Source organism: Aquarana catesbeiana, linkage group LG01 (genome assembly GCF_042186555.1).
Source record: "Aquarana catesbeiana isolate 2022-GZ linkage group LG01, ASM4218655v1, whole genome shotgun sequence".
NCBI classification, from domain to species: domain Eukaryota; kingdom Metazoa; phylum Chordata; class Amphibia; order Anura; family Ranidae; genus Aquarana; species Aquarana catesbeiana.
The window spans coordinates 212068504-212212682 of record NC_133324.1 but is presented as its reverse complement, the minus strand read 5'-3'; the positions used below and the strand labels follow the sequence as shown (position 1 = coordinate 212212682).

The following is a 144179-nucleotide window of genomic DNA, read 5'->3' as shown; positions in this document are numbered from 1 at the left end:
GGACTTTCTAACGAACGGACTTGCCTACACACGATCACACCAAAGTCCGATGGATTCGTACGTGATGACGTACACTGGACTAAAATAAGGAAGTTGATAACCAGTAGCCAATAGCTGCCCTAGCGTCGGTTTTTGTCTGTCGGACTAGCATACAGACGAGCAGATTTCTGGGTCCGGCAGAGTTACGACGTAAAGATTTGAAGCAAGTTCCAAATCTAAAGTCCGTCAGATTTGCGACTGGAAAAGTCCACTGAAGGTCCGGTGAAGCCCACACATGATCGGATTGTCCGCCGGCTATGGTCCGTCGGCGTCCGTCGGACCAGTCCGGTAGACAAGTCCGACCGTGTGTACGCGGCATTAGACTCAGACTGAAAACGGAGCATGTTACTACCTCTGAAAAACAAACTATGTGATAGACCTGTAAGACTCCCAGTAAGACTGAAATTTCAATGCTCACAAAGGGACTGCCATTCTGCTTAGAAAAACTATATATAAAATAAAACTCCATAGTGACATAGAAGAATTCCTTGGAAGACTATGTCTCAAGGAGCACTTTCATAGCAACAAGGTCAGCGATACAGTCAACTCCAAAACAAGAAGCTGCAACCCCACATAAAAACCTACCTGGACCCCCAGACCTGGAACTAACCCCACTTTATACAAATGCATTAACAGCTTCAGGCAACAGATAACAGACAAGATCCTGCACAACATGAAATATTTGGCATAGAACATCACATTACCAATAACAATAATATTTTTATAAAATTAGCAGAAAAAGGAGATGTCATTGATATAATGCACAGCAGTGACTTCATGCAGCTGTCAAACAACACTTACTACAGTAGACTGCAGGAAGACCTCACACACTCCTACAAGAAAAAAAAATGGAAAATCACATCTGATATTAGGAAATAGTTATTAGTGCCTGAAGAAGCACATATGGGCTGCTTCTACATGTCCCCTAAATCCACAAAAAGGGCAACACTGGCAGGCTCATAATTTCAGAAATTGGGGCACTGGCTGAAAATTTCTCAGGCTGCGTGGAAAACATCATAAAAACACCTTTCTGACTTCTTAAAATAAGGATACATGCCTAAAACAACTGGAAGAACAATCAATATCCATCCCCCAGAGCCAAACTTCTGAGTTACAAACAGACCCAAATGGAAAACTATGTCCCACTTGTGGTCGCTTCCAATCCATGCCTGAAAGTCACAAGTGAGGTTGCAAAAGAACTGCACTCTCTCCTTAACTAAGATCATAGACTATGAAAAATATTTCCAAAGCTCACTCTCCTCACATACCAGCAGCTGCCAAGCCTAAAACAACTTTACTGGAAGTTCACTGAGCATTAGGTATGAGCCCAATGTTCGAGTCGACAAGAGACACTTTGGGACAAGTCCTTTATTAAAAAATAAAAAAATAAAAATGTTTCGCCATGTAGACCCATCTCATGCCGCCCGACAGACTGAAAAAAAAAAACCCCCGCAAGAGCTTCATCTCCATGGGAGGCTCCCACCGAGTGACGCTTTTTCTCGATGACAGCTGTTATATAGCTGAGGGCGGGGCGACTCGGTGATGCAAACGGGTGACTCGCCTTCCTCTGACGTCACAAGGTGCTTTGGGGGTGACTCCAAAGCACCCCTCATGTTGAGGTCATGTGGCCTGGTATGGTTCGGGGGGGCGCTCTCTCGTCCCCCCTCTTTTCATGTGGCCAGGTTGCATGCTCGGATAGGGGTCTGGTATGGATTTTGGGGGGACCCCTACGCCATTTTGTTTAATTTTTGGTGCAGGGTTCCCTTAAAATCCAGGTCTGGTATGGATTTTAGGGGGACCCCAATGCCATTTCTTTAAAAATTTGGTTCAGAGATCCCCTTAATATCCATACCAGACCTGAAGGGCCTGGTATGGATTTTGGGGTACCCCATGCAATTTTTTTTTAATTTTGGTTCAGGGTTCCCTTTAATATTCATGCCAGACCCAAAGGGCTTGTTAATGGACTGGGGGGAACCCATGCCGTTTTTTTCAATGAGTTTTATCTATATTGCCAAGACCCGACAATTCATTACAACCGCAATCAGTTTTAAATGACTTTTTTTCCTTTAGAAATGTAATTCTGCTGTGGTATCATTCTAAACACAGGAAAACTGCCCCACTTTACAGGCATACTATAGACACCCTCCCAGGCAATATATTTAAAGGAATATTTCATGTTTATTGTTTCACTTTAAGCATTCTTAAAATCACTGCTCCCAAAAAAACATCCATTTTTAAAACTTTTTTTGCATTGATACATGCCCCCTGGGGCAGGGCCCGGGTCTCCAAATACTTTTTATGGTAATAACTTGCATATAAGCCTTTAAAATTAGAACTTTTGATTTTTCATGTTTGTGTCCCATAGACTTTAACGGTGTTCGTGTGTTCGTCCAAATTTTTTGCCTGTTTGCAAGTTCTGGTGTAAACCGGGGGTGTTTGGCTTATTCTTACTGAGCATATCAGAACAAACTCACACATCTCCTTGTAAGCAGAAAAGGTGTGAAAGCTCCACCCATGTATATGCCACTGACTGGGAACCAATGCCAGACTTTTAGGACCAGTGCAGAATACAAGGCACCTTCACCTGCAAATCATCTAATTTAGTAAACCTAATCATGTGTGCAAAATGTCCCATAGGTTCACTATTAATAACAGCAAAACACTACATTTCTGTAACTATGCACTTTGTATGAGAGAACGCAAATTAAAGCGGAAATTTACCCATAACATCTTGATAAAAAAGAATGTTCTTTAGCAAGCAATTATTAATTATACTACCAAAAATAATGTGCACTTTAAATTGCCTCCAGCATTGCTCCTGTTTCTTCTTGCTGGAGGCTGCCATTTTGATGAAGCCCGGAGCCTCTGAGCAGAAGTAAATCATAAATCAGATCTAAACACATCGATTTAACATTTTCAAAAAACAGTTTGAATTCTGGAATGTCAGGGTTACTAACTGTCACATTTGCTTGTTTCCTCAACCAAACTGTCAAACCATCAAATGGCTGGTGTCATAACTGATCACATGTGCAGCCCCATGGCAGTTGCAGCTCAAACAGAAGCAACTTCCTTGGTTGTTAAGAATAGGAGGGTTTAATTCCACTGTAATGCTACCAGCAAATCAGCCTTTACAAACTCGGCAGTGCCTAAAAATAGAGCGCAGCCGAGTAGCTACAGAGCAGGGTGAGACTGTGTACTGAATTTTAAACAGTATAGGCACTTACTTTTACTGTTTTACATATAATATATATATATATATATATATATATATATATATACTCTTTTACATATATATATATATATATATATACCTGCAAAAGGGGCCAACATGAAGTGATCTAGCAGGATTTATTTTTCTGACTAAAGTTCCACTTTAACCCCTTCCCGACCGGCGCACGCCTATGTACATCAGCAGAATGGCATGGCTGGGCAAATGGGCTTACAGGTACGTCCATTTGAATTTCCCACCGTGCCATTGTGTGCGTGCCGCCGGCGGCACGCGCGCACACTGGCCGGGAGCTCCGTGAGTCGGGTCGCGGGTCCCGGAGAGGACGAACGGGGAGATGCTGATGTAAACAGCATCTCCTCGTTCTGCCCCGTGACAGTGTCACTGATTTCTGCTCTCTGTCATCGGGAGCAGAGATCAGTGTAGTGTCACAGCTAGCCCATCCCCCCTACAGTTAGTAATCACTCCCTAGTACTGACTTAACCCCTCCCCACCCCCTAGTGGTTAACCCCTTCACTGCCAGTGTTATTTACACAGGAACCAGTGCATTTTTATAGCACTGATCGCTGTATAAATGACAATGGTCCCAAAAATGTGTCAAAAATGTCCGACATGTCCTCCATAATGTCACAGTCACAATAAAAATCACTGATCGCTGCTATTACTAGTAAAAAAAAAAATTGTTACTAAAAATGTCATAAAACTATCCCCTATTTTGTAAACGCTATAACTTTTGCGCAAACCAATCAATAAACGCTTATTGAGATTTTTTTTAACAAAATATGTATTGGCCTAAACTGAGGAAAAAATGTTTTTTATATATATTTGGGGGATATTTATTATAGCAAAATGTAAAAAATAATGCGTTTTTTTTTTTAATTGTCCCTTTTGTTTTGTTTATAGCGCAAAAAATAAAAATTGCAGAGGTGATCAAATACCACTAAAAGAAAGCTCTATTTGTGGGGAAAAAAGGACGTCAATTTTGTTTGAGAGCCACATCACATGATCGCGCAATTGTCAGTTAAAGCAACTCAGTGCCGAATCGCAAAAAGTGCTCTGGTCAAGAAGGGGGTAAAATCTTCCGGGGCTGAAGCGGTTAAGTTACCTCCATGTTACTGTGCTAAAGGGGAGTTTTAAAAATCAGAATTATGGAATATGGCCTAACCAGAGACAAGAATTTTAGGTGCCACTTTGATTTTCGGTAAACCATCATCCCAAGTACATCTCATTATCAAAGGGACTTTACAAAGATACACACCATCCCCATTTCCCACCTAGGTGTGAAGTGTGACAGGATGGCTCCTTTATCTCACAGAGGCTCTGGTCCCTATCCACATATTTATCTGAACCTTATTAGCAACCATTGACACCTATATGTGTTAAATTGACAACATCTCTTTTTAACTTAATGTACAAAATGTGTATTTCTTCCTTCTAGTTCATATTGCCTAAAGTAGAGGTCTGTATGTTTTGACAGCTTGAACTACAATCAATTTAGTTACCCAATAAATGGTATCACCCTAGATCCAAACTACTTTTGTTGATGGCTACCACAGTACAACTCTCTGCTACTGTCTAAACACGTAATTCAGTTTTCCCTTACCAGCTCCAACACACACTGACAATATTATGCTGGAGTTCACCCCTTTATATTGAAGTTGGCTTATTGATTCTTTCAGATTTGTAGCTCTCAGGGGCCCTGTGACTAGAGATTAGAGTTATGCAGTGCATTATGGCTTCAGCCATAGGTTTAGAGTTTTTAGTAACCACCAAATAATGAGGTCCCCCTCAAACCCAGTGTTGCTTACATCAGTGGTTAGTGTGAAGAATGTTGCATTCTGCCCATTGATTACCAATGTAAGGGACATTTTTCCTCCCATTGACAGCCAATGTAAAGGGCACACTAGTGTCTAAATATATAGACTGAAATGATTGTGGGTGTAATTGCCATCATCCCGATATATAATTTTTTAAAGCATGTCCTTATTTGGTGGGATTTTTTAAGGCAATAAACATATTGATTTTTATAAAAATAATTTATTGAAAAAATGGTATCATTAAAATTGTAGAAAATTGTAAAAATGAATTATACAATCATACCATGAACTCGAGTCAACATATCATATATCATATATCCAATAATTCAAAGATATTGTGCAAAGTAGTATCCCCCATCCAAAGGCTAACATTCCACCCTTTTGGTACATGGATGGATACAAAACATCCATGAGAGGGTCAGCCTGGGCTGGGCACAACTAAAATCTTGGGGGGGGGGCACTACCCATCCCTATATCCCCCTAGATTCAACCATGCTGCCTATATCTAGAGACCTACTAAGACATTGACCATGAAGTCAATGTCAAAAGCCACTCACAAACTTTGGGGCTTTGTCATAATGTTCAACTATTCACAGCTTATTTGCAAATTATGCACACTTACCTTACCAAAGTCTCCTTCTCCAGCAATATAATATTTGTGATCTCCTTCACCATTCTTTCACTGAATGAATGACAAATTGCTATAACTGCTTTTAAAAGTGTTTGCTAGTATTCAGCTTTAACCACTTACATGAGAAAATAACAAAAACATTGAAAATAAAAAAATTATGTTTTCTACTTTTCTGTTATAAAACATATCCAATAAAATCACATTTCTTCACAAATTTAGGCCAAAATATATTCTGCTACATGTCTATGGTAAAAGTAAATCCCAATAAGTATATTAGTATGTGTGAAAGTTATAGCATCCTACAAACTATGGTATATATATTTGAAAATTGATCAATCCTGGTGTACTGACAGCCTCATTTCTTGACTTGATTCTACCCTTTTTGGATGGTAGGTAGTCCAAGGTATGTAGTAAGAGTTTTTTTAAGTTTGTCAATTTTTGTCACATTTTTTGGAAAATTAAGAAATTAAATAAAATGTATTTTTTTTCCACAATTATTTTTTTTACATACTGTCACTAGTGCAGTACAGCACCATCATATGACTGGTGTGGCAGTGATCAGAGATACTGACTGGTGACAGTAGGTAATAAAATAAAATAATTATAATAATTTTTATTCTGTTTTTAAAACATTTTTTTCCTTTTTTTCTTTTTTTTTTTTTTTTTACAATCTTTTTTAAATCTTGTCATCAGAGTAGCTCAATGTCACCATAGTGACATCTAACTACTCTGGGGAGGTGATCAGGGATTTTTTTTACACTGGTATTACTTATACAGTGATGATCACTGTAAAAGCAATAGTTTTAGTTGCGTGAATAGGTTTTCTATTCATAAACAACATGTTTCTGGTTGTGATCTGTGATTGGCTACAACTAATCAAATGGTACAGGTTGCCAGTAGCCAGGTACCATGTGATTGCTGTGGACTAATCACAGACCACAACAGTAAGCAATCTGTTCATGAATCTGCTGTGTCCAGTGGACACAGAGGTGACAGGAGGAGCGCTCTGTGCACTCCTAATCTGGAAGAGGCACATTGAGGTATAGTATATATACATGACTGAGCCTCCAGCTGTCGCCCCACTGCAAGGAATGCACTGTTGTGGGACGGTAAGTGGTTTATTCATCAGTCAAGTAGTGCATTTAACATTACCCTCTCCTTAGGTTGACAAAGCTGTTGTCCAAAGGTATTGATCTTTCATCCAGAATGAAGATGCGACAGGAAGTGTGTTTCAAGAGGTGGAAGTAATGGTTAAAAAAGCCTAAAAAAACTAATGCAGCCATCACTTTCAGGTTGCAGAATTGCAATATATTGCATTTTTGTTTTGGGGTTTAATAACCCTTTAAATCCCAAAAGGTGCCCGGTATTAAACAAAAAACAAATTTTATGCTATTCTTGCATAGATTAGACGAGTTGCATATTGTCAGATCAATGTTTGGAATGTTACTTATCACACATAAATGTTATAATGTATACTGTACAATACATATTAATGTTTTAATTGTCTATTTTATTTTAGCAAAAAATGACTCTTCTTCATTCTGGTGCAGGAAAATTCAACTAATTTTCTGTTTCTCTGTCAGTATATAGCAGGCAGAAAAATGATTACATTCCCTCTATTAGGTTTGTTAAAGAGAGCACACTCAGTAGAAAACAGTATCTAGAAGAAAATTCTAGTTTCCCAGGCTACAATAAAATATTATGCAATCTGCTGCAGTAATGTAATCATTGCCTAGAGTGCACTAACTAAAATTTTCTCTGCTTGGATAGAGGCACAAATTGACTGTGGATTTATAGTCTTCCTCACTAACAAAAGATCACGTTTCCTAAGCAAAAAAAAAGACATTTATTATATATAAAATGTTCTATATTTTATAATGCAGCATTATTTTAGACATGTTTTGAGATAGTCAGGAAAAAAAACAATGAAGATCTCAGTCTTTACTTTATATCTACTAAAGAGTATTACATGGCTGTCATACAATCTAAAGCCTATAGGATTGCTGTTTACTATGAAGAATGATGATTAAAAAGATGTAGTAACAAGATTAGTCTTCTGCTAGATAATCTCTGTGGGAACTATATGTAAAGAAAATGCAAAAGGGAACAGTGCCACAAATATATGAATACTAGTTAAATATTCGCCAACATGTTTGCCTTCTATGTGATACTTTTTTTTAGGTTTTAGGCAAATTAATATACAAAAATCTATACATTTTAATAATTGAAAATTACAAGAATTAATAATATACAGTATATATATATATATATATATATATATATATATATATATATATATATATATATATATATATATATATATATATATATATAGCTGGATTACTAAATTAATGATTTGTTTGTTCTATGAAAAATGAAATGTGTTAAGTTTATAGGTCCAATGTAGATTTACAAGAAAAAAGAAAAAACCTTGAACACTACTGAAAGATTGAAGAACACAAGTGTCTAAGGAAACTAAACATAATATATTTTTAGTAATGTTTCTTCATAATAAACTTTAAAATATATATTATTATAATGAAGTATAATAATTTATATATATATATATATATATATATATATATATATATATATATATATATATATATATATATATATATATATACACATATACACACATGTATATTATTAAGGGATTACCTAAGCTGATGAGCTGATGATAGCCTCCCTGTTATATAAACATTTCGTTTTTTAATATATACTGATAAAAAAATTAAAACAAAAATCCTCTACTACTGTTATAAAGCGCTGCATGAACTGTCGGCGCTATATAAATCCTTTTTAATAAAAATAATAACAAAGCAGCTAAAAGGAATTACATTTAAGCACACACTCTATTATTATTATTATTTTTATTTCCTATTATTGCTGTGTTTCTTATGTTTTGTGATGCACATGACCTATGTGTAGCGGGGGAATTTCTTCTAAAAAGTGAGTATTCATAGTCTTAAAAGCTCACTGAACAGGAAAATTTGGCTGCTTTTAATGTCAGCGTGACAGGTTACTTTATTACAATGCCTTGCACAGCAATTTACCAGTTACCTTGGTAACGGATTGAGTGAGGTAATGGGATCATAGGCATTAGAGAGTGGAAAGGCTAGCTGTGAGAGAAGACCATCTGCTGGCTTATGTTTGCTGGACTGTATGCTTACTAAAAGCTCTTGATACTCTTTATACTTGTATGGAAATTTGGTAGGTTAAACAACAGTCCTGCCCTTTTTAGCTGCACTCTAGCAATGTATCTGTTTAATTGCACTTATAAAATAATTAGAATATGTTTCCATATAATTGACTGAGGCAGGTAAATTTGCGAGAATTCACAGTATATTCTTTATGTATATGGTTGAATATAATTTTTGTTGATTTATTAAGGAAAAATAACATAAGTGAACCAACAATAAAAAAGGGGGGTACAGAATATAGAAAAGGGAGGGGGGAGAAGGATAGGGGAAGCGGTTCTCACATACTGCCTGTCATACAAAACATTATAACTCACATGTACAAGAATGCATAGAACAGTTCTTTATAACACAATATCCAACCATGCAGTGTCATCTTTCTTAGGACACTGTCTGGAACATGTAACATACAATCTAACTGTCAGGTGGGGGAGGGTATGGAGAAGGGGACAAAAAAAGAGAGGAGTGATATTCTTTATGTATATGATTGTAAATGAATTTGCAAAACACTTCTTGTAATTTCTTCTGTAGTGTGCTAACAGAGAGCAGTTTTGGATGACCACAACAATCTAGCTTCTAAATTAAATCAGGCTTCTAAATTAAAGATGGATAAAGAGGTTTCAGAGCAACTATCCTCATCTTGGATACTGTTTTTTTTTATTGCATTCAATGGAAAATAAAATGTAGATGGACATACTACAGACTGCCACTTTTTTCTTGTTGTTTCTTAAGGATTTTCCAAGAACCTAATGTCACAAGCTGGAGTCTGTTCCCACTAGGAGGTGGACTGTCTAACTAGAAATGAGTTATTGCATCTGAGGTTAGGTAGTGGCATAGCCCAGAGGAAATATGGAAAAGTATGGGGAGTCTAGGTGAAACAAGATGCTCATTGACACCAGAGGGCAAGCCCAGTGTGCCCACCCATACAGCAACACAAAGAGCCCTTACAAGGGTGGAGGTGCAGATTCCAAGTACTCATTTTGTCTGCACCAGAGATCATAAAGGCGGAGATGGGTTTTGCTGCAGAGAACACCAAGGTTGCAGCCCTCTGACTCACCCAAGCAGACATATACTGAGAACTGAGGGTGGCTAGGCAGGAAAGAATTCTTGCAGTGTTGAGTTGCTGGGTTCACAAGTCTGTAGTGTACGTAGTTCAAACTGGTTCAAATTGGTTGGAGTGCATGGAAATCATACAGAGGCACAGAGAAGGAAAAACAGACAAAGAATGCTGCAGAGGTGCTGGTGATGAGAGACTGGCTTAGATACACAGGGAGTCACAATGGTGCAAAGAAGCAAGTGGCTAACTGGAGTGCAAAAGAAAACATGGTGATGAACCATTGTTGTCCCCTAATTATTGGACCAGGATGTAGGCTGGGGAACACAAAGACCACAAGAGCAGGCTCTCAAACACAGGCACAAGGTACATAAGTTGGAGTGCACATGGATCACAAGTGGGAGTGGATGTAGGCTGGAGTACACGAGGATCACTGGAGAGATCTTTACATTGGGAAATGTCACAGAGTCACAGAGGCAATGCCAGAAAGCACCAGGGATCAAAGGCAAAATAACTAGAGAACAAAGGGGTCTGACTGCTAGCATGTTAGCAAGTGGATGCATTTCTCAAACACTGAGCACTTTAAGACAGCACCCTTCTCTGTGATTGGCTGTGGCTCCAGAGGAAGCTGGTTGCCCCACACAAAGGTAAAGACTGTGAGGAACAGGTGAGTGTAAAATTTATAATGAGAATACTATACTTTAGAGAAGAAGAAAAAAATAATAAGAAAAAAAATATACACATGACAATAATCTGGCCAATTTAGGATTTAAAACATGTCTATATATATTGTTCCTAAACCCAAGCACAGCGCTAGGTTTTTATTGCTGCCTGTTGGGGACCAGTGTCTCCAGGACAGAAATTGGTGGTGAATCCAAATTTATAGAGTTGTCACAATAAATAGAGGGGAAATCCCTTAATGTGGACACCTGCCCAAAACAGGATATAGAACCTGGTAGGAGGAACCAAAATGTGCAGTAGGGGGATTGGGGGTGAGGGGCAGGGATTTGATACAGTCAGAAGTGTCAAATACCTGCATAGGTCAGGGAGGCTGATATGGGCTGATAGAAATGTAAGTAAACATGCTCTTCTTTTACAGCGTGGGCTTTATTTCTTTTTGAAAAACTAGCTAAAAGGTGGACTTTATAGGCACACAGATAAACCGTCTAAAAGTAATAAATAGTTTTTATTTAGTAGACAATTGATTGAAAAAATAAGTATGACATATAGGTACATATAAAATTCATAAAATTGTTGTTATAAGCCCCACACACAGACTCTGACACCACTTATTATAATACCAAGGTGCAATAGTGCATTCAAAAGGACAGCAGTTAGAATCGTCGAAGTACTATCCAGGTAGAAGAGGAATATTGTGGGTCAGGGTGTGTATCCGGGCGCAAAATTCACTCAATCGCTCGACATGTTGCGCGTACAGATACGCTTCTTCAGGAGCAGAACAGTCTATTGAATATATATACATAAAAAACAGCAATGAATGTATAGTTTGCTAACATAATATAAAAAACTTTGATAAGAAAAAGGGGAAGGGGGGAGGAACATAAGATACAAAAATGCTCTGACTAGGTCAGTTGACCCGAAAACAACCTCCACAGGGGATTGGCCAGGTGGGGGCAGGGAGCAAAGCCAATACCAATCAATTCAACCTTAAATTTACTTACAGTTGTGACAAAAATCAAACCAACTTTCTTGACCTTGATGTTTACAGGGACAAAGATAATACGCTGGCAACAAACCTCTTTCGTAAAACTACAGCTGGCAACACACTGTTGCACACAGCTAGTGCACATCCTCCAGCACTCATTCGGAGCATACAATATGCCCAGTACATCAGGCTCCGCCGTAACTGTACGCATTTGTCAGATTTCCAGCAACAAGCCAAATTACTACAATCACGCCTACTTGCAAGAGGCTATAGCCGATCACTGTTACCCAGGCCTATAACAAGGTTGTGCGTCAAACACGCAGCGACCTACTATTTAAGACCAAGACCTCTCTCAAAAAACCCACAGTCAAACTAATCACAAAATTTTCATTCACATCATGAGGATGTCAGGATGATAATGAACAATCATTGGCACCTTCTACAGGAAGATCCAATGCTCCAAAAATATATTGGTGAACGTCCAGAAATTGTTTTCAGATGTGCCAACTCCCTTAGAGATATACTCTTAACCAGCCACTATACTGCACATAATGAGCATACACCCAGATTACCCTTGGGGACATCACGCTGTGGCACCTGTGCCTTCTGCCCATGGGTATTACCTGATCAAAGAATTTTACTACCTAATGGTGAGACTTTCTGTCCCAAATTGCCACCTGCTACACACAAGGCCTGGTATATCTCATGTTGTGCAAATGTGCGGCCTTTTATGTAGGGAAGACGGCCAGACAACTAAGACAGAGAATCAAAGATCATTTATACTATTCGGGCAATGGGAAAATGCTAACTCCCATTAGCGGACACCTTAACCTCTATCACCGTTTTGACATCTCCTCTGTCTCATTTGTTGTTCTGGCCGTCGTCCCTAAAAACCCCAGAGGGGGTGAATGGGACAGATTCATTCTACAAAAGGAAACTCTATGGATAGAGCGACTTAATGCCACCTGAACGCCAGGGCTAAATTAAACCCAATCCTATAAACCTTTCCTGTAGTTCTTTAGTATCTTGACATTTTCGTCCTTCTTCTTTATGCCTCCATCCATCTGGTTATGTCTGTGGCTGCCAACCGACTCTGTCCCAATGCTCCTATTTTGTTTAATCTATGTAACTTTGTTGCCATCTAGATGACCTTTCTGTATATTCAACTGATAAAATATTAATCTTTGGGATGCTTTATGGTCACTCTTGCCCCTTTGATATAATACCATCTCATGTCAATGGCTCCCTGTCCACCATCTTCATTCCCCTTCCAAACATACTCCCCCAGCCAAGCTCACAATCTAAACTGAATATTAATCACTAAGCTAATATCAATCCCTATATCCTATATAAACTTACTAACAATACAACTCAAAACCAACAACTCTTAAATAGCTAGTTTTATGGGTATTAGTATAGTATTATGTTGTTTTGTTTTAATTTCATATTCCATGTTTTATTTTTCCTGTTTATGTTTCTGTCTTAATTTAAATATGTCACTTGCTCTGATGTGGTCCTTGGCTGCACGCTCCCTCCTGATTGACCCCTTGGTTGGCACTGAGGCATTTGGCCTGCCTAGTTCAGCCGTACAGCGCCGCGCATTCTGTCCTCTCCTCTGGGCCGGATGTGCAGCGATTGATGGGTACACGGGGCGACCTCTGGTCCTTCCCTATCCCTGCCTCTGCTGTCTGTGCATTGGCTGGTTACCACCGCGTCAGCGGCGTCCCCTGGCGCATGCGCAGCAGCCGTCGGCTGGACTGGCGTGCGTCACTCCCAGCCGGGGGTGACGCGCTTCCGGTGGGGATGTATATATAGACATACTACTTGCCTGGTACTATTAGCAGATGCTGATGTGAGACCAGGAGATTCATCAACACCACACACTATGGCTCTAAACTTCCTGAGGTAACCATTCTCCATACCCTCCTATATTTATCTCCTTACCCTTATCTGACTGAAAAGTTGGTTATATGTTTTATGTTATACTATACTCTCTTACTCTAATTATAGGTGTAGCCTCTAGGAGCCCCCAGATCAATCCTCTAAATGTCAAAACAGACTCTCTAATCATAGGAATGCTGGCTTTATCACCAGCACCTGTGCTGTCTTAGGTCTGTGTTGGTGTTCATCTTTCTCCCTGGACACATCTATATAATATTGCTCACCAGCAATACATCATACTAGTCTTTCTGTGTCTGACAATTACACGGTAAGCCTCTGTGCTTTTTTCTTCTTACCCTTTAAACCTGCTCTGACATTAGAACAACAAATTTTAATACTACTATAAATAACTGCTGGTCATTTCACAGCTTGTCCAGCACTTGTATAATGAATAAAATTATTGAGCAATTTGTCTATCTTCTCATTTATACCTTTTTGAGAACTATAGGTTTTCTCATTTTCATTTTTTAAATTAATTCTATGTCATCTGTGTCTTAATCAACTAATCTTAATGTAAACATCACTGATCTCCCTCAGTGATTTAGACCCAAATCGTATAATGGCCTATCACACTTGCTTAATCTTGCTATATATACTTATTTGATGTAAGATCTGATCTGGCTGATTATTAATTAATTGATTTTTAACCCTTTAGGATATTAAATCCCTATTCACTGCTACCTCCATATCATCTTATCTTTATGCGTCCCAATTGGGTGGCTTTGCTCCCTGCCCCAACCTGGCCAATCCCCTGTGGAGGTTTTCAGTCAACTGACCTAGTCAGAGCATTTTTGTATCTTAGGTTCCTCCCCCTCCCCTTCCCCTTTTTCTTATAAAAGTTTTTTATATTATGTTAACAAACTATACATTCATTGCTGTTTTTTCTGTATATATATTCAATAGACTGTTCTGCTCCTGAAGAAGCGTATCTGTATGCGCAACATGTCGAGTGATTGAGTGAAATTTGCGCCCGGATACACACCCTGACCCACAATATTCCTCTTCTACCTGCATAGTACTTTGGGGATTCTAACTGCTGTCCTTTTAAATACACTATTGCACCTTGGTATTATAATAAGTGGTGTCAGAGTCTGTGTGTAGGGCTTATAACAACAATGTTATGAATTTTATATGTACCTATATGTCATACTTATTTTTTCAATCAATTGTCTACTAAATAAAAACAATTTATTACTTTTAGACAGTTTATCTGTGTGCCTATAGAGTCCACCTTTTAGCTAGTTTTCTAAATGTCCACTATTGGGACGTTGGCACACTACTACCTGTATACTCACAGTGTCACCCTGTGAAAGTATACACAAACTAGAATTTCCTTTGTTCCTTTTTGATTCTGTGAAAAAATTAATCAGGCCTGTAAACTAACTTGGTGTCTAGTGTCAAACAAATACAAGAGATTTCCAAGCTCAAATTTACCAACCAGCCAGTGACCAACTGAATTGACTTGTCTAACAATATGCGTTAAGAACAGGGGTTTAGTCTGCACACATTTGCAAATACATGCGTAAGCTACAGGCCCCATCAAGGCACCCTGTTTTCTGTAGTCCCTACCTCTGACTTCTGAGTCTTCACAATGGAAGCCCCTCTTGGTGTCTCTCTTGCTCCCCTTCTGCATCCATAGTAGAAATAAGCAGTGATTTTATTAAAATTGATTCTGTTGCTAAATTACTGATTTTGACATAAAATTTCACTGGAGAGTCTCAATTATGCTTTTCACCAATATACACTCCAATATACACTTATTATTCCACACCATGACCTACATTTTATGACCTATTCATAAAATGCAGGCTACAATGTGAAGTCTGCAGTAGGTCATAGAAAAATGATTTGTGAGAGAAGTTAATTGGAGGAGAGGCCATATTGAAGAGGATATGGTGAACTCCAATCAGTTTCTTGACCTCCCACTTGAGTGCTACAATGATTCACAACTGACAGTGCTGTTATTTTTTTAGAGAAATTGTAGAAATCATCAGCATGTCATATACTCAAACGTGAGCAATTTATTAGTCATTTAACAAGCAGTGTTGGTTGCTGTACATTTTGCAAAAAAATACCATCTTGTCCATGAAATGAAATCAGGGAAAAGAATAGACAGGTATCAAAACCATATGCAGAAGGAGGTCAATCATGAGCCTTGTTACACCAAGAAGCATGTCAGATGAGTTAAACACTTTCTACTCATTAAGGAGAATTTATCAGAACTGGAGTAGAGAGAATTTGAAGCAGTTGTTCATGGTAACCAATCAGCTTCTATCTTCCATTTTCAAATCTTAACTGAACGAGCTGAAGACAGAAACTGATTGGCTGCCATGCACAGCTGCTCTAAATTCCATCTCCAGTTATGATAAATTTCCTTAATGGCTATGCTTTTTTAGATGTGAGAAAATCATTTTAATTTTGGTTTGTTAGCCTGTTTCCCCTCTCTTATATCACTTTACAGTTTACTATTTGACATGACTAAATTGTCATTCATTATAGCCTATTAGTTAAAGTGGGGACGGAAAGTATTCAAACCCCCTTAAATTTTTCAATCTTTGTTACATTGCAGCCATTTGCTAAAATCATTTACGTTCATTTTTTTTCCTCATTAATGTACACTCAGCACCCCATATTGACAGAAAAACACAGGATTGTTGACATTTTTGCTTTTGGTCCTAAGTATTCAGACCCTTTGCTCAGTATTTAGTAGAAGCACCCTTTTGATCTAATACAGCCATGAGTCTTTTTGGGAAAGATGCAAGTTTTTCACACCTGGATTTGGGGATCCTCTGCCATTCCTCCTTGCAGATTCTCTCCAGTTCTGTCAGGTTGGATGGTAAACGTTGGTGGACAGCCATTTTTAGGTCTCTCCAGAGATGCTCAATTGGGTTTAAGTCAGGGCTCTGGCTGGGCCATTCAAGAACAGTCATGGAGTTGTTGTGAAGCCACTCCTTAGTTATTTTAGCTGTGTGCTTAGGGTCATTGTCTTGTTGGAAGGTAAACCTTTGGCCCAGTCTGAGGTCCTGAGCACTCTGGAGAAGGTTTTCATCCAGGATATCCCTGTACTTGGCTGCATTCATCTTTTCCTTGATTGCAACCAGTCATCCTGTCCCTGCAGCTGAAAAACACCCCCACAGCATGATTCTACCACCACCATGCTTCACTTTTGAGACTGTATTGGACAGGTGATGAGCAGTGCCTGGTTTTCTCCACACATACCGCTTAGAATTAAGGCCAAAAAGTTCTATCTTGGCCGCATCAGACCAAAGAATCTTATTTCTCACCATCTTGAAGTCCTTCAGGTGTTTTTTAGCAAACTCCATGCGGGCTTTCATGTGTCTTGCACTGAGGAGAGGCTTCCGTCGGGCCACTCTGCCATAAAGCCCCGACTGGTGGAGGGCTGCACTGATGGTTGACTTTCTACAACTTTCTCCCATCTCCTGACTGAATCTCTGGAGCTCAGCCACAGTGATATTTGGGTTCTTCTTTACCTCTCTCACCAAGGCTCTTCTCCCCCGATAGCTCAGTTTGGCCGGACGGCCAGCTCTAGGAAGGGTTCTGGTCATCCCAAACATGTTCCATTTTAAGGATTATGGAGGCCACTGTGCTCTTAGGAACCTTAAGTGCAGCAGAAATTTTTTTGTAACCTTGGCCATATCTGTGTCTTGCCACAATTCTGTCTCTGAGCTCTTCAGGCAGCTCCTTTGACCTCATAATTCTCATTTGCTCTGACATGCACTGTGAGCTGTAATGTCTTATATAGACAGGTGTGTGGCTTTCCTAATCTAGTCCAATCAGTATGATCAAACACAGCTGGACTCAAATTAAGGTGTAGAACCATCTCAAGGATGATCAGAAGAAATGGACAGCACCTAAGTTAAATATATGAGTGTCACAGCAAAGGGTCTGAATACTTAGGACCATGTGATATTTCAGTTTTTCTTTTTTAATAAATCTGCAAAAATGTCAACAATTCTGTGTTTTTCTGTCAATACGGGGTGCTGTGTGTACATTAATGAGGAAAAAAATGAACTTAAATGATTTTAGCAAATGGCTGCAATATAACAAAGAGTGAAAAATGTAAGGGTGTCTGGATACTTTCCATCCCCACTGTATGTCTAACACTTTTTTTATGTATAACAGAACTTGGTAGTGTATATTTTATATAGCTTATCATCCCCTTCTATGTTTTTGTCTAATTATTTTCTTGACGTATACCACTACCCAGAAGTTATCCAGTCAGTATTTTTTTATGCAAAACCAGAGGTCCTGTGGCTCTTTAGCAACCTGTGCAAAATGTTGCATAGTGCTGACAGTGGGTACTACTGAGCACGTGTGGTGAGAAGTTGGTGACCACTTTTCTCATTGAGCCTTAGGAGGAACATTTGGCACTTTAGGAATTAGGTTATCCTTTTATTTCGTTTTTAGTTATTGGTTTAGATGCACTGGGGATGGGGAGATTTGGGGTGGGGAGTCATTGTTTTCTGGCACTATTTAATAGAGATGAGAGTGTTTCGATTTTGGTACTGTTTGCCCAAGGAAGGCACAGGTTAGTGCTCTAAAACATGACTAATAAATTGCTCATGTTTGAGCCCTATCATGTGAAGGTGATTTCTATTGCCATTGTATAGTATTGGCAGTTTAGCTAAGCTTTTTTTATTTGTAATCACACCTATCCTGTTTCCCCGAAAATAAGACCTAGCGTGATTGTCGGTGATGGCTGCAATATAAGCCCTACCCCCAAAATAAGCCCTAGTTAAAGTCCTTGTAGGTCTTAATTTCAGGATAGGGCTTATTTTCGGGGAAAGAGGGTAGGGCTTATTTGGGGGGTAGGGCTTATATTGCGGCCATCACCGACAATCACGCTAGGTCTTATTTTCGGGGAAACAGGGTATAGGTTTAATAAATGTGATCTTTTTTTAAACAGAAATATGGTCACGGTAACACCACACTGCTCATTTATAAATGGGCCCTTAAAGGCATAGTTCATCTTTACCAAAAAATTGCCTATGTAGTTAAGGGGCATCTATAGATAATAACAAATGGTGAAGCTTGGACCAATTTTGCAAAATGCCCTTGGTATAGATGTAGGCTATTTATTTACCTCTTGAAGCCTGACTAAAAAACTCATACATCCTGTCCTGCCTTGTTGCTAGGAAGTTGCTAAGAGACTCCAAGCTCATACTGTCTACCATCACACAAGCAAACTCACAAATGCTTAGCTCAGAGCTACTCTGTCAGAAGAGGGAAAGTGCATGTGAAAGAGATTTTAATCAGAGAAAGAGCTTGCTTCTGTGATGGTGAACAGTCTCTTAACAAGGTTCTAGCAACAAGGCAAGATGGGATGATGCAATCTCTGGGAGTTTTTCAGGAGGGGGTATGACCCACCATATATGGGTGCAAGATATAGCGGAGGAGGAAATTGAGAGAGTCACAACATAAGTGAGGCAAGATGTCACCCAAGGGCAGCTACCAGTGGAGTGGAGTGAGCCCTATCCCACCAGATGGCAGAGCTTGGTGGGTGCAGGCACCTGTCCCACTCAGCTGCATGGGCCTTTTTCAACACATGTGCGGCAGACCGCATCTTAGTCATTTGCATTATATGTCACCGGCATCTCAAGCATGGTAATAAACCAGTAATTTTGGTATAATTTATATGAAGAGACATAAGAATATTTGCCATTTATTTATTTATTTCAGGTACTTATATAGCGCCGTCAATTCACGCAGCGCTTTACATATACATTGTACATTCACATCAGTCCCTACCCTCAAGGAGCTTACAATCTAAGGTCCCTTACTCACATTCATACATACTAGGGACAATTTAGACAGAATCCAATTAACCTACCAGCATGTCTTTGGAGTGTGGGAGGAAACCGCAGTACCCAGAGGAAACCCAGAGGCACAGGGAGAACATGCAAACTCCAGGCAGGAAGTGTCATGGTTGGGATTCGAACCAGCAACCCTTCTTACTGCTAGGTGAAAGTGCTATCCACTACACCACTGTGTCGCCCCATGCAGCTCAGTGAGAGCAGTACTTGTATGTTAGTGATTGAAAGAAAAAGGGCAGCAATCCTCCTTCTCCTTTAGCTACTCCCAAACGCTGTTTCTGGCACAGAATAAAGGACCATGTCTACTACATTTGAAGCAATTTGCTATATACATCAATAAGCCACCATGTAAACTTCCAACACTCCGGAAACAATGCAGTGATCAAATTTGCAGCTCTGGAACACATCGTTGTGGACCCGAGGGGGGTGGCAATTATGATAAAAAGATCCTACAAAGGGAAATGCGATGGTTCCATACATTAAGGGCTACTACTCCCCTGGGCATCAACTATGCGATAAGCTACAAACCCTTCTTATAATGTCTGGATTTTGTGCTGTGGATTTTTCCTTTTTTCTTGTTTTTATGATGTTTCTAGTATTTATGTGTCCACCATGTATGTGTGTCTTGCGCCATGTTTGCCTGTTTGCCCCAATGGGCGAGTAAGTGGCACTAGGATCCAGGATGCACGGATGTTTGATAAATCAAACACCGGCATTTGTATTGTGAGATTGGCGATGATATTTGATTTTTTCATGATTTGGAATGCTGCTTATCTCCTTGTCCCTTTGTTGGAAGGTTTAGACTCTTGTTTGTTTTCTGTTCTCTGTTTTTTGTTGTTTTTGTGTGATTTGTGGCAGGTATATTTGTATGTAGATTCTATGCCTCACTATATCTGCCTACTTCCTGCTTCTCCATGTCTATTTCCAGCACAACGTCCCGCTATTAGTGACACGGAAGTAACGCAAACGCTGTGTCATGAAGTCATGCAATGTCGTGAGTCTCGACTCTCCACCCATGGTTGGCGAGGGCCGCACTATACTCCGCTGTTAGCTGGCGGATGTTGCTGGCCTGACGTTTGATGCTACGTGGCTCCGCCCATATCGAGATAGATTCCGCAGGGTTTTTGGCACCAAAAAAAGCATAAAAGGAGTTCATTCACCCTGATAATACAGAACCAGCGGGGGTTCTATGTGTGTATGTTGTCTGATATCTTGTTCCAAGATCTTTATATATTGCTTATTTTGATATATACATCTCAATACTATGTATACTTATGGTAATTTTTCATTGTTTTTAATTTTGTATTAGCACCTACCCAATAAATGTCCTGAAGAAGCAATTTGTGAAATGCGTTGACAGACAAGACTGCATGGAGAAGCTTATGAACTCTACTTATTCATATCATTTTGTACAGTATATGTGTCCACTTGTACTTTATCTATATCCATATCTCCATGCCTATTGTATTGGATACTTGTTGATCCTGTCAGTCAGTAGGGTGCTTTGTATGTTGAATGTCCTTTTAATTCGTATAAATTTGTAATAAAGATTTTTTTTTAGATAAATACCGTCTCATGTTGTGCCCACAAAATCCACAGTTTTTTTGACAGAGTTTTTACTTATTCAATCCCTTTTCTATATATTGGATGTTGGCATAGTGGGGGTCCTCCCTTTCTATACTCCCTTTTAACCTCACCCCACTATTTAAGATTCCTTATCAGCAGTCTAAAATGATAGGGATGACAGTATTTCAAGGGGTGTTAGAGGTCTACTTTCCAATGGAGAACATAGTCAGCATGGGACCCTGCAAAATAGGGGCAAGAGCAGGCTGCAACCATGATCTGATTCTGCCAACTCCAGATTAACATCTCCAGCTGTACCACTGAGCAGGCAGCTTTCTGTGCCCCAACTACTGGAATGTAAGAAAAGTAGATTCCCAACCAGCCCCACATTCAGTATCCCAATGCCAGCTTGACTAAACTGCTGGCTTTACAGTTGTGGCCATTAAAGCTGGTAGAGTCTGCACTCTTGCTGGAATTTGAAGCCTGTGCTGTACAGGCAGCAGTGGCAGGTTCCCAGCTGTAATTTTTTCACCTGTTAGGCTATTCCTGCCCTCCACTATCATGTAGAAGTCAAAGTTTCCACATTGCTGGACATTACAGTCAGCTGTAGCATCCACCTGACCACAGAAACAAGGTCCAACATGCATGGCAGGTTCAATGCCCTATTTCATCTTCAGAACCACTAGCTCCCCCCATGTGACCAAGAGAGAGACAGAATAAATACATTCCCATTTAGTAAGGATAAAACTAAGCTTTTATACTACGGAAGATTATGCTATAACTTTGGTAGCAAATCTGATGGACCCTTTACCAGATCCCTTAAAAAAGGTCACTGACAGGCAGGGGAAGACAGAAAGGTTAACACGTTTCACACAAAGTACGTGATTTGTGTGAAATGTATTAACTTTTCTCTCTTCCCCCTGCTTGTCAGTGATGTTGTTTTTATGGATAATTGAGAACTTTAAAAAAGCAGATATTGCATAGTGTGGGAGTGCAGCCATTCGATTTCCTGTTCACGTATGACACATAGTAGTTGATTCACTAAAATGGAGAGTACAAAATCTGGTGCAGCTCTGCATAGAAACCAATCAGTTTCCATTTATTTTGTCAAAGCTTAATTGAACAAGTTGAAGTTAAAAGCTGATTGGCGACCATGTAGAGCTGCACAACATTTTGAACTCTCCAGTTTTAATATATCAACCCCATAATCTCTTTGCATGGCAGAACCTCTTTAAATCAGCAGATATAGCTGACTACTTCAGGGATTTCTATCATCACTTTCACAAGCTCTCTAGGCAGGAGGCTCATACGATACGGCCACAAAAAGTGCTGCCATAGATGTCTACTTGTCTTATCACACTGTCTCAACAAGCTAGAGACTCTATAGACTTCTCTATAATGGCAACAGAAGTAGCAGAGGTCCTCAGGACTATGAATTTGGGCAAGGCCCTGGGCACTGATGGCATATCCCTACAATATTAGTGCATCTTCTTTCAAACTCTATCACCCAGATTCATCTGGTGGGATACGTCGCTTTGTGCCAAAATGCAAATACAAGCAATAGAATTTTACCTTGCATACTTTGGTGTTCATGTTACACTGTCCTTGGTAAGAATCCTTTTTTTTTAATTTCCTCTATTAATAAGGACCATTTGTGGGGACCTTATGCGGGGAACAAATAAACACATACAAGTTTTTTTAGGAGTTTTAAAAATGCTTACATGACTACTTTTCGGTGCTATGTACATTGGTTATAGGGGGGCAGAGCACCCTTTACTCAAAAAAGACTAGTTCTTTCCCTCTGCTCCACTTTCTAATATGCTTAGTGCATCAAAGCTATGACAGACAGTGAGGCTTGGATGGGAGCCACTGTCATTCATTAAATGAAGGGCTGGAATGTTGTCACAGGCTAACTAGAGGACACCTGACTTGTCATACATTTGCCTGGAATCCTGTTGTGATGAGATGAATTGCATACATCTGTCAATATAAGTGATAAGCCAAATGTACCTGGGTTTGGCTCTGGGTAGGTAACATGACTAAGGTTTGGGTACCAATCCGAACCCCATTTATGTTAAGGGAGCAGAATCTGAGAAATAAGTAATGGCCATATTCTAAGATAATAGGCAAGGTTTTGTGAAACAAATAGCATGGGGGACAAACATGAATCACAGCAAAAAATAAATAAAAGTAAAACATTTAATTTGGCAGGGAAAAGTAATTTTAACATTGCTTAAAATGAAACATTATAAATGCAAAACTCCTTGCATAACATGCCTGATGGATGTCCTTAACATCCCTGTGAAGGGGCACATCTGTATGATATATACAACCTACTCTAGCATAACAGACATTTACAAAGAAAATACATGAGGACAAGGTGCTTTGCCAGTGGTGTCCTCCCTGGCATGGCATCCTCCCCATGCTGGGGGCATGTGGCCTAGCATGGTTGAGAAGACAGAGGTAAATGCTTACTCACCCACCTTTCCCCTCTTGGCCTGCCAACTGCATGCTCAGATAAAGATCTAGTATGAAACTATTGCACAGATACACTATCCAGAGTTTAAAAACCATGGACTCCATGGCAAAGGAGGGTGTTTTTGTTTCTTATTTTTGTTGTTTTTGCTCCTTTGTCTGGGGTAATAAAGCTGAAGCTTATAAGTCCATCTCCCTTCTTCAATTCTAGCACTGAGACTGCAACTTAATGATGGACAACCTTAACGTTTAAAATGCATGTACACATTTACCTTATGACCTGGACTCTACATATATATGGTATAATATGGGGGGGCTCGGGCCCAACTCGGAGAGATAGATTTATACTACAGTCTATTGCCCCACCCTGGGGGTTCCAAACACTGTGCTGTAGATTAGGCTTGAATAGTTCCGTACAATAAGCTATGCTGGCTCTAGAGTGAAGTCTTTTGCTTTCTTACCCTTACTTTTGTAGTGTTGCAGCATTGACTTGATTTCTCCTGGTTGTGACCCAAGCTACTACTACCCCTCTGCTGGTTACGGGAAAGTCCTCATTTGAGCTCTATGGAGTTATTCAACCTCTGATCTTAATTCAGGAATATGCCTTCTACAGGGATCTATCATTCTCTGTCTCTTACTGCTCAAGAGTAGGCCTAATGGGATTGGTTATTGGTTGATGAATATGCATGATTCCCAAGGCGCTCTGCTATAAGTATTTTTAGGTCAGAGTGGGTCACTGCAGACTGATGCCTGCATAAAATTTCACTTAAAACTAACCCAGATGTAATGTTATGCATTCTATATTTGTCAAATTCATCTCTTATAACCAAGCATGGCAAATGAGCAGAAGGTATGCTGTGCCATGCACTAGATCAGTGCACTGTGGGAAACAATAAAATTACAGGCCTTAAGGAGTAAGCTAGGAACAATTGAAATTAAACTCATGCGAGACTGGAACCAACTGAGATACAGTTGGTTCCAGTGCCACCTCTGGTATTTAGTCCCCCCTTATCTTGCCGTCTTCACAAGCTTACTTCAACCTTTTTCTACTCTTTTGGCTTTTTCCTAAACTAACCCTTTTTTTTTTCTCTCCCTCATCCCTTTACCCTTCCCACCAGCACCACAGACCCACCTTCCCTGTTTCATCCAGAATCTCACTTGGAAAGAGAAACCTTTAATCACCCCGAGGCGGACACGTAAACCCTCTTCTGCTCTAGGTTTAGCACTGTCAACACTGGCTTGCACCATGCAGAAAGGGCCAGTGGTCAAGATACCTCTCTTGTTGAAATGCATCTCACTCAACGTTAAAGGTCTGAACTTGCCAGAAAAGAGAATGCAAGTCTTGTCCGCCCTGGCCAAGCATAAAGCCCAGTTAATTTTCCTTCAGGAAACCCACTTTTGGTCGGACTCAATCCTCAAAATGACTAGTCATTTGTATCACACCGCAATTCGCGCAACAAACCCATTTCTAAGACCAAAGGGGTGTCCATACTAATTTCTAAGCATGCAGATTTTTCATGTGTCAGACTCCCCAATAGATCACGAGGGTAGATTTATATTCATTAAAAGTCGCTTTGCATCCAAACCAATAACGCTGGCAAATGTATATTGCCCCAATGAACATCAAGTATCCTTCTTCAGGAGAGTCTCCTGTCCTCATTCCAAAAGGGTATAGTATTATTAGGACACGACAACAAACCTGCATCTTAATTTCTCTTTTCTGATAGTATAGTGAGTTATGTACAAATTTTTGCATTAGCTTCAATTAGATGTTCTCTACCATTTTTGGAAAATAAATTCCATGACTCTATAGCAACCTGTCCAATATATTGTTCATGTAAGTCATGATTTTGTACAGACCAAATGTGATCTCTGTATTGTATGTACCACTTGTATTGCTTCCAATAAAAAATGAAAAAAAAAGATCTAGTATGGATTTTGGGCGAGATCTCTCTCTTTTTGTGTGAGATTTCTTTCTTAAAGTCTTTACCAGACTCTTTGCATTTTTTTTATGTTCTCCTTTCAGCCAGGAATCCCCAGCTGACCAGTTGAATGAGCCAGGCATGGATATCTCACTGTCTGTTAGGATGTATGCTGATCCCTAATAGCCAGGAACCCTGAGCAGGAAGCAGTCACTTTCCTTTAGTTCGATGGACTTCTAAACAAGTAGCTCATTCATAATCAATGCTACTATGGGTCTAAACCCATGGATATTGTTAACAAAATAGAACAGGAAGTTACAGAGGACACAGGAGACTGGCAGGATCATCAAGTATTTTGAGTGGACTAGCATGAATGTTACATAGACTATCAAGAACAAAAATCACTTTACAATTAATTAAAGTATATTTTTCAGTTTACATACACTTTAACCCATCTACTTACTTTTGGTTAAGTTTGCGGGAGTTAAGATAGCACCTGAAAATAAACTCACCTAATACATAGACAATCTCCATCCAGAACGTGTTTATGGTCAGAGCAGGAGTAAGAAACAGGATACAGCATTTGATATATATAAGTGTAAAATAAAAATAAAATGTTTATCAAAGTCAACCCCCAACTAGTGTCTGTTCTGGTTGATACAAAAGGCATTAGCACATGTTCCTAATATTAAAGTAGAGTTTAAAATGAGATAAAATTACTTTACAGTATGTGACTTTAATTATACCAAGTATATACTTTTTATACATTGTTCTTTTGTTCTACTTCATTAAGTAATAATGAAACCTTAAAACAAGACCAATTCTGTCGTTTAGTCAGCAAGAGTGCATTTAGTTCTATAGGTTTGCATCAAACTAATTAGTCTGAAAGGAAATAGGTTAGGGTGTAAAATAGGTCTTTTTAGGTTCTCTTGTGAAAGGCAGTTAACTTAATTAAGTAAACCACTAATTGTTAAATATTTTTCAGACATTAGCAGAGCTACTCTGACTGTAATTAAATTTTGATTTTAGTGGTATTTTCATGGATTAAAGGCACAATCTGCTGAGGCACCAGGTTACTCACTTCACTGCTCCAGCTGTCCTCAGTTACATTAAAAAGGACAGGAAAAAAGACAACAGAAAAGGAAAAAAGTAATAAAGTAATGAGAAAGTTATTCTGTCATTTAAGTCAAATCTGCAATGTACAACATAGTACAAATAGATATGATCAGTGTGACACACAACTAGGCATTTGAAGTAATTTAATTTGAGATTGGTATAAAAATTATATTGCTTTTATATTTTTTATGGTTTGTTGTATATTGGCAGCATGCTTCGTGGCACAAAATTGAATACAGCTCTATTCCAGTGAATTATTATCTCAGTGGGAATGCAGAAGGATTGTTAACCAATTCATATTTCTAAACTGTTATTTGTCCAATGCATTCATGAATGAACCATACACATCTGTGTATAATGATTTAAAGCCTCTGATGAATCTCTGAGGATGGCTGCTTGGCTTTGAATTTGAGTTACATAAGAATCACACAAGGGTGACCAGATGGACAGTCCTACAGTGATTAATGAAGCACTGCTTATAACACTGCTTAAAGAGGTTTCCATACAATGCAAGCCTTATTGTATCTGAGCTTCATGATAAGTAGTCAACATAGATTCAAATTTGTTTGTCTATTATTATTATCATTATTATTATACAGGATTTATATAGCGCCAACAGTTTACGTAGCGCTTTACAACTTGAGGGTAGACAGTACAAATACAATATGCTTTGATACAGTAGGAATCAGAGGGCCCTGCTCCTTAGAGCTTACAATCTAGATAAATTATTTCAGAAATATTCTTTTAACCTGAAAACATCTAATGAAATACATTGATTCCAGATTGTGTTTTAGCAGAACATATTTGTTACACCCAAATGTGGAGAATATTTCACTGAGTTTTCAAGTGATATACAAAGAAAAAGGCACACAAATATGATCCACCAACACAGCTCAAAAGGATGTGTGATTCACTGACAATGCAAGGAACTAGGTGCAATGAAAATACAGGTCTAGCAAAAAAGTAGACCCAATGCTTAGATAGGAGTAAGCATTTACACTACATGCTCCAGTTCCCTTCAGCAATGAGGCATAGGTCGATGTGTGATTGCAGGTCAGTGAAAGCAATGAAGCGGGAGCAGGGCTGGCCCTACCTTGGGTTCCGCTGGGTCCTTTGGACCCAGGCGGCACCTTGAGAGGGGCAGCAAATTGACACGCAAGATTTATTTTTCAGCAGTTTTGTGTGTTATCTAGTGGGGAGTAGGCCACTTTGCGGTCCTATAAAAAAACTGGCCATTGCCCTCAACATGCATACATGAAGAGCTCAGGTGTGTGTGCTGCCAGGGGCATGTTAAGCACAGGAGACAGAGAGCAATGAAAGATTCTTTTTTCACTGGCTCCTCCAGCAGCCAATGTTCAGGCAAAGCTTGCGAATCTTGCATTTCTATTGAGTGGAACTGGAGGAGGGGTCCGCCTTCTTCTGCTCTGGTGCTTGCTTGATGCTAGGCACTAAAGACTGTGGGAGCACTGGGAGAGAGCAACAGAGAGGTAATATCAGTTAATTCTGTGTGACAGTACACAAAGGGTGTCCATCATTTTTTTAGTAGTTTTCTGATCTGCTGGATGGCTAAATGTTGCATAACCTGTCATGCTCAAAAATCACTATACAGCCCTAGCTTGCCATTATACTACCCTAGCCTGCCCCTATACTACCCTAGCCCACTCCTATACTACCCTAGCCCACCCCAAAACTGCCCTAACCTGTCTATATACTACCCTAACCTGTCTATATTCTATCCTAGCCCACTCCTATACTGCCCCAGCCTGTCTATATACTACTCTAACCTGTCTATCTACTACCCTAGCCTGCCCATATACTGCACTAGGCTGCCCCTATACTGCCCTAGCCCACTCCTTGGAATTGAATATAATGATATGTCATATAATTTTGCATATAGATGCTGTTACATGTAAATCTGACTTCCTGATACATTTCATTTTAGTTTTAATTATGATATAAAATAATGGATGTGGGGGCCTTTTGGTAGGCGTGCTTTTTTTTAGCATTTCATTCTTGGACCCAGGCAGCACTTTTTTTTTTTTTTTTTCTTAGTTTTGGACAGAGGGGAGAGGGATTAGAGCACCTGTCAGTTTTGCTGTCTTTGTTCCAATTAGGGACGTTCACCCTCTCTATTTGTCCTGTTTACCATTATCATTGAAAGTGAAAGTAAAAAGATCCCACATTTTGGGTTGTCCCCAGAAAAGTAATAGAGGGGAAATCTTCTAATAGGGACACTAGTTCTGGTGATCTGGAGGACCCAGATGGATTCCCTTGATTTTCAGGGATTTGCTCTCACTTCCTCTTTTTGCTTTAGGACAGAAAATGAAGGGGAATCTCCCTGATGGGACACAGATGGCAAAAATAAACCTTACTCTATCCAAAATGAAAAAAAAAAAAGTTTTACCTATAGTTCTACTTTAACAAACCCCCATATTGTTCTTGGAAAAGGTTCAAAATCAAAATAAACAATTATTTTTTATAAAATCAACATGAACAAATGTCTACATTAAATCCATAAAATGAGTCACACATTTATTGGCAATTGAACAACAGCTTTAATATGCTGCAGGAATGTTCTTCCAGGAGATTAGCCAATATACTCTATACACAGTAGTTATCCATGGTCATTGCACATTCATTTTCTAATTCATCTTGGATGCTGCATAGTTAAACAGGGGAGACACTTATTATCTAGTTCTTAAAGTTAGTATTTTAGGTGAATATAAAGGCAACACTTTTCTTGTTTTGGATAGTGAAGGGTTAGACTCTCTGCCAAGTATCTGTGATCTGTGTGCAAGACATAAAGTAAAGGGATACATTTTAGAGCTTTAATGTGTGCAAGAAGTGAGAGAACATCTTCCAAGTGCTCACTAATGTTTAATGTTTTAATTTGAGTACTGTCGTTGGGAAGATTATCTATCACTTCCTGCTGTATCTTCAGGGCTGGAAATTAAGGCAAATATTCACTGCAGGACACAGACAGCACAAAAATACATGATAGGGATTTTAACCCTCCCCTACTCTATCTGAAATTAAAATAAAGTTTTAGATATACAAACATTTGTGGGCCCCCTCAGAAAAAGGCTGTGCTAAATTTTATGAACCAGTTTTCTCCTGTCTAGCAGTAACCACTGAACACTGAAATGTTTTTGAAAGTACAAGCTCAACGGCTATCATAATTATTATGGATTCACTACGTAATGAATATGTACTGTACAAAACTGGTAACGAAAACTCTCATGTTTCTACCCTGAGACATTTCCTTCTTGAACTATACTCAAGTAAAGAAGTCTAATCCAGGACAGAACTAGATTTATGTAGATCACGTTACCAGTCACTCAGGTTTTAAAAAAAAAGAATACCAGAAACCATCCTAAATACTATAAGGAATGCTCAGCTTTTAAAATCTGTCAGGATCCAAACCCAGGTCCTCTGTTGCGTCTGTAATGGCTTTCCCTACTGTACCACCTGAGATGCTGGACATCTCCCTGTCTGATCCATTGGAAAACCTTACCTTGTATCTTGTTTCTGGTGAACCTTGAACATCTTGCTCATCTCATGAACTTCCCATTTAAGCCACTTCTCTGCACTTCCTGTTTGCCAGATCATTGTGCTTGTCCCCAGCCAACATCTTGCTCCTACTGCCATCTATATCTTCATTATTACTCAATACTGACTTTTGGCTTGCTCCTCGACTATGGTTCTGCTTGATCCTAACCTGGAACCACTTGTTACATACCTTTGGTTTGTTCACGACTACACTTCTGTTTTATCCCTAACTGCTACATCTGTTATTGGACCCCAGGTGATTCATCTTCAGGTAGAGCAATCCTGAGGACCAAAACCTGACACTAGCGTGCTACAGATCTCCAGCATCAGAAGGTCTTGTGAAACTGGTTAGTGCTCAAATTACCTTCTAGGGGGACTTGCAGGTGTATTTATCCTGCTTGTTTCTGTATGTACCTTTTCACTTCTATAGCTATTGGCCTCAAAGCCTTACCCCTGACCATGACACTTATCACAAAGCAGGAGTTTGCTTAAAACAACAATATAGTTGGGAGAGTACTTTAAACCCCTCCTGTCCCCTTTAAGAGTGTATTTGTACCCCGGAGCAGGATCTGGCTGATCACATGACCACTGTGGTTGGTTGTCACAGTGGTCACATGATCAAGAGTCAGTTCCCGATCATAATTAGAGGCCAAGAGCTGTCTCTGACAGTTCGGTCACTGTGCTGGGAGCATGCAGTGAGAGCACTCTTAGCACAGAAAACTCTACTACCCATAGATACATATGTGTGGCGTATGAGCATTGAAGCCGACCCTTTTTATCACTCCACATATGTCTTATGTGGGCAGCAAGAGTTTAAAGAGAATATAAAAGGACAAAAATATAAGAGCTGGTATGATTTGATTTGGATTCACAATGTGTTGCCTTCAGGCCTGTAATCCTCATCCTTACCTAACCAGCATGTTCAAGTTTGGGGAGAAGATCCCCGGCTCACTGTCCCTAGAGGCTGCTGTTCAGGGAGAGGCTGCAGCAGTGGGAACATGTTACATGTTCCACTCTAAAAACATGTTCCCAAAAGTGAACTTATCCTTTAAACTTCAGGTTTAAAATCTATTCTTCCTCAATAAGCAATCATTTATATCAGTGAAGCCTAGGATGAATACAGATTGTTAGTATGTACCTCCCTGTAACTAGTTTGGTTGCAGTATATGGCATAGTTCCTATAAATACAATACTTAGACCCAAAGCATTTAAAATAAAAACTGTCTAGTTTGTCAAATATCAAATATCATTTGAATTTGTTTCGTTAATTCTCCAGCTGTAATTTTCTAGGCAGGTTGGGATCTAATTTGTTGCCATTGAGCTAGAAAAAGATTACCTTTTCTTGGACATTTTTATGAACAAAAACCCATATATTCATCAATTTCCACATGAATTCTTAACATTTTATATTACACTATATCAGATGGTTATCTTTCCTAAGAAAATGTTTATTTTAGAAAAGAAAGATGCCAGGTTATATCAAATTGTATATGTACATTAAATTAAAAAAATGGCTTCACAGCTCTAACTAGTCACTCTAGACTGAAAAGAAAAAGAAGAGAGGGAGTAATTCATACTAGAACTATATAACAAAAGCAAATGAACAATAAAAATGATACATTAGGTACTAAAAAAGATTACAAGAATAATGCGCTCACTTATTGTGCATTCATTAAATTGACTTTCCTGTGTAATTACTTTACCATTTCTATTTGTTATTCAGTGCAGACCTTTGAATCATTAAGAGGGATTGTAAATATTGCACAATTCACTACAAGGTTTATGGTCTATTAAATTCCTTTTCCAGAATGCTCAGTGCTGAGTAGGGTCACAAGGTTCCCCTTGACTTAGAATTCACAGGGCTTGAGGAATGCATGCTTGCCAGGTGCAGCCCAGCCAAAGAATTCATTTACTTCCAGAAAACACATTATATTCCAAGTAAAAACTGATGGGTAACAATTCCCTTTGAAAAATGATGATTATTACTAGGCAGCACCAGTAACCTACTTAAACCAAGAACAAACACTGCATAACTAACTAAAAAGTTAGGTGGCATACTGTCTTCATTAAACAGACTAATGCTGACCATTCATGTGGCAACTGTGCATCAGTTTGGAAGCTTTCCATCAACTTTCAAGTAAAAAAAAAACATGAGCAAGGCAGCATGGTCACATGGTGTTATAGTATGAGCCTTATTTTTTAGACATCAAAAATATGAAATTTTGATGCACAACAGATCTACCGTATTGCAAGCTGAACAGTATTTTCAATGTATTTCTAAACCATATGAACCATTTGGTGGCTTAAGCCTGTTCTCCAAGCCCACTATTTTCTGTACTTTTCTAATTTCCTCAACAGTTTGGTAAATGGTCCAATTACAGAACTAAAATTTGTATGAAGTTTTAACTACTTATCAAGTCAATCAGTTCCTGTTAATTTGAGTCAGTGGGTTGGGCTGTATAGATATTAAATATGTGGATAGCTTACATAGAGAGTTCAGCTGGTTACAGTGGGAGCATACATACCCTTATAAGCCAAATTATTCTAGAACCTGGTGCACAGCATACACTAGATCACTTACTTTTGGTCTGGTATTTCTGCCATGCTCTAAATGAACCTCTGGAGAGGTCTAAGCATCTTATAAGAGTTTGATCTAACTAAGCTGTGTATCTTACTGCCAATCCAGTTGTGTCTTTCTTTCTCTATTTACAGTATTCTGTTAATAAAGCATGTTCAGCCAAATACAGACTGGTGTCAAATTCTCTACAAACATCATATTCTGGGTATTTACCCTGAGATCTTTAATGCCTTAAGTCAAGTGTTTAGGGGGTTTTTGACTTTGAGGTTAACAGTGAATTGCAGATTAGTGTAGATAGTTAAATGCCAATCATTCACTTTCACTTTTTAAATACAAAGTTAATGAAAAGCTTCCAAAATTGACACAAAATGCAAGCATTTACTACAAGAATAAATCTAGAATTTTCAGATTAACCAGTTCCCGCAAATGGACATATTGAACATCCTCGGTTTTCAGTGATTAAGCCAGGATATTGGCTGCAGTCAAGGTAAAAGCAATATTTCTAGTGCCAGACTTGTTATTTAACTCTAAACTGGTAACCTGTAAAGGCTTTTAAAGCATTGCTTATTGAGATTTTTAGGTACTGTTGTCTGTCGCCCTTCCACAGGCCTGTGCAGTTTTAAACCATGACATATTAGGTATCCATTTACTCAGTGTAACATTATCTTTTATAATTTATATAAAACATGGTATTATATTGTGTTTGTGTGCACTATAATTCATTAAAGTGTATTTTTTCCTAAAAGGTGTTTTTAATAAATCACTGCACAAATATTGTGTGGCATAAAAATGTACCTACCATTTATTCTCCAAGGCTTTTGCCTTCAGAAAATATATAATGTTTGGGGGACTAAATAACTTTCTAGTATAAATTAAGTGTCCGAATTGGCTTGGGCAGCAATAGTTAAAATGAAGTCCACATTATTAATTATACAATGCTAAAATTACCTTATATAGAAAGAAAATCAAATCTGTTAAGAGGTTTATGAGGTGTTTACTGAAGCCATATTCTATGAGAGAAGAAGCTTTATGCTTACCTTTCCAGTGGCTGGCGTGTTGAAACTTAGCTCACTTGAAGAGCTCTGTGTGCCAATGCTATCCAAAATGTGTCAAAAAGTGTGTCCCATTAGCCATTGTGATTCTTCCTGACACTAATGCCGCGTACACATGATCGGACTTTACGGCATACTTGGTCCGGCGTACTGGATTTCGTTGGACAATTCGATCGTGTGTGTGCTCCAGCGGACTTTGTTTTCTCAAAAGTTTGATGGACTTAGATTTGAAACATGTTTCAAATCTGTCCGACGGACTCTGCCTACTAGCGTACAAACCGGTCGTCTGTGTGCTAGTCCGACGGACCCAAACTGACGCATGCTCTGAAGCAAGTACAAGACGGATGCGCTCGGTCTGGTAAAACTAGCCTTCGTATTGAAGCTAGCACATTCCTCTTCTGTGATCTTTTGATACAGCGCATTTTTCTTTTCTTTATAATGCAAGAAGAATGAAGTTGTTTTGCTGCCTTTTATTCACACAGAACTCTCACAAACAACTTTCTTCATGATTTATCCTCATGCCACGACTAATATCATATTTTTTAAAACCCGGATTTCCAGAACTAAAGTAGAAAATTATTTTTTGGACTCATCTATTTTTTTGGGAGATTTAAACAATATCTATTTTACAATGTGTGCTAAATGATCCAAAATATTATTTTTTTCAATTTTTTTTTTTGGTTTCTAGTTACCACAATAACCTTAATAATTTTTATTGTTTTAATGAACCTTAATGAAGTTGGTGTTAATTAGACATAGGGGGGTTATTTTCAAAAGGCAAATTCATTTTTCACTACAAGTGCAAATTGTACTTTGAATTGCACTGAAAGAGCATTTGGAAGTGCATTCGCTGTGGATCTGAGGGGCATATGCAAGGAACCCCCAAAAAAACAACATTTCTCTTGCACATGATTGTATGATAAAATCAGTAGAGCTTCCCCTCATTTCAGATCTTCCCCTCAGATTTACAGCGACTGCACTTCCAACAAGTGCATTTGCAGTGCAATTTATAAAGTGCACTTTGCACTAGTACTTTGCACTTGAATAGCCAAATGATTTAGCCTTTTGTAAATAACCCACATAGTCTTTTTGACCTGTACCTGCCTACTTACAAACCAAATGTGCTTTTTGAATCAAAACACATAGTCAACAATGTAAGGTAACGAAAAGATACATTTATTTTGGTCAAAACAGAAATGAGGAAGGCAACACTGGAGACACTTTTGGAATGTGTGAAGCCTTTTGTCCCCCAGGACACACATCAAGTTTTAGGACAATAAAATTGGTAACTTGCGACTAGGGAGCACAGTCCGAAGTCAGACCAGACAGAAGCCAGGCAATCACCTTCGACTATTCCATGGAGCCTTCCCTGCACACTGCCCTGCAGCCTTCCCTCCACACTTCGCTGCAGCCTTCCTTGGAGGCTTTGCCTCTGGTGGTGTACTTGGGGCAGGAGGAGGAGGAGGAGTAGCAGGAGTAGTGGCTTCATCTGCTATATATGTTTTTGTCAGTAAGCTCCCCTCTCAAGCCCTTCTGATACGCTTGAAAAATAAGACCCTCACAGAGGAGGCGTTGCCCCTTTTCGAGTTCCAGCAATCTGGTGGCCATATATGTTCCATACGCCTTCTGCATTGGGTGGTGTGCTGAGGATTTGGCTGGCTTCCCGAATGAGGGATAGTGATTCCTCCTCAGTTCGGGTCATCCTTCAGGGCCTTTTTGTGCTAATGCGGAGGGGAGGCACCTGACATTCCGTGAGGTTTCTACTGGGCCCAGCCACGGCCTCCTCCTCCCTCCCACTGGGCAAGGCCTCCTCCTGTATACCTCTGGGAACGGCCTCCTCCTGGCTGAGCACATCCTGGGTAAAAAAAAGTGACATACTGGTAGTTTTAATTTAGGGTTACGCAATCACACACAATTTTCAGCTCATGACTTGCAAATATAATTTTAAACAAATAGTAAAGGCTATCTTTTTGACCCCACCATTATTCTAGCTGCTCACCAATATTTGAAGTATATTTTTGGCCACTACTGTCTAGTGATATGTCTACATATTAATAATTGTGATGAAGTAATTTTTGGTGAAGCAGTTAAAAATTTTGTAGGTTTACATCATTATTATTTACACAATCCCAAATTCACCAAAAAAGTATACCTGGCTGAAGCTGGGCGCATCCACTTCATCAAGGATGAAAGGGCCCAGTTCTTCATGGGACTCCGCAGCTGGGATGGAGGGAAGGGTGGAGGTGGAGGGAAGGCTGGAGGGAAGGGTGGAGGTGGAGGAAAAGCTGGAGGGAAGGGTGGAGGAAAGGCTGGAGGGAAGGGTGGAAGGAAGGCTGGAGGGAAGGGTCGAAAAGTGATTGCCTTGCTTCTGTTTGGTCATCCAGAAATTGCAGTTTTTGGTAGTACCACAGCTTGGGGACATAAACCTGGTCTGCTGCTGCTCCGGATCTGCGCGACTCCTGGATCTTTTTGTGTTCCCGCCTGTACATATTGCGCAAGATACCAATTTTACTGTCCAGAAACTTAAGGTCTGCCTGGGGGACTCGAGTCTTCACAAATTCCAAAAGTGTGCCCAGTGTTGCCTTCGTTGCATCTCTATTCGAATATAATGGGTGCTTGACCTTCCACAGGTTTATTTTTTCTTGATACAAATCAATGAAACGGGTCATAAATTCTTCATCCTTAAAGGGATTCATTTTTGCTGAAAGACAAGACACAAGATAAAAAATGAAATGTCAGTCCAAACTCCCAGTATTATTTTTGGATGAATCTAGGGTACACATATACACATACACACACACCAAACACATTCACCAAACACACACCCACGTTTAATCTTACCTTCGTTTCTGACGCTCGCTACTTCCGCTCAGACATATGTAGGCCAGCGTAATAGCTTTATATACACTGCACATGTGTCATGCTACACCTGCATCGCCCGCCCCTGATGTTCTTTAGTATGATTTGTCCCCTTCACTCTTCGTTGCGCAGTGGGAGTATACAAAGATGGCGGAGAGATTATCTGCAAGTAGCGCGGAGGAAAGCCCAGAGCCACAACCATCCAGATCCAAGAGGAGATATAAGGCCACCAACATGGCCTTTGAAGAGATGGTGGAGATGGTGTCCATATTGAGAAGGGAGGACTATGATGCCAAAAAAGGACCGTACACCCGACCCAATATGCGGAAGGACAAAATAATGTCCTCAGTTGTCACCACTCTTGAACAAAAATTTGGCATAAAACGGGCTAAAGATCAATTGAGGAAGTGGTGGTCTGACCTCAAAAGTAGGGAGCCTGAACAATATTGGCGAATAAAGAAGCTTTACATTTTTTAATTTATACAGCATCATTCGTAAAGACAGTTCTTTTGAAAATACATATGATACGAAGAAAATTACGTTGTTTTTTTTTTCCACAAATACGATGGTCCAGGGTTGGACATACATTTAGGTCTTGATAATTTGTCGTATTCCAAAAATGTGGTGATGTTGTGTAGATGTGTTTGCAACTATAATGCTTCTTCAAAAATGATTCAGTGTAATGTAAGGACAGGACACAGCAGCTGTTTCCACATCTGGACTCACGAGCACTAGTGTACTATGTGACACCCAAGGCAATTTTTTGGGGTAATACACATAGGGGCTCCAGGAGATACTTGAGGTGTCTGCATCTGTGAAACTTGCATGAAAATGTGTTTTTTTTGCATTTTTGGGCAGAGTGAATTTTAATCCTGTCTCCCAAATTTTTTGGGCAACAAAATTACAATTGTCCACAACTTCTAACCAACGTTTCTTATTCGTTTTTCAAGACTGAAATATCACTGTGTTTTAACTATACCTTTTGTTTAATTCTCATAGGGGAGAAAAGACTCAGACAACAGTCCGAGGATCCCAGGACCCCCCCAAGTCACCAGCCTGCAGCTGAAATTACCCCAAGCCCCAGCCCAAGACCACGCCCACCCGACGAGCTGGAGGAAGGAGAGGTGGAGGAAGTGTGCAATATTTCCACCCCACCAAGTGAGTGACTGACACCCCAGCTTAAGTTAATCTATTTAGGCGTCCATATTTTACAAAATTTTTTTAATCACAAATTTTAGGTGATGTTCTGGTTGTGGAAGGCCAAGCAGCAGAGCCATTTAGCACAGACAGTGCACAAAGACTCATTGGGCAGATAATGGTGTGGAATGGCCAAATTGATAGAATGCGTGACCAAATTGACAGCATGGGAAATCGGCTGGACAGCATGCAACAGGAAATGAAGAACATGATTGATGTTTTGGGCAGAATCTAATAACTTTTTGCCTAAAAACATCAATCATGTTCTTCATTTCATTGTCAAGTTTTATTTTTAAAAAATGTTTTTACTTGATAAATCCTAATGAAAAAATTTAGCTGATGCACACGGTGTGTCATCATGTGCTATCTTCCATCAGGGGATATCGATGTACTTGTTTTGTGTTTGCAACCCCTTCATCAGAATAATGTTATTTGGTGAGAGGAACAAAGGGATTGCACACACAAAACACGTCCATTGCTCCCCCATGATGGGAGATAGCACATGTTGTCTTGAACCTTTTTTAATCACAAATTGTGAGCATCTGCCAAATTTTTATTTACATGGGTGAAATCACCAGCACCGTTATTAGCATGTTGAACTTTGTAAGTTCCTGTTATTTTTGGTTCTTATGGTTTTAAAAACCCTGTTGTCAAGCCAAATTTTGTAAACAATGTATATTTTATACAAATATACCTAAATTTAACAAAAAAAAAAAACATAAACACGTTCAAACAAAATGCACCTTTCAATGTGCACACAGTAAAATGTTTTTACTACTACAATGTGTGTGGCTTATTATTTATCAATAACAGTTTGTTATTTTTTTGTGTGGTTACAGTGACAAAGGGCCTTATTAACTAAAGGGAAATGCACTTGCCACTACAAGTGCACTAGGAGACAGACAAAACTAAATGCAAACAAGAATCAAAACAAGAAATTGTTGCCAAAATTTTTTTGTTTTTTTAATTAAAATCTTAAAGCTCTTGTTGCATTGCAATGGCCCCCTGACCATTAAAATAATTGACATATCTGTCACGCACTTGACGGGCGGTTTGGGGGGCCAAGCCAATATGGCCACTTTCCAGGCCTGTGAGTGGTTCTTCAACACCAAGTCCGGCCTCAGGCCCAACAGAAGTTATATATGTCAAAGAATAACGTCTCAAGAAATCATGCAGAATGCAGCAAGCCATGATCACATAATTAATCTTGTATTCTGCCAGATTGATTGCGGAGAGGAACAAATGGAACCGGCTGGCCAGAATCCCAAAGGCATTCTCCACAACTCTTCTTGCTCTGGCCAGCCGGTAATTAAATACCCTCCTCTCAGGGGTGAGTGCCCTTTGGGGGAATGGCCTCATCAAGTGCTCGCCGAGAGCAAACGCTTAATCAGCGATGAAAAACTGAGGGGAGTCCATCCACGTTCTGGTCATCAGGTGGCAATCCCAGGCCACCAGTCTGGAGATGCTGGCACAGCTCGGTCTGTGCAAAGACTCCTCCGTCAGACATCCGGCCATTCTTCCCCACGTCCACGAACTGAAATTCCAATTGTGCCGAGACCACCGCCATCAAAACTACACTATGGAACCCCTTATAGTTGTAGAAATAAGACCCCGAATGGGGTGGTGGCACAATGCGGACATGCTTCCCATCGATCGCCCCGACACATAGTTACATAGTAGGTGAGGTTGAAAAAAGACACAAGTCCATCAAGTCCAACCTATGTGTGTGATTATGTGTCAGTATTGCATTGTATATCCCTGTATGTTGTGGTCATTCAGGTGCTTATCTAATAGTTTCTTGAAGCTATCAATGCTCCCCGCTGAGACCACCGCCTGTGGAAGGGAATTCCACATCCTTGCCGCTCTTACAGTAAAGAACCATCTACGTAGTTTAAGATTAAACCTCTTTTCTTCTAATTTTAATGAGTAGCCACGAGTCTTGGTAAAGTCTCTTCTGCGAAAAAGTTTTATCCCTATTGAGGGGTCACCAGTCCGGTATTTGTAAATTGAAATCATATCCCCTCTCAAGCGTCTCTTCTCCAGAGAGAATAAGTTCAGTGCTCGCAACCTTTCCTCATAACTAATATCCTCCAGACCCTTTATTAGCTTTGTTGCCCTTCTTTGTACTCGCTCCATTTCCAGTACATCCTTCCTGAGGACTGGTGCCCAGAACTGGACCGCATACTCTAGGTGCGGCCGGACCAGAGTCTTGTAGAGCAGGAGAATTATCGTTTTATCTCTGGAGTTGATCCCCCTTTTAATGCATGCCAATATTCTGTTTGCTTTGTTAGCAGCAGCTTGACATTGCCTGCCATTGCTGAGCCTATCATCTACTAGGACCCCCAGGTCCTTTTCCATCCTAGATTCCCCCAGAGGTTCTCCCCCCAGTGTATAGATTGCATTCATATTTTTGCCACCCAAATGCATTATTTTACATTTTTCTACATTGAACCTCATTTGCCATGTAGTCGCCCACCCCATTAATTTGTTCAGGTCTTTTTGCAAGGTTTCCACGTCCTGCGGAGAAGTTATTGCCCTGCTTAGCTTAGTATCGTCTGCAAATACAGAGATTGAACTGTTTATCCCATCCTCCAGATCGTTTATGAACAAATTAAATAGGATTGGTCCCAGCACAGAACCTTGGGGAACCCCACTACCCACCCCTGATCATTCTGAGTACTCCCCATTTATCACCACCCTCTGAACTCGCCCTTGTAGCCAGTTTTCAATCCATGTACTCACCCTATGGTCCATGCCAACCGACCTTATTTTGTACAGTAAACGTTTATGGGAAACTGTGTCAAATGCTTTTGCAAAATCCAGATACACCACGTCTACAGGCCTTCCTTTATCTAGATGGCAACTCACCTCCTCATAGAAGGTTAATAGATTGGTTTGGCAAGAACGATTCTTCATGAATCCATGCTGATTACTGCTAATGATATCGTTTGTATTACTGAAATCCTGTATATAGTCCCTTATCATCCCCTCCAAGAGTTTACATACTATCGATGTTAGGCTAACTGGTCTGTAATTCCCAGGGATGTATTTTGGGCTCTTTTTAAATATAGGAGCTACATTGGCTTTTCTCCAATCAGCTGGTACCATTCCAGTCAGTAGACTATCTGTAAAAATTAGGAACAACGGTCTGGCAATCACTTGACTGAGTTCCCTAAGTACCCTCGGATGCAAGCCATCTGGTCCCGGTGATTTATTAATGTTAAGTTTCTCAAGTCTAATTTTAATTCCGTCCTCTGTTAACCATGGAGGTGCTTCCTGTGTTGTGTTATGAGGATAAACACTGCAGTTTTGGTTACTGAAGCCACCCGATTCACTCGTGAAGACTGAGGAGAAGAATAAATTCAATACCTTCGCCATCTCCCCATCCTTTGTAACCAGATGTCCTTCCTCATTCTTTATGGGGCCAATATGGTCTGTCCTCCCTTTTTTACTGTTTACATACTTAAAGAATTTCTTGGGATTTTTTTTGCTCTCCTCCGCTATGTGTCTTTCATGTTCTATCTTAGCTGTCCTAATTGCACCTTTACATATCCTGTTGCATTCTTTATAAAGTCTGAATGCTGAGGATGATCCCTCAACCTTGTATTTTTTGAAGGCCTTCTCCTTTGTTTTTATATGCATTTTTACATTGGAGTTAAGCCATCTAGGACTTTTGTTCGCTCTTTTAAATTTATTACCCAATGGGATACATTGGCTAATGCCCTTATTTAATATGCTCTTAAAGCAAACCCATCTCTCCTCCGTATTCTTTGTTTCTAATATTTTATCCCAGTTTATGCCTTTTAGCAAGGTTTGTAGTTTAGGGAAGTTGGCTCTTTTGAAATTCAGTGTCTTTGTATTCCCTTTATGTTTCCTATTTGTGTGATTTATACTGAAACTAATTGACCTGTGATCGCTGTTACCTAAATTGCCCCGTATTTCCACATCCGTGATCAGGTCTGTATTGTTGGTAATCAGTAGATCCAGTAATGTTTTATTTCTAGTTGGTGCGTCTACCATCTGACCCATAAAATTGTCCTGCAAGACATTAAGGAACTGGCGAGCCTTAAATGAATGCGCGGTTCCCTCCGCCCAATCTATGTCTGGATAATTAAAATCCTCCATTATGACAACACTTCCCATCCTTGCTGCTACTCCAATTTGTGATAGGAGATCCGTCTCCACTTCCTCCCTCAGGTTTGGGGGCCTATAGCATACTCCCAGTATTATTTTCTCCTTAGCTTTATCCCTTTGGAGCTCTACCCATAAGGATTCCACCTCCTCTCTAGCTCCCTCAGTGATGTCATCTCTCACATTCACTTGTACATTATTCTTGATATATAGGCATACCCCTCCCCCTTTTTTACCCTCTCTATCCTTGCGGTATAGGGTATACCCTTGAATGTTTGCCAGCCAATCATGAGAGCTGTTGAACCAGGTCTCTGAAATTCCCACAAAATCCAAATCCTCCTCGTACAACAGTATCTCTAGTTCACCCATCTTGTCCGCCATGCTCCTGGCATTGGTGAACCTGCCACATAGTTTAGACCGGTCGCATATTGTCTTCATATTGGGTGTTTCGAGATTGCAACTATGACTTGCTACTATACTCACCTTGTGTTTTTGTGCTTTGGTTAACCTACCACTAATGCCCCCAATACTACCCTCTGGAATATCTTCCGCGCTGGCTATCTCTGCCTCTGGACCCTCCCCCCCATCGCCTAGTTTAAAAACCCCTCTAACTTTTTGGCCATCTTCCTTCCCAGCAGATCTGCACCCTCCTCATTTAGGTGCAGTCCGTCCCTTCTATAGTACCGGTTACCAACTGAGAAGTCGGCCCAGTCCTCCAGGAACCCAAACCCCTCCTTACTACACCAGCTCTTCAGCCACTTGTTTACTTCCCTAATCTCCCTCTTCCTTTCTGGTGTGGCTCGATGTACCGGTAGTATTCCTGAGAATACTACCTTGGAGGTCCTTTTCCTCAATTTAGCTCCTAAGTCCCTAAAATCGTTCTTTAGGACACTCCATCTGCCTCTGACTTTGGCATTGGTGCCAACGTGCACCATGACAGCCGGGTCTTCCCCAGCCCCTCCCAGTAATCTGTCCACAAGATCCGTGATGTGCCGAACCCGAGCGCCCGGTAGACAACATACTGTTCGGCGCTTCAGGTCTTGGTTACAGATTGCCCTCTCTGTCCTTCTAAGAACTGAGTCCCCTACCACCAGAATCTGTCTTTCCTTTCCCTTTGCTGCCCCCCCACTCTCACTGGAGGAGTTCTTCCCCCGGCAGCTAGGAGAGTCTCTCAGCTCCAGCAGTGCTGGCGTCTGACTGGTTTCACCAATGTCACTCAAAGTAGCGTACTTATTGGGATGCTCCAGTCCTGGATCGGCCTCCCTGGCACTTCCCCCTCTACCCCTCCTGACTGTCACCCATCTACTCTTTGCTAGTGCCAGCACCTCTTTGTCTCCACCCGCCTCTGTGCTGGCCCCTGCTGGCACCTGCCGTGTACGTTCCTGGCTCTCCTTTAGTATGGAGGGACTTCTCAGTGCTGACAGTTGCTTCCCCAGATTCAGAACCTGGGCTTCCAGGGAAACAATGTGCTTACATTTTGCACAGCAGTATTCGCCCTCGATCGGATGATCAAGGAACGCATACATGCGGCAAGATGTACAAAGAGTTGCCTCTCCACACCCGCCGGGCATCGTACCTATTAAATTTAGTGAGGATTGGGGATTTTACCCTGTCCAAATTACCTAACAGCTAGCTTCCTGGCACTAATACTCAAGACAATACACAAGTACACAACAAGACAATACACAGGTACACAGGTACACAAGACAATACACAGGTACTCACAGACCTACGTGCAATCGCAGAACAGTCGCAGACCTATGTACACTCGCAATACTCAAGTATACAATACACAATACACAAGTACTAACGATCCACACACACTACTCAGACAACACTCATGTACTCACACTACACAGGTACTATGACCCCTGTTATAATCTCCTGTTTTAGACTCTGGTTTTAACTCACCACTTAGAAAAGTTCCACTTGGTTTAAGTTCCTACAGCTTCACAATGAGCAGGCTCAGGATGAGTCCTACACACAGTTATATAGACTGCAGGCACCTGTGAGCAATCACCCCCTCCCCCTACTTAATAGCCTGAAGGAACCAAAGAATTAAAAAAAAAAAAAAAAAAGCTATTTAAAAAGTGACAGAAAAAGCTAATTGAAAAGCTAAAAGGAAAAGCCCCAAAAATGCTACCCAGCAAACAAAAAGTAAAACTTGTTCACTCTCCCTCTGGTTTTAACTCACCACTTAGAAAAGTTCCACTTGGTTTAAGTTCCTACAGCTTCACAATGAGCAGGCTCAGGATGAGTCCTACACACAGTTATATAGACTGCAGGCACCTGTGAGCAATCACCCCCTCCCCCTACTTAATAGCCTGAAGGAACCAAAGAAGAAAAAAAAAAAAAGCTATTTAAAAAGTGACAGAAAAAGCTAATTGAAAAGCTAAAAGGAAAAGCCCCAAAAATGCTACCCAGCAAACAAAAAGTAAAACTTGTTCACTCTCCCTCTGGTTTTAACTCACCACTTAGAAAAGTTCCACTTGGTTTAAGTTCCTACAGCTTCACAATGAGCAGGCTCAGGATGAGTCCTACACACAGTTATATAGACTGCAGGCACCTGTGAGCAATCACCCCCTCCCCCTACTTAATAGCCTGAAGGAACCAAAGAAGAAAAAAAAAAAAAAAAAAAAAAAAAAAAAAGCTATTTAAAAAGTGACAGAAAAAGCTAATTGAAAAGCTAAAAGGAAAAGCCCCAAAAATGCTACCCAGCAAACAAAAAGTAAAACTTGTTCACTCTCCCTCTGGTTTTAACTCACCACTTAGAAAAGTTCCACTTGGTTTAAGTTCCTACAGCTTCACAATGAGCAGGCTCAGGATGAGTCCTACACACAGTTATATAGACTGCAGGCACCTGTGAGCAATCACCCCCTCCCCCTACTTAATAGCCTGAAGGAACCAAAGAAGAAAAAAAAAAAGAAGCTATTTAAAAAGTGACAGAAAAAGCTAATTGAAAAGCTAAAAGGAAAAGCCCCAAAAAATGCTACCCAGCAAACAAAAAGTAAAACTTGTTCACTCTCCCTCTGGTTTTAACTCACCACTTAGAAAAGTTCCACTTGGTTTAAGTTCCTACAGCTTCACAATGAGCAGTTGGGAAAGTCCCAAGGGTCAGCAAACTGGGTGGCCACAGTCTGCCATTCCTGTGTGTTTGAAGGAAACTGTGGAGTCAAACAAGAGAAAAAAAATATAAGTACTTTTAAACATAACTTGGATATCAGATTACACAAAAACATTCTTGAACAACAGCAGTCGAACATTCTTAATATGTGTTATTTTTAGACCAAAAAATATAAACATAAGGCCCACTTATGAGATTACTCACCCCCTCTGATGGGCCATTGATCAATTTGTATGTGGGGGTAGGGGTTCTAATTGGGGCCAAGAACACACCTGACAGTTGCTAACATTTGAAGGGGTGGGGGAGGGGTTCTAATTGGGGCCAAGAACACACCTGACAGTTGCTAACATTTGAAGGGGTGGGGGAGGGGTTCTAATTGGGGCCAAGAACACACCTGACAGTTGCTAACATTTGAAGGGGTGGGGGAGGGGTTCTAATTTGGGCCAAGAACACACTTGACAGTTGCTAACATTTGAAGGGATGGGGGAGGGTAAATCAGTACAATGGAGCTGACAATATACATTGTTCAAGGAACTATAGGCTAGAGGTATAAATAGACCCAGGATTGCATGGTGGAGAGGTTATTGAAGGTAAATATGCATGTAGGGCAAAAAATGATCAATGTAAAAAAACAGGCATGCGTGAAGATAAAGGGGGCATTCACCGCATATTCCAAACATGGTAACGGTAACGAGGACATTTAGACAATACATTAGCAAACATTAAATACATATCATGTAATGTTAAAGGAAAAAACTTACCTTCATATAGTCCTTCTGCAGGACCCGAATAATAGCAGAACAGGTCTCTGTATGATCCCCAGAGCCTGGGGGGAGATGCCTGTCGAGAACTTCAAGTCCTGAAGACTTCTTCCAGTCGCCAAGTAACGTAAAGTGGCAAATAGCCTCTGCTCCACAGTGATGGCTTTCCTCATGCAGGTATCCTGCCTGCTGATATAGGGGGTCAGCATAGCCAGCAGACGTTCAAAAACGGGGTCCCTCATCTTGAGATAATTCCTGAAATCCTCAGGATTATTCTCACGGATCTCACGGAGCAAAGGCATGTGACAGAACTGGTCACACTGGCGCAACCAATTCTTCATCCATGAACTCCTCCTCACCCTGTTCATGGACTGGACTCGGGTCAAAGTATTAACCCCAACACCAAGTCCCCATGCAGCACGAACTCGAGAACGAGCACGTCCACGCAACATGGCTTCAAAACGGTCGGCTGGTCAAACAAACAAACTTAGAACAAACGTACTGAAGAACAGCAAGGCCTATGAAGAGCGACCTGAAAATCAGGAACGAGCGGACCAGAACGGCCTGCTAGGCAGGTTACGAACTGACCAACACGCACTGAAAAGCAGATACAAACCTCACAAGCACAAACTGAACCGCAGAAAAGGATCAAAATAAGCTGAAGTGTGAAAAGCGCGAATCGTCTCTAACCAAACTTCTACTAACATGAGATAAACATGAGATTAGCAGAAGGAGCCCAAAGGGTGGCGTAGTGGGGCTTGAACTTCCTTTTTCTAGTCCCGTCGTACGTGCTGTACATCACCACGTTCAAAACCATTGGACTTTTGGAGTTATCGTGTGTGTCCAAGTCCGTCCGTTTTTATGTCCGGCGCACCTACACTACAAAGTCCGTCGAAAAGATCGCCGGACCAAGTATGCCGTAAAGTCCGATCGTGTGTACGCGGCATAAGCATTGAGGAGGACCAAAGAGACTGACATTCTAAGAAATTAGTGGAAGAATTCTCTTGAATGGAAAGATGTTCTGGAGGCGCAAACATCAGTAAAGGTAATTATTGATTTTTTAATTTTTTTTACTGATGCAGTAATTTTTATACTGCTCATCAACATTTTTTTGCTAAGATCAAGAAAATAAGTAATACAACAGTATCTGTTATCTTATGATATATTTATGATAACAATTTGTTATTATAAAACTTGAACTTTTATAGAGTTTAAATAATTTGTATTTTTGGCTTCTAATGTCATGCTCAGTTTTTTTTTGTTCAACATATAATGCAATGTTTTATTTTAATAAAAAAGTGAAAGGATCTCACATTGGCTAAGAGAGTCACAGTGAGTGCATGGGAATCTTCTTCACTACCTTTTGGAGAAGTTAATGTAAAATCCAAATAACGGACAATAAAAAAATAACAGCAGCCCAAAAACATGCTCTGTCTAAATTGAAAAAAAAAAAAAAAAATGTAACACTCGGATCCTATACAACCTACAACCTACAATGAACTTACACATGGACGCCCTTTTACGTTGACTTTCACCAAGTGCCCCGCAGGAATGCAGGTTAACACACTTATTTGCCAAATACCTTACTCTAGCTTCCCTCCGTTCCCTTTCCCATCTATACTATCCACATATATGTTACCATTTATCCTAAAACATTTTCTTTCCTTGCGGTATAGGGTATACCCTTGAATGTTTGCCAGCCAATCATGAGAGCTGTTGAACCAGGTCTCTGAAATTCCCACAAAATCCAAATCCTCCTCGTACAACAGTATCTCTAGTTCACCCATCTTGTCCGCCATGCTCCTGGCATTGGTGAACCTGCCACATAGTTTAGACCGGTCGCATATTGTCTTCATATTGGGTGTTTCGAGATTGCAACTATGACTTGCTACTATACTCACCTTGTGTTTTTGTGCTTTGGTTAACCTACCACTAATGCCCCCAATACTACCCTCTGGAAGATCTTCCGCGCTGGCTATCTCTGCCTCTGGACCCTCCCCCCCATCGCCTAGTTTAAAAACCCCTCTAACTTTTTGGCCATCTTCCTTCCCAGCAGATCTGCACCCTCCTCATTTAGGTGCAGTCCGTCCCTTCTATAGTACCGGTTACCAACTGAGAAGTCGGCCCAGTCCTCCAGGAACCCAAACCCCTCCTTACTACACCAGCTCTTCAGCCACTTGTTTACTTCCCTAATCTCCCTCTTCCTTTCTGGTGTGGCTCGATGTACCGGTAGTATTCCTGAGAATACTACCTTGGAGGTCCTTTTCCTCAATTTAGCTCCTAAGTCCCTAAAATCGTTCTTTAGGACACTCCATCTGCCTCTGACTTTGGCATTGGTGCCAACGTGCACCATGACAGCCGGGTCTTCCCCAGCCCCTCCCAGTAATCTGTCCACAAGATCCGTGATGTGCCGAACCCGAGCGCCCGGTAGACAACATACTGTTCGGCGCTTCAGGTCTTGGTTACAGATTGCCCTCTCTGTCCTTCTAAGAACTGAGTCCCCTACCACCAGAATCTGTCTTTCCTTTCCCTTTGCTGCCCCCCCACTCTCACTGGAGGAGTTCTTCCCCCGGCAGCTAGGAGAGTCTCTCAGCTCCAGCAGTGCTGGCGTCTGACTGGTTTCACCAATGTCACTCAAAGTAGCGTACTTATTGGGATGCTCCAGTCCTGGATCGGCCTCCCTGGCACTTCCCCCTCTACCCCTCCTGACTGTCACCCATCTACTCTTTGCTAGTGCCAGCACCTCTTTGTCTCCACCCGCCTCTGTGCTGGCCCCTGCTGGCACCTGCCGTGTACGTTCCTGGCTCTCCTTTAGTATGGAGGGACTTCTCAGTGCTGACAGTTGCTTCCCCAGATTCAGAACCTGGGCTTCCAGGGAAACAATGTGCTTACATTTTGCACAGCAGTATTCGCCCTCGATCGGATGATCAAGGAACGCATACATGCGGCAAGATGTACAAAGAGTTGCCTCTCCACACCCGCCGGGCATCGTACCTATTAAATTTAGTGAGGATTGGGGATTTTACCCTGTCCAAATTACCTAACAGCTAGCTTCCTGGCACTAATACTCAAGACAATACACAAGTACACAACAAGACAATACACAGGTACACAGGTACACAAGACAATACACAGGTACTCACAGACCTACGTGCAATCGCAGAACAGTCGCAGACCTATGTACACTCGCAATACTCAAGTATACAATACACAATACACAAGTACTAACGATCCACACACACTACTCAGACAACACTCATGTACTCACACTACACAGGTACTATGACCCCTGTTATAATCTCCTGTTTTAGACTCTGGTTTTAACTCACCACTTAGAAAAGTTCCACTTGGTTTAAGTTCCTACAGCTTCACAATGAGCAGGCTCAGGATGAGTCCTACACACAGTTATATAGACTGCAGGCACCTGTGAGCAATCACCCCCTCCCCCTACTTAATAGCCTGAAGGAACCAAAGAATTAAAAAAAAAAAAAAAAAAGCTATTTAAAAAGTGACAGAAAAAGCTAATTGAAAAGCTAAAAGGAAAAGCCCCAAAAATGCTACCCAGCAAACAAAAAGTAAAACTTGTTCACTCTCCCTCTGGTTTTAACTCACCACTTAGAAAAGTTCCACTTGGTTTAAGTTCCTACAGCTTCACAATGAGCAGGCTCAGGATGAGTCCTACACACAGTTATATAGACTGCAGGCACCTGTGAGCAATCACCCCCTCCCCCTACTTAATAGCCTGAAGGAACCAAAGAAGAAAAAAAAAAAAGCTATTTAAAAAGTGACAGAAAAAGCTAATTGAAAAGCTAAAAGGAAAAGCCCCAAAAATGCTACCCAGCAAACAAAAAGTAAAACTTGTTCACTCTCCCTCTGGTTTTAACTCACCACTTAGAAAAGTTCCACTTGGTTTAAGTTCCTACAGCTTCACAAAGAGCAGGCTCAGGATGAGTCCTACACACAGTTATATAGACTGCAGGCACCTGTGAGCAATCACCCCTCCCCCTACTTAATAGCCTGAAGGAACCAAAGAAGAAAAAAAAAAAAAAAAAAAAAAAAAAAAAGCTATTTAAAAAGTGACAGAAAAAGCTAATTGAAAAGCTAAAAGGAAAAGCCCCAAAAATGCTACCCAGCAAACAAAAAGTAAAACTTGTTCACTCTCCCTCTGGTTTTAACTCACCACTTAGAAAAGTTCCACTTGGTTTAAGTTCCTACAGCTTCACAATGAGCAGGCTCAGGATGAGTCCTACACACAGTTATATAGACTGCAGGCACCTGTGAGCAATCACCCCCTCCCCCTACTTAATAGCCTGAAGGAACCAAAGAAGAAAAAAAAAAAGAAGCTATTTAAAAAGTGACAGAAAAAGCTAATCGAAAAGCTAAAAGGAAAAGCCCCAAAAAATGCTACCCAGCAAACAAAAAGTAAAACTTGTTCACTCTCCCTCTGGTTTTAACTCACCACTTAGAAAAGTTCCACTTGGTTTAAGTTCCTACAGCTTCACAATGAGCAGTTGGGAAAGTCCCAAGGGTCAGCAAACTGGGTGGCCACAGTCTGCCATTCCTGTGTGTTTGAAGGAAACTGTGGAGTCAAACAAGAGAAAAAAAATATAAGTACTTTTAAACATAACTTGGATATCAGATTACACAAAAACATTCTTGAACAACAGCAGTCGAACATTCTTAATATGTGTTATTTTTAGACCAAAAAATATAAACATAAGGCCCACTTATGAGATTACTCACCCCCTCTGATGGGCCATTGATCAATTTGTATGTGGGGGTAGGGGTTCTAATTGGGGCCAAGAACACACCTGACAGTTGCTAACATTTGAAGGGGTGGGGGAGGGGTTCTAATTGGGGCCAAGAACACACCTGACAGTTGCTAACATTTGAAGGGGTGGGGGAGGGGTTCTAATTGGGGCCAAGAACACACCTGACAGTTGCTAACATTTGAAGGGGTGGGGGAGGGGTTCTAATTTGGGCCAAGAACACACTTGACAGTTGCTAACATTTGAAGGGATGGGGGAGGGTAAATCAGTACAATGGAGCTGACAATATACATTGTTCAAGGAACTATAGGCTAGAGGTATAAATAGACCCAGGATTGCATGGTGGAGAGGTTATTGAAGGTAAATATGCATGTAGGGCAAAAAATGATCAATGTAAAAAAACAGGCATGCGTGAAGATAAAGGGGGCATTCACCGCATATTCCAAACATGGTAACGGTAACGAGGACATTTAGACAATACATTAGCAAACATTAAATACATATCATGTAATGTTAAAGGAAAAAACTTACCTTCATATAGTCCTTCTGCAGGACCCGAATAATAGCAGAACAGGTCTCTGTATGATCCCCAGAGCCTGGGGGGAGATGCCTGTCGAGAACTTCAAGTCCTGAAGACTTCTTCCAGTCGCCAAGTAACGTAAAGTGGCAAATAGCCTCTGCTCCACAGTGATGGCTTTCCTCATGCAGGTATCCTGCCTGCTGATATAGGGGGTCAGCATAGCCAGCAGACGTTCAAAAACGGGGTCCCTCATCTTGAGATAATTCCTGAAATCCTCAGGATTATTCTCACGGATCTCACGGAGCAAAGGCATGTGACAGAACTGGTCACACTGGCGCAACCAATTCTTCATCCATGAACTCCTCCTCACCCTGTTCATGGACTGGACTCGGGTCAAAGTATTAACCCCAACACCAAGTCCCCATGCAGCACGAACTCGAGAACGAGCACGTCCACGCAACATGGCTTCAAAACGGTCGGCTGGTCAAACAAACAAACTTAGAACAAACGTACTGAAGAACAGCAAGGCCTATGAAGAGCGACCTGAAAATCAGGAACGAGCGGACCAGAACGGCCTGCTAGGCAGGTTACGAACTGACCAACACGCACTGAAAAGCAGATACAAACCTCACAAGCACAAACTGAACCGCAGAAAAGGATCAAAATAAGCTGAAGTGTGAAAAGCGCGAATCGTCTCTAACCAAACTTCTACTAACATGAGATAAACATGAGATTAGCAGAAGGAGCCCAAAGGGTGGCGTAGTGGGGCTTGAACTTCCTTTTTCTAGTCCCGTCGTACGTGCTGTACATCACCACGTTCAAAACCATTGGACTTTTGGAGTTATCGTGTGTGTCCAAGTCCGTCCGTTTTTATGTCCGGCGCACCTACACTACAAAGTCCGTCGAAAAGATCGCCGGACCAAGTATGCCGTAAAGTCCGATCGTGTGTACGCGGCATAAGCATTGAGGAGGACCAAAGAGACTGACATTCTAAGAAATTAGTGGAAGAATTCTCTTGAATGGAAAGATGTTCTGGAGGCGCAAACATCAGTAAAGGTAATTATTGATTTTTTAATTTTTTTTACTGATGCAGTAATTTTTATACTGCTCATCAACATTTTTTTGCTAAGATCAAGAAAATAAGTAATACAACAGTATCTGTTATCTTATGATATATTTATGATAACAATTTGTTATTATAAAACTTGAACTTTTATAGAGTTTAAATAATTTGTATTTTTGGCTTCTAATGTCATGCTCAGTTTTTTTTTGTTCAACATATAATGCAATGTTTTATTTTAATAAAAAAGTGAAAGGATCTCACATTGGCTAAGAGAGTCACAGTGAGTGCATGGGAATCTTCTTCACTACCTTTTGGAGAAGTTAATGTAAAATCCAAATAACGGACAATAAAAAAATAACAGCAGCCCAAAAACATGCTCTGTCTAAATTGAAAAAAAAAAAAAAAAATGTAACACTCGGATCCTATACAACCTACAACCTACAATGAACTTACACATGGACGCCCTTTTACGTTGACTTTCACCAAGTGCCCCGCAGGAATGCAGGTTAACACACTTATTTGCCAAATACCTTACTCTAGCTTCCCTCCGTTCCCTTTCCCATCTATACTATCCACATATATGTTACCATTTATCCTAAAACATTTTCTTTCCTTGCGGTATAGGGTATACCCTTGAATGTTTGCCAGCCAATCATGAGAGCTGTTGAACCAGGTCTCTGAAATTCCCACAAAATCCAAATCCTCCTCGTACAACAGTATCTCTAGTTCACCCATCTTGTCCGCCATGCTCCTGGCATTGGTGAACCTGCCACATAGTTTAGACCGGTCGCATATTGTCTTCATATTGGGTGTTTCGAGATTGCAACTATGACTTGCTACTATACTCACCTTGTGTTTTTGTGCTTTGGTTAACCTACCACTAATGCCCCCAATACTACCCTCTGGAAGATCTTCCGCGCTGGCTATCTCTGCCTCTGGACCCTCCCCCCCATCGCCTAGTTTAAAAACCCCTCTAACTTTTTGGCCATCTTCCTTCCCAGCAGATCTGCACCCTCCTCATTTAGGTGCAGTCCGTCCCTTCTATAGTACCGGTTACCAACTGAGAAGTCGGCCCAGTCCTCCAGGAACCCAAACCCCTCCTTACTACACCAGCTCTTCAGCCACTTGTTTACTTCCCTAATCTCCCTCTTCCTTTCTGGTGTGGCTCGATGTACCGGTAGTATTCCTGAGAATACTACCTTGGAGGTCCTTTTCCTCAATTTAGCTCCTAAGTCCCTAAAATCGTTCTTTAGGACACTCCATCTGCCTCTGACTTTGGCATTGGTGCCAACGTGCACCATGACAGCCGGGTCTTCCCCAGCCCCTCCCAGTAATCTGTCCACAAGATCCGTGATGTGCCGAACCCGAGCGCCCGGTAGACAACATACTGTTCGGCGCTTCAGGTCTTGGTTACAGATTGCCCTCTCTGTCCTTCTAAGAACTGAGTCCCCTACCACCAGAATCTGTCTTTCCTTTCCCTTTGCTGCCCCCCCACTCTCACTGGAGGAGTTCTTCCCCCGGCAGCTAGGAGAGTCTCTCAGCTCCAGCAGTGCTGGCGTCTGACTGGTTTCACCAATGTCACTCAAAGTAGCGTACTTATTGGGATGCTCCAGTCCTGGATCGGCCTCCCTGGCACTTCCCCCTCTACCCCTCCTGACTGTCACCCATCTACTCTTTGCTAGTGCCAGCACCTCTTTGTCTCCACCCGCCTCTGTGCTGGCCCCTGCTGGCACCTGCCGTGTACGTTCCTGGCTCTCCTTTAGTATGGAGGGACTTCTCAGTGCTGACAGTTGCTTCCCCAGATTCAGAACCTGGGCTTCCAGGGAAACAATGTGCTTACATTTTGCACAGCAGTATTCGCCCTCGATCGGATGATCAAGGAACGCATACATGCGGCAAGATGTACAAAGAGTTGCCTCTCCACACCCGCCGGGCATCGTACCTATTAAATTTAGTGAGGATTGGGGATTTTACCCTGTCCAAATTACCTAACAGCTAGCTTCCTGGCACTAATACTCAAGACAATACACAAGTACACAACAAGACAATACACAGGTACACAGGTACACAAGACAATACACAGGTACTCACAGACCTACGTGCAATCGCAGAACAGTCGCAGACCTATGTACACTCGCAATACTCAAGTATACAATACACAATACACAAGTACTAACGATCCACACACACTACTCAGACAACACTCATGTACTCACACTACACAGGTACTATGACCCCTGTTATAATCTCCTGTTTTAGACTCTGGTTTTAACTCACCACTTAGAAAAGTTCCACTTGGTTTAAGTTCCTACAGCTTCACAATGAGCAGGCTCAGGATGAGTCCTACACACAGTTATATAGACTGCAGGCACCTGTGAGCAATCACCCCCTCCCCCTACTTAATAGCCTGAAGGAACCAAAGAATTAAAAAAAAAAAAAAAAAAGCTATTTAAAAAGTGACAGAAAAAGCTAATTGAAAAGCTAAAAGGAAAAGCCCCAAAAATGCTACCCAGCAAACAAAAAGTAAAACTTGTTCACTCTCCCTCTGGTTTTAACTCACCACTTAGAAAAGTTCCACTTGGTTTAAGTTCCTACAGCTTCACAATGAGCAGGCTCAGGATGAGTCCTACACACAGTTATATAGACTGCAGGCACCTGTGAGCAATCACCCCCTCCCCCTACTTAATAGCCTGAAGGAACCAAAGAAGAAAAAAAAAAAAAAGCTATTTAAAAAGTGACAGAAAAAGCTAATTGAAAAGCTAAAAGGAAAAGCCCCAAAAATGCTACCCAGCAAACAAAAAGTAAAACTTGTTCACTCTCCCTCTGGTTTTAACTCACCACTTAGAAAAGTTCCACTTGGTTTAAGTTCCTACAGCTTCACAATGAGCAGGCTCAGGATGAGTCCTACACACAGTTATATAGACTGCAGGCACCTGTGAGCAATCACCCCCTCCCCCTACTTAATAGCCTGAAGGAACCAAAGAAGAAAAAAAAAAAGAAGCTATTTAAAAAGTGACAGAAAAAGCTAATTGAAAAGCTAAAAGGAAAAGCCCCAAAAAATGCTACCCAGCAAACAAAAAGTAAAACTTGTTCACTCTCCCTCTGGTTTTAACTCACCACTTAGAAAAGTTCCACTTGGTTTAAGTTCCTACAGCTTCACAATGAGCAGTTGGGAAAGTCCCAAGGGTCAGCAAACTGGGTGGCCACAGTCTGCCATTCCTGTGTGTTTGAAGGAAACTGTGGAGTCAAACAAGAGAAAAAAAATATAAGTACTTTTAAACATAACTTGGATATCAGATTACACAAAAACATTCTTGAACAACAGCAGTCGAACATTCTTAATATGTGTTATTTTTAGACCAAAAAATATAAACATAAGGCCCACTTATGAGATTACTCACCCCCTCTGATGGGCCATTGATCAATTTGTATGTGGGGGTAGGGGTTCTAATTGGGGCCAAGAACACACCTGACAGTTGCTAACATTTGAAGGGGTGGGGGAGGGGTTCTAATTGGGGCCAAGAACACACCTGACAGTTGCTAACATTTGAAGGGGTGGGGGAGGGGTTCTAATTGGGGCCAAGAACACACCTGACAGTTGCTAACATTTGAAGGGGTGGGGGAGGGGTTCTAATTTGGGCCAAGAACACACTTGACAGTTGCTAACATTTGAAGGGATGGGGGAGGGTAAATCAGTACAATGGAGCTGACAATATACATTGTTCAAGGAACTATAGGCTAGAGGTATAAATAGACCCAGGATTGCATGGTGGAGAGGTTATTGAAGGTAAATATGCATGTAGGGCAAAAAATGATCAATGTAAAAAAACAGGCATGCGTGAAGATAAAGGGGGCATTCACCGCATATTCCAAACATGGTAACGGTAACGAGGACATTTAGACAATACATTAGCAAACATTAAATACATATCATGTAATGTTAAAGGAAAAAACTTACCTTCATATAGTCCTTCTGCAGGACCTGAATAATAGCAGAACAGGTCTCTGTATGATCCCCAGAGCCTGGGGGGAGATGCCTGTCGAGAACTTCAAGTCCTGAAGACTTCTTCCAGTCGCCAAGTAACGTAAAGTGGCAAATAGCCTCTGCTCCACAGTGATGGCTTTCCTCATGCAGGTATCCTGCCTGCTGATATAGGGGGTCAGCATAGCCAGCAGACGTTCAAAAACGGGGTCCCTCATCTTGAGATAATTCCTGAAATCCTCAGGATTATTCTCACGGATCTCACGGAGCAAAGGCATGTGACAGAACTGGTCACACTGGCGCAACCAATTCTTCATCCATGAACTCCTCCTCACCCTGTTCATGGACTGGACTCGGGTCAAAGTATTAACCCCAACACCAAGTCCCCATGCAGCACGAACTCGAGAACGAGTACGTCCACGCAACATGGCTTCAAAACGGTCGGCTGGTCAAACAAACAAACTTAGAACAAACGTACTGAAGAACAGCAAGGCCTATGAAGAGCGACCTGAAAATCAGGAACGAGCGGACCAGAACGGCCTGCTAGGCAGGTTATGAACTGACCAACACGCACTGAAAAGCAGATACAAACCTCACAAGCACAAACTGAACCGCAGAAAAGGATCAAAATAAGCTGAAGTGTGAAAAGCGCGAATCGTCTCTAACCAAACTTCTACTAACATGAGATAAACATGAGATTAGCAGAAGGAGCCCAAAGGGTGGCGTAGTGGGGCTTGAACTTCCTTTTTCTAGTCCCGTCGTACGTGCTGTACATCACCACGTTCAAAACCATTGGACTTTTGGAGTTATCGTGTGTGTCCAAGTCCGTCCGTTTTTATGTCCGGCGCACCTACACTACAAAGTCCGTCGAAAAGATCGCCGGACCAAGTATGCCGTAAAGTCCGATCGTGTGTACGCGGCATAAGCATTGAGGAGGACCAAAGAGACTGACATTCTAAGAAATTAGTGGAAGAATTCTCTTGAATGGAAAGATGTTCTGGAGGCGCAAACATCAGTAAAGGTAATTATTGATTTTTTAATTTTTTTTACTGATGCAGTAATTTTTATACTGCTCATCAACATTTTTTTGCTAAGATCAAGAAAATAAGTAATACAACAGTATCTGTTATCTTATGATATATTTATGATAACAATTTGTTATTATAAAACTTGAACTTTTATAGAGTTTAAATAATTTGTATTTTTGGCTTCTAATGTCATGCTCAGTTTTTTTTTGTTCAACATATAATGCAATGTTTTATTTTAATAAAAAAGTGAAAGGATCTCACATTGGCTAAGAGAGTCACAGTGAGTGCATGGGAATCTTCTTCACTACCTTTTGGAGAAGTTAATGTAAAATCCAAATAACGGACAATAAAAAAATAACAGCAGCCCAAAAACATGCTCTGTCTAAATTGAAAAAAAAAAAAAAAAAAATGTAACACTCGGATCCTATACAACCTACAATGAACTTACACATGGACGCCCTTTTACGTTGACTTTCACCAAGTGCCCCGCAGGAATGCAGGTTAACACACTTATTTGCCAAATACCTTACTCTAGCTTCCCTCCGTTCCCTTTCCCATCTATACTATCCACATATATGTTACCATTTATCCTAAAACATTTTCTTTCTTTTATATTAATGTTTTGGTATAGTTATGTGTCAGTATTAATGTGAAAAATAATATAGTATATGTATATTTTGCCATAAAAACATGGCCGACTCTCAGCGCAATAAAAACCTACATTTCTATCTATCTATCTATCTATCTATCTATCTATCTATCTATCTATCTATCTATCTATCTATCTATCTATCTATCTATCTATCTATCTCAGATTATTACATTTTATTGTGTGCCTCTTTTTGCTTCTATGTAACTACTGTGACAGTGTGGTGGCCTGTCATGGTGTTAAAAGTGTTTTACGTCTCCCTGGATCCTCAACTAGGGAGGCTGAGGGTCTCCAGGATTCTTATTTCATCTGGTGGAAACTGGGTTTGCAGTTTACTCAGTGGTTGGTAAAACTAGGTCTGGGACTTGGAGCTCAGAGATTTCATAGAGATTTGTGGGGGGAGACATCGCCAATTTTAGGACTAGGTTTTGCAGGCAACCAGCACAACAATGGCACTAGGGTTTCCACCCATCCCGAATTCACCTAGACAGTCTGGGGTTTTGAATCATGTGTCCGGGTTTCAGAATATTCAGAATGGACTGTGGCTCCCTAAGTAACCAAGTACCACAACTGCCTAGGTATGCAAATGCCTAGGTGTCAGGGAAATGGCCGTGTTGTGGGCAATTCCTCCAGTAACCGTCATGGTGGCAGGCGAGTCTAGTGAGCACGCCCTGATCTTGTGGGAACACCCCCCCGGCCTATTTAAACCTGCCACTGACACTTGCAGTTTGCTGGATTATCTAACAGCTCCTGTGTTCCTGTGCCTTGTATACTCTGAAGACCCCTGCTTGATCTCTGCTTGGCTTGACCTGTGTTCCTGTTTATCTCCTCGCTCTGACCCCGGCTTGGCTGACTACTCTCCGATCTTCTGCCCTCTGTGTATGACCCGGCTTGTTCCTGTACCTCTCTCGGACTGTCTTTTGGTATTTGACCCCTGGCCTGGCTGCGGACCCTGTTCCTGGTTTACCCTGCTGTTACTGTTCAAGATTTCTCTCTGCACGGCTGCCACAATGCACTCTAGCTACTTACAGCCAACCAGCCAGCTTGCAGTATCCCTGGCAACCCGTGCACCTCTGTGCATCGCATTCCCTGTACCCAAATCCAGGGATGCGCTGCACTCAGCCGCAAGGGGCACCCTCTCAGCAACCCGGCCTCACACTACAGACTTGACAGTATAATCCAGCCATGACTGAGGCCGGTGGAGGTGCGTCCCCATTAGAGACTTTGTGCCAGCAAGCCACCACTCTGACCCAAGCAGTTCAGAAATTACAGGAAGGTTATCTGCAACTAACGGATAAGTTGCAACACCTGTCAGAGTCATCTGCTCACGAACAATCCTCTGCGGCTCCCTTGATGATGTTCCCACCTCCAGAACCCCGAGTTCCCATTCCGGAGCGATCCTCCGGAGACCGGAAAAAGTTCAGATCCTTCAAGACTGCCTGCCTATTGTACCTAGCCCTGCAACCCAGGACTTTTGCTTTAGAGACTGTTAAAGTCGGGTTCCTCATCTCTTTGCTGTCCGATGAACCTCAGGCCTGGGCCCATAACTTATGGGAACAAAAGAGTCCAGTCATTTGCACGGTGGACGCATTCCTGGCAGCTATGGCACAACTTTATGAGGATCCCCAGCGTACTGCCACCGCTGAAGCCACTCTGCACTCTCTGCAGCAGGGTAGGTGACCAGTAGAGGACTATACCCTGGACTGGCGGCAGTGGTCTGCAGACACAGCCTGGAATGAGGCAGCTTTACTACACCAGTTCCGCCTAGGACTCTCCGAATCCCTCAAGGACGAGTTGGCCAGGATCGAGATTCCCACTACACTCGAGGGTCTCATCCAATTATCCATCCAACTTGATCGACGTTTGCGGGAGAGACAGTCCGAACGATCATGAACCTGCAGACCCACCAGTACACCCACCTTTGGATCAGTTCCCAAGCAGATTGGCCTGTTACGTTCTGCACTAACTCCTGATGAAAGACGTCGTCGTATCCTAGCCAATCTCTGCCTCTATTGTGGAGGAAATGGACATTTTCTATGCGACTGTCCCAGAAAGTTCAAGAAGCCACCTACCTACTCTCCAGCATATTTCCAGGTTTCCGGGACTTCTCCCTCACAACTCGTCCTTCCCATTTCACTGCAGTTGGGAGAAGAAGAGATCCGGCTCCAGGCTATAATCGACTCTGGAGCATGCAGTTGCTTCATGGACTTGAACCTGGCAAGGAACCTTAGGTTGCCCCTCCTCCACAAGAAACGGGGTCTGGAAGTCCGTTTAGCAGATGGTACCCTACCTAACTCAGGCCTTGTTACTCAAGAGACTTCTCCTCTCCTTATTACCTCTCCCGATGGCCATCGGGACTTCATACGTTTTGACGTTTTGAGTTCACCTATGTCTCCAATTATCTTGGGTATCCCATGGCTCCAAGCCCATAACCCCCAGATCGATTGGATCAAGAAGGAAGTCCTGTTCACTTCCCCCTATTGCCAACAACATTGCCTCATCCCTGCATCCAGAGATACCACCAGTTGTCTGACAGTCCATTCGGTATCCTCCACTAATCAGGATGTACCCCGGGTGTACCATGAATTCCTAGACGTTTTTGATAAGAGAAAGGACGATGTTCTACCATCACATCAGCCATATGATTGTCCTATCGAGCTACTTCCAGGGGCCAAAGTTCCATTTGGACGTATATTCCCCCTCTCTGAAGTGGAATTGGGGACACTATGACAGTACATAGATGAAAATTTGGCAAAGGGCTTCATCCGTCCTTCTTCTTTTCCTGCCGGTGCCGGCATTTTCTTTGTCGAAAAAAAAGATCAGACTCTAAGACCATGTGTGGACTATAGGGAATTAAATAAAATCACCATAAAGAACCGATATCCACTCCCACTGGTCCCTGAACTCTTCCAGAGACTTCGTTCAGCCCAAGTGTTCACCAAACTCGACCTCCGGGGTGCCTACAACCTCGTTCCCATCCGTGAGGGTGATGAGTGGAAGACGGCATTCAGAACGAGGTTTGGGCACTTTGAGTATTTGGTGATGCCGTTTGGGCTCTGTAATGCCCCGGCTACTTTCCAGCACTTCGTAAACAACATCTTCTGGGAATATCTTGACTACTTCGTCATCATCTATCTGGATGACATCCTTATCTTCTCAACCACCTTGGAGCTCCATCGGACTCATGTAAAGACAGTTTTACTCACACTAAGAAAACACGGACTTTACGCAAAAGCAGAAAAGTGTGAATTTGAAAAGAAATCCATACAATTCCTAGGGCTCATCATCTCTACTGGTGGTGTAGCTATGGATCCACAGAAAGTGCAGGCAATCCTAGACTGGCCAACTCCATCAGACAAGAAGGGTGTACAAAGGTTTGTAGGGTTTGCAAACTTCTATAGAAGGTTTATAAGGAACTTTTCTTCCATCATCTCGCCCATAACCCAAGTAACCCGCCTACATGTTCACTTCCTGTGTTCCTCCGAAGCCCAATCTGCCTTTGAGAAACTGAAGTCTTTGTTTACTTCTGCACCAATTCTTCGGCACCCTGATCCTGCCTTGCCCTATATTTTAGAGGTTGATGCCTCAGAGGTAGCTACAGGAGCAGTACTTTCACAGCGCCTGGGACCCAAGTCTCTGCTTCACCCTGTGGCCTTCTCCTGGAAAATGAGCCAGGCCGAGAGAAATTACGATGTAGGTGATCGTGAGATTCTGGCCATTAAGACAGCCTTAGAAGAGTGGAGATACCTTCTTGAGGGAGCCACGCACCCAATAATGATATTCACCAATCACAGAAACCTCGAGTACCTCCGCACTGCCTAACGCCTGAGACCCCGTCAAGCTCGCTGGGCTATGATCTTTTCATGATTCAACTTTCACATCACCTACCGCCCTGGCTCCAAGAACGGCAAAGCCGATGCTTTATTCCGAATGTTTCCTGATACCCCAGAATAAACAACATCCAGTACGATCTTGTCTCCACAGAACTTTCTTTTGATTCAACCTGATCTAAGCTCTTCTCTTAAACAGGCCTCCCTCCAATGCCAGGAACCAGAGACTTCCTCTTTAAGAAGCCGGGGGGTATCTCTGGTATCAGGACAAGATCTTTGTCCCACAACAAGCCAGAATCCAGGTCTTACAAACTTTACATGATCATCAACTTGCTGGCCACTTCGGTGTACGGAAAACTATGGATCATATTCAGCGATCATTTTGGTGGCCTACCTTGAAAACTGATTGCAAAAAGTATGTAAGCTCCTGCACTACCTGCCAGCGAAACAAGGGGTCCAACATTAAGTCTTGGGGTCTGCTACGTCCTTTGCCGGTACCAGAACAACCATGGAGGAATATATCTATGGACTTCATAGTAGAGCTGCCACCCTCTGAAAGATTCACAACGATTCTAGTTGTTGTAGACCGTCTGTCTAAGATGTCACACTTCGTGCCTATGATAGGTACTCCTTCCGCTGCAGACACAGCAAAGGCCTTCATAAGAGAGATAGTCAGACTTCACGGCCTTCCTGACAGCATTGTGTCGGATAGAGGGGTCCAATTTACTTCCCGATTTTGGAAAGAGCTCTGCAAAGTTTTGTCTATTGAAGTTTGCCTATCCTCTGCCTATCACCCCCAGAGCAACGGTCAGACTGAAAGGACTAATCAGACCTGAGAACAATATTTACGCTGTTTTTGCTCCACTTCCCAGGATGACTGGTCCTTGTTACTCCCCTGTGCGGAGTTCGCATTCAATAACTCAGTACACTCAACCACCGATCAATCACCGTTTTGGGCCAACTATGGGTTCCATCCTTCATTTCTACCTAATGTCATTCCAGAGACCTCAGTTCCAGCAGTTCAAGACAGGATAAAATCCATTCAGACTAACTTTCAAATGCTCCGGTTAACCATGCAAAAGGCCCAAGAGGACTACAAGGAACAATATGACAAAAAGAGGGGGGAGAGCCCTAGCTTTAAGGTTGGAGATGAGGTTTGGCTCTCCTAGGCAAATCTTAAACTTCCTTGTCCCTCCCGGAAGTTGGGACCAAGATTTATTGGCCCATTCAAGATTAGACGGGAGATTAATCCAGTAGCTTTTGAATTGTCACTCCTGAGGTCTTATAAAGTGCACCCTGTGTTTCATGTCTCCTTACTTAAAGCTGTTATCTCTAGTCCTTTTTCAGGAAGGAAAGAAGATCCTCTGCCTCCAGTTTCTGTGGGAGATGAAACAGAGTATGAAGTTGAGGCCATCCTGGACTGCCGCCGGAGAGGTAGGATCATTCAATTTAGTATAAAATGGAAGGGTTACCCAGCAGAAGAAAGTTCTTGGGAACCTGCAGCCAATATACATGCTCCTAGACTTTTGCAGAGATTCCGAGTTCATTACCCCGAAAGATGGGCCTGGTTGGGCATCCGGAGGTTGCCCCTTGGGGGGGCACTGTCAGGGAAATGGCCGTGTTGTGGGCAATTCCGCCAGTAACCGTCATGGTGGCAGGCGAGTCTAGTGAGCACGCCCTGATCTTGTGAGAACACCCCCCCGGCCTATTTAAACCTGCCACTGACACTTGCAGTTTGCTGGATTATCTAACAGCTCCTGTGTTTCTGTGCCTTGTATACTCTGAAGACCCCTGCTTGATCTCTGCTCGGCTTGACCTGTGTTCCTGTTTATCTCCTCGCTCTGACCCCAGCTTGGCTGACTACTCTCCGATCTTCTGCCCTCTGTGTATGACCCGGCTTGTTCCTGTACCTCTCTCGGACTGTCTTTTGGTATCTGACCCCTGGCCTGGCTGCGGACCCTGTTCCTGGTTTACCCTGCTGTTACTGTTCAAGACTTCTCTCCGCACGGCTGCCACAACACACTCTAGCTACTTACTGCCAACCAGCCAGCTTGCAGTATCCTTGGCAACCCGTGCACCTCTGTGCATTGCATTCCCTGTACCCAAATCCAGGGACGCGCTACACTCAGCCACAAGGGGCGCCCTCTCAGCAACCCGGCCTCACACTACAGACTTGACACTAGGTGTCCCTTACATGAAAAGGAGAGGAGATACAGCTTGATCTGCTCCTCCTCCTCCTGCCCCTACCACTCTATCTGCCCACCCATATTCCAATCCCTGGCGTTCTGTGCCTCAGGAAAGGGATGTGTGGACTGAAAGTTTGAAGCTCAGCAAGCGGCAGATACAGTACATTGTGGATGAAAGGTGTCAATGCCTGAGCCTCCATCCTTGGGTGAGTGAGCTCACCATCCAATGTCTGTGACTCAAGTCTCCCCCCTCCCTCCCTTCTCCTCCTGCCTCCAAGTGAGTGAGTACACTAAGGTAAGGGGGACTCTGATGTAAGTGGGAGGTTTGATGAGCAGAAATCCTCTTACATCAGATTTCCCCTTTACACCAGAGTCTACAGTGTCTCCCCTTAAAAATAAAATGTTGCCATACGTGGTTAAAGTGTTTGGGATTGGCTTGAGGGAAAGATGGCAACTCTAGATGGAACAGGTGTTCACACTGGTTTTCGTTTTGGACCTGACCATGTATCAGGGTTCCACCCTCCTGAGGAGTCAATTTAGTGGCAAAGGAGCAGCCAGAAGTGTGTATGTCTGCATGGTGCAGTCTGTAATAGAACAGACAGAGGGCCCAAGTTTAAAGGCCCGAGCTTCAGAGAACTGCCAAAAGGAGAGCTGCCAGAGGTACAGTGTTTGTACATGAACACAGGGATGCTGTGTTAGATGGTCAGGAGTAGGGATGAGCCGAACACCCCCCTGTTCGGTTCGCACCAGAACATGCGAACAGGAAAAAAGTTCGTTCGAACATGCGAACACCGTTAAAGTCTATGGGACACGAACATGAATAATCAAAAGTGCTAATTTTAAAGGCTTATATGAAAGTTATTGTCATAAAAAGTGTTTGGGGACCTGGGTCCTGCCCCAGGGGACATGGATCAATGCAAAAAAAAGTTTTAAAAACGGCCGTTTTTTCAGGAGCAGTGATTTTAATAATGCTTAAAGTCAAACAATAAAAGTGTAATATCCCTTTAAATTTCGTAGCTGGGGGGTGTCTATAGTATGCCTGTAAAGGGGCGCATGTTTCCTGTGTTTAGAACAGTCTGACAGCAAAATGACATTTTGAAGGAAAAAACTCATTTAAAACTACTCGCGGCTATTGCATTGCCGACAATACACATAGAAGTTCATTGATAAAAACGGCATGGGAATTCCCCAAAGGGGAACCCCGAACCAAAATTAAAAAAAAAAAATGACGTGGGAGTCCTCCTAAATTCCATACCAGGCCCTTCAGGTCTGGTATGGATATTAAGGGGTACCCCGGCCAAAATTAAAAAAAAAAAATGACGTGGGGTTTCCCCTAAATTCCATACCAGACCCTTCAGGTCTGGTATGGATTTTAAGGGGAACCCCGCGCCAAAAAAAAAAAAAAAACGGCGTGGGGTCCCCCCAAAAATCCATACCAGACCCTTATCCGAGCACGCAACCTGGCAGGCCGCAGGAAAAGAGGGGGGGACGAGAGTGCGGCCCCCCCTCCCTCCTGAACCGTACCAGGCCACATGCCCTCAACATTGGGAGGGTGCTTTGGGGTAGCCCCCCAAAACACCTTGTCCCCATGTTGATGAGGACAAGGGCCTCATCCCCACAACCCTGGCCGGTGGTTGTGGGGGTCTGCGGGCGGGGGGCTTATCGGAATCTGGAAGCCCCCTTTAACAAGGTGACCCCCAGATCCCGGCCCCCCCCTGTGTGAAATGGTAAGGGGGTACATAAGTACCCCTACCATTTCACGAAGAAAGTGTCAAAAATGTTAAAAATGACAAGAGACAGTTTTTGACAATTCCTTTATTTAAATGCTTCTTCTTTCTTCTATCTTCCTTCATCTTCTGGTTCTTCTGGTTCTTCTGGCTCTTCTGGTTCTTCCTCCGGCGTTCTCGTCCAGCATCTCCTCCGCGGCGTCTTCTGTCTTCTTCTCCTCGGGCCGCTCCGCACCCATGGCATGGGGGGGAGGCTCCCGCTCTTCTCTTCTTCTTTTCTTCTCTTCTTCTCTTCTTCATTTTCTTCTCCGGGCCGCTCCGCAATCCATGCTGGCATTCCCCGTGACGTCACAGGGAAGTCCCGTCAAGTCACCGTGCGTCAGAGGGGGGCGGGGTCACCGGGTGGCCCCGCCCCCCGTTATTTAAGAACTGTCAGACGAGGAGCGCGTCACACAGCGGGAGCCTCCCTCCATGCCAGCATGGATTGCGGAGCGGCCCGGAGAAGAAAAGAAGAAAAGAAGAAGAGAAGAAGAGAAGAAAAGAAGAAGAGAAGAGCGGGAGCCTCCCCCCCATGCCATGGGTGCGGAGCGGCCCGAGGAGAAGAAGATAGAAGACGCCGCGGAGGAGATGCTGGACGAGAACGCCGGAGGAAGAACCAGAAGAGCCAGAAGAACCAGAAGAACCAGAAGATGAAGGAAGATAGAAGAAAGAAGAAGCATTTAAATAAAGGAATTGTCAAAAACTGTCTCTTGTCATTTTTAACATTTTTGACACTTTTTTCGTGAAATGGTAGGGGTACTTATGTACCCCCTTACCATTTCACACAGGGGGGGGGCCGGGATCTGGGGGTCACCTTGTTAAAGGGGGCTTCCAGATTCCGATAAGCCCTCCGCCCGCAGACCCCCACAACCACCGGCCAGGGTTGTGGGGATGAGGCCCTTGTCCTCATCAACATGGGGACAAGGTGTTTTGGGGGGCTACCCCAAAGCACCCTCCCAATGTTGAGGGCATGTGGCCTGGTACGGTTCAGGAGGGAGGGGGGCCGCACTCTCGTCCCCCCCTCTTTTCCTGCGGCCTGCCAGGTTGCGTGCTCGGATAAGGGTCTGGTATGGATTTTTGGGGGGACCCCACGCCGTTTTTTTTTTTTTTTTTTGGCGCGGGGTTCCCCTTAAAATCCATACCAGACCTGAAGGGTCTGGTATGGAATTTAGGGGAAACCCCACGTCATTTTTTTTTTTAAATTTTGGCCGGGGTTCCCCTTAATATCCATACCAGACCTGAAGGGCCTGGTATGGAATTTAGGGGGACTCCCACGTCATTTTTTTTTTTTAATTTTGGTTCGGGGTTCCCCTTTGGGGAATTCCCATGCCGTTTTTATCAATGAACTTCTATGTGTATTGTCGGCAATGCAATAGCCGCGAGTAGTTTTAAATGAGTTTTTTCCTTCAAAATGTCATTTTGCTGTCAGACTGTTCTAAACACAGGAAACATGCGCCCCTTTACAGGCACACTATAGACACCCCCCAGGTACGAAATTTAAAGGGATATTACACTTTTATTGATTGACTTTAAGCATTATTAAAATCACTGCTCCTGAAAAAACGGCCGTTTTTAAAACTTTTTTTTGCATTGATCCATGTCCCCTGGGGCAGGACCCAGGTCCCCAAACACTTTTTATGACAATAACTTGCATATTAGCCTTTAAAATTAGCACTTTTGATTTCTCCCATAGACTTTTAAAGGGTGTTCCGCGGCATTCGAATTTGCCGCGAAGACCCCAAATTGTTCGCTGTTCGGTGAACTTGCGAACAGCCAATGTTCGAGTCGAACATGAGTTCGACTCGAACTCGAAGCTCATCCCTAGTCAGGAGGACCAGAGCACAAGGCTTGAGTATCATCACTGCTAAAGGAGAGCTGCGCTGCTAAAATTCAGCCAGAAGGCTGAATATTACTTTATTTCATGTTGCTGGTGGAAAACTCCTGTGTCAGGAAGGGCATGCCAGAAGACAATATGGCTCCTCTGGGCAGATTCCTGTTCATGGCTCTTCACGTGCACTTAGAAGATGTGCATGTGCTCATGCTCACGTGCATGATCATTCGCACACATGTGCATTAGTGTGCATATACATGCACATGCATGCATTGGCCTACACATGTGCATGCATGCATTTGCCTGCACATATGCACACTCCCTGTGACAGATGTTGGTGCCAAATGGGCTATTTAAACTAGGCCAGTACTCAGGTTCAGTGCTGTCTTGTATACAGCATGTCGTTTGTCCTGAGACCCTGTGATTCTGCATCTGACTCCAGTTTCTGACCCAGCTTGTCCTAACATCTCCTTGAACTCTGCCTGTGCTGACTTTGGCTTGTCTCCTGACCACTGCTACTCCTTGCTCCTATTAATGCTGTCTTGCTGATCTGCTACTGACCCTGGCCCGCATCCTGATTTCACTCTTGCCTATACATCTGTACCTGATCCACCTGTCTGTCTATGAGTAGGTTTGCCTGACTCTATTACTTCCTGCCTGCTACCAGCCTATGCCTTGCCTTTTTGCTTTTGTCAGTACCAGATTGTTTCTGCCTGCTGCTCATCAGCTGCTACCAAGCTCACACACTGGATTAAGGGCCACTGATGACTTCTCCTGCCTGGCATGGATACCTACCCTGCTGCCTGCAAGACCTTGTGCCAATCTGCACTCTTGTGCCTTCTGTTCACTTTACCATGGGCCCCGACTCAGGGGTGTAAGAGAGGCCTTCCTCATCATTTCAGGCTCTTTAAACCAGGTATGTTACTCCCTGTTTGTAATGTTGGACTTTTTCTTTTTTTTTTTTTTTTAAACTTAGTTTTATTGTAAGTTTTACAAAGTAGAAAGTACAAAGTTGAACAGTAGATTGTCAAATGAATAATCAAATCAGGAGCAGGTTATTGTGCCAACAAAAGGTATACATAGGTCTCTAAGATACAATTGAATATGTCTAACGTAGTTTTAGTAAGTATAGGCAAACATTGGTAGTGTGTTGTGATTGACAAAAGTTTAGTCAGAGAGATGGGCAATTGTGTATAGACAAGCAATGAGGGTTTTAAGCATGTGGTGGCGCATTCATGAGAGAGGTAGGCATTTAGAATGTTTGAGCCACAGATCCCAAAGATTTTGGAACTTAGGAATTTGTAGGGGAGCTTTGGCATACATAAATTCTATCAGACAATGGTTGTTCAGAATAGTTATTAGCTCTGAGCTAGAAGGGGGGTTGGGGGCTTTCAAATTTCTGGCAATAGCTAGATGAGTAACTATGAATATGTGGGAGATGACTGTGGGAGGGTTGGGGCCATGTATTCATGTCCAAATCCAGTAGTACAATTTGAGGTGTGAGGGATACAGGGGTTGGTAAGAAGGAAAAGAGAGCATAGTCCAAAACATGATGAGGGTTGGGCAAATCCACCAAATATGTAATGGGGTTTCCGGGTTTCCACAGTTTCTCCAACATAGGTTGGCAAAAGATGGGTAGATGCAGGCGATTTTAGCTGGTGTGAGGTACCAGTTGTGATATAACTTTTGAAAAGACATTGTAGTAGACATTTTGAGACTTTGAAGGGCGTTTGGAGTGAGCGGTACCATTGTTGTGGAGTGTAGGAGCATTGTAGCATTTGTTCCCATTTTAGCATCGTTTGGGTATTTGAGGTGTGGCAGGTATAGGTAATAAGTTTGTAGATATAAGAGATTCCACATCGGTGAGGGGAATTTTGGTTGAAGAATTTTATTATATGTCAGTTTTTCTGACCATTTTACCTTAGATAGGGCTGAGCGTATCCTGAGGTATTTGAAAAAGTCTTTAGATACAATGTGCCGGGTAGCTTGTAGCTGCTGGAAGGACATAAGTGTGGAGCCTTTATATAGATTTTCAGTAACAGAAATGCCTGCTGTGGTCCATTTGGACAAGGTAATGTTGGGTGTAAGAGTATGAAGTGCCTCCAGAGGTATACTTGTATGCAAACAGAGCGGGATGCCTTTAAAGCTTTAAAGAGTGGCTTTCCATGTCTTGATGGTGGCATTGATGGTATCGAGGAATGTGTGTGTCCCTTAGTGCTGTAGAAGAAGGGCACTGAAAGTCTGTTTGGGATGGGAGGCGAGTGAGGCGCTTTCTATCTGAAACCAGGTAGTTTGTTGTGTGGGCTTCCACCAGACCCTGGCTTGGTCAAGAATGGTTGCTTTATAATATACTGGGATGTCTGGTGCACCCATTCCACCAGAGGAGACGGGTGTGCATAAGGTATTGCGTTTAAGACAAGGATGTTTTCCGCCCCAGATGAAGGTGGTTATTGTGGACTGTAGTTTCAATAGCTGCTTTTTAATAAAGGGTATCGGGATAGTTTGGAACATATATAAGACATGTGGAAGTAGATACTTTTTGGTGAGGGTGATTTTACCTGCACAGGAGGCTGGAGTGTGTTGAAGGTCCTGCACTGTTTTCTGAAGCTTAGATACAAGATTATTGAAGTAGAGATACAATAATCGGGAGGAGGGGGTGATTAGTTGGATGCCCAAATACGTGAGGATGGAGTTAGGTGTCCACGAGAAAGACGTGCGAGCAGCAATGTCATTTTTGGTGTTTTGGTCAAGGCCTATGCCTAGCATGCTAGATTTTGAGAAATTAATTTTATAGAAGGAGGCCCTGCTAAATAAGTCTAAGGTGTGATGGAGTTCGGGGAGTGATTTAACAGGATCAGTCAGGGATATGATGACTTTGTCAGTATAGAGGCTGATTTTATGTGTTCTTTCACCAGCTGTAATTCCCGATATTAATGAATTGTCTCAAATAGATTGGGCAAGGGCTTCCATAACAAGGGCAAATATCAAGGGTGAAAGTAGACACCCTTTACGTGACCCATTAGAGATGTGGAAGGGGTCTGAGAGTAGGAAGTCATAACTCTAGCGCTGGGAAAGGAGTAAATGGGGAGTATGGCTTGCAGAATGGTCCAGGAGAAACCAAATTTCTGGAGGACCGCTTTCAAAGTGGACCAGTCCACTCTGTCAAACGCCTTCTCTGCATCAAGAGAAATGAGCAGAGAAGATGTTTGGTGGTGCTCCGCCCATTGTAGCAGATCAATAAATCTGCAGGTGCTGCCTGATGCTTGTCTGCCAGCAACAAAGCCCACTTGGTCGATATGCACTAGTTGTGGGATAATATTTGAAAGTCCTGTGGCTAGGAGTTTGGCATATAATTTAGTATCTGTATTTAGTAGGGAGATGGGTCTGTAGCTGGCAGGGTCGTCAGTCGGTTTACCTGGTTTTGGGATAGTGGCTTGAAAAGATTCTGGCGGGATGGAGCCAGTTTTAGCATTGAAGTTAAAGGAGTGACATAGGTGTGGGGTAAGGAGCTTAGAGAAAGTTTTGTAATATTCGTTGCTGAACCCGTCAGGGCCTGGAGCTTTATAGAGTGGTAGAGCAGCAATGGCTGTTTCAACTTCTGATGGGGAGAATGGGGCCGAGAGGGAGTTTAAATGGTCCTGTGATAGTGAGGGTAGGCGTATGTCTTTCAGGAATTGGTCTATGTCAGCAGAAGAGGGTGGTGGAGCAGAATTGGAGCTGGTTAGATTATATAATTTGGAGTAGAAGGAGCTGGATTGATCAGCAATGTATTTAGGGTCAGTGAGTCAGGTACCGAGTTGGTCAGCGAGGTAAGAGATTTTAGTGTGTCTGAGCTTGCGTTTAAGTTGCTTGGCCAGGAATGCTCTGGATTTGTTGTGTTGTGAATAGGAATGGAGGAGGCGTTTAAGGTGGAAGTCAAAGTTGTTATGAAGATGGTCACTGAAAGCTTTTCTATCTGTATGTAGTTCAGAGTTAAGCAGGGGGAGGGTTGGGGTTTGTTGGCTCGTTCTAGTATGTGTATACGCTCTAGAAGTTTGTCGGTGGTGGCATTGTGTCGTTTTTTCCCATGGACCCCCAACTTGATGAGGATAAGCGGGGGGTGGTGCTCAGTTGGTCTAGAGAGTGGGGTGAACCCGCATCCCAAATATAACAAGCTGAATGGAAATTTGATCATCTTGCGGGACTTTAAAGGGGACACCCACTCACGAGTAGTAAAAGAGTATAAGAAATATGGGATTTGTTGGAATAAATTTAGGTGTTTATTGTGGTATAGATCTGAATAGGTCTATAGTACATAGGGTAAATATACACAGGATACAGCATGCATGATATATACTAAAAATAGCAATACAATATGCAGAAATCCACAATCATAGAACTCCAGTACACATGGAACACATATGCGGGGAGTACCCAACGCGTTTCGAGATATACTCTTCCTCAGGGGTATCTGATTGGAATCAGCAAACAAAAGATATGTCTAAAAATTAAAAAGACAATTATAAACCAATTGTGAAAAACATCATATTATCAAATATATATGTAGACATATATAGAAAAATGACTGTTGTAGTACAAGTATGTAGTATGCATATAAGAGAAACAATGAGGTACTAACCATATAATATTGCTTGGGGTGCATGTGTCTGGTACTGCATCCATTAAAAACTCTCAAAGGGAGAGGGGTGTTGGGGGGACATGACACCACTGAGCATAGAGGTATAGCCTGTTCCTAGTCCACATTCGGCAAGGCTTGTGTGCCCAATCCCAGCGGAGTCACCAGGGGGGGTATTCTCCAACAGAGGGTGACAAAAAGCCACCAATGACAAGGATGGTCCTTAGGGGGCTCCAATCTGCAAAGGAGCAAAGGAGGTGGGGGGGTTATTGGGAGAGGCAGTAGGTGTACCTCAGAGGGGAGGGTCGGTTGTGGAACCCCATAAGTAATGCAACCCAACAGTATGAAAATAATAATAAAATATAAAGTACCTGGATGAGCCCCTCAGTATTGTACTGGCGAGTATCTGTGAGGTGTGCAGGGAAAGTTGCACGGATGAGCCTGAGCAGGGGTCCCCCCTACCTCCTTTGATCCTTTGCAGATTGGAGCCCCCTAAGGACCATCCTTGTCATTGGTGACTTTTTGACGCCCTCTGTTGGGGAATACCCCCCTGGTGACTCCGGTGGGATTGGGCACACAAGCCTTGCCGGATGTGGACTAGGAACAGGCTATACCTCTATGCTCAGTGGTGTCATGTCCCCCCAACACCCCTCTCCCTTTGAGAGTTTTTAATGGATACAGTACCAGACACATGCCCCCCAAGCAATATTATATAATCAGTACCTCATTGTTTCTCTTATATGCATACTACATACTTGTACTACAACAGTCATTTTTCTTTATATGTCTAGGTATATATTTGATCATATGATGTTTTTCACAATTGGTTTATAATTGTCTTTTTAATTTTCAGACATATCTTTTGTTTGCTGATTCCAATCAGATACCCCTGAGGAAGAGTATATCTCAAAACACGTCTGGTACTCCCCGCATATGTGTTACATGTGTACTGGAGTTCTATGATTGTGGATTTCTGCATATTGTATTGCTATTTTTTGTATATGTCATGCATGCTGTATCCTGTGTATATTTACCCTATGTACTATAAACCTATTCAGCTCTATACCACAATAAACACCTAAATTCATTCCAACAAATCCCATATTTCTTATACTATTTTACTACTCGTGAGTGGGTGTCCCCTTTAAAGTCCCGCAAGAGGATCAAATTTCCATTCAACTTGATGAGGAGGCCTCTGATGTAGACCTTGTGGGAGTTCCACAGTGTAGTGGGGTTGTCTATAGAGCCAATGTTGGTTGTAAAATAATCTTCAAGTTCAGATAAGATCTGTTTTTGATATTGTGGGTGTGTAATCATAGAGGTATTGAGCCTCCAGTGCTATTTTTGGGTGTAAGTGCTGGACACAGCTTTATTAAAATTGGTGCACGGTCGGACCGTGTGTTATGTCCAATTTTAGTTTCTTGGACCAGTTACAGAGTATGTTTGTCAGTCAAAAAGAAATCTATCCAGGAGTATGCATTTTGTGTGTGTGAAAAGTAAGTGTAATCCCTTTCTGTGTCATGGAAGCACCTCCAAGGGTCATATAAATCCTCCGTGTGGATCAGGGAGTAGAGAGAGGTAGAACGTTTACAGACAGGATTTGAGGCGTCTAGTAAGGGGTCTGTGATTTGATTGAAGTCACCACATATGATCAGGGAGCCTTGTTTAAAAGGTTCCAATTTTTTCTTAATGGTTTTGTAAAAGCATTTCTGATTGGTATTGGGAGAGTAAATGTTTGCAATAGTCATTGTGTGGTTGTAAACAGCAGCATTTAGGAATATGAATCTGCCCTCAGGGTCTATTTAGATGTGAATCGGTTGGAAGGAAACTAAGGAGCGTATAGCAAGCATAACCGCAGCTTTTTTTTTGTGTGGAGTTAGCGAATTGTTTGTGAGTATAGGAGGGGGCCTTGCTGGAAAGAAAGTTAGTTTCTTGCACACATAGTATGTCAGAGGTTTGGGCTAACATTTCCTTCCATAGTAAATTTCCCTTATATGGGGAATTCAAGCCTTTTACATTGATGGACGTGAAAGTAATAGACATTTTGGTTAGTAGTTAGTGGGGGAGGGGAAGTATAGGGATTACGCTTTCTGTTGTGGCATACAGGTAGGTGTAAGAGGTAGCAGACCTTTGATAGTGTTACACAATAGGCAAAACAGTGCTAACAAATTAAAGTTAATGAGTATAACAGTAGCACAGTGAATAAAATTGGTAAAAGAAACAAAATGATGTAGTGAAACAAAGAAAGATACAATAAAGTGCTTGGCACTTTTTCCTTCTCGGGGAAGAGAGTAAAGAGCGTAGTCAGCGTTGCGCTCATCAGGGACATCCATTGAGGTGGAAGATTGCAGATTTGTTAAGTCAAAGATGACAAGGGGCACCTTGTGCCTGGAGACTGAAGATTTAGGAAACTTACCAGCGGGTGTTAACAGAGGCGTTGCGCCTGAGATCCTGGACACGTGCAGGTGGTCGCTGTGGGGCGAATCAGGTGGTATGAGGTGATCAGGCCCCAATTTAGCACTGATGTAATCTTTGGGTGTGAAGATGTTGGTGGTCTGGTTCTGGAATGTGACTACAAGCTTAGCTGGGAAGCCCCATTTATACGGGATGTTATGATCTCTAAGAATTATGGTTAGTTGAGAGAATTCCCTTCTTTTTTGAGCTGTAGCAGCGGAGATATCGGTATATAGTGACACAGATGAGTAGGGATCAGGTAGAGGAGAAGTGGATCGGGCAGCAGTCATGCCAATATATGACATGGTATAGATGCAGGAAGGTGGTTAGGTTTGCGATGTGCATGGCCAATAATCATATCAGCTTGTCGCAGTTGAGGAATAAGTGTGAGAAATAGCTGCTGGATGTAGGGGACCAGGTCAGGAGGTTTAACAGTCTCTGGTTCCCCCAGAATTTGATGTTATTCCCCCTTGATCGGTCCTCTAAATCTGCGACTTTGGCCTGCAGGTAGCGTATTTCCTCAGTATGTTGATCATGGGCGTCCGTTATGTCATTATAGGCCGCAGTGTATTCAGTCATTTGTTTTTCTAGGTCATCAGTGCTGTCTTCTAAATGATCAATTCTAGAGTGTAGCATAGAGATAGAGGACTGCAGCTCGTTGCGCATATTTTTTGTAGGTATAGCAGCATGAGCTTGAGGGTATGCTCAGAGGCAAGTAGTGTAGCTAGTGAATCAGAGCGAGCCACTTCAGGGCAGATAGCTGCTGGAGGATCCCAGTGCTGTTTCTTAAGCAGGGGGGCTTTGTTAGGGGAGAGGGCTGGAGACTGGGCAGCTCTCTTACGTCGATCAGCAGGAGAAGGCTGAGAGAATTCTGTGTCAGGAGCTCTTCTGTCCATCTCTTTAGGCATGGTGTCATGATCCTGTGTCTCCCTGGTGTCTGGGGAGGAGGCACTGAGCGCTGGACCGACACCATCCTTACTGTTCTGCATGGCCGTTTTGAGGAAATAATCGATGAGGCACCGTGGCTTGTGCAGGCTGTAACTCTTTCTTATGGACACACCATTCGGGTACCACTCAAGTCGTCTCTCCTCTGTTGTGACAGAGAGGGGAGAATCACTAGCAGAGAGTGCTGCAGGTTGCTATCTGTCCCACGGCTGAGCAAAGCTGAGGTATCAGGCAGCCATCTCACTCTGCAGCCAGCCCTTTTTCATTTTGTTTTATTCAAAGTGGGTGAACGAGCAGTGCTCTCTGATTCCTATTGTATTAAATTGTGTTGTACTGTCTGCCCTTTTGTTGTAAAGCACTGCATAATATGTCGGCTCTATATAAATGCTGTATTATAATAATAATAATACAAAGCCCTTGAATGGCATATCTAGTGTGGACTGTAGTCACTGGTGAGTGCTACATTTAGCAATCAAATTGGAAAAATTCTTTGAGAGGGGCAGGAGGCGGAGCCTAGCGGAGCAGACATGCATTGTTAGAGCTCCACACCGCTGAGGAGAGAAGAGAAGGACAAAGCAGAGCCTGCAGGCTCAAAAGGTATCCATTTGAACATTTTTGTCCCAGGGAACAAACTGTGAAAGTTTGGGCAGGAAATATGGTACTGGGAGGAAACCGTGGCAGAAATAAAAATCACCTCACAAAGAGCTCACAGGCACTCACTGCAGCTGAAGCAGCTCCAGTCACCTCACAAGATACAGCATCAGGGCGCTCTCACAGACAGAAAATGTCACAGCAAGACTCTCCATTTGAGTCAGATACAGAACAAATCCTCTCACAAACTTCTCCACAAGCCTCCTCAGCATCCTCAGTAATATTATTACAATTTGAAAAGATGCTTCATAAGGCTTTAAAACAAACCTCAGACCAAATAACAAAAAGCCTAACCAAAGAAATAAGAGAGCTGGGAAACCGCACCGCAGCCTTAGAAATAAAAATGGATGAAATTGAAATTACAACCCAAGAAAATATAACAGAATTGGAACAATTAAAAAAAGAGAATTTAATACTTCAAACTAAGCTCGAAGATTACGAAAATAGAGCCAGACGTTCAAACTTGCGCATAAGGGGAATACCTGAAACTGTGACAGACCTGCAATCTACTATTACTGCTCTATTATCTAGAACTAAAGCCAGATATCCCTATTGAACGTTTAGAACTGGACAGAGTACACAGAGCCCTCACAGAGCCCTCACAGCCAAAAAGAAAGATGGACCCCCACGTGATATAATCACAAAATTTCATTATTACAGAAGTAAAGAACAAATACTAATTGCTGCAAGAGAAAAAAAGGAACTTAATTTTCAAGGACACAATTATCAAATTTTTGCTGACCTATCCCAACTTACTATTACTAAAAGACGATCCATGAAACCCCAACTAATGGAACTGCAACGCCACAACATTATGTATCAATGGGGCTTCCCCTTTTCAGTCAGATTTAACTACCAAGGTACAATTTACAGAAGCAGATCAGCAGATGAACTACAACAAACCCTTTTAAAATTAAATCTGACAGAACTCACAAGCAGCAACACTCCCACACGCAGAAGAATGGCATCATCTTCACCTTCAGGCAGCACCCAGAAAATTTCAGAACAAAATGGGAATCATCATTCTCACAAAAGAGGCCGTTATGCCACATCATCCATGGACCAAGAAGATTCAATGGACTGACATCCTAATTCCTGATATCTCTTCATTTATTATACTAAGAGATGGTTCTCTATAAAAAACCTATATTTATAACTGAATGTAACTGCATTCTGATAGTCACACACTGTGTGGGATCATGTTACATTCCAGTTATATTTCTTATTACTTCTGATTCATATAGCCTTAGAATATATAAGTGAAATAAGGAAATTCTTGTTCAGTTATATATTATCAGGTAATAACAATAGATTTATTACTTTTTAGGACAAATATGTTCAATAATCCAGAAGTAATGGAAGCTTTTTCTTTCTTTTCTTAAAACAAATATATTATTACCTAACTAGTTCCTAGAATTATGTTTTTGTTTATTCTAATCTGAAGCAATACAACCTCAATTTTATGAGTTAACATATCTAAACAGTTACATATGAATAAAATATGTAATTGTTTACTCTAAAAGGGTTAAAATCCCAAAATAATTCAAACTATCTTCATCAATACCACAGTTATTAACAGTACCTTTCTAACTTAATTATTTAGCCTAGGGCAAGACTAACCATATACAACCACCCTGGAATAAATAATTTCAACAAAAACTATATTCTGCACTCCAATTAATGAAACATCATTTTGATGTCTTTTGACATAGCACTTCTCTCCTGTAAGCGGAAGATCCGTGTACCCCCATTAGCCCTCCTCATTCTCCCAACCATATTATGTGGGAGTGTGACGAAGGCACTTATTCCCCTGAGAGAGATATTTATTCTCTTTCACAGGTAAATTGTGATTACTTGCAAAAAATAATTTATACAATGTATCATCTAATCTCATATGCTTTTTGTTTACTCTTTACTCCAGAATTCACTGGTTTCTTTTCTATCTATTCATCTCTTCAGTCCACACAGGTTGATCTGCGCAGTCAGCTCTGCATAACAAAAAGTAAGTCAAAACTATTTGATCTATTGCCATGGCACCACTGAATATACTTTCCCTGAATGTTCAGGGAATAAATGTCCCTCAAAAAAGGACCAAAGCCTTCCGTACTTTCCATAACAAGAAGGCTCACATAGTATGCCTCCAAGAAACACACTTCACCAAAGATTCTACTCCAAAATATATTTCTCCTTTTTATCAACAAATTTACACGGCTTCTGCCTGTACCAAGCAAAGGGGAACTCTAATTGCATTTCACCGATCCACACCATTCACCTTATCATCAGAAATTAAAGACCCAGAAGGTAGATACCTGATACTCATGGGTTATATAATGGATACAGCAATCACGGTGATTTCCTACTACGCTCCTAACAAACAACCTACACCATTCCTCTCACATATATTACAAGTGATTAATACACACAAAATAGGAACAGTGATAATGTGTGGGGATTCGAACCAGGTCCTCCTCCCATTTCTAGATAAATCACCTTTTACACCATCCAAAATAACCTCTAGATTACCTTTTTCTCAACTTCTTTCCAAATACAATCTGGTAGATTCGTGGAGAGAAAGTAACCCAATGAAAAAGAAATTCACTTATTTCTCGCACCCTCATCAAACCTTCACCAGAATAGATCATATTTTTCTAACAATAGGAATGATACCAGAAATTATTGCATCAGATATAATTCCGATTCCGTGGTCTGACCATAATGCAGTATACACTACTATAGCCTCAGCCATACCAAAAGCGCATGACCCAACGTGGTACTTACCGGACATAATGCTCAAACACCCACTACATCAGATGGCCATTGAACAAGCTTTAAAGGAATACATATCAATTAATAATACAACAGACATCTCCCCAATAACACTGTGGGAAGCTCATAAGCCTGTCTTGCGTGGTACAATACAAAGACAAATGGCACTATTTAAACGGGAACGCAAAAATCTAGCAAAAAAAACTAGAACTCAATTTTAATGCAGCCTACATATCATTTCAAGATAATCCATCTCAGAGTACAAAATCTCATCTGGAAAAATTTAGATTGGAATACGATCTATTTCTCACTGAGTCATTTGATAAATCCCTCAAACGCTCCAAACACAATTTCTACATGAATACAAACAAACCAGGTACATATTTGGCTCGGGCATTAAATTCAACTAACAAATCTTTCAAACCAATACGCTTGAAATTATCAAAAAATGTTTACACTTGTAATCCAGTTAAAATAGTTCATAAATTTCACTCACATCTCGCAACTTTATACAAGACAAACAATGAATTTAATCCTACAGAGGCTGAATCCTTCTTCTCAAAAATAACCTTACCTGAGTTATCTCAGAATCAAAAAAGCAGTTTGGATGAGCCTATAACTATAGATGAAGTTGCTAACGCCATAAAAGACCTAAAACTTAACAAAAGACCAGGCCCAGACGGCTACTCGGCTTTATACTATAAAACATTCTCAGAAATACTCTCTCCCATTCTCACTGAAACTTTTAACAAACTTCTAGATGGACATTCTTTTCGGCAAGAAACACTAATGGCAATTGTTTGTATGATCCCAAAACCCCTTTCTGATGATACTTCCTGTGTGAATTATCGGCCTATCTCTCTGTTAAACCTCGATATTAAATTATTAGCAAAAATAATAGCAAAACGCCTCAATAGCATTATAGGAAAATGAATACATAGAGATCAAGTAGGCTTCATGCCAAATAGACAGGCAGGCGATAATATACACAGAGCAGTGTTATTGGCACATATTGCTAAAAAACGGAAAATCCCTTTATGTTTTCTATCTCTCGATATTAAGAGGGCATTTGACACAGTATCCTGCCAATATATGCAATATTCATTACAAAAATGGGGTTTTGGACCCCACTTTTTAACATGGATCAAAGCATTATATAATAAACCCAAAGCCTATATAAAATATGCTGGATACAAATCTGAAGCCTTTAATATCGAAAGAGGTACCCGACAGGGTTGCCCATTATCTCCCTTATTATTTGCCCTTATACTCGAACCCATGGCCCAATACATCAGAACAAACCAAACTATAACTGGCATTGAAGTAGGAGGTATTACACACAAATTATGTATATTTGCAGACGATATATTACTTTTTCTATCATCACCACAGGTCTCTGGTCCTAACTTAATACCAGCTCTTGATGGATTTGCAGCCCTATCCGGCCTTATGATTAATCCTAAGAAATGCCTAGTGCTTAATATTTCACTCACAAACATGGAATTGATCCCGGCTAGGGCTGCACTCCCATTCACATGGGCAGAAAAATCAATCCCATATCTTGGAATTCATTTAACAGCATCTCATTCTGACTTATTCTCAACCAATTATCCTCCTGTATTAAGACAGATCACAAATCTAATAAAACAATGGTCGCAACTTCCTTTATCCTGGATAGGGAAGATTAATGCAATCAAAATGACTATTCTACCCAAATTGCTTTATCTATTCAGAGTCCTCCCTATTCCAATTCCTTCCTATTTTTTGAGAATAGTACAAAAAAGAGCAACTTTGTTTATATGGGGCTCTTCTAAACCACGTATACCTATACACACACTACATCTTCCCAAAAATAAAGGAGGCCTGGAATACCCTAATTTTACTAACTACTACAGAGCAGCACATTTGGCCAGTCTGTCCAAATACCATGCAAAACAGGAAATCCCATTATGGGTATTTATAGAGGCTTCAGAAAATGACCCTCTATTAATATCAAATTTATTATGGCTTGATCCTAAAGACCGCTTTAAAATTCATAATCCCATAACTAAACACTTCTTATCTCTCTGGGTTAAACTAAAAACCAAATATCAGTTACAATCTCTACACAATCCTCTCCTCTCTTTTATCAGAAATCCGGCCTTTTATCCGGCATGGATCTACCCAAACTCTTTTAAAGCTTGGACAACATCAGGCATTCAGACACTAAATGACTTCATAGCATCTAAATCATTCCTTTCATTCCCATCGCTTAGAGAAAAATATGATCTACCAAACTCTGAGATATTTAGATATCTCCAAATCAAAAATTTCTATACACCATTCCTAAAGGGGGATACACCATTATCCCAATTATCCATTTTTGAATCAATCTGTACAAAAGATCCATTTGCTAAAGGTACAATTTCATCACTTTATAATCAATTATATGGAGTAGCAAATCTTAATAGACCCTCTTACGTTCAGAGGTGGGAGGAGGACCTGGGACGAACTTTAGAAGACACGGACTGGTCTAACATATGGCTCACATCTAAGTCATCTTCACCCAACATCTTAGCACTGGAGACAAATTATAAAGTCCTAACTCGCTGGTACCTTGTACCCGCTAGAGTGGCAAAATATTCACCTAATACCTCAGCTCTTTGTTTTCGAGGATGCCCAGAAATGGGCACATATTTACACATATGGTGGACGTGCCCAGTAATCCAAACCTTCTGGAAGGAAGTCTTCGTGATTGCATCTAAAATATTTTAAAAAATAATACAACCAGATCCATATTTAACTTTACTTAATCTAAAACCGGAATGGTTAACACTCTCTCAATTCAAACTTATGATCCAACTAATAACGGCTGCAAAACAAACAGTGGCCAAGGCATGGAAATCTCCTACATTGGTACTAGTAGAAACAATTCACAGAATGAATAATACAATGTCCCATGCTAAGATGGTAGCCATCGATCAAAATCAAATTCCAAAATTTGAAAAACTTTGGCATCCTTGGATAAAACAACAGTTCCTGTCAAACTTCAATGACTCTGTCCTGTTGCCATGGTAACAGATTAAATGACTTACAGAGACACCCATTCTAAGGCTTCAAAGAGAACTAAAAAGAATAATAAACTGACGAGCGGGACAACCTTGTGGACCATACCTCTACCTTTCAACCCTTTTTCTTCTTTCTCTTTCCTTTTCTCCACCTTACGATTAAAGCTCATTATCAGAATTTATTTGACCTATATACACTCTACTTGTAAACACTATGTATAATAGGTATAAATCATTTAAATACCTACAAAAGTAACTAAGGAAATGATATATATATCTTTAATTTATGTTTACGTGAACCCAATGTTTAATATTTGAAATTTCATGATATTTACCTATATAAACCCTACTGTAAAACAATGAGCTTACTTTATAGATCCTTGTAAACTTACTTTATGTATCTTTATAACATTGTATACTCAATAAACTTCTTTTGACAAGGAAAAATTCTTTGAGCCACAATAATCTTATGCCTTGCTTGTGCTACCTCCAGCTGCATGCGCTAATCACGCTTCATATAACGTGCATAGGATAAATTTACAAGTTATGCGCTGCGCTTGGGTGACCCCAAAAACAAAATTAATATTAACCAACTCTGTGCTTACTAGTCAGATAATATTAAATACAAATAATATGAATGTTGAATAAATAAACAAGGTGTGAAAAAAACAAGTGCTTGTTACACCATAAATTAGTGCTTATTAGTGCTTGTTACACCATACATAGTGTCTTAATAAACATAAAAAGTGCTTAGTGCTAATATAAAGTATCCTGCTTGTCTGAATGAATAAATTAATAAATAAATAATGAAAAAAGTTCTCTTTAGCACTCTAAATAGTGCGTGCAAATAATGTCCAGCAGTGATAATAAAACAATGCGTGCAGGTGGTGTTCAGCTGTGACAACAATCCAACATCATGCCGAAGATATCCTGAGTGCTGAAAAACATGCTCCGGTGCACCTTCGTGAACCCCTTAAGCTAATGTGCTTACCTCAGAGCGTGTGACTCAGCTGCTAAGTCCAAATACGCTTTGGAGCCACCCCTGGGCTCAGTGTCAGTATCTGCTGCACTCCTCCAGCTGGAAACAATGTGGCTCCATACATATAAATGAAAAGGAAACTATATAGTGTAATATAGTCAAAATACTTTTATTAAAAGAAAACACTCCCCACACCGGGGTACTCACAAGGCACTGGTGTGTCAGTGCACCATACTATAACCGCTTTCTATGCAAAATCACTGGATGTTTGGTGCGGTATGCTGTGCTGGGACAGCGCTGGTGTGAAGTCCATGTCAGTCTCTCCGTCCTGGCCCCTCCCCTACGCGTCTTCGACACAGGGATCATGTGCCATCATCAGGGGGATAGTGCTACAGAGAGCTACATTTAGGCTAATCAACCCCCAAACATTGCACTATGTATTTCATTGCAATTGTTTAATTATCATGTACTTTTGGAGCATGTGTTCTGTTCTGTCTGACAAATGGTCTAATGTTAGTACTTATTCCTAAGTTCTGCAGCAATTGAAGGACCTTAACCCATTGATTACTCTTGTCTGTTCACAACTCTCTTTATTCTGATTACTGTCTTCCTCGAGTTCTCTTATAAATTGTTAAGCCACCTTCCCTATACTGTATCTGTTTTTTTTATTGGAACAATAATGGTTTCCTAGTTAATTTGCCCTCTACAGTCTTATTTTCTACAATTTTCTGTAAGTGCTCTGGCAAACTACAGTTAGTCTATAACTTTTTATTTAGTATACTACATCTTGTACAGATCTGTGAATTTCATGTTCTTTGTAATTTAACAGCCAGAAATTATCCCTGGTGTCATCCTCTCAGATCCTTTTAGAAGCTCCAGTGATATAACATGGGCTCATTACTATATGGAAAATATCAGTTTTAAGTTTATGCTGAAACAACAAGCTAAATTCATAAAGCTTTAGCAGATGGAAAAGGATTTTTATTCCCAGTCATGAGACTGTAATGTTTAAATCTAATTAGACTAGCTGAAAATAACAAATGTTTATACAAATAATGGCTGCTATACACAGGGCTCATTTTCTCTCATTCAGCTTGTGGATAGAACAGGGGAAAATCAATCAATTCCCCTATCCACATTAACAGTGTGGATGGAGGACCTTCACTGACACCTATTATATTCAGGTAGCCTTGGCATCCATGGCTGCCTAAATGCAATAGCTCTGCCAAACAGTGAGTGCATCTGATAGGATTGAGTCACTGTTTGGCCTGATTTTTTTTTTGTCTTAGTTGATTTTTTTTTTTTTTGCTCAATATTTTTTTTTATTGAAAAGAATACAAAGTGTACATAACAACAATAGCGCAGGAAGCGCTGGTAATAACAAAAAGTACACAAATCCACAAATAACCTCACAGCTATAAGGATGAGAAAAAACAAAACAATGCTGTTGCATTAGAACAAATGGTTTTAAATATGAATATAGGGAGAACGGAGGCTCAGGTTCTCCGAAACCAAACGTTATATAAGTCCATGCGACTGGAAATGTAAGGTGATCCAGGATCATGAGGCACACAATAGACAGAGGGGAATACCCCTAATGCTCGTAAAAGAAAAATAATAATGATAAAAAATATAAGCAGGGAATGAGAAGAAAGAAAAGAAGAGAGAAATAGAAGAGAGAGGAAAGAGAGGTCAGCCACTTGAGCCAGGCGATGGACACAATCGACTATCCTGATTAGGCCTCGGGTGTCAGGGCTCAAGGAGGGAGGAATCAAAGTCAGGTGGAAGAAATTGGCCCACCCGAGGTTGCTAGACCTTACGGTGCTTAGGGATTTTTTCTAGAATGGTAGCCTCAATCATGCTACAGCATGAATCATAGCTTGAGTCATTCTGTTTTTGGTCTCAAGTGCACAAAGTGCTGAGGTCTTCCAGGCTCTTGCTATGGTTTGTTTAGAGGTAGTCATAAGTTGAAGCTGTAAGGCTACACTGCTGGGTTCCCTTACCCGCAATGGTGACGGAAGCACCCGATAGCTGATAGAAACATCAGCTGCGGTGCCAACATCATTGGACTCCAGGACAGATAAGTGTCCTATTATTAAAAGTCAGCAGCTGCAGTATGTGTCTATGCTGGCTTTTAATTTTTGAAGGAATGAGCGGACCTCCGCTTTAAGCTAGTTATGAAGACTAAGGAACAAATGTGCTTTAACCTGAGTAATATAAATATTGAATAGAAGTAGTTTTCATGGGAGATTAAAATACATGGGAAGCTCCTGCAGGAAAAAGGGAATGAAGAAAATATGAAATGATAAATATTTTTTTAATATATTTTTGGTCGTAAACTCTAGACTTTTACCCTGGGTGAGACAGAATTGTGGCAAGGCACAGATCTGGCCAAGGTTACAAAAAAATTTCTGCTGCACTTAAGGTTCCTAAGAGCACAGTGGCCTCCTCCATAATCCTTAAATGGAAGATGTTTGGGATGACCAGAACCCTTCCTAGAGCTGGCCGTCCGGCCAAACTGAGCTATCGGGGGAGAAGAGCCTTGGTGAGAGAGGTAAAGAAGAACCCAAAGATCACTTTGGCTGAGCTCCAGAGATGCAGTTGGTAGATGGGAGAAAGTTGTAGAAAGTCAACCATCACTGCAGCCCTCCACCAGTCGGGGCTTTATGGCAGAGTGGCCCGACGGAAGCCTCTCCTCAGTGCAAGACACACGAAAGCCCGCATAGAGTTTGCTAAAAAAACGCCTGAACTCCAAGATGGTGAGGAATAAGATTCTCTGGTCTGATGAGACCAAGATAGAACTTTTTGGCATTAATTCTAAGCGGTATGTGTGGAGAAAACCAGGCACTGCTCATCATCTGTCCAATACAGTCCCAACATTGAAGCATGGTGGTGGCAGTATCATGCTGTGGGGGTGTTTTTCAGCTGCAGGGACAGGATGACTGGACCACTTTAATTGCCAGAGTTAAATGTTTGTAGAACAAATGAAGCTCACACCAATGTCAAATCAATGTCCCCAATGTGGCCTATATATATAGATAGATAGATAGATAGATAGATAGATAGATAGATAGATAGATAGATAGATAGATAGATAGATAGATAGATAGATAGATAGATAGATCTCTATCTATGTATATATATCTGTGCTGACCACGGTAATCAGCGCTGCTGATCCCTGATTACCATGATCAGTTTCTGTGCTTCCTTCATCCAGCGGTCTCTCCTCTCTCCCTCTCTCCCTCCCTGCCTGTCAGCTCAGGAGTCTGTGTTATCCATCTCCTCCCCACCCTTCCGGCCGCTATAGGTGTTAAAATGACTAGTGACAAATTCTTTATACCCCTTTCTTACAATGTGCAGTGTGTGTGTTTTTAAAAATGATTCTGCGAAATACCTTATTTATAGCTTACATGACCTCCCGCTGCTCACCTCCTCTCCTCCCGGCTGACATTTGCAGGGAAACACAGCCCTCCCACTGCAGTGCTCAGATCAAGGAGGGAGAGCACGGGCAGGTCACATGAGCACCCCTGTTAGGTACCTGATAGTTGAGCCCAACTTGTAGAAGAAGACCCCTCTTACAACGCTGGTTCAGAAGCCACTGGAGTGGGAATAGTGGTCTCGTGAGCACAGTGGGTAGGGGTGCCTGATGGAAGTTGCAGTGGCACAGGAACTGAGTAGAGATCCTTCAGGGATGGCTGAGCTGCAGATTATGACAGGCAGAAGAGGATCAGCAAACTCGAAGGCAGAAGATGCTGGAACAGCGGCACCTGGAGCTGGATGAGAAGGCCGGGAATGCAGCAACACAAGGCAATAGGCAGAAGGCAGAATCAGACAGTCCGGGTTGGCAGGAGATCAGGCGGATGAGTTCAAATAGGTAAACAGCAGAGTAGTCGGGCAAGCAGGAGTTCGGCAATGGGTCACAGTGAAGATAGCAGAGTCAAACAGCGCTAATGCGCACAGGTGCGTGCACAGACACGTGCACACACGCGCACGCCTGGGGAGCACGCCGCTGCACACCAGTGGGTAGATTCTTGTGGCTGAGAAACTGCAATGTATCCTGGACCGCCGGAACTGAGGATTCTGGAAGAAAGTCAGGCAAAAAGGATAAATGAAAACCATAATTGGCAAAAAAGGGGGACTGACCAGTGGCGGAATGGCTAGCATTATTATACGCAAATTCTGCTAGGGGCAGCAGGGACAGCCAATCATCCTGTACAAAAGATGTAAAACATCTAATGTATTGCTCGAGAGTCTGATTTGTCTTCTCTGTTTGCCCATTAGTTTGAGGATGATATGCTGAGGACAGGGCTAGTTCGATCTTCAGAATCTCACACAGGGCCCTCAAAAAGCATGAGGTGAACTGCACCCCCCTGTCAGACACTATATTTGCAGGAACTCCGTGCAGCCTGACGATCTCTTTAATGAATACACGGGTCGTTTCCACAGCAGATGGTATTCCCTTCAAGGGTAGGAAATGGGCCATTTTAGACAGGCAGTTGACGACCACAAAGATAGCTGAACACCCCTCTGAGCATGGAAGTTTGACTATGAAGTCCATTGCTATCATTCTGCAGGGTCTGTCGGGTACCGGTAGAGGTTTTAGCAGCCCCCCAGGCTCGGCTTCTTGTGGTTTTATTCTGGATGCAGACAGGGCAAGAACTGACATACTCTCTGCAGAACTCCTTCAGATTGGGCCACCAGAACATGTGTTGCATGAGTTCAAGAGTCTTACGGACCCCAAAGTGTCCTGCAAGTGGATGGTCTTGAAGTAAGGTTAGCACTTTGACTCGAACACTTTCCGGAACAAAGATTTGGCTTCCTCTCCACAATAAACCATCTCAAGGTGTTAAGGTGATTCCCTGGAGGCTTGAAGAATCTGTGGATGCTTCCTAGATCAGAGACAGAAGATCCGTCTGAAGGAGTAAAAAGTTGTTTGCAGGCAGAATGGTATCAGGTACAGATGAATCTCCCATAGAATCTCTAGGGTGGTCGAACATGTGTGACAACGCGTCTAGTTTGATATTTTTTGTTCCTGGCTGATACATGATGTGGAAACAGAAGCGTGTGAGGAATAAGGCCCAACTAGCTTGTCGAGGTTTCAATCGTTTAGCAGATCTCAAGTATTCTAAATTCTTGTGATCGGTATATATTAATACTGGATGAACAGTGCCCTCTAACAGATACCTCCACTCCTCCAATGCTGCTTTGATAGCGACTAGTTCCCGATCACCTACATCATAATTCCGTTCGGCCGAAAAGAGTTTCCGAGAGAAAAATCCCACGGGGTGCATTAGGTCCTTTTTGCCCTGCCGCTGAGAAATGACTGCTCCCACGGCCACTTCGGAAGCGTCAACTTCCAGGATGAAAGGCAAAGACGGGTCAGGATGACTGAGAATTGGGGCTGAAGTGAAGCGTCTTTTAAGTTTTTCAAAGGCGTCCTGGGCCTCCAGGCTCCAGTGAAAACGAAAATTCTGTTTGGTTAATTGCGTAATGGGTGAGATTATGGCAGAAAATCCCTTGATGAATTTCCTGTGAAAATTTGCGAACCCTATGAAGCGTTGTACTCCCTTTTTATCCAAGGGTACTGGCCAATCAAGCATGGCAGATACCTTCGGAGGGTCCATTTTGATACTGGTTGGGGAGATCACTAAGCCAAAAAACTGAATGTCCTTTTGCTCAAATTCGCATTTTTCTGCCTTTGCGTATAGTCTGTGCAGCCCAAGACTCTGCGAACATGTTCCCGGTGTTGATTAAGTGACCCAGAGAATATCAAAATATCGTCTAAGTAGACGATTGCAAAGATGTCTAGAAAGTCTCCGAATACATCGTTGATAAGATGCTGGAATGTGGCAGAAGCGTTACATAAGCCGAAAGAATTGACTAAGTACTCATAATGCCCAAACCGAGTCTGGAAAGCCGTCTTCCGTTCATCCCCGACCCGGATGCGGACCAGGTTGTAGGCTCCTCTTAAATCAAGCTTGGTAAAGATAACAGCAGATCTCAACTTTTGAAACAGTTCAGGTATCAAAGGCAACAGGTAGCGGTTTTTGACTGTAATTTTGTTTAGCTCCCGATAGTCCACACATGGACGGAGGGTCTGATCTTTTTTAGAAACCAAAAATATTCCAGCACCAGCTGGGGAAGTAGAGGGACGAATAAATCCTTTCTCCAAATTCTCATTAATGTACAACTTTAGTGCTTCTTGCTCCTTTTCAGATAAGGGAAAGATGCACCCGAAAGGAATTTCGGCCCCAGGAAGTAGTCCAATTGGGCAATCGTACGGGTGATGGGGTGGCAGGGAGTCTGCTCCCTTTTTACGGAACACATCAACAAGCTCCTGATAGGGCTCTGGTACGGATTGAGGTAAGTTCTGATCAGTGTCTATACATAATAAGGTGGCTGGAGGTCTGGAGAGTTTATGTAAGCAGTGTTCTTGACAATAGGAGGACAGAAATTTAACTTCGCCAGTAATCCAATTGATGTGAGGATTATGGGCCTGGAGCCAGGGCATGCCCAGAATAATCGGAAATAGCGGGGAAGAGCTGATGTCAAGAGTTAGAATTACTTCATGCTGAGAAGAACTGGTGACAGGCAGAGAAAGAGTTTTCTGAGAGACTTGCCCAGATTTAATGCGGGAACCATCTGCCAAGAAAACGGAAAGTCTATGCATTTTTTCTTGTAGGGGAATGTCTTGTTGGGTGGCAAAGACGGAGTCCACAAAGCAACTGCATGCCCCGGAGTCAATGATAGTGTTGACCTGAATTGTCCTTCCCTGGAGCTGTAACGAAAGAGGAAGAGCAAGATGGGTTGCATTAGTGGTCAAGGCAGAAAAACTGGCAGGAACAGAAAGTGGACACTTACAGGTCTTAGCCGGACAGCTGTGCACATAGTGGCCTATTCCACCACAGTCGAGGCAGAGATTTAGCTGGCGACGGCGTGCTCATTCTTCTGGGGACAAGGTAGGTCGCATAAGCCCTAGCTGCATGGGCTCGGAAGTATCAGGCATTGAGCTGACCGGGTTCAAGCAGGTTGGAGGTAAGTAACGGGAAGCCGGAACTGGAGCTTTTGCGGTCATCCACATTGGGCGGGTCTGCTGAGAAGAACGTACAGACCAGCGTTCATGGAGGCGACGATCAATCTGAATCGTCAGGGTGATAAGATCCTCAAGGGTGTCAGGCATACCGACCCGAGCAAGCTCATCCTTTAAACCCTCGGACAGACCCATGCGGAATTGATGACATAAGGCTGCATTGTTCCATTGAGTGTCTGCACTCCAGCGTCTGAAGACTGTGACATAGTCCTCGGCCGGTCTGCGGCCTTGCTGCAGCGTAAACAGAGCTGACTCAGCTGTAGCAGTCCACTGAGGATCCTCGTAAAGCTGAGCCATAGCCTCAAAGAAGGAAAGCAAGGAATGGATCTGAACTGAGTCTGTTTCAAGTAGACGGTGAGCCCAAGTTTGAGGTTCTCCTTGTAAGAGGGAGATCACAAACCCCACCTTGGTGGCCTCCAGGGAAAAGGTCCGGGGTTGCAGGGCAAATTAAAGCTGACAGGTGCTGTGAAAGAACTTGGTTCGGTCCCCAGAAAACCTTTCAGGAATGGGAACCCTTGTCTCAGGTGGAAGCATTACAACAGAGGGAGACGTGTTGGGGCGGCAGCTGAAGCAGAGGCCACATTACCAGGGCCGGTAAGGTTCAGAACTTGCCTCTCTAATCTAGTGTAACTATCCTGCAGGGTTTTCATGGCTTGAGTGAGGGCTGCAAGATGCGTGCAAATCTCCTTTATAGGGGAGGTCTCTCCTACAGGCTCAGTCATGGCTGTTCTTACTGTTAGGTACCCCTCTTACAACTCTGGTTCAGAAGCCACTGGAGTGGGAACAGTGGTCTGGTGAGCACAGTGGGTAGGAGTGCCTGATGGAAGTTGCAGTGGCTGGCACAGGAACTGAGTAGAGATCCTTCTGGGATGGCTGAGCTGCAGGTGATGACAGGCAGAAGAGGATCAGCAAACTGGAAGGCAGAAGATGCTGGAACAGCGGCACCTGGAGCTGGATGAGAAGGCCAGGAATGCAGCAACACAAGGCAATAGGCAGAAGGCAGAATCAGACAGTCCGGGTTGGCAGGAGATCAGGCGGATGAGTTTAAATAGGTAAACAGCAGAGTAGTCGGGCAAGCAGGAGTTCAGCAACAGGTCACAGTGAAGATAGCAGAGTCAGGCAGGCCGGGTCGGGTTGGAGATGCGCGCACGCATATTCCTCTGGAAGGTACCAGCACGTGTCTGACAACACTGCAGCCTGTAAATAAGGTATTACACTGAATCGTTTTTAAAAAGCACACACATCGTACATTAGATCTTCTTATAAGAAAGGGGATCACATGATTTGTCATGGGTGACTTAAAAATCACTTTAACTAAAGTCATTGCAGAATATGGGTACACAAATATTTAAGACCAAAAATATACTACTAACCTCAGAGGGTTTTTGATGAGTTGATGGTTGTTTTCTTTTTTCATCCCTTGGGACCTTGTTGGTTTTTAATATGACATTCATAATGACATCATCCTGAAAATGTTCAACCTACAGTATGCCTGCAAAATGCATTGTGAAATATTATTTTATGTTATGTTTCTAGCTCTGCTATTTACCTCTCTATTGAACCCTTGTTTACAATGCATAAATTAGGCTCTGATACCTACAGGTTTTGCACTCTGTATAATAGTACTTCCCGCTGGGTATGGCATACTGTTTTCCTGGTTGCACGCACCCTCATGTGAGCTTTCTATGGGACTTATTAGAATTGAAGTTTCTTTGTGTACTTCTTATTGCCAGAAATCATGTTGTACCCTTTGCATTGTCTTTACTGCTTCTCTCAAGTTTACACCATGGCACAGTCAAACTTAAGCAGGTTATACAGTTTTTTTTGTTCAACCAGCGGGTTAAATGATAAAAAAACTGACAAAACCCCACATCCACACTAGGGGATCTCCCCGTCACACTATTGTATTCTGACACCTGGCGTTCCCCAACCCATCAGAAAACAATGATAAATGCTGCAGCCATTGGCTGCATGGACAGATTGAATGCTGGTTTTCCAGCAGGACTGTTCGACAGAAGCTGGTCATTAGACCGGCTTCTGTTGAACAGAAAAGAATACCGACTGAGCAACCATCTCATTGAGGATAACCTTTTTGATCCCCTTCAGTCTGGAATTTGCCCTTAACACTCCACAGAACCTGGTCTCCTAAAACTCACAAACAATCTACTAATGGCTAAAACCAATGGACACTATCCTATACTCCTACTCCTGGACCTCTCTGCTAACTTTGACACAGTTCACCACCTCCACTTCCTCAAGAAACTCCACTACTTTGGTCTCTGTAAAGACAAGAGTAAAAGAGATCACGCACCAGCCCTAGTGTGACACTGTTTATTAAAAAAGGGGCGCTCGCGAGCAGAGAACCAAGATGGCTGCTCGGTAATCTCCACATCATGACTTCTCCGGACAAAGCACAAGTGATTCTGGAATCCCTTTGCCTCTTGCCATCCAACAAAGGAAACTGTAGCCTGGCTGACTCTGCTCCTCCCCGCCCTGCTACCAACCTCCCGGGCTGCATCTGGGAAACAGCAAAAAGCCACAAGCACTCCGTTCCACGCACCTCACCCGCAACTGGCTCCCCACGCTTTGACCCAGGATGAGTCCTGGAATTGTAAGTTTGGCCTTATCTTAATAAATCCTCTGAACTTACTGGTTCATGTTTCCTACCATCCACTGTGAGAGACGATAGGAGCCTATTTGTTACTGTTATCTTTTTTACTTTTATCTTCTTTTTTTTTTTTTCATTTTTTTTTTTTTGATTGCTTGCTCATACCCTACCTATGAACAGGTGAGTTGCTCCACCTTTGCATGTTAACACTATTACGGCTCATCCTTATATGGTCCTCAACCAGGCGGTTTGCCATTAGCCCTCACTCGCCTACATACCGCTATTCTGCAGCTCACCCTCCCACGCAATGCTATCTGTCTCTGGGATCACTGACACTCAAACTATGGTTGACATAAGACTGTAGTGGGTTTTTCTTTTTTTTTCTCTTTATTATTAGCTGCACCATCACTACCACCTTAGATCTAGAGCCCATACCAATCATGCCTTGGGGTAGCTTGTGATGTCTCTACACCTGTAATGGACATAACAACCCCTCTACCACATACGGGGCTCTGTTCACCTTCTTCCCTTTCCCCCACTTTTTCCCCTACCCAGTCTCTACCCCCCTCCTTTACCCCCTCCTTCCCCAACAACTTGATGTATTGCCAGTTGAGCCCCCTGCCTGCGAGCCCCACAGACGACCTGAAATTTGATATCACGCCTCCTGTATTTGTCCCCCCTGAGGCCCCAAGGGGATCTGCTCCCTCCTGGGTTTGCAGGGTGGACTGACCCCGGGGGTTTCCCCAGTGGATCTTACGCTGGTCTTCCTTGACTAGCCGGTCTGGGGCTCCATGCCCCCATTCCCTTCCCGCTAACCCAGGTCGTATCCAGTGGAAGGTTCACTAGTGTTAAAATTGGGTTGATGTGCTGATGCACTACTGCATGTTAAATTTTATTTATGTTGCCTCCCTCTCCGCAAGTTGCGGCCTGTCTTGCTGGTCCTCCACACATTAAATGTTACCTTTGACCCCCCTGGGGGTGTCTGTTGTTTCTTCCATTTATCTTCACCCCCTTTTTTTTTTCTATTTATTTATTTATTTATTTTCTCTTTTCTTTTTTCTGGCCAAGACTCTCTCTCTATTTAGTAATTCTGGCTACTTAAGCCCAGCACAGACATGTGTCCGGTGGCAGAGCCCCCCTGCCTCACTAGATGTGGTTCACGCTTGCCGTGATGTACTTAGTACTACCCTCCCTCCTTTACTACCTGGTTTTTGTTTTGTCCCTCCCTCTCCTGGTCCTTCTTACCCTTTTTTTCTTTGCCTCTGCCTTTTCTCCCTCTTGTCCCCCCAGGTCAGTGCTCGATTATGTATACAGCAATCAGTGTAGCGCTGGACATAAGAGTGTAACTGGTGATTAGAAATTGGTGCACAATCTCTGATAATGCTAGGGTGTAATGCCGAATAAACAATGTAAATACACCAAAAATAATCATCTAAAGCTTATATCTATACAATACATAGTGATATTCCTTTTAAATATGGGACCATGCCAGAAATAGGTATGTGTGAAAAGAATAATAAAAGTGAAAAATAAAATAAAAAGTTCAAAAAAGTGTCCCAAATAACAATGTGTAAAATCCAAAAGAGATCCGGAGGAAGATATATTGCAGGATTCGGGAATATTCGATCCACCTCCCGTGCAGCCCACCACCAAATGGTAAAGATGAAGGCTTACCAGAAAGCCTGCGACCGCCCTTACTCAGGGGGGTCAGAACAAGCTTAGTTGTGGAAATGTCCAGGGATGATGGAGCCTCCGAGTCCTCTCTCACTACATCGGGCAGGCAGCCCACAGCAACGGGAACCCCGAAGAAGAAGTTCACAAGAATTCCCTCAATGTTTCTTCTCGGAAAAGGTCAGATATAAATGAGCCATAATGCAGAATCAGTGGGAGTCCCGAGTGTGTCACTAGCCACGTCGCCTACAACCAGATGCCATCAGGCGTCCCCAGCAGTCCGTCCTTACATCAGGTGCCCCCAGCAGAGTCCCTCCTTACATGCAGCCTGTGTCACATCAAATGCAGCCTATCCAGCATGGGTTGACTGCATGGACTCCAGTGCTCGATTATGGCCCAAGACACAAATTCTTGAATGTGGGACCTCCCCAGTTCAGCTCAACTTAGTCTCCTCGCTATGGCTATGACTCCGTTGAACTTCTATTCACATAATATCCAGGGGTTTAATTCTCCAGTAAAACGTTCAAAGGTATTTCATCATTTAAAATCTAGCCAGGTTAACGTGGTATGCCTACAAGATACATCTCTCCTCATTTCCCTACCTTCTATGTAGCCTCTGCGCCCGACATAGAGGAGTCCTAATCGCCTTTCGGCGCAACCTCTTATTTTATTGTACTAAGGAAATCACTGATCCATAGATATCTGTTGCTCCAAGGCACTCTAAATGGTCACAACGTAACTCTGGTAGCCTACTATGCTCCTAACCGCTTCTAACACAAATTCTTTTCTCACCTCATTAAGATGGTCTCCCAGCACTGTTCCAGGTCCCTTATACTTATGGGTGACTCAAACATAAATAAAAGAAAAACAAGGGCGCACCAGCCTTGTGCATTAACTTTTTTTAAAAATGTTTTAATATAAGAAGATAAAATGAAACGACTCACAAGCAGTAGATGGAGGAGGCACAGCATATAGTGTACCGACAGCTAGCATGCAGCTTAGGATGAGCGATGCCTTCCAATAGTCGCAGAGAGACGCACAAACATCACAATCAGCTATCACAATCAGCTTACGCGTTTCGAAGGGAAAGTCCCTTCTTCACCAGAGCTGTGCTGTGATCCCTCCTTCAGCAATCCCTTTTTATAAGTGACTGAGTGTCAAATGAGGGGAGTGGGTGGGTGGGGTCGAATATGGAGCTCCTCCCCCTCAGGGGATCCCTCCCTCTTGTGCCCTCCAATCATAGGGGCAACACTCCACTTAGTGACAGGAAATAGTGTGTATGGTATGAATAATAAAAATAATAATAATACTAGTATACATACATATATATATATATATATATATATATATATATATATATATATATACACATATATACTTATATATATATATATATATACACACACACATGCATATATATATATACACAACCATATACGCACAAGCATACATATACATACACACACATACATGTGATAAAATATAATAAGCATATACATGTATGTGAAATAAATTAAGTAAATTGAATAGACAATGATAATTTACCAAAAGCAAGCTGGACCATTGGTGATAAGACATGGCGCACTGTGCCTATAGAATGCACCAGATGACAAAACATAAGGTGTACCGGATAGAGATCATGGTGAGCAATAGTAGACATGGTAGGTGGGGACCCCCCACTCCACTAAGCCACCAGTCCCATCAAACCTATGTGCACAAATAGAGAGCTGTGAAAGATGAGTGCATATAAAACTAAACATGTTGAATCATGGATGAGGAAGAATGAGTACCTGCAGTGCTATCTCAAGGGGTCAGCGCCAGTGGAACATCCCTGTGTCAGGTGTACAGCAGGTCGGTGACAACGTGACTGCATCCAGACGGCGCGAGTACCTGCGGTGCTGTCTCAGGGGGTCAGCGCGAGTAGAGCACCTCCGTATCAGGTGCACAACGGGCCGGTGATAGCATGGCTGCATCCGGGTGGAACGCACGTCGGTGTGCTTGCGTTCCAAGCTGTAGGAAGGGGGCGGGATCCACATCGCCCCTTCCGCATCTTGTATAGTTCACTCACAATGTGAGCGGCGAGGGACAGCCTAGTGCCATATGACTGGGGGCAGGTCCAGCATAAAGGGGCCGTCTGCTCACTGGAGCAATTCTAGTGTCAGTCTGGACCAATAGCTGCCTCGAAATACCAAGATACCAGATAGCCCCAGCAAGAGAACAGAGGGCTCTTAACTGCTAATGTGGTAAATATGTATGTATACATACACACATCAAGTGTGATAATAATATTAATAATAAAAATTAATATTAAATATAAATATAAAGATATATAAATGATAATAATGCTTTTAGCTATTGATAGTAAGTAGATGCAAGATTAATTAATTAATGGATGAATTAAAAAATGAAAAAATTGATAAAATTGAAATTGATAGCTAAAATGGTACTCAATGAATCTTCAATGGTGAAATAAGAATAATAAAATCTATGTTCATAAAGCTACATGTACTATACACTGATAGTGGCAATACTGGAAACCTAAGGAAGAACGCGCAATGGTAATATAATAGAATAAATGATCCATCCTCTGGCCGCCAGCGCACAAACCACGCACCACATCTACAGCTCTATATATGCACATATACGTGCCCACAGCCCAGCGCGCCATGCCTCAACCATAGGTCAGCAATTGAGGGAACTATATATACAGGAACAAACCCAATTGGAGTTGCACTAAAATAAAATAAAGGTCATGCTGAAGGAGATATACACAAGCAACAACATACTGCGACTGGAGAAACGATGTCTAAAACATGATAGTCGCAGATTGCTAGACATACATAAATATCATTGTATTACAATAAAAGAGGGGGGGGGGATGAGTGATCTCTTCTCCAGTCACAATGTGCAATAAATGGTTGTGAAAATGGCTAAAAAATGCATAACAGAACAATACATATATTTCACAAATAAAAGACTATCTTGAATGGTGTCACAACTTCAATAATAAATCAGTAAAACCAATAGTAATAGTACTAAAATTGTTGGGGGGGGTGGGGGGGAGAGGGAAAGGAGAGGGAAGGGGGGGGGTGTGGGCGAGGGGCAGGACTAGGGAGACAGAATGGTGGCCGACGAACTCTAAAGGTCAAACAATTTTATGCACCTCAGGATCCTCATTTAACCCCACAGGGGTCATGCTACCCAAGGTGAAGATCCAATAGGCCTCGCGTTTGCAGAGCCTCTGGTGTCTTCTGCCTCTATCAAGGTCACCCCTGATGGACTCAATCCAAAATACTTTCATACCAGACGGATCCCCGTGGTGTACATCATGAAAGTGACGAGGGACAGGGTATTTAACTCGTGTGTTGGTAATGTCACATTTGTGCTCGCCAACGCGCACTCTCATGGGGCGCGATGTGCGGCCAACATAAAGGCGCCCACATGGGCAAAGGATGCCATAGACCACATGGTCCGTCCCACAGTTGATAAACTGCTTCAAATGGTGGACTCTCCCATCGCTCCCAGTGACAGACTTTTTTCTGTGCCACATGTATTGACAAGTGCCACAGTTCCTAACACTACATTTATAGCTACCTTTCTGGTCGAAAATAGTCGACCAGACATTAGTGGACTTATTCAGGGGTTTCTTCACCATGCTCGGAGCTATCAAGCTTCTTAAATCCCGTGGTTTTCTATAGACTATAATTGGTCTATCAGGAAGGTGCTTGCTTAGGATCGGGTCGTGTTTAAGGATATTCCAGTTCTTCCATAGAATGCTTTGTATTTCAAAGGCTTTATTGGTATATTGGGTGGAGAACCGGGTTTGTATAGTGTCCTGGTCCCTGGCAGGGGTAGACCGTGAGTCATGTGACGGGGGCTCCTCATATAGGTTACCATATTTATTACAGGCAGTATAAATATGGTAACCTATATGAGGAGCCCCCGTCACATGACTCACGGTCTACCCCTGCCAGGGACCAGGACACTATACAAACCTGGTTCTCCACCCAATATACTAATAAAGCCTTTGAAATACAAAGCATTCTATGGAAGAACTGGAATATCCTTAAACACGACCCGATCCTAAGCAAGCACCTTCCTGATAGACCAATTATAGTCTATAGAAAACCACAGGATTTAAGAAGCTTGATAGCTCCGAGCATGGTGAAGAAACCCCTGAATAAGTCCACTAATGTCTGGTCGACTATTTTCGACCAGAAAGGTAGCTATAAATGTAGTGTTAGGAACTGTGGCACTTGTCAATACATGTGGCACAGAAAAAAGTCTGTCACTGGGAGCGATGGGAGAGTCCACCATTTGAAGCAGTTTATCAACTGTGGGACGGACCATGTGGTCTATGGCATCCTTTGCCCATGTGGGTGCCTTTATGTTGGCCACACATCGCGCCCCATGAGAGTGCGCGTTGGCGAGCACAAATGTGACATTACCAACACACGAGTTAAATACCCTGTCCCTCATCACTTTCATGATGTACACCACGGGGATTCGTCTGGTATGAAAGTATTTGGGATTGAGTCCATCAGGGGTGACCTTGATAGAGGCAGAAGACACCAGAGGCTCTGCAAACGCGAGGCCTATTGGATCTTCACCTTGGGTAGCATGACCCCTGTGGGGTTAAATGAGGATCCTGAGGTGCATAAAATTGTTTGACCTTTAGAGTTCGTCGGCCACCATTCTGTCTCCCTAGTCCTGCCCCTCGCCCACACCCCCCCATTCCCTCTCCTTTCCCTCCCCCCCCCCAACAATTTTAGTACTATTACTATTGGTTTTACTGATTTATTATTGAAGTTGTGACACCATTCAAGATAGTCTTTTATTTGTGAAATATATGTATTGTTCTGTTATGCATTTTTTAGCCATTTTCACAACCATTTATTGCACATTGTGACTGGAGAAGAGATCACTCATTCCCCCCCCCCTTTTATTGTAATACAATGATATTTATGTATGTCTAGCAATCTGCGACTATCGTGTTTTAGACATCGTTTCTCCAGTCGCAGTATGTTGTTGCTTGTGTATATCTCCTTCAGCATGACCTTTATTTTATTTTAGTGCAACTCCAATTGGGTTTGTTCCTGTATATATAGTTCCCTCAATTGCTGACCTATGGTTGAGGCATGGCGCGCTGGGCTGTGGGCACATATATGTGCATATATAGAGCTGTAGATGTGGTGCGTGGTTTATGCGCTGGCGGCCAGAGGATGGATAATTTATTCTATTATATTACCATTGCGCGTTCTTCCTTAGGTTTCCATTATTACCACTATCAGTGTATAGTACATGTAGCTTTATGAACATGGATTTTATTATTCTTATTTCACCATTGAAGATTCATTGAGTACCATTTTAGCTATCAATTTCAATTTTATCAATTTTTTCATTTTTTAATTCATCCATTAATTAATTAATCTTGCATCTACTTACTATCAATAGCTAAAAGCATTATTATCATTTTTATATCTTTATATTTATATTTAATATTAATTTTTATTATTAATATTATTATCACACTTGATGTGTGTATGTATACATACATATTTACCACATTAGCAGTTAAGAGCCCTCTGTTCTCTTGCTGGGGCTATCTGGTATCTTGGTATTTCGAGGCAGCTATTGGTCCAGACTGACACTAGAATTGCTCCAGTGAGCAGACGGCCCCTTTATGCTGGCCCCGCCCCCAGTCACATGGCACTAGGCTGTCCCTCGCCGCTCACATTGTGAATGAACTATACAAGATGCGGAAGGGGCGATGTGGATCCCGCCCCCTTCCTACAGCTTGGAACGCAAGCACACCGGCGTGCGTTCCACCCGGATGCAGCCATGCTATCACTGGCCTGTTGTGCACCTGATACGGAGGTGCTCTACTCGCGCTGACCCCCTGAGACAGCACCGCGGGTACTCGCGCCGTCCGGATGCAGTCACGTTGTCACCGACCTGCTGTACACCTGACACAGGGATGTTCCACTGGCGCTGACCCCTTGAGATAGCACTGCAGGTACTCATTCTTCCTCATCCATGATTCAACATGTTTAGTTTTATATGCACTCATCTTTCACAGCTCTGTATTTGTGCACATAGGTTTGATGGGACTGGTGGCTTAGTGGAGTGGGAGGTCCCCACCTACCATGTCTACTATTGCTCACCATGATCTCTATCCGGTACACCTTATGTTTTGTCATCTGGTGCATTCTATAGGCACAGTGCGCCATGTCTTATCACCAATGGTCCAGCTTGCTTTTGGTAAATTATCATTGTCTATTCAATTTACTTAATTTATTTCACATACATATGCTTATTATATTTTATCACATGTATGTGTGTGTATGTATATGTATGCTTGTGCGTATATGGTTGTGTATATATATATGCATGTGTGTGTATATATATATATATAAGTATATATGTGCATGTATATATATATATATATATATACTGTATATATATATATATGTATACTAGTATTATTATTATTTTTATTATTCATACCATACACATTATTTCCTGTCACTAAGTGGAGTGTTGCCCGTATGATTGGAGGGCACAAGAGGGAGGGATCCCCTGAGGGGGAGGAGCTCCATATTCGACCCCACCCACCCACTCCCCTCATTTGACACTCAGTCACTTATAAAAAGGGATTGCTGAAGGAGGGATCACAGCACAGCTCTGATGAAGAAGGGACGTTCCCTTCGAAATGCGTAAGCTGATTGTGATAGCTGATTGTGATGTTTGTGCGTCTCTCCACGACTATTGGAAGGCATCGCTCATCCTAAGCTGCATGCTAGCTGTCGGTACACTATATGCTGTGCCTCCTCCATCTACTGCTTGTGAGTCGTTTCATTTTATCTTCTTATATTAAAACATTTTTAAAAAAAGTTAATGCACAAGGCTGGTGCGCCCTTGTTTTTCTTTTATTTCGGTTTGCACTAGGATTCCCCATCCCTGAGGGCAGCAAGGCCTGTGTTGACGCATCTTTTATATGGTGATCCACCTGTGCGCAGGAGTCGTTGTGTTTTGTTTGCTAGTGACTCAAACATAATCTTAGATTCCTCAGTGGACAGGAAATTTGCACATGGAGTGTCCCCCCTCCCATGACCTGGCTGTAGAAGCCCAAATGAGATTCCTCTTGCAATCACACGGCTTGGTGGACACAAGGAGGGAACATCATCCTCGTGACCGTGACTTCACCTTTTATTCCAATCCACATGATAGCTTCTCCAACATACACATGATAATGATCCCTGCCTCTCAATGGTCAGTTCATGAACCCATAGTCTTCTTGTTCACATTCACTGGCCTAACTCGCTCGACTTATCAATGGCGGCTCGCTGACTCTCTCCTAACATTCCATGATGCCCTTCTTGAACTTCAATCCCGGCTCCAGAACTTTTTTCAGACAATGTAGGCTCCGTGATGCCGGCTATCTCTCTGTGGGAAGCCCACAAGTCCACCATTCGGGGCCACTGCATTCAGCTTGCTTCCTCTCGCAAGCGGGAAAGGAAAAATAAGATCTAAGAACTCATGACCCACCTGGCATCCACTAATGTGTCATGGAAATCCAACCCTACCACTGCCAATAAGAAGGTTCACAACACCATTGTCGCAGAACTGAATTTGCTGTCCACCGACAGAGCTGAAAAAGCCCTACGATGGGCCAAGCACAAATTTTACACCTATGCAAACAAACCAGGTGTGATGCTGGCCAGAAAACTTAATGCCACGGGCCATACCCACAAACCGGTTCGCCTTAGCTCAACCCTACCAAAGTCACAGCAGCCTTCTCTGATTTTCTGACCACTTTATGTAGTAAATCCCCTTCCCGCTTGACTTAGCCCTCTTCCATGACCTCTATCCCCCCTCTCATCTGCGGCTCACACGGCCCTCAGTGCAGACATTTCTGACCTGGAGCTAGCTCAGGCCATCAAAGGCATTCGACTTTCAAAGGCCCCGGGTCCAGACGGCTTCTCCGGCCTAAATTAGCGGAAATTTTTCTCCCTCCTGCTCCCCCATTTGACAGCATACTTTAAAAGCATGAAACAGGGAGCACTGCCTTTCCCTGACTCCTTACGAGCGCACATATCCATGATTCCGAAAACCACTGTGGAAGCCCATGACCCCCCAAGCCTTTCGCCCTATTTTTCTGCTGAATGAGGATATGAAACTATTGGGCAAGATCCTGTGTTCACACATTCATAAATACCTACATTCCCTGATCCACAGGGACCAAGTAGGCTTTGTGCCTGGTCGCCAGGCAGGGAACAATGTTCAGAAGGTGGTTCACTTGATTTCCCTGTTACACCACCGCAAAATCCCAGGATTTCCTCTCTCGCTTGACATATACAAAGATTTCCACTCCCTCTCGTGGGACTACTTATGCTAGGTGCTTCAATGGTGGGGTTTTGGAGACTCAGTTCTCACCTGGCTGACCGCACTCTACTCTTCCCCTTCGGCTGCCGTCTGCTATGCGGGTTGCTTATCGCCCCCATTCCCCATCTGCTAACTACTATCCCTTGTTACGTACCATCATGGTGCTCATGACATCTTGGCAGTTCCCCATCTTGTCTTGGATTGGCCGCATCCATGCTGTCAAGATGACGATCCTATACTTCTTCTGGACTTAACCGATCCGGATCCCTGCATTTTTCTTGCGTCTCGTCCAGAAAAGGCTTCTCTCCTTTATTTGGGCCAACAGACATCCCAGGGTCTCCAGCTTTACCCTGTATGCCCACAGGCTGAGAGGTGGACTTGGAGTCCCAAATATCGCAAAATACTACCAGGCTGCACAAATCTCCCAGCTTACAATGCTCCAGGCTACCTCCGATATTCCACTCTGGGTTCTCCTTGAAATCCCCAACTGTGCACCAGTCCCTCTCTCTGCCCTCTTATGGCTTCCTCCTAAAATGCATCCCCCCTCACTCAGTCCTTTGATGGCCCATAGCTTAAAGCTCTGGGACTCGGTCCGGTACTCCGGTGGGCTCATGTCCCCGTCTCTTCCGCTCCTCCCCCTCCTAAATAACCCTATTTTTCCCTCCGGCTTAGAACAACCTCATGTTTTTTCCTGGTGGCCAGCCCATGGATTCTCCCAGGTCTGACATTTTCTTGGAACCCACACCTTCCCCTCGTGGGCTTCAATCCAAGAGACTCATGAAGCTACCCCAGTGGAATTTTTCAGTTACGACACTTGGTCTCCTCTCTCAGGCGCAATAATGCTTTTCCCTACCAGAAAACGGCCTTTGAGCAAACGTGCCAACACTCTCCAGGATTTCATGGTACCAAATCTTTGATTTACTCCTCCCTAAACTCAAGCGGGGCTCCAACCTCCTTATCGTATGTCCCCAAATGGGAGCAGGACCTATCCCCCATTGATTTGGCGGATTGGAGCAAAGCCTGGTCTAATATTTCAAAATGCTCCTTTAACATGGCTACCCTAAAGGCAGCCTATAAGGTACTCCTCTTCTGGTACTGGGTTCCATCCCATATCCATCCCAAATCCATCCTACAGCGATAGATGCTTCAGGGGCTATGGTCAGCGTGGAGTTGAACTTCATATCTGGTGGTCCTTCCCCCGTCTAGTGGGATTCTGGTCAAGGGTATTTGGTCTTCTGTCTACTCCCTTCCATACATCCCCCAGCAAGGATGCCAAGTTGGCCTTACTCCATTGCCCAATCCCGGGCCTCTTTTCCTATCAGCAGAAATTGGCCACCTATTTGTTTATCGCTGTGAAGCGTGCAGTAGCAAGGGCCTGGAAGAGGACGGCTGTCCCGTTTGCTGAGGTGAAGAGCATCTTAATGACTCTCATGATTAATGATAAGATGTCTAGTATTCTCTATGACTCCTACACCAAATTACTCAAGGTATGGGGCCCGTGGTAGTCCTACGCTCCTCCCACTTTGCATCTGGCCAGCCTAGGCCTCACTAACTGACCTCCTCTACCCCCTTGACCTGGGGGAACCACTTTCCTACCTATTCTACCCATTCTGCACCTCCTTTTCCTTCTCTGTCTTTCCTTATCCTCTCTTGTGTCCCTCCTTTGACATCTCCCCCCCTTTTTTTCTAACTTTTGTTTTTTGCTTGCTCGTATGACCCCGATCCCAGTTTTGCTTTGCCAAAATTTCTGTGGACTACTCCACATCTCAGCCCCTGAGCAATTAAGCTTGGTCACCCTATGTTGGCCCCGGCCTTGGCCGGAATGTTGTTGATGTTCGACAGTTCTTACTACCAAACATGTTTCCATTGTATTGTTAAACTGTACCATGTTATGCTTGCTGCTTATATCCCCTGCGTGGGATAATTATAGTTGTTCTCACTTCTCATATATTTCAATAAAAAAGAAAAAATTGTACCAGAAAATAAAAAATTGAAATAAAAAAAAACACTGAAGAAAAAAAGATATAGACAAATGAATGTAGTACACTGAAATTGTGTTGATAAAAATAAGTGCATTCACAGAGGCTGTGGTTGCTCTCCGGTATCCAGAAATCCAAGCTGGATGTGAAGAAAACTGAAAGGCTCTGTCTGAATAGTCCACGACTATCCTGGAAAGCAGAGAGATTCCACACGAACAGGTGCCTGTGATCCTCAGAAGCCAACTGATAAATGACGCTTGATGGTTGCTATGACTACGTGCGTGGCCTCCTTCTTCAGGTCTACCATGTGATCTCATAGGAGCAGGTAAATAGTGTTCGTCATAAGGTTGTTACCTTATATGTACCATTCAATACACAATCCCTGAGAGCACATGACTACTGATTAGCAAATCAATCTTTTTGTCTGATAGAAATCATTAACCCCTTTACTTTATATGTTTAAGAAAATTGTTATATCTTAATAAAGAATATATGTATATTATATTTTGTATAAAGAATCTAATAGATCTAAAATTATATACACGTGTCTCATAGAAACATCCTCTCAGGAAAAATTTATGAAATGTAATTGGTAAATCGAATATAATTAGTATGAAAAATGAAAAAAATAAATATATTGTATAAAAAATATATATATAATGAATTAGTATAATGTAATTAGTATAGATACATTTAATAATACATTGATGTAAATACATAAATGTGTATATATGAGATGTACATGTATAAAAAAAATGCATTAATTGAATAATAAAATGGAAATTTGTTTTAAAGAAATATGTATTAAATATGGTAAATATAAGAAATGTGTAAAATATAGGAAATATGTAAAAAATGTCTGAACAAAGGGGGGGTTACAAAATGTATGACTTTATAATTGGGTGTGTATGGCACCAACATAAGGCGGCCATATACATACCCGTATTAGTGTGTTTGTCTCTATAGGGGATACATTTTATATATATCTTTATCAGAAACAATCTTACCAAAAGATGTAATAATGAAAAATACATAAATAATGAATGATGAAAAAACCCAATCTACGATACCATAAGGTGAACAGTTTATAATCCTCCCTATATCTATGGGAGCAAATTTCCATTTTATTATTCAATTAATTCATATTATTATTATTATTTTTTTTAATACAATACATCTCTTATATATACACATCTATGTATACACATTTATATATTATTACATTTCTCTATACTAATTACATTATACTAATTAATCGGCTTATACTCGAGTGAGCCTTATAGCGATAGATATTACTATTACTCAGCTATTACTAAAACAGTGTGTGTCTCTCGCTGTGTTATGCATTCTGTTCGGCTGTCCATTGTAACAAAGCCCAACCTCCTCCTCGTCCATCCGTGATAGGGGAACACTGATACAACGTTGGGAAACTATCAGTGTTCCGTCTATCACAGGCAAGGAGGAGGCGGGGCTTTGTTTCAATGGACGGCCGAACAGAAAGCATAACACAGCGGGAGACACACTGTTTTAGTAATGAAAGGTACAGCTGCAGATGGTCACAGTGAGACTTTAGTAATGAAAGGTACGGCTGCAAATGAGCACAGTGAGACTACAGATGGGCACAGTGAGACTACAAATGGGCACAATTAGGCTGCAAATGGGCACAATTAGACTGCAAATGGGCACAATTAGACTGTGAATGGGCACAGTCAGGCTGCAGATGGGCATTGTTTACCCAGTAGCTGCTGCATTTTCCCACCCTAGGCTTATACTCGAGTCATAATGTTTTCCCAGTTTTTTGTGGTAAAATTAGGTGCCTCGGCTTATATTCGTGTCGGCCTATACTTGAGTATATACAGTATATATCTTTTATATTTTTTACACAATATATATATATATATATATATATATATTTTTAATTTTTCATACTAATTATATTTGATTTACCAATTACATTTGATACATTTTTCCTGAGAGGTTGTTTCTATGAGAGAGACACATATATATTTAGATCTATTAGATTCTTTATACAAAATATAATCCCAGCAGTAAGTCGTTATGACGAAACGTCGGGACATGGTTGTACAGCAACCAGTTTTTCACACTTGATGCTATACCGGAAGTGACGCTTAGATGATCATGATCTTTCTCTGATGAGATTCAGTTCACCTATGCTGTGTCCGCTGAGACCACATTACACCAGTACTTGCTGCTACAAGTGGATGCCTCTAGGCTTCATTGATTTGAGCTTATGTGAGTGCAATGTTTGAAGCTGTTTTAATAGAATAAACTTTTTACAATGATGCTTCACTATTGGAGCACGTTGTTTCATTATATATATATGGAGAGTCCATGATATCGGATGTCATGTCTGGATATCGGTGGATATCTAATCCTGTAAGGGTTGATGCTGTTTTGCTGAGCATGAGAGTACAAGGCAGATTTGTCATTTGGTGAGTTTTTAACCAAAGGGGAGTGGAAACACTGAGTGCATGCGGTGTGGTGAAAGTTTTAAAGATCTCTTAGATTGTAAGCTCTAAGGAGCAGGGCCCCCTGATTCCTACTGTATCAAATTGTATTGTATTTGTACTGTCTACCCTCAAGTTGTAAAGCGCTACGTAAACTGTTGGCGCTATATAAATACTGTATAATAATAATAATATAATAATCTCTCTTCAGGATATATTCAGCTTTCCTTGTTTGAGGCAATCCAGTCTCATTTATGAACTATTTTTGCACAAACTTTATTATTAGTTGTTTATTTATGTATTAATGTTGATCACTATTACCTATCACTGGGTTTATTTATTTATACTGTTTAGCGCTACTATTTACTTTAGTTTACATTGTAAATGTTTATTTATATTTATTTCATTTAAAGTAGCAGCTGCTGTGCATTGTCATGGTTATGCAGTAATGTGTGTCTGTCAGCTCACCTTTCCTTCTGTGTTCACCTTTAGAGGCCAGCCACCCTTACCTGAGTGTTTAAATAATCTTCCCTCAGCATAGCTCCACCCCGGTCTCTAATTAGGAACACTATATTAACCTGGGCATTACAAGCCAACCTTGCTGATCAACCATTGTGTGTAAGCTTTCGTGTGTACTTACTGTGTTTCCTACATCTGATTCCAGTTACTGACCTTGGCCTGTTCTCGACTATCCCTGTCTGCTTGTGACCCTGACCTTTGGCGTGTTGTTTATCCTTGTCTGCTAGTCACCCTGATATTTGGTTTATCCCTTACTTTCCTTGTTGTTCCAGCCTGCTGCCTCCTTCCTCTTCTCCTGTAGTCTACCGTGAGCATGAGCTGTGAGACCCTGGGGGCCGCGACCTGGAGCCAGACTGCAGCGCAGTCCATCCTCACCACTAGGGGCTCTGGTGAACACCTGCTGGCTCTTAGACTTCGCACCCTTGGGAATCTATGCTCTAGCTCCCAGTGGGATCTGTGTTAGTGATCCAGTAGACCTGCTTCCTGAACCTCCCAGGGTTCAATCCGCAGCAGTCAGTGCACTCCTAACTTCCACGGAGTGCATTTGTCACCTGGTCTCAGGTGACCTGACAGTTTGATCAGCCATGGACCTGCCAACATGCAGCTTCCTGCAGATGATTCATTACAGGGCATACTCCGCAGACTTGAGACCCAGGAATCGCATCAGACCCAGGTGATGCGATTCCTTCAGGATTTGGCCTCTCGTTTTGAACAGGTTCAGTCCTCATTAGGACCCCCGGTTCAACAACCTCAACCTCTATCTGCTGCTGCACCTATCGCACCTGTCGCAGCCACACATTCATTACAACTGCCAGCTCCGGAGTGTTTCTCTGGGGACTCCAAGGCCTGCAGGGGGTTCCTTAGCCAGTGCACAATTAATTTTGAGCTTCAGCCCCAAAACTTCCTGTCCGATCGGGCAAAGGTAGCCTATATTATATCCCTTCTGTTCGATGAGGCGTTAGCCTGGGCTGCCCCTCTGTGGGAACTGAATGATCCAGTGGTTTCTAGCCTGTCTGATTTCTTGAAACTTTTTTGGAATATCTTTGAGGAACCGGGCCATGTCTCCTCAGCAGCCAGCGTCCTTTTACGTGTCCGTCAAGAGTCCACTTCTGTGGGACAGTACGCTCTTCATTTTCATACTTTGCTGAGTTGAGCTGGAACACTGAGGCCCTAGTTGCAACCTTTTTACATGGCCTCTCTGATAGAGTGAAGGATGAATTAGCAGGAAGATCTCTCCCTGCTGATCTGGACGGTGTCATCACCTTGTGTAACCAGATCGATATTCGCTTTCAGGAGAGGGCCCTGGATAAAAAAACGCCAGCACTCCCCGTTCTTTAGACAGCCTGAGCTCCATGTCCCTTCTCTTCATTCCCAGGAGCACCTCCTGCCTGCTGAGGAACCTATGCAGCTGGGCCGGACCAAGTTATCTCCTGGAGAACGCGCTAGGGCAGAACTCTGGGCCTTTGCCTCTACTGTGGCGTCAAAGGTCATTTTCGTGATACTTGTTCTCTTCATCCGAAAATACGCTCGGGGCTAATACATCTGGAAGGTGGAGTATTAGACCCTGAAATATCACCTTCACCTTCTCGTCTTCTCCTTTCTGTGTTCCTTCATGTCGGTGCTTTCCCTCGTTCAATCTCGGGAATATCTGGATTCCGGAGCCGCTGGCAATTTCATGGACTGGGGAAACTGCATCGTCCATGAGACTTACCCTTTTGCCCCTCACAACGCCATTGGTGGTCTTGGCAATTGATGGCACTGTTCTTCCAGGGAGGCTTATTCGCTTCCAGACCCTCCCTGTTATGATGTCGGTAGGGACACTCCACCATGAGTGGATATCCTTCCTTGTCTTACCTAAGGCTTCATCTCCTATCATATTAGGTCTTCCTTGGTTACGGCTCCATTCTCCACACGTTGACTGGACTGCTGGACAGATCTTGACTTGAGGTTCCTCCTGTTCCTCCTCCTGCCTACTCAAGGTTACCCCAAAAGAGAAACTTCCTGTTGCCACCATCCTAGTATCTTCTGCTCTTCCCGCTGCATATAGCGATTTCTGGAATGTCTCCTGAAATAGTCGAGCTGAGGCACTCTCTGGGTCGTGTGGCACTCTGGATGAGGAGCCCACCTGTGAACCTGAGCCGATCATTCACTCCAGTTTGCATGGCCATTTATCTTTGCCTGTCCCTGGACCCCCTTGGATGCACACCCAGGCTGAATCGTCCACCAGTTCCACAGTCGCTACTCCCTGTGATGCGATTCTGGTGGTCGCTGCACCTGGCGATGCTATTCAGTCGGCCTCTGCACCAGTCCAGCCTATGCCCAGTGAGCTTCCTGCTTATTGTTCAGGACCTTCTGTAACCTGGCCTCACCCTACTGCTACTACGTCCATTTAAACCTGTTTAAGAGCCTCAATCCATCCTTTGGATAGACTGCCTAATTCGGCCAGATGGGGTTTTCAATCTTTTTTCAGGGCTCTTCGCAGTCTGTTTGTGTTTCAGCTATCCAGCTTGACTCTTGTGACATGTCACCTTCTAACCAACCTGACCTCAGGGATCCACTGACCTCTGCCCAGCCTGATGGTCCTGTGCTGGATGTCCAGCTCATCTTTAAGGGTCTGGGGGACCCTGCTCAGACTCCTGATGGTCTTTTCATGCCCTTACCCATTCCTAAAAAGCCTTTAGTCCTCAATAAGTCCTATCGTCCTCTCCCTACCTCGGTTCCGGTCTCTGAGGATAATCTAAAGTATGAGGTTAGTCAAGTTTTGGATTCCTGGCTCTGTAAAGGCATTCTTCAGTACCTCATACATTGGAAAGGTTTTAGTCCTGAGGAGAGGTCTTGGATCACTGCATCTGAGGTGTTTGCTCCTCATCTGTTGAGGAGGTTCCATCTGGAGTTTCCCTTTAAGCCTGGGCCCAGGCGGGGGAGGGGGAGGCCTCGTAAGAGGGGGGGTACTGTCATGGTTATGCAGTAATGTGTGTCTGTCAGCTCACCTTTCCTTCTATGTTCACCTTTAGAGGCCAGTCACCCTTACATGACTGTTTAAATAATCTTTCCTCAGCATAGCTCCACCCCGGTCTTTAATTAGGAACACTATATTAACCTGGCCATTGTAAGCCAACCTTTCTGATCAACCATTGTGTGTTAGCTATCATGTGTACTTGCTGTGTTTCCTATGTCTGATTCCAGTTACCAACCTTGGCCTGTTCTCGACTATCCCTGTCTGCTTGTGACCCTGACCTTTGGAGTGTTATGTTTATCCTTGTCTGTTAGTTGCCCCGACATTTGGCTTATCCCTTACTTTCCTTGTTGTTCCAGCCTGCTGCCTCCTTCCTCTTCTCCTGTAGTCTACCATGAGCATGAGCTGTGAGACCCTGGGGCCGCGACCTGGAGCCAGACTGCAGCTCAGTCCATCCTCACCACTAGAGGCTCTGGTGAACACCTGCTGGCTCTTAGACTCCACGCCCTGGGGAATCTATGCTCTAGCTCCCAGTGGGATCTGTGTTAGTGATCCAGTAGACCTGCTTTCTGAACCTCCCAGGGTTCAATCTGCAGCAGTCAGTCCTAGGGTCCACTACCTTAGCGGTGCACTCCTGACTTCCACGGAGTGACCTGACATGCATTTAGGTTACTTTTGGCGCAGTGGTGGTACTTGAAGAGTGGGTGTACGGATCTTTTTGGACCAGTTCTGTAAAATATAATATACATATATATTTTATTAAGATATAACACAATTTTCTTAAACATATAAAGTAAATGGGTTAATGATATCAGACAAAAAGATTGGTTTGCTAATTAGTAATCATGTGCTCTCAGTGATTGTTTCTTGAATGGTACATAATGGGTAACAACCTTATGACGAACACTATTTAAGTGCTCCTATGAGACCACATGGTAGACCTGAAGAAGGAGGCCACGCCCTCTGGAACATGTAGTCATATAAAGCATCATTTATCAGCTGGCTTCTGAGGATCACGTGCACGTGTCCTTGTGTGGAGACTCTCTGCTTTCCAGGACCCTCGCAGTTTGTCAGTGAACTTTTCTAACAGAGACTGTCAGTTCACTTCACATCCAGCTTGGATTTCTGGACTCAGGAGAGCAACCACAGCCTCTATGGATGCGCTTGTTTTTTTCAACACAATGTGAGTGTACTACAGTTATTTGTCTATATATTGTTTAATAAACTGTGTCACACTAGGGCCTTTGCCCTCTCTCTTTTACTCGTCTTTTTTTTTAGCTGTCAGTATTTGCACTTTTTGATGGAGCAGCATGGCTAAACCTATGCTACACCCTACTGATTTAACCCCTACTATTAGGATCTCAACATTTCCTTTCCATATACTCTATTGATGGATTCTTGTGGAACTGTTTTGGCTTTTATATCCATCTTGCCACCAGCTTATTGCCTTCATTGATTTTCTGGACTTTTGGTGTTTTTTATTCTTTTTACCTTTGGTCTCTGTGACTGTACTCTTCCCTGGGTCTCACCCTACCTATCTCACTGCACCTTCAGTGTAACTTATAATTCTGCTTCCTCCTCTCCTCTTTCTTTCTCCATCAGGTTCCCCCAAGATTCTGTTCTTTGACTTCTCCTATTCTCAAACCAAACCTCCTCCCTGGGTCAGCTGATAGCCTCCCATGGCTTTTAATACAATTTTTACACTGATGACACCTAAATCTATCTCTCTACCCCTCCTCACACATCACTAATCTACTAACTGACATATCAGTCTGGATGTCGCACCACTTCCTCAAACTCAATCTATAAAAAACTAAGCTCAGCTTTTCCTCCCCCATGTGCTGCTTTCTCTGACTTCTCTGTTAAGAATGGCACAACTATCATCCCATCCCTGCATGCCAGGGTACTAGGTGTGATCCAGGACTCTGAACTTTCCTTTTGTCCCCACATCCCATCACTGTCCAAAGCCACCCCAACCTATGCAACATCTCCAAAATATGCCCTTCCTAACCAATGACATCGGAAAGCTTTTAATTCACTCCCTTGTCATCTCTTGGCTCGACTACTGCAACTTCTTCCTCATTGGTTTGCCTTTACATAGGCTATTCTCCCTACAGTCCATCATGAATGCTGTTGCCAGACTCATCCACCTTACCATCAGTTCAGTGTTTGCTACCCTTCTCTGCCTATCCCTCCACTGGCTTCAGCTCACCCAACAAATTACAATGAAAATACTAACAGCAAATTACAAATCCATCCACAACTCGGCCCCTATCTACATTGCTAACCGAGTCTCAAAATACCAAACAAATCATTCTCTTTATTCCTCCCAAGACCTCCTACCCTTCGGGACATGTGTCACCTTCTCCCAAACCTCTTCTCATTAGTGTCCACTTGTGTCATGGGTGGAGACCTCAAAGTTCTCCCATATAGAAGAGTGTATGCTCTCATGGTTCAGAGAAGTAGGACCTCCCAATCTATGGATAGTATAGGACCCACTAATCATGGGGTACTTTGTCGCAGTAAGTGGGCTTAGCACCATATAGCAATATGGTGTGACCAAATCCCCATATTTTTTGATAATGTTTTTTAAAATTGTCTAGGTGTTTTAAACTAGCCCTGCTAGAGGTAAATGTCTTTTTTGCATGTGTGCGCTGTAATATTTTGCTCTGCTGTATGGTCTTATGGCTGCACCAGCTTTAATGCATCCTTTAGGGTGTGCCCCCCAAATATCTTGTTTGTCTATTGTATGGATTCTGACCAAATCCCTTTGGGTGAGGAGCACCCCACTCTCTCATTAAGTACCTCTTCTCATTAGTGTCCACTTGTGTCATGGGTGGAGACCTCAAAGTTCTCCCATATAGAAGAGTATATGCTCTCATGGTTCAGAGAAGTAGGATCTCCCAATCTATGGATAGTGCAGGACCAACTAACCATGGGGTACGTTGTCGCAGTAAGTGGGCTTGGCACCATATAGCAATATGGTGTGACCAAATCCCCATATTTTTTGATAATATTTTTTAAAATTATCTAGGTGTTTTAAACTAGCCCTGCTGGAGGTAAATGTCTTTTTTGCATGTGTGTGCTGTAATATTTTGCTCTGCTGTATGGTCTTATGGCTGCACCAGCTTTAATGCATCTTTTAGGGTGTGCCCCCCAAATATCTTGTTTGTCTATTGTATGGATTCTGTCCAAATCCCTTTGGGTGAGGAGCACCCCACTCTCTCAATAAGTACTTCTTTTCATTAGTGTCCACTTGTGTCACGGGTGGAGACCTTAAAGTTCTCCCATATAGAAGAGTGTATGCTCTCATGGTTCAGAGAAGTAGGATCTCCCAATCTATGGATAGTGTAGGACCCACTAATCATGGAGTACTTTGTCGCAGTAAGTGGGCTTAGCACCATATAGCAATATGGTGTAACCAAATCCCCATATTTTTTAATAATATTTTTTAAAATTGTCTAGGTGTTTTAAACTAGCCCCGCTGGAGGTAAATGTCTTTTTTGCATGTGTGCGCTGTAATATTTTGCTCTGCTGTATGGTCTTATGGCTGCACCAGCTTTAATGCATCTTTTAGGATGTGCCCCCCAAATATCTTGTTTGTCTATTGTATGGATTCTGATCAAATTCCTTTGGGTGAGGAGCACCCCACTCTCTCATTAAGTACCTCTTCTCATTAGTGTCCACTTGTGTCATGGGTGGAGACCTCAAAGTTCTCCCATATAGAAGAGTTTATGCTCTCATGGTTCAGAGAAGTAGGATCTCCCAATCTATGAACAGTGTAGAACCCACTAATCATGGGGTACGTTGTCGCAGTAAGTGGGCTTAGCACCATATAGCAATATGGTGTGACCAAATCCCCATATTTTTTGATAATATTTTTAAAAATTGTCTAGGTGTTTTAAACTAGCCCTGCTGGAGGTAAATGTCTTTTTTGCATGTGTGTGCTGTAATATTTTGCTCTGCTGTATGGTCTTATGGCTGCACCAGCTTTAATGCATCTTTTAGGGTGTGCCCCCCAAATATCTTGTTTGTTTACCCTCTCCCATCCTATGGAATGCTCTACCCAAATCTGTCTGACTATCTCCTACTCTGTCTTCATTTAGGTGATCTCTGAAAACCTTTCTCTTCAGAAAAGTCTATCCTGCCCTTACCTAACAACTGTACTTTTTTTTTCTCCATCAGCTCATCCCCCAAAATTATTATCTTTTGTATCATTAGACCCTCCCTTTTAAATTGTAAGCTATAATGAGCAGGACTCTCTTATTCATCTTGTATTGAATTGTAATGTAACTGTACTGTCTGTCCTCAAGTTGTAAAGTGCTGCATAAACTTTTGGCGCTATATAAGTCCTGAATAGTAATAATAATAACAACAATAATAATAATAATACACATGTACCAAAATTTACTGCTGAATCAGCTGACTTTTGATAGGTGTGTACCCAACTTTAGTCCCTTTACTCTAACTTTGTTGAGATATATTTGTGGTTTACATAATTGCAATTTACCATAATTGCTATGTACCTTCCTTCTAATTGAATTTTGTGCATGTTGCCTTGTTTGTGTACCTGACAGGCAGTTTATTGACCTGTCTTTAGGTTGTGACAGCTTTTTAGCTGTATCCTTCTCTGCATTTCTGAATAGACAATTAACTACTTTTCATTTTGCAAGTGGTGCTGCTGTTTTTTAACTTTACTACCCCTTTTGTCTCTACAGTAATGGTGCAGTCTGAGATAACTTTGCACTGAGGTCATGTGCTAGGGACAGTGTTGGCCACTTTAACCCAAATGGTCCTTCCCATGTTTCTGGCTTTCAGGGACTTTTTCCCAAACCACTGACCTGCTGGTTCATCATTGCTGTTCCTCTAGTCTCCAGCCTTGCTTTTCCCTTTACCATCAGAGATCGATCACTCTCAGCTGCTTGCAATACTCACCTGTACCTCCTGCACTCAATTAAAAAAAATTTCATATTCAGTACTTTAATTGGAAGCCATTTTTGTTCTTTATAATGGCAGTGTATAAGAGTACATAATTTGAAATGACTTTGTTTTTTATTTTAATTCTCGTTATTATTATTATTATTATTATTATTCCATGTCAACATCTAAAAAAAAAATACGGCCAAAAATATTACAATTACATAAATAACAATTAGCTTCACTTCAAATGGACCGTAACTAACAACGCCCCAGCCCCCCCCAAACAAAAAAAACACCCACTCCCCTGGGACCCCAGCTATACAATTATTCTGTGTTTTAATTACTAGCTTCCTAATAAAAACCCCTCATAGTATGTCAGCTAGGAAAAATATTCACTAATCATTTATACTTGTTCCTACGTATTATATTTCCTTCTTATCCATGTTCTTCTGTACTCAGTAACTTGCAAAATTTTTTTGACTCCTTTAAAAAAAAAAAATAATAAAAGCGCATCTTTTTTGCTGGAATTATTTTTTTTACTAGGAGCCTGTAAAGCATTGCACCCCTGATCAGCAGATCAGGGGTGCAATACAGGGCTCTTGCAGACTTTCAGTGTAAGCTGTCTGCTCAAACTTCATATAAGCAGGCAGTAACACACTGACAGGAAGCATCAACAAACTACCTAGAGCACTCAATAGCACCCTAGTAGTTAGTTGAGAACTACAAGCTGACAGCCATAAAGAACTCTGTGAATGAATGAAGCTCTTGCAAAGGGGGATTTGAGGGGAGGGTATGGGGAGCTGCTGCATCTGTAACATGTTATGGGTGTAACATGTAACATGTTACGGAAGGTGAACTTATGCGCTAAAGGTTAACCATTTCTCCCATATAGCTTCTAATTTCTTCCCACCTTTACATCATTTCTTCTACACTGCACGTGTAATTTACGTTTAGAAGCCATTACTTCACAGGAGGGGTTTTATGTGGACACCAATGCTTAGGGATTAACCCTTTGGCCGTGTTTGATAAATGGGTCAGGAACGACCGCTTTTACTGGGCCACCGACACTTCAGTGCCATGAAACAAAATTCTCCAGGGCTTCATGAGTAACACCTATCTCATTATATCCTGGAAAACTAAAGCTATTCTTTCCCCCAAAAACTTTTTTCTAGGGCAGGTCCACTGCATGTGCGCGAAGGCTCCAGGTGCATCAAACCCCTTCCAGCACACAGGTGACATTTCCTCCCCGAATATCCTTGCTCTCACTGGAGTCACATACCATCCCACCAGTAGATTGAAAGACATTTCTGCCATTTCCAAGTCAACTGTAAAGAAACAAGCCAGCTTTAATATTCATCCTCTGGGATGCGGTTAATTCATTGCCCAAGTCCTGCTCCAACTTCTCTAAATATGGGGTATTATAGGTTTGGCCTCTCTTACAAAATTACGGTATACCCTATATATACTATGGGACATGCCAACAGAGGAGCAAAATAGCTTCTCTATTGACTAAGAAACTGCAGTTACAAAGTGCTGAATTTGTGCATACCTCCATTTATCCAGAGGCATTGTACCCCATTTTTGCCTTAATTCCTGAAGTGTTCATAGTATATTTCCCTTAAATACATCCCTGAGTTGCAGTGTTTCCTTTTTCACCCAGCGCATAAAATACAAGTAGTCATCTTTCCTCAGTGAAAAATAATTTGTTAATCAAAGAAATCAAAGGTGAGTTATACATCCAATGAAACTGTCTACACATCCTGTCCCATATCTTAAACACATTTTTAATTAGTGGATTAGTGCTTCTATTTAATTCTCAAAAAATTTGTGGAATCCATATTATCTTCTTTAGATCTGCTTTACTCTGTGCCACCTCAATCCCAACCCAACTTTTATTTGTTTTATTGTGAATCCAATCAATCATCCATTAAATCTTTACTGCTTTATAGAACCTTTTAAAATCGGGCAAACCTATTCCTCCATTTCCTTTTGCCTTAGCATCACAGCATAAAGAATCCTGGTCGCTTATGTGACCATATGAATTGCAATATTATTGATCTTAAAGTGGAGGGTCACCCTAAAATAAAAAATAGCATGAAAAATCTTAAAAGAATAAAAAAAAAATTTGAAAAAAAAAATTTTTTTAAACTTACCTGAACCCTTGTTGCTAGGCAGTCTTCCTAATCTGCCTGTTCCTATTCCGCGGCATGTCCTGCTCCTCAGTGAGCAGCCCCGTTGCCTTCTGGGAACTGTGTGTGTTCCCAGAAAACCATGGGGCCATTCACAGAGCGCCGCGCCGCTCGCGTGTGCGCAGTAGGAAACTGGCAGTGAAGCCGCAAGGCTCCACTGCCTGTTTCCCTCAGTGAGGATGGTGGTGCCAGGACCTGAGAGCCGAGGGACGGGTCGACCTTGGGCGGCCGACATCGCGGGCACCCAGGACAGGTAAGTGTACTTATTTAAAGTCAGCAGCTACAGTGTTTGTAGCTGCTAACTTTAGAAAGAAATTTCGCTGGCCGGAATCCCGCTTTAATTTCCTAAAATAAATCTGTGGTAACGCTATTTGAAGAATCTGGAATTTGTAAAGTATCTTGGGGAGTATTCTTACGTTAACTGTTTAGATTCTACCCAGCCATGAAATCTATGGCTATGGTCTATGTTTGAAGAAATTCAGGAATTCAACTTCTCTTTAACCGAATTAAGTAGCAAAATGTACAGTATTTAGATTTATATAAGTCACTAAGTAAAACTGTTAGTTCTATGCCTAGGTATCTGAGTTACTTCCTATACCAAGTGAAGGGTAATGTGGGTTGTATCACCTTCTGTTATTTTCTTGAGACCAAAATATTCAACATTTCTGACTTTGATTGATTTTGAAATTTGACAATCCCCATAAGTTCCTCCAGGATTCGGCTGTGTTGAAGGATAAGTTCACCTTTTGGAACATCTTACATGTTCCACCTTCATTTAGAATGGAACATGAAACATGTTCCTGCAGCTGCAGCGTCTCCTCTCCCCCCAGTGACAGTGGGCGGGCATCTTCTCCAGGTGCTCGCTGTCATTATTTGAAAATAACATGGCCGTCAGGGGTTTTAATCTGACTGCAATTTTTTTTGGCATAGATATTAATATCTATGTTTAACCCCTTCACATCCACGCTATAGCCGAAAGATGGTTAAAGTACGGGCCTGAATTTCCAGGAGGGCGTCCATGTACATCCTCCTGTGCATGAGTTGCCGGCCTGCCCCCTGCTCTGTGATCAGTGAGCCCATGAGACTCGGCTGATCATAGATCTAAATAAGGGGCTGATCCCGACCCCTTACTACTTGATCAGCTGTCAGCCAATGATGTAAACAGAGCCAGTAATTGGCTGTTTTTTTTCCTCACGCTGACAGCGTGAGGAGAAAAAAACCTGATTACCGGCTTCTGTCAGAGGGACATTGGTCCTGAACACAAAGAGCCACTGCCGCCTCATCTGTGCCCACCAGTGCCACCTGCCAGTGCCCAAAAGTGCCACTGACAAGTGCAAATCAGTGCTGCTTATCAGTGTCCACCACTGCAACCTATCAATACCCAACAGTGCCACCGATCAGTGCCTCATCATCAGTGCTGCCTATCAGTGTCACCTACCAGTGCCTAACAGTGCCCATCAGTGCCACCCATCAATGCCACCTATTTGTGCCACCTATAAATGCCACCTATCAGTGCCCACCAGTGCCACCTATTAGTGGCACATATCAATGTCACCTATCAGTGCCCATCAGTGCAGCCTATCAGTGCCTATCAGTGCCCATCAGTGCAACCTCATCTGCGCACATCAATGAAGGAGAAAAATTACCTGTTTGCAAAATTTTATAACAAACTATGAAAACATTTTTTTTTTTTATGTTTTTTTGTTTGTTTGTTTAGCAAACAACCCAGCAGTGATTAAATACCACCAAAAGAAAGCTCTGTTTGTGTATAAAAATTTAATTTGTTTACAGTGTTGGTAAAATATGATGGAGGACAGAGATAGTCAACTGTAAGCACCACATCCCATATTTAAATGGTGAGCAAAAACTAAAGGCTGTTAGACCTAAAGAAAAATGGGGAGGGGGGGATCTTCCCCAGGGACCTTTAAGGTGCTATTTAATAGACAGTATATTTTTATACAATTATATAGAATAAAATTAATATTTATTAATATTGAATCACAATAAAATATTCATGTCATGCTTCAGGAGTAAGACATGTAGATAAGAACAATAAAACAGTGTCACCCAAAGGAATTTCTCGGTTATATCACAATTGAACTGTGCAACAAAAAGCAACTATTCAAAAGATGCCAAAACAATCTGCCGTTCTCGACATGTTTCGCTCTGAATGTGAGCTTCTTCAGGAGTTTAAAGGCAATGATTGTGACGGACTCTAAATGATAGGAAAATAAACAGAAATCAATACATACATTCAAACATGAAATGAAGAGCATCCAATAGAATTTTTTCTCGAATATGCACAAATTCCATTATCAGAATAGAGGTAGATACAGAGAATTTAGATATAGGCATATAGGTTTCAATATTGAACATTTTAATCAAGTATAAATGAACAATCAAAATTTATACATTTATACATCTCACCAGGCTGTAGCACATTAATCTGGCATAGACTATTTCAATGGATCGATAATATTGCTGCTAATTTCGAACCGGAAAGTTCTCATGTGTGAGAGGTATCAAGTGCCATACTGTGACCACAGGGGAATACAAAGTCTACAAAGCGGCCCTTTGAAAAAAGGGAAAAATACATTCAAAGTTAAACGAAAAATGGACCAAGGGGGGGGAGGGGAGGGGAGCGGGGAAGTGGGGAGGGGGGGGAAACGTAATCAGGCTATTTAATGATATAATTTCTATAATTTCAGAGGGAAATGTATCCTGAAGGTAGAACCAATTTGAGATATATTACCTGATACATAAAAGTATATCGGCAAATGATGTCGTATAGATGGAAATAGGCATCATAAATGAATAAAATAGATGAAAGAATTCCACTGATAGCTGCAGGGATAAGCGATCACCAGCAGAAATATTTTCTAAGTATAGAGGAGAGAAGACAATGAAGGGTCAATGGAGGATTCAAAGTGTAACTACATGTCAGCTGATGACAGTGTCACACAGGGGAAACTTACTTCACAGGTAGTGGTCCGGCATACAAGCTGAGGAGAGCATCCCGCTGCCTCTGTAAGATCGCACCGGTGACGGAGCTGTGGGCGGTGTATTAACCGCCTTTATATACCCCCATCACGGCGGCGTCCGTTCTCGCCGCCGTGATGCGGACGCTCAATGGGGCCGGTCACGTCGGGACGTGGGGAAGCGCAGTGACGTCAGCTCTGACGTCATTAACGTGTGTAGGGGTTACTGCGCATGTCTGCACGGTTCAGGAGCCCGTGGGACATGAAGGTGCAGGAGGCGCCATTTTAGTTAAGGGAAAGAGAAAAGTAACAACCGAATAGAGTATAAATTGGGGCATAATGCCTGCTTTAATTTTCCAAAATGATGGAAAAATAATTATATGTGTTCCCTATACGTTTTTAATAAAGGCTCATGTTAATACCAATAAATCGGTATCAAAACCCATACCAGACGTGATCCGGCTCAAATTGAAGGGCCACCAGCCACAGGGACGATTGGTTCAACATCCCAGTGGTGGGTGCCCGGGGCGTCCGTGTGGTCCAAACTGACAAAGATAGTCCCAATATGAGAATATTTCCGGTAAACAATTTAGGATAATAAACAAAAAATATATTGAGTATATAAAGCCTGGGAAACTTCATAAAAGAAGTTTGCAGCTACAGCCTGTGAGATATAATACAGTTAAAACAGTGGAAATTCAATGACAAAAAATGTGTAACATACATAAAGATAAAGATGTTATGGTCATATTATAACTATTATTGAGTAAATTCTATGGCTCAAACATATAAATGGTGCCATAGCACAGCATGAAAATACTGGGTATAATAAATGACCAAAAGCAGATAGAAGGGGAGGGAAAGAAAAGGAGGGGGAAAAAAGAGAGCCACGCAGGGGTAATACATGGCAGAAGATGCGAGCCTCATCAAGGTTAGGAGGTTAAGAATATTATGATTATTCAAATGAATGGCTTGAAGCTGAACGCATCATTCATACCAGGGTGTTGAAGAGCTGACAGTTTGTGTATCCAGCGTGCCTCCTTTTGTAGGAGGAGCCTGTCATAGTCTCCTCCTCTAACACCAGGGGGAATATGTTCTAGAGCAAAAAAATGTAAGCAGTTGGCGTCAAAATTATGTTGTAGGCCTACATGTCGGCTGATAGGGGTCTCCATTCTTTTTTTCTGTATAAGGGAAACATGATCCCTAATTCGACAGAAGAAGGGCCTCTTAGTTTTCCCGATGTAAAACATCTTACATTCGCATAGCATAATGTACACTATACCAATTGATTGACACGTTACTGCAAATTTTGGTTTGAACAACTCCCCGTTGGGCAACAAAAGGCTACGAGTAGCTAAAATATATCTGCAGTAGGAACAACAGTGACAGGGTCTGCTGCCTTTGTCAGCATCTTTGATTTTAACAACGCGATTTTCATAGTGGCTCTGTAGCAATGAGTCCCTCAGAGATCGACTTCGTCTGAAGGTGATCTCCGGGTATGAATTGAGATGTTTAGCCACTTTTTCGTCTCCCATTAACAAATACCAATATTTGTTGAGAATGTCACGTATTTGTCTATGTTGACTAGAGTACGTAGTGATGAGCCTGACGCCGGGATTAGCTTTTTTAGGTCTAATGTTATGTAAGAGAGAAACTCTATTTTGATTTTTAGCTCTAAAATATGCTTTTTTGAGGCACTTTTTGCTATATCCCCGGTTCAGGAAGCGTGAACGTAAACATTTAGCTTCCTTTTCAAAGTCAGACTCATCACTACAGTTGCGTTTAGCTCGCAAGTATTGCCCATAGGGCACACTTGTAATCAAAGGGGTTGGATGAGAACTGCTGGCATGCAGTAAAGAATTACTTGCTGAGGGTTTCCGGTATAGGGTTGTTCTGATACTGCCGTCAGATTTAACTGTGATTTGGGTATCCAAAAAAGTCAGACTAGATTGACTAAATTCCACCGTGAATCTAAGATTGTACCTGTTAGTTTTTAGGCTTTCCAAAAAGGACAGAAGAAAATCTTTAGGGCCTATCCATATGAAAAAAATGTCGTCAATAAACCTCCTCCATAGGGGGATTAATTCCATATATTGTTGCATGTCATCGCGGGAGAATAATTCCCGTTCCCACCCCCCCAGATACAGGTTGGCATAAGAGGGGGCGCATTTGGTCCCCATAGCCACCCCCTGTATCTGGAGGTAGTGGGATCCCCCAAACAGGAAGATGTTGTTGGAGAGGATGAACATCAACAAATTCAGGATGAATTCATTATATTGAGACGATGTCTCATGATTTTGAAAGAGAAAATCTTTGACGATCTCTACCCCCTGCTGGTGGGGGATAGAGTTGTATAAAGCCTCCACGTCGAGGGCTACCAGCCACGCGCCCGCGGGGAGGAAAATCCCATCGAGGGCGCGTAGCAGGTCATTGGTGTCCTGAAGATAGGACACCAAACCCTCGACGTGGGGCCTGAGAAAGTCATCAATTAATTGGCTAGCTGTTTCGGTGAGACTGCCGTTACCAGAGACAATCGGGCGGCCTGGGGGTTTAGTCTGACTTTTATGAATTTTAGGAAGAGCCTATAGTGTGGGTGTACGTGGAGATGTAACGTTCAAAAACTCCCAGGTAGATTTGTTGATAAGACCACTACGGTAGGCCGAACCTATTAGATATTGGTAACGATTAATGGTTAAAGTAACATGAGTAGGTGATACCTTGCGGTACCACTCACGATTCTGAATAATAGCTAGTACCATGGACTCATATTGTCCCCTGTCCATCACCACTAGGTTGCCGCCCTTATCGGCAGGCTTAATTATAATACTCTGATTTAGTTGTAAAGATTTTAAAGCCTTGGTTTGGGAAGAAGTCAAATTGGCTTCGGAGATGTTTCTCCATTTAGTTTCCATAATTTCTTTGGTGACTTGGTTAGTGAATGCCCATACGTTCGGATTGCCTTGAAGGGCAGGAAATTTAGAGGATTTGGGTTTATAATTACGAGGTATGGCATTGGACAGGGGACGAGGGTGGGCCAATGGAGGTGGGGGAGGAGGCGGGGGGTCACCAGCCGTCTCGAGGGCAAGAGCCTCGAGCAGGTCTGTTTCATTGATCCCTCCCTCCTCCCACAGCTCCATTAGGTCCTCCATGGCCTTAATGTCATTGATGGACATATCCCTCCAAAGAGGATTATCCAGAGACGAACTCTGGATTGATGGAGGTGGTCTATCATAAAGGATTTTAAACATAAGTTTTCTCGAAAATAAATTGAGATCTTTAATTAATTCAAAAGGATCTACCCTTTGCGTGGGGCAAAAGGTAAGGCCCAATTTTAACACAGAAATTTGTTCTGCCGAAAGAGGACAGGAAGAAATATTAATCACCTCGAGTTGAGTTTCTGGGGTTTGGAATTCCCCGGATCTGGGTTCATGAATGATAAACAAAAATAAGTATAAATTGAAAGGGATAGAAATCTTTTCCCTTCCTATTTCTATCCCTTTCAATTTATACTTATTTTTGTTTATCATTGTCAGACAACATTCAATTTAGGGTTTGTTTATAAGCTAAGTCTCTTTCTACCTGTTACATCGGGTTGATTTTGCCTAGATTCATTGACTCTATACAATGGCTAATTATTGTGGACAGGCCTTTGATGGCTTGATGGATCATATCCATAAATCACAAAATACCTCCAGTGGAGGCTTGTCTATGGAACGTTTTTTTTCGAGACTGCAACGCATGCTCGAGAAAAAATCAAGACTGTTTTGGAATAGATGGTACTTCCTCAAATATACTGAAGAGAATATCACTCCATGGGGTTTAAGAATTCAGATTTTTCCCACCATCACTCAGTTGGAGCCAGAATTTAAATCTGAATGGGAGGATAATTTGCAGGGTTGCTCCAGCAAAATGATGGAGCTCCTATGCAAGCATTACTCTACCGAGTTGTCCCTTGTGGATAAGGAAATTGAGAAACTATACCATGACAATCCAGCAATTATTTCAGATAGTCTTTTTCCTACACGTGAAAATGAACTCAAGAGTAATTTAGAAACCTATGTAACAGAGATTTTAAAAACGAAGGAAAAAAAATATATCAGAGACAAACTAGCTTATGACAATAAACAAGCCTATAATTGGTCCCAAAATAATTATAAAAGGAAAAAACGTAATAATCAAATACGTCAAACCAGACAGGCGAATAGTGAACCTAGTGATTCTGATTCATCCGTCTCTTCTATTTCCTCATTACAGGCACAAGAATTCACGCGGCTCACCAGAACTCAGGACTCACTGAACTCCAAACATTCTAGAGAAAATGCACCCACAGGCACAGCTAGACGCACGCTTAACCCTAAGACACCCATGGTCACTCGAGCGGGTGCGAATAAAAGTTCACTCACCAGCGCACCGACACACTCTGAATCTCTTTCTAACACTTGCACAACCACTTGTGCACTCACCATCGGTCCGAGCACCTCGGTAAGTAACGTTAACACTTTTTCTTCGCAACAGGATTTTCGTCCAGCCCCAATTTTTGCACAATTGATGCCCGATACCAAAAGAATCATGAACCCAGATCCGGGGAATTCCAAACCCCAGAAACTCAACTCGAGGTGATTAATATTTCTTCCTGTCCTCTTTCGGCAGAACAAATTTCTGTGTTAAAATTGGGCCTTACCTTTTGCCCCACGCAAAGGGTAGATCCTTTTGAATTAATTAAAGATCTCAATTTATTTTCGAGAAAACTTATGTTTAAAATCCTTTATGATAGACCACCTCCATCAATCCAGAGTTCGTCTCTGGATAATCCTCTTTGGAGGGATATGTCCATCAATGACATTAAGGCCATGGAGGACCTAATGGAGCTGTGGGAGGAGGGAGGGATCAATGAAACAGACCTGCTCGAGGCTCTTGCCCTCGAGACGGCTGGTGACCCCCCGCCTCCTCCCCCACCTCCATTGGCCCACCCTCGTCCCCTGTCCAATGCCATACCTCGTAATTATAAACCCAAATCCTCTAAATTTCCTGCCCTTCAAGGCAATCCGAACGTATGGGCATTCACTAACCAAGTCACCAAAGAAATTATGGAAACTAAATGGAGAAACATCTCCGAAGCCAATTTGACTTCTTCCCAAACCAAGGCTTTAAAATCTTTACAACTAAATCAGAGTATTATAATTAAGCCTGCCGATAAGGGCGGCAACCTAGTGGTGATGGACAGGGGACAATATGAGTCCATGGTACTAGCTATTATTCAGAATCGTGAGTGGTACCGCAAGGTATCACCTACTCATGTTACTTTAACCATTAATCGTTACCAATATCTAATAGGTTCGGCCTACCGTAGTGGTCTTATCAACAAATCTACCTGGGAGTTTTTGAACGTTACATCTCCACGTACACCCACACTATACGCTCTTCCTAAAATTCATAAAAGTCAGACTAAACCCCCAGGCCGCCCGATTGTCTCTGGTAACGGCAGTCTCACCGAAACAGCTAGCCAATTAATTGATGACTTTCTCAGGCCCCACGTCGAGGGTTTGGTGTCCTATCTTCAGGACACCAATGACCTGCTACGCGCCCTCGATGGGATTTTCCTCCCCGCGGGCGCGTGGCTGGTAGCCCTCGACGTGGAGGCTTTATACAACTCTATCCCCCACCAGCAGGGGGTAGAGATCGTCAAAGATTTTCTCTTTCAAAATCATGAGACATCGTCTCAATATAATGAATTCATCCTGAATTTGTTGATGTTCATCCTCTCCAACAACATCTTCCTGTTTGGGGGATCCCACTACCTCCAGATACAGGGGGTGGCTATGGGGACCAAATGCGCCCCCTCTTATGCCAACCTGTATCTGGGGGGGTGGGAACGGGAATTATTCTCCCGCGATGACATGCAACAATATATGGAATTAATCCCCCTATGGAGGAGGTTTATTGACGACATTTTTTTCATATGGATAGGCCCTAAAGATTTTCTTCTGTCCTTTTTGGAAAGCCTAAAAACTAACAGGTACAATCTTAGATTCACGGTGGAATTTAGTCAATCTAGTCTGACTTTTTTGGATACCCAAATCACAGTTAAATCTGACGGCAGTATCAGAACAACCCTATACCGGAAACCCTCAGCAAGTAATTCTTTACTGCATGCCAGCAGTTCTCATCCAACCCCTTTGATTACAAGTGTGCCCTATGGGCAATACTTGCGAGCTAAACGCAACTGTAGTGATGAGTCTGACTTTGAAAAGGAAGCTAAATGTTTACGTTCACGCTTCCTGAACCGGGGATATAGCAAAAAGTGCCTCAAAAAAGCATATTTTAGAGCTAAAAATCAAAATAGAGTTTCTCTCTTACATAACATTAGACCTAAAAAAGCTAATCCCGGCGTCAGGCTCATCACTACGTACTCTAGTCAACATAGACAAATACGTGACATTCTCAACAAATATTGGTATTTGTTAATGGGAGACGAAAAAGTGGCTAAACATCTCAATTCATACCCGGAGATCACCTTCAGACGAAGTCGATCTCTGAGGGACTAATTGGTACAGAGCCACTATGAAAATCGCGTTGTTAAAATCAAAGATGCTGACAAAGGCAGCAGACCCTGCCACTGTTGTTCCTACTGCAGATATATTTTAGCTACTCGTAGCCTTTTGTTGCCCAACGGGGAGTTGTTCAAACCAAAATTTGCAGTAACGTGTCAATCAATTGGTATAGTGTACATTATGCTATGCGAATGTAAGATGTTTTACATCGGGAAAACTAAGAGGCCCTTCTTCTGTCGAATTAGGGATCATGTTTCCCTTATACAGAAAAAAAGAATGGAGACCCCTATCAGCCTACATGTAGGCCTACAACATAATTTTGACGCCAACTGCTTACATTTTTTTGCTCTAGAACATATTCCCCCTGGTGTTAGAGGAGGAGACTATGACAGGCTCCTCCTACAAAAGGAGGCACGCTGGATACACAAACTGTCAGCTCTTCAACACCCTGGTATGAATGATGCGTTCAGCTTCAAGCCATTCATTTGAATAATCATAATATTCTTAACCTCCTAACCTTGATGAGGCTCGCATCTTCTGCCATGTATTACCCCTGCGTGGCTCTCTTTTTTCCCCCTCCTTTTCTTTCCCTCCCCTTCTATCTGCTTTTGGTCATTTATTATACCCAGTATTTTCATGCTGTGCTATGGCACCATTTATATGTTTGAGCCATAGAATTTACTCAATAATAGTTATAATATGACCATAACATCTTTATCTTTATGTATGTTACACATTTTTTGTCATTGAATTTCCACTGTTTTAACTGTATTATATCTCACAGGCTGTAGCTGCAAACTTCTTTTATGAAGTTTCCCAGGCTTTATATACTCAATATATTTTTTGTTTATTATCCTAAATTGTTTACCGGAAATATTCTCATATTGGGACTATCTTTGTCAGTTTGGACCACACGGACGCCCCGGGCACCCACCACTGGGATGTTGAACCAATCGTCCCTGTGGCTGGTGGCCCTTCAATTTGAGCCGGATCACGTCTGGTATGGGTTTTGATACCGATTTATTGGTATTAACATGAGCCTTTATTAAAAACGTATAGGGAACACATATAATTATTTTTCCATCATTTTGGAAAATTAAAGCAGGCATTATGCCCCAATTTATACTCTATTCGGTTGTTACTTTTCTCTTTCCCTTAACTAAAATGGCGCCTCCTGCACCTTCATGTCCTACGGGCTCCTGAACCGTGCAGACATGCGCAGTAACCCCTACACACGTTAATGACGTCAGAGCTGACGTCACTGCGCTTCCCCCCGTCCCGACGTGACCGGCCCCATTGAGCGTCCGCATCACGGCGGCGAGAACGGACGCCGCCGTGATGGGGGTATATAAAGGCGGTTAATACACCGCCCACAGCTCCGTCACCGGTGCGATCTTACAGAGGCAGCGGGATGCTCTCCTCAGCTTGTATGCCGGACCACTACCTGTGAAGTAAGTTTCCCCTGTGTGACACTGTCATCAGCTGACATGTAGTTACACTTTGAATCCTCCATTGACCCTTCATTGTCTTCTCTCCTCTATACTTAGAAAATATTTCTGCTGGTGATCGCTTATCCCTGCAGCTATCAGTGGAATTCTTTCATCTATTTTATTCATTTATGATGCCTATTTCCATCTATACGACATCATTTGCCGATATACTTTTATGTATCAGGTAATATATCTCAAATTGGTTCTACCTTCAGGATACATTTCCCTCTGAAATTATAGAAATTATATCATTAAATAGCCTGATTACGTTTCCCCCCCCCCCACTTCCCCGCTCCCCTCCCCTCCCCCCCCTTGGTCCATTTTTCGTTTAACTTTGAATGTATTTTTCCCTTTTTTCAAAGGGCCGCTTTGTAGACTTTGTATTCCCCTGTGGTCACAGTATGGCACTTGATACCTCTCACACATGAGAACTTTCCGGTTCGAAATTAGCAGCAATATTATCGATCCATTGAAATAGTCTATGCCAGATTAATGTGCTACAGCCTGGTGAGATGTATAAATTTTGATTGTTCATTTATACTTGATTAAAATGTTCAATATTGAAACCTATATGCCTATATCTAAATTCTCTGTATCTACCTCTATTCTGATAATGGAATTTGTGCATATTCGAGAAAAAATTCTATTGGATGCTCTTCATTTCATGTTTGAATGTATGTATTGATTTCTGTTTATTTTCCTATCATTTAGAGTCCGTCACAATCATTGCCTTTAAACTCCTGAAGAAGCTCACATTCAGAGCGAAACATGTCGAGAACGGCAGATTGTTTTGGCATCTTTTGAATAGTTGCTTTTTGTTGCACGGTTCAATTGTGATATAACCGAGAAATTCCTTTGGGTGACACTGTTTTATTGTTCTTATCTACATGTCTTACTCCTGAAGCATGACATGAATATTTTATTGTGATTCAATATTAATAAATATTAATTTTATTCTATATAATTGTATAAAAAATTTTTTTGAATATACTGTCTATTAAATAGCACCTTAAAAGTCCCTGGGGAAGATCCCCCCCTCCCCATTTTTCTTTAGGCCTAACAGCCTTTAGTTTTTGCTCACTGTTTACAGTGTTGCATGACCAAGCAATTGTCATTTAAAGAGTGACATTGCTGAAAGCTGAAAATTGGCCTGGGCAGGAAGAGGGTTTAAATGCCCAGTAGGCAAGTGGTTAAAAGTGATATCGGCCTAAAGCTTTTGGGCAGTGATGAATCCTTTCCTTCTGTTAATATAATTGAAATATATGCTAGTAAAGACTCTTTACGCACATTTATTCCCTCACTAAGTGAATTCAAATACTCGTACAGTTGAGGAAGTACGGTAATTGCCTTAGAAATTTTCTATAATACCTAATCATATACCCATCCAGACTGGGACTCCTCCCAAATGCCATGCCCTTTATCATCCTCTCCACTTCCTCCTATGTTATTGATCTCTCCAAAAACTCTATTTCCTCTTTAGGCAACCTTGGAAAATCTAGTGCCTGTGAGTATTGTTGTATCATTACATTATGCTTTTTCTTCACAAGGCGCCTTTCATTCTGACTTACATGATATAGCTATGTTTTAGGGCTGTGGAAATTAAAGATTATTCCTTGAATAATTGTTAATTTTTTTGATCGGTAGGCTGCCTGCCCTGGGGCCGCTTTGGGCCAAGCTGTGACTGCAGCGCAGTGCTCCGCTCTCTCCTCCTCCACTATATGTCATACACAGTCTGTGGGCATCTCCTGCTGTGTGTCTCCGAGCTGAGTGTGAAAACTTTGGCCACGCTGTGAGAAAAGTCCCGCCCTCCTCCTAGATCAGCTTGTGTGATAGACGCAGTGTTATATCATATGAGCTGATCTAGGAGGAGGGCGGGACTTTTCTCACAGCACGGCCAAAGTTTTCACACTCAAATCTGAAACACACAGCAAGAGATGCCCGCAGACTGTGTAATCCAGGCACAGGCACTGACTAGAGTGAGACTGCATTATGGGCACGGTGAGACTGCATTATGGGCACGGTGAGGCTGCCATTATAGGCACAGCGAAGCTGCGATTATAGGCACGGTGAGAAAGCATTATGGGCATGGCGAGGCTGCGAATATGGGCACGGTGAGGCTGCAATTATGGGCACGGTGAGACTGCATTATGAGAATGGTGAGGCTGCGATTATGGGCATGGTACGTCTGAGATTATGGGCACGGTGCGACTGCATTATGGGCACGGTAAGGCTGCGATTATGGGCATGGTGAGGCTGCAATTATGGGCACGGTAAGGCTGAGATTATGGACACGGTGAGGCTGAGTTTATGACGTGTGACGTCCTAGCCATGCCCCGCTATGTCCGGCTTTGGCCATAACAACGGTGCTAAATCAGCTAAAAGTAGTTGGATCTGAATGTGCGTTATAATTAATTGAAATTAGTCGATTAATCGATTATAAAAAAAATCGATAAATCGAACACGAAAATTTTAATCAGTAGCAGCCCTACTATGTATGGAATACTTTGATAATTTCTGGTGTCAAATTAACAGACCATTCTTGTTTTTGGATTTTACCTATGAAAGTCACAGCCTTTTTTTTCCTCACGACCCTCATCAATCCCTTCCCAGGTTTATTGCCCTATTGATACCTTTCTTTATTAACAATGCCAAATGTGAATCTGTTCTAACTCATGTATTTCTCTATATAAATAGTTTATCTTCTCCTGAGAGTTTTTTTATTCCCTTCAACCTAATTCCACAAGAATTCCTCTAATGTAAGCCTTATGGGCCTCCCAAATAGAAAACTGTGAAACCTCTGCTGTAGCATTGAGAGCAAAATACTTATCTATTTCTAACTCAATTCTCTCTATCACTTTGGGTACTTGCAATAATAACTCATTCAATTTCCAGGCGAAATTATTTTGTTCTTCTGACAATTTTAATGTTACAACCACTGGGGCGTGATCTGAGATAGTTAGGCTTAATAGACGTGGTTGTTAAAGAGGAACTGTAGTCTTCCCCCAAAAATGTAAAAGTCAGCAGTTACAAATACTGTAGCTGCTGACTTTTAATATAAGGACACTTACCTGTCCAGGGATCCAGCGATGTCCTCACCTGATCCGATCCTTCAATCGTTTTGGGTACAGGTGCCGGCATTTCAATTAGGGGAGACAGGAAGTGAAGCCTTGCGGCTTCAAAGACGGTTTCCTACTGCGCATGAGCAAACCGCACTGTGCCTTGTAAATGTTCCCATAGTCTTCTGGGACCTGTGATATTTTCTAGAAGACTGCGGGTGAAGGAGGGGGCCGAAGTTCCAGCTCAGACCGCCATGGCGATTTGAGCCAGAAGTGGGATGGGTACTTGTCAAAACAAGGTACCCGCTTCCCCCACCCCCCCAAAAAGTGTGTCAGGAAAGGGTCCATCCGCTGGTAAGATATATCATTTGGCATGCAGTACTGGGGTCCACCAGCAGGTGTCTCCTGGCAGTGTTAAACTGTCAGGAGAATATTTCCCTGCTGGTGTCATTTCATCTTTTGGCCGCAGTACTGATGTCCACCAGTGGATGGATCCTGGCAGTATGGAGCAGACAACACTCCCTGCGCTCAGGTGTGACTTGAAGCCAATTAGAGTCAGCCCTATAAATACCCAGCAAGCCCTCACATGCTCGCCTTGGTATCTTTCTTCCTTGCGCCCTGAACCTGCATCCTGAACCTGTTATCCTGTATCAGACCCTGAACCTGTTCCTGAGCCTGTATCCCATCCCATCCTTTATCTCTATTTCCCAACCTGCCCTTGTTCAGTTGCTGATCTCCTGTGTATGACCTTGACTTGGCTACGTTTATGTTTCTGGTATATCCCTTGTTCCTGCTGACCTGCTGTGTATGACCCTGGCCTGGCTGACATCTGTGATTCCGGTATTGCCCCTTGCTGTATATATTATCTGTTGTTTGTGGGTTTCTGTCAGTTGGTTGAGCACTATTTATATTTGGGGTGTTTGTTTATTTATATCACTTATCTTTAATAAACATTCTTATTTCACTTTACATGCGTTTTGGTTTCCTCTTTGCAGTCCACACAATCTGGTCACACCGGTTCATGACAAAGTGCCACATGTGGCAATGGAGGGGGGAGGGTGCAAACAAGCGGAACTTCCCCTTTTGGGTGGAGCTCTGCTTTAAGGTATCTAAACGTTGAGGTTTCAATAAAATATAGTCTAGCCTTGAATGTGACTTATGAACCAACTAAAAATAAGTATAATATTTACTTCCTGGATGCTTGGTTATTCAAGCATTGACTAATTGATGTTTGTGGAGAATCTTCTTTAGCATAGTCTGATTTTGTAAAGATATACATGACTTTCCTGATGAAGTATCTAGCTGTGAGTCTACATAAAGATTAAAATCTCCTGCTACTATTAACTTCCCACTTTAAACTTTATTCAGAGTTTTCTCTAAGTAGCCACATGGAGATTTATTGGGGCAGTAAATGCTAGCAAGCTTACACGTAACATTGAGGAGCATCCCTGCCAATCGTTCCTTCAACTGGGCAACAGATGCCAACCAAATCTTTGTCATGCGATATGCACATTTCTTGCAGGAATACTATATTTGCTGAGCACTAATAATATTTTTACCTAGGGTATTTAAGCCTCGTACGTTATATATTAATAAGTTACAGTAAGTGAAGTCCTGACTGATAGAGATCAGAAAGAAGATGAAACAGGAGCGATTGTCATACCCTGCTGCTAAATAAGATCCAGGGAAGAAAAAAACCCTACACAAACCATCCTCTCCATCCCCTCTATCCAACCTCTTCCATCCTCCAAAGCTTCCCAGCTATAAATCAGGTACATAATTGACACTGTTCAGCAATATTTTTCCCTGGGTATACATTATTTGTATCACCCCTTGTCCCTACCTATTTGGGAGGACCCCCCTGCACATGGGCTTCCACCAAGCTCATTGCCAGGAATAAAATTCCCTAGAGAAAAGCTCTGTGAGCACGACCCATCCACCCCCAAATCTTACTCATATTCACTTTTAAAAGTCACTTTCTTTCTCTCCTTCTAGGCCCTCTGTCACCACTATAACCTCAAACATCCTTTCCTGGCCTAAGCTGTAGGCCCTGATTGCAACCTGCATCCTGGCATATAAACCTCTCAGCTTTTCCTTTTTTCCCTTCCTTTGCCCTTCTTCCCCCTCTTCTCCCACCTCCTTCTTCTCCTCTCCTCTTCTCTTTTCACTTCATTCCCCTCCCCTCCTTTGCTTTCTCTCCTTCTTCTCTTGCTTTCCCACCCTTGCGTCCTTTACCTCCTTTCCCCTCTCTCTCTCCTTCCTCCTTTTTATCTGCCCACTGCTACTTTTAAACTTATTCTACCTCTCCTCTCTGATCTTTTTTAAGGACTGAATCTATTGCTTTCCACCTGATATAGACTTTGAATCTTTAAAGTCTCTCCATTCTGGCATGGCTGGTGGAGCTAAGTCCATCTTGGTACAGACATCTTGTAGGTTCTCTAGAAATCTCAACACCACTGTTCGGCCTTCCCTCTTTGCTATTAAAGAGGAAGTAAAGTCATCTTGTTTAATTGTACCTACAGGTAAGCCTGTAATAAGGCTTACCTGTAGATACCGTAACTATCTCCTAAACTTGCACCGTTTAGGAGGTATTTACTTTATACAGCGCTGATGACATCATCGGCACATGCGCTCTGAAGAAACAGTTGCCCATGCCGTTTCTTCAGCACCCTGTGCCATGACTGGCAGCTCCCATGTGCATGCGTGGGAGTGACATCATTGCGGCTCCGGTCAATCACATCGCCAGAGCCCACAAACCCGGATGAAACATCAGGGAAGATGTCAGACGTCTCAGCAGTGTGCGGGGGCCACTGCGGGGCTCCATTCTAAGGTAAGTATTTCATAATGAGCTAGTATGCGATGCATACTAGCTTATTATGCCTTTGTCTTACAGGTTTTTGTTTTTCTTGTTTTTTTTTAGGGTTTACAACCTCTTTAAGCAAGATGGGAAACCGCTGCGGTACTGAATACCTGCATAATGCAATATCTCCAACAATGACTTCAGCTGCCTTTTTCTTCTCAAAATTTCTCTAGCCAAGTCTGATTAAATTTGGAGCATATTCCCATTGTATGAGATTTTCCAGGATCATCTTAATTTTTCCATGATTAAGGCATAGTAAAATTTTACAATGCATCCCGTTGTTTTTCCAAAGATAAACCAGTGAACTTTGCAACACTGTGTACACTATCTTTTTTCATGAACTCTCCATCAGTTCTCCCCATTAATGGGTTGAAAATTTCCTTCATTATAACAGTCAGATCCTCATCCTTATATTTCTCAGGTAGCCCCTGTATCCACAAATTATTGTGGTGGCTTTGATTTTTAATAAAATTTAGATCTTTATGCTCTCTGCAGGTCTCTCACCTGATCCTGTAAATTTTCAGTCTGCTGGGCTTGTAAGTTCAACCCTTCCTCAATCTTCTTTACACTGTTAAGGACATGCGCAAGATCTGCGTGTATTGCAGCAATATCAATCTTTAGGGACTGCTCCAATTTAAGCAACAAGCCTGAAATATCCTTTTTAGTTAAGAGAATACTTCTCTGCATCTCCTGTGGTGTCTCCATGGGATTCCCAGGGACGATTAGGAGCTCACTCCTGGCCCCTGCCGCTGGGTCTCTGGCTTCTTCTCAAGGATTTTCCAAAGCTCCTCCTGAGTGCTGTGAGCAACTTGTCTGACACCGTCACCTGGGCTGTCGGAGATCCTCCCGTTAGAGTCCACTACTTGGTCCTACTCAACCATAGTTACATAGTTAGTCAGGTTGAAAAAAGACACAAGTCCATCCAGTTCAACCTTAAAAACAATAAATAAATAAAATAAATAATATCGTACAATCCAATATACCCAATTTTATACCCTCAGTTGATCCAGAGGAAGGCAAAAAACCCCAGCAGAGCATGCTCCAATTTGCTACAGCAGGGGAAAAAATTCCTTTCTGATCCCCCAAGAGGCAATCGGATTTTCCCTGGATCAACTGGGTGAACTAGAGATACTGTTGTACAAGGAGGATTTGGATTTTGTGGGAATTTCAGAGACCTGGTTCAACAGCTCTCATGATTGGCTGGCAAACATTCAAGGGTATACCCTATACCGCAAGGATAGAGAGGGTAAAAAAGGGGGAGGGGTATGCCTATATATCAAGAATAATGTACAAGTGAATGTGAGAGATGACATCACTGAGGGGGCTAGGGAGGAGGTGGAATCTTTATGGGTAGAGCTCCAAAGGGATGAAGCTAAGGGGAAAATAATACTGGGAGTATGCTATAGGCCCCCTAACTTGAGGGAGGAAGTGGAGACGGATCTCCTATCACAAATTGGATTAGCAGCAAGGATGGGAAGTGTTATCATAATGGGGGATTTTAATTATCCAGACATAGACTGGGCGGAGGGAACCGCGCATTCATTTAAGGCTCGCCAGTTCCTTAATGTCTTGCAGGACAATTTTATGGGTCAGATGGTAGACGCACCAACTAGAAATAAAACATTACTAGATCTACTGATTACCAACAATACAGACCTGATAACAGATGTGGAAATACGGGGCAATTTAGGTAACAGCGATCACAGGTCAATTAGTTTCAGTATAAATCACATAAATAGGAAACATGAAGGGAACACAAAGACACTGAATTTCAAAAGAGCCAACTTCCCTAAACTACAAACCTTGCTAAAAGGCATAAATTGGGATAAAATATTAGGAGCAAAGAATACGGAGGAGAGATGGGTTTGCTTTAAGAGCATATTAAATAAGGGCATTAGTCAATGTATCCCATTGGGTAATAAATTTAAAAGAGCGAACAAACATCCTGGATGGCTTAACTCCAATGTAAAAATGCATATAAAAGCAAAGGAGAAGGCCTTCAAAAAATACAAGGTTGAGGGATCATCCTCAGCATTCAGAATTTATAAAGACTGCAATAAGAAATGTAAGGGTGCAATTAGGATGGCTAAGATAGAACATGAAAGACACATAGCGGAGGAGAGCAAAAAAAATCCCAAGAAATTCTTTAAGTATGTAAACAGTAAAAAAGGGAGGACAGACCATATTGGCCCAATAAAGAATGAGGAAGGACATCTGGTTACAAAGGATGGGGAGATGGCAAAGGTATTGAATTTATTCTTCTCCTCAGTCTTCACAAGTGAATCGGGGGGCTTCAGTAACCAAAACTGCAGTGTTTATCCTCATGACACAACACAGGAAGCACCTACATGGTTAACAGAGGACGGAATTAAAATTAGACTTGAGAAACTTAACATTAATAAATCACCGGGACCAGATGGCTTGCATCTGAGGGTTCTTAGGTAACTCAGTCAGGTGATTGCCAGACCGTTGTTCCTAATTTTTACAGACAGTCTATTGACTGGAATGGTACCAGCTGATTGGAGAAAAGCCAATGTAGCACCAATATTTAAAAAGGGCCCAAAAAACATCCCTGGGAATTACAGACCAGTTAGCCTAACATCAATAGTATGTAAACTCTTGGAGGGGATGATAAGGGACTATATACAAGATTTTAGTAATAAGAATGATATCATTAGCAGTAATCAGCATGGATTCATGAAGAATCGTTCTTGCCAAACCAATCTATTAACCTTCTATGAGGAGGTGAGTTGCCATCTAGATAAAGGAAGGCCCGTAGACGTGGTATATCTGGATTTTGCGAAAGCATTTGATACAGTTCCCCATAAATGTTTACTGTACAAAATAAGGTGCGTTGGCATGGACCATAGGGTGAGTACATGGATTGAAAACTGGCTACAAGGGCGTGTTCAGAGGGTGGTGATAAATGGGGAGTACTCAGAATGGTCAGGGGTGGGTAGTGGGGTTCCCCAGGGTTCTGTGCTGGGACCAATCCTATTTAATTTGTTCATAAACGACCTGGAGGATGGGATAAACAGTTCAATCTCTGTATTTGCAGATGATACTAAGCTAAGCAGGGCAATAACTTCTCCGCAGGATGTGGAAATCTTGCAAAAAGACCTGAACAAATTAATGGGGTGGGCGACTACATGGCAAATGAGGTTCAATGTAGAAAAATGTAAAATAATGCATTTGGGTGGCAAAAATATGAATGCAATCTATACACTGGGGGGAGAACCTCTGGGGGAATCTAGGATGGAAAAGGACCTGGGGGTCCTAGTGGATGATAGGCTCAGCAATGGCATGCAATGCCAAGAATGCCAAGCTGCTGCTAATAAAGCAAACAGAATATTGGCATGCATTAAAAGGGGGATCAACTGCAGAGATAAAACGATAATTCTCCCACTCTACAAGACTCTGGTCCGGCCGCACCTGGAGTATGCTGTCCAGTTCTGGGCACCAGTCCTCAGGAGGGACGTACTGGAAATGGAGCAAGTACAAAGAAGGGCAACAAAGCTAATAAAGGGTCTAGAGGATCTTAGTTATGAGGAAAGGTTGCGAGCACTGAACTTATTCTCTCTGGAGAAGAGACACTTGAGAGGGGATATGATTTCAATTTACAAATACTGTACTGGTGACCCCACAATAGGGATAAAACTTTTTCGCAGAAGAGAGTTTAATAAGACTCGTGGCCACTCATTAAAATTAGAAGAAAAGAGGTTTAACCTTAAACTACGTAGAGGGTTCTTTACTGTAAGAGCGGCAAGGATGTGGAATTCCCTTCCACAGGCGGTGGTCTCAGCGGGGAGCATTGATAGCTTCAAGAAACTATTAGATAATCACCTGAATGACCGCAATATACAGGGATATGTAATGTAATACTGACACATAATCACACACATAGGTTGGACTTGATGGACTTGTGTCTTTTTTCAACCTCACCTACTATGTAACTATGTAACTATGTAACTTTACCTATAAATGCTAGTACCCAGTTATATTATGTACATTTAGGAAAGTATCCAGGCCTTTCTTAAAGCAATCTACTGAGCTGGCCAGAACCACCTCTGGCAGGAGTCCATTCCACATTTTCACAGCTCTTACTGTGAAGAAACCTTTGCGTATTTGGAGATGAAATCTCTTTTCCTCTAGACGTAAAGAGTGCCCCCGTGTCCTCTGGGTTGACCATAAAGAGAATAACTCATCACGAAGTTCACTATATGGACCCCTTATATATTTGAACATGTTGATCATATCCCCCCTTATTCTCCTCTTCTCAAGAGTGAATAAATTCAGTTCCTCTAATCTTTCCTCATAGCTGAGCTCCTCCATGCCTCTTATCAGTTTGGTTGCCCTTCTCTGCACTCTCTCCAGTTCCCCGATATACCATTCTGGTGTTTACTACTTTGGCATATTCATGGTTTCCTCTGTCTGGCTACTCTCAGGTTTTAAATATTGCTGTATGGGATTCTGTCTTAACCCCACAGTGCTTCGCTCTATTCCTCATTCCTTGCAATCAGCTAGTTGGCAACAGGTACGTGCAGTAATATGTGGCGCAGTGCAGGATCCAAAGCGTTATTCTCAAAGGGCATTAAATTACCGATAACAACCATGAGCTGACTAACTGGAGGGCCTAGTGAGGTTTTCTATGGCTGTTGAGGCAGATCTCAGCAGCTAGCTGGCAAGCTCGGGAGCCAATGGCTGAAGCACTCCACCAGCAGACTATTTAGGCTGACAAACAGGGGAGTCAGAAGCTGGACTACTGCTCACACAGACTGTTTAGACTGACAGGCAGGAGGGTGGGGAAGCACCCAACAAGCTGTTGAATTGAAAAGCAGAAAAGCTGACGACTGAAGTGTTACTCTCAGCAGGTAGATGGGCTGACAAACAGTTGGACTAACAAGATGAATTAACAAGCAGGAGGAGCCAGGAGCAGTATCAGTTTTCTCACCAGACTGTTGGATTAATAAGCAGGAAGTGCCAATGGCAGTAGTAGTTTTATCAGTAGACTGCTAGGCTAACAAGTAGAGAGAACCAGGAGTGGAAAGCAGTTTACTCACCAGGCTCATAAATAACTTTAAATCCTGCACAACTGCAAGTTTCTTTTTGAGGGTGGCTACTTTCAGTCTACATGGTCCCCATTGTTATGGGGAATGTAGTCTCCCTTCTCTGCTTTATTACTCTGCAGTATTATGTGGAGACTCCAGCAAGTAAAATCGCAGAAAGATGGTCCCCTTGCCACCCATTTCCCACAAGCTTCTGAGAGACAGTGAGAACAGGAGTGCAACAATGGGGATTAATGCACATAAGAATCACTGGGTGCATTGCTATCTGATAAATGTAGTTTCTTCAGAACAGTGCGTGTAGTACACTATGCTGGATGGATTCTTTAGTTTAACTTGGAAGTTTCATAACTCTTTCAGAGTGACATTTTCCATTCCAGTCAGGGACCTACAGTTTTAGAGCATGTAAATGAATTGCATATTTTTTTACAATTCTAATTTTAAAGTTATCTAAATTAATGTCTCAAATGGCTATGATTCTGTCCTTATGCATACAACACTTTAATTTGCCCTAATGGAATAAACAGCTACCACACTTATTTAAAGCAGACCTTCAGCCTACTTTTAATGTTACTCTTATTAGAATTCTCTCCCCCTAATATAATACAATTAGATTTACATAGTTTTTTCATTCCAAATACCTTTGACATAGCTCCTACTGCCATAGAATCCTGGAATAGTGTTACAAATCCCTGGAGATTTCAGCCAACCTTGTGTTTTTGTTAGTGTGAGATTTCTATCCCTGAGAGTGGGAAAAAGGATAGAGGAAGGTGGGGGAGGGGAGGAGGAGGGCAGAGGAGGGTGAAGGAGCGCAAAGAGGCTGGAGAGGTGTGTATACATGCTGCTGCATGTTCCAGAAGAGCTGCTCTTACTCTTACTCACCACAGTGTGTCGAAAAAAATAGGCAGTGAATCATAATATAATGGTTAAAGATAAACTTTAGAATAACATACTCAAAGAGGCATTAGGAACTTTTAGACATGTGTGTAGACAGATAGGAAAACTTCAAACAAGCTCAATAGCTCTGGCAAGGCAGCTCCCATACAGCAAGGCTTCCCTCAATGAGCACCCAATGGTAGCTCAAACCATAGAAATACAGAAATCAACACCAGATCAAAATTGAATAAAAGAGTCCAAGATAACTTTAATTGTTGATAAAAAAGTAATATGAAAATTGACCATGAGGTTTAGACTGGCTTCACACTTATGCAAATTGGATACCGGTTTCCCCGCATCCAATTTGCATGACAGGAGACTGTGACCAACTTTCAATGGAGCCGATTCAAACAGCTCCAGGGCAGCCGCAGTCCACACTGGAAAAGAGTCCTGTAAATCTTTGGCTCTGGTTCAGGTCCAAATTCAGGCAAAAATGTGGACCTGATTCGCACCTGAAAGAAAGAACCCCCTGTTGCAAGCTACGGCCACAGCTAGTGTGAATTCGGCCTCAAGCCAACATAACCCCCCCTTCATCAGAGCTACACGAATAAGCAAATATGTTTTTTGCTTCTTCTTGTAACCCTGAAGAAGTGGGAGTGGTGTTACCCTGAAACGTGTTGGCTGTTTTTACATGACTTTTTATTTTACAGAGAATTAAAATGATTTTGGACTCTTTTAGCCAGTTCTGGTCTTGTGCCCCTTTTCTATTTTTCTATGGTCAAAGATAGACCTGAAGCATGCCTGCAATTAGACACACAGGTATTCTTGCATGTTTGGAGTTTAGCCTTGCCTGAGTAGCCAAGAAACCATCTGGTGATATTTATGTAGTGACAGTTCTGTAAATCTGGATAAAAAACTGCTTGGATGTATCCTTGAAGCCCAACTTAACTTTTGGTTTAAGGCTCGGTTCATACTGCACACCGCATGTCAATTGCACAGGAACCGCACTGCATTCCTGTGCAATTAACATGTGATTCAGCGTGATGCTATTTGAGCCTATTTATTTTGAATGGGCTCAAATCGCACCGCACGGCACCAAAGAAGTGCATGCACTTTTTTTGGAGCTGCACTGAACCAGATCACATGGTTGTTTTGTACCATGCGATCTGGCGTGATTCAGTGCAAGCAAACACACTGCCTTTATGACCACCATTTGGGGTGTTGTTAACTTTGTATTGACACCCATAGTAGATTGCAAGGGCAGTGCGATTGCAATGGAGTGTGGGAAACACACACAGATTGTGATGTTTTGTGCATCGCATAAATATGAACCTAGCCTAAATCAGCTTAATATATTCCAGGTGTATCAAAATAAAAGGTGTGCAAAGACAAGGTTTTACAGTTAGTTCTCTTTAGGAAGCAGACACAGTAGAAATTCCGGTCCTCTATCAGTATGATACAGAAAAGGACCTTTACTATTTGCATTGAATCAGAAGTTTCTATACAGAAATCTGACACCCTGATAAGTCAGAGCTAGAGCTCTCCAATCAATAGGCAGCATGAGTTAAAGGGGTTGTAAACCCTCGGCGTTTTTCACCTTAATGCGTTCTATGCATTAAGGTGAAAAACCTTCTTTAATGCAGCAGCGCCCCCGAGCCCCCCTTACACTTATCTGAGCCCCGTAATTTCTGTGACGGGAACAAGCACACCAGCTCCGGCCGGTGTCTTGTGTCCTGATTGGATACATTGGTAGTAGGGAAGAGCCCGATGTTCGAGTCGAACGTAAGTGCCTGTTTGCCGAATAGCAAACAATTTGGGGTGTTCGCGGCAAATTCGAAAGCCACGGAACACCCTTTAAAAGTCTATGAGAGAAATCAAAAGTGCTAATTTTAAAGGCTTATATGCATGGTAATGTCATAAAAAGTGTTTGGGGACCTGGGTCCTGCTCCAGGGGACATGTATCAATGCAAAAAAGTTTAAAAAACGGGCATTTTTTTGGGAGCAGTGATTTTATTAATGTTTAAAGTGAAACAATAAAAGTGAAATATTCCTTTTAAATTTCATACCTGGGGGGTGTCTATAGTATGCCTGTAAAGTGGCGCATGTTTCCCATGTTTACAACAGTCCCTGCACAAAATGACATTTCTAAAGGAAAAAAAATAATTTAAAAGTACTCATGGCTATAATGAATTGTCGGTCCCGGCAATACACATAAAAATCATTGAAGAAAACGGCATGGGATTCCCCCACAGTCCATTACCAGGCCCTTTGGGTCTGGTATGAATATTAAGGGGAACCCTGAACCAACATTTAAAAAAAAATTGCGTGGGGGTCCCCCCAAATTCCATAACAGGCCCTTCAGATCTGGTATGGATATTAGGGGAACCCCGCGCCAAAATTTAAGAAAAAAATGGCATGGGGGTCCCCCTCAAAATCCATACCAGACCCTTCAGGTTTGGCTTTTTTTTCTCTTTTTCTTTTTTTCTTTTTTCTGTCGGAGCGAGAGAAGAAGAAGATGAATGGACTTCATGGGACATTTTTATTTTTTTATTTTTTAATGAAGGACTTGTCCCAAGCCTTGTCTTGTCATTTTTACCATTTTGACACTTTTTTTTTTTTTTTCACTTTAAAATAAAGCTTTATTAAAGAGCAGTGCAATACATAGAAGAAAATAAGATACAATGTTATATTGACAGATCCCTTGCAAATACGGGATTGATATTATAGAAGAACAAAGATAATAAACAGAGATTCAAATCGTTTACATTTGCCCATAAAATAGTAGGTAGGGCTGTTACTTATGTTCCCTGTGTGGGTTGACATTCCCAACACCCCTAGCGGGATCACACTGTGCTAGGAGTCCCCCCATCCCAGGGAAAGTGTTAAGGATGACCCGGAACCTCCACTGTCCCCACTCCCAGGGTCCTGCCAATGCCCCAGAGGTAGGGAAAGGATCCCCTAGAGAGGCCATTAGACCCCTCCAGCAGTTCCCCCCCAACTGGAAGTAATCCGTTTTGAGTCTAGAACTTGAACTCACTATACCAAATCTGATGGAGACATGAGAAATTCTACCATATTGATAATCAGAAATTTAAACATCACTGGTACACTGCTAATGTGATATCAATTTGTTGAAATAACAGAAGGATAGGGTATAGAAGAAGAGAAGAAGAAGAGAGAGAGTGCTAGCATGGATGTATATAATTGTGGCCAGTCCAAGGTGTTTGTTTTTTTTTTTTTTTTTTATAATTACACTCATCTTGACTGTGTCATTTGAATACCTGGGATGAGGGCAATACCTAAATGACCAGCCCAGGGCTCCCATGTTGCCTCGAATGACTTAGTGGTGTCCATCAGAGAGCTAACCGTTTTTTCTTGGGACATAATCCACAAAATCTTTCTTTTGGCTGCCTGGAAAGACACTGTGGGTTGCTTCCAGGCCTTAGCTATAGTAGTTTTAGCTCCTAACAGCATGAAGGATATTAATCTTTGCGAGTGTTTCGTTGTTTTAGGGATTGGTGCATTGAGTAACGCCACTTGGGCTGATTTAGTGATAGAAAGACCCAAGACTTTTCGGATCAACGCAAATGTTTTGTTCCAAAAACCTCTTAATTTCTGACACTCCCACCAGATATGAATCATGGAGCCTTGCGCTTGACACCCTCTAAAGCATAACGGTGAGACAGATGTGAACATAGTTGCTA

The 144179-nt window shown here is 42.2% G+C and overlaps 1 protein-coding gene and 2 long non-coding RNA genes across 3 annotated transcripts; 1 reads left to right on the top strand and 2 right to left on the bottom strand.

Moving 5' to 3' along the window:
• Positions 1-26088: 26088 nt before the first annotated feature.
• LOC141139012 (uncharacterized) lies at positions 26089-45035 on the bottom strand. Its single transcript, XR_012243704.1, has 2 exons — positions 44895-45035; positions 26089-27950 (listed from the first exon to the last, which is right to left on the bottom strand). It is a non-coding gene; the product is annotated as an uncharacterized lncRNA (long non-coding RNA).
• A 6941-nt stretch (positions 45036-51976) lies between these two features.
• Positions 51977-96199, bottom strand: LOC141139006 (uncharacterized). The gene is made up of 3 exons (XM_073624780.1): positions 95976-96199; positions 91280-91398; positions 51977-55324 (listed from the first exon to the last, which is right to left on the bottom strand). The coding sequence occupies exon 3, from the start codon at positions 54022-54024 to the stop codon at positions 53044-53046; it is 981 nt and encodes a 326-aa protein (XP_073480881.1). The 5' UTR covers positions 54025-55324; positions 91280-91398; positions 95976-96199; the 3' UTR covers positions 51977-53043.
• A 3588-nt stretch (positions 96200-99787) lies between these two features.
• LOC141126609 (uncharacterized) lies at positions 99788-129637 on the top strand. Its single transcript, XR_012241418.1, has 3 exons — positions 99788-100201; positions 124834-125061; positions 129332-129637. It is a non-coding gene; the product is annotated as an uncharacterized lncRNA (long non-coding RNA).
• Positions 129638-144179: the final 14542 nt, after the last annotated feature.

Coding starts and splice junctions, on each gene's coding strand:
- LOC141139006 (XM_073624780.1), bottom strand. CDS start 54,024: ATGCCCGGCGGGTGTGGAGAGGCAACTCTTTGTACATCTTGCCGCATG.